The following is a 135,368-nucleotide window of genomic DNA, read 5'->3' as shown; positions in this document are numbered from 1 at the left end:
TGGGTGCTGGGAACAGAGCCCAGGTCTTCTGCAAGAGCAGTGCATGCCCTTAAACACTGAGCCATCTCTTCAGCCCTGAGTCTTTCTTTTAAACATTAAAAAATATATAATTTGAGTTTGTATGCATGTGCACCTGGATGCAGGTACCTACAGAGACCAGAAAATAGCATCCGAGTTCCTGGAGCTGGAGTTGCAGGTGGTTGTAAACCATCTAATGTGGGTGCACCGAGCCAAACTCAGGTTCTCTGCAAGAGCAGCCAGCTCTCTTCTATGCAGAACCATGTCTTCAGCTCTGTTTTTTCTTTTTAAACCCTAATAAAATTGCTCTTTAGCTTAAAACAAGTTTTCTTGTTGGGCATGGGACATACCCACCTGTATACCTGCAATTCCAGCACTAAAGAGTCTAAAGCAGGGGGATTAGCAGTTCAAAGCTAACCTAGGCAACATAACAACACCCTGCTTTTAAAAGCAAATGAAACAGGGCCAGCAAGATGGCTCATGAGGTAAAGGCACTTGCCACCATGCCAACAACCAGAATTCAATCCCTGCAGTCCAAATACTGGAGGGAGAAAGCCATCTCCTACAAGTTGCCTCTCATCTTCCCACTCTTGCCATGGTACACACATGCCCAAACACACACACACACACACACACACACACACACACACACTTTTTAAAACCCCACAATTTATAACGATAACTTTTATAAATCCCTTCTCTTCACTTCCAGCTCTTTTTGTTTTGATTGTTTCAGTCTTTGGTGGTGGTGGTGGTGGTGGTAGTGGTAGCTTTGGTGGTTTTATTTTGTTTACTGTTTTGGGATTGGATCTAGGGCCTCATATCTGCTAGGCAAGCAGCCATGTCACGGAAGACACCACCTACCCTCACTCATGATTTGATACACATTTCTGGAGAGAAATTCCTTGTTGCAGAATGGCTCTGAGTTGCCCTCTACAGGTCATTTTGGGAGAAACAGGCTCTGAGCTCAAGGAGAGGGAAGAAAAACCTTTGGGGGGGGGGGCGGGGTGTGGGGAGGTGCCAAGGAACTCCAACCACAAAGCTAGGTGCTCCAGGTTCTGTGTCTGAGCGGAAGCTGAGGGAGTAGAACTTGGCTCACACAGCACATCACTACAGAGACCCGGCTTTCACATAAATACTTTTACATACTTTTACGGATAGTGCAACCTTCATACTACAGCAGCTGTTTTGGTAAGCAGTCAGCCCCTCAGAAAGTTAAATGCTTATTGCATGGCTCATACAATGTTTTAGCCATATGTCTGGAGAACAGAAAACGTTTACACACACACACACACAAAACAAATGTGTGTGTGACTGCTTCCAAATGTGCTGATGGGACCATCCAGAACAATGTTAAGTGATAGCAGTAATATATTCTTGTCTTGCCTCTGGCTTTCAAGCTAAAAGCTCTCAGGATCTGTAACCATGAAAATTATGCTGACACATACATACAATTGAAATAGATCAGAACATATTAAAGCGTAAGTGTGAATATTCAGAATACCCTATTCATAATAGCTCCACAGTGGAAATAACCTAACTGTCCATCAGATAAGGAGAGCTTTGGGCCAGCAAGATGACTCAGTGGAAAAGGTGATTGCTTCGGGGTCTAACAATCTGGGTTTGATCCTACCCCCCATCCCTCCACCTAGCCCTGCTCCCACTCCCTCATCCACCCATCCTCCACGCATGGAGGAAGAGGGCTGACTGAAAGTTGTCCTCTGACCTCCTTGCATGCTGTGTCACCCCTGCCCTTTATAAATAAATGTAATTATTTTTTTTTCAGCTGGCATGTTGATACAGTGGAATAGAAATGTGCCAAGGGGAGGAATTAGTACAGATTAATTTTATGTCATGGGCTAAATAGTATTCCTCCAAAATTCCTATGTAGAAATCCCACCTAGTTCCTTAGCACATGGCAGCATCTGCAGGTAGGACTTTAAAGAGGTGGAGGTGGTTAAGACTGGGTGTTGTGGTGTGTGTCTTCAATTCCAGTCCTTAGAGATAGACTGAGGAGAGCTGAAGTCGGAGATCTGCCTGGGTAATATGGTAAGACCCTAGATCCGGGAAAGAAAAAAAAAAAGACAAAAAAAAAAAAAAAAAAAAAAAAAAAAAAAAAAAAAAAAAAAAGCCAAAGACCACATTAAGTGAGTTCCTTTATGTGAAATAGCCATAGAAGGCAAGCGTTTGCTGTGTGTGGTAGCACAGGCCTAGAACTCCATCTACTTGGGAAGCTGAGGTAGGCAGATGGAAAGTCTGACAGGGCCACAGAGTAAGTTCAAGGCCAGCCCGGGCAACGTAGTGAGACCCTGTCTCAGTAAAAATAAGTGTATAGAGCTGGAGGTGCAGCTTAGCACTGACGTGCTTGCCTACTATGTGAGAGACACAGGTTTCAATCCCCAGGACTGGTGGAGAGATTAAAGGAAACATACAAACAATCAAAGGGCTGGAGAGATGACATAGCAGTTAAGAACACTTGCTGCTCTTGAAAAGAACCAGAGTTCGGTTCCCAGCACCCAAATGGTGGCTCATATCCATCTGTTACCCCAGTCCTGGGGATCTGATGTCCTTTTCTGGCATGTCAGGTATGTGTGTGCACACATATAAAAGACAGACAAAAAAAACTCATACACATCAAATAGTTTTTTGTTTTATTTGGGTTTTTGGGTTTTTGGTTTGGTATAGTTTTTCAAGGCAGGTTTTCTCTGTGTAGCCATGAAACTCTCTCAGACTCAAAGATCTGCCTGCCTCTGCTTTCCAAGTGCTGTAATTAAAAGCCTGCACTGTCCCACCCCCCCAAATTCAAGCAAAATAAAAAACTGTATAAAGCTTTAGCAGCAGAAAGAAAGTCAGAAGTTCCTTATAATGGGTGGGGGTGGGGAGAACCATTCTTGGACTGATAGTATTCCTGGAGTGATGAAAGTTCTAGAACTAGAAGGTTGTAATGATTACACCCACGGTGTGGTGCAATAGCTATAAAGAACATTAACTGAGTCTGCATCTTTAAAAGGGTAAGTGTTACAGTTTGTGAGTTATACCATTCTAGACAAGTACTCCACCCCTGAGTCATATCCCTGGCCCTTTTATACAAAACAAACAAGCAACAACACACCAACACACCCACTTTCTTCCTTAAATTGTCACATATTTTGTTGTATCGATGAAAAAGTAAATAAGGGTTGGCTAGCTGGCTCCTTTAATCCCAGCATTCAGGAGGCAGAAGCACATAGGCCTCTGTGTGAGTTCAAGGCCAGGCAGGGCCACCATAAAACCTTAGTGTTCTATTGCTGTGAAAAGATCACAGCAATTGTTATAAAAGGAAGCATTTAATTAGGGCTGGCTCACATTTTCAGAGATTAGGGTCCATTATCATCAGGGCACAAAGCATGGCAGGAATGGTACTGGAGAAGTAGCTGAGAGTTCTACATTTGAAGGTAGCGGGAAGAGAGAGACTCTGAACCTTGCATGGGCCTTTGAAACCCCAGAGCCTATGCCCAGTGACACAGTTCTTCCACACCTCCTAATCCCTTTCAAGTACTGCCACTCCCAGATGACCAAGCATTCAAATATATGAGACTATGGGAGCCATTCTTTTTTATGGCTTTATTTTTTAATTATTTATTTAATTATATTGTGTATTTATTTAATGAGTACATTGTAACTGTCTTCAGACACGCCAGAAGAGGGCATTGTATCCTCATTACAGATGGTTGTGAGCCACCATGTGGTTGCTAGGACTTGAACTCAGAACCTCTGGAAGAGCAGTCAGTGCTTTTAACCATTGAGCCATCTCTCCAGCCCTTATGGGAGCCACTCTTATTCAAACTACCACACTTAGTATCAAAAAATAAAACTAAAGTAACTAACATATGTCCCATACTTGGCACCGAGAAGTCAGGAATTTAAACAAGCCAATTCATGGATTCATAACCCTTCAATCAAGTTACAGTTCTTCATTTTTTTTTCTTTTCTCATTTACTTATTCATCTATGCATTCATTTCATTTGTAAGGTTTATTTATATGTATGTGTGTGGGTATATAGTACAACATATGGGCACCTGTGGTGTCCGGTAGAGGGTGTCAGATCCCCTTGGAGCTGGAGTTACAGGCAGTTGGAGGCCACCTAATGTGAAGTAAACTTGAGTCCTCTGATAGAGCTGAAAGTTAATAAACTATTAACTACTGAGCCACAGAAAGCACTTTATTCACTAAACCATCTATCTTCCTAGACCCCAAACAACGTAATTTTTGAGCCGATTTCCTTATGTGTAAAATTAAATAATTGGGCTTTAAAGGGTGGGGGAAGATCATGTGACCCAAGCTGTCCTTGAATCCCCTTTCCTCCGGCTCTGTCTCCAAAGTGTTGAGATTATTGTTTTGAGTCACTACTCCTAGTATTAAAATAAAATTTTTTATCTGAGACTCAGGTTGCATAGAAGAGTCTGAAACTCCTAATCCTTAGGCTGTAGAGGGCTGGGATTATATAGCACACACCACAACACGCGGGACAAAGCGGTTATTCTTATTATAGTTTGTCCTTATTATCACCGTAATTCCAAACTGTGATAGTCTCCCCCGCTGGCGATTCCAGATCCACATTGTCCATCGCTCACCCTGCCTTTCCTCCCACGCAGGAATGAATGTTCACGACGGTCACCCTGGTCATCGGACCGGCATTGGCGCGGCGCAGGCGTAGTTTGTCCTCCACGGCCGCCGTAGCCGCCGCCGGCCGCATGGTGCCCCACCCGCTTCCATAGGCGCGAGCTCCGCAGTGGGCCGGCCTTTTGCTCCGCCCAGCGTGCGTCGCTGCGTGAGTCCGGCCCCCACGAGCTGCTGTACCGCCCGCGAGCTCACACCGGCTTCTCTTCAGCCTCAGCCAGTGCGCTGTGGTCGCCGTCATGCTCGCCGCTGCCCTCCGTCGCTGTACCGCAGCCGCGGCTGCCCGAGGCCTCCTGCACCCCGTCTCGGCTCCCAGCCCCGCCGCCGGTAAGGCCCGCGCCCGCCGCAGCCCTCGCCCGCGTGTCCTTGCTGTGACCTGGGCTCCCGCCGCCACTCGAGGGCAGGCTCCCTGGCGGCCTAGCCTTTGCCCTGCGAGCCGGCAGTGGAGCCCGGTGAGCGCAGTGCGTCCGCCGCCGTCCGGAGTTGCGTGGGAGACTCCCCCGGGCCTCCCTCCCGCCACTTCCTGGTGCCCGATCCGCGACCGGTCAGGTGTGTGGACCTGCCCGGGTCGCTGAGGATAAGGCTCAGCACTTCCGTTCAGTCTCTGGGCCATGACCGTTCCCTGCGCTGACCCCGCAGCCACCTGACCGGGAGTGGCCCCCGCCGGCCTACGGCGTCTTGGCGAAGGTGACATTGAGCCTCCGGGCGCGCCGCCCGCCTCTGCGTTTCCTAGAACACAATTCGATTCCCCAGTGGGACACAATACCCTTTGAGTCCTAATCAGGCAGCAGTAAGGAGTTCTCCTCTGCTGGCATTTTGTGTGTCACCTTCATAACTGGGTACGGCCACGTTTAAGGGCTGTTGGGCCACGTTCCAGTCCTGCGTTTAAAATAGATAATTTAAACGTGTGGTGGTTCCTTGCGGTTTGTAAGAGAGCCTGGACGTGGATAGATATTAATGGTAAGGATGTCAACGTTTCCAAAATTGGATACCAAATACCCAGGAATACTGGGGTGTACAAGCATGGGAAAGCTTCGTGGATTACCCCCTGTACCCATTTTAAAAGGCTTCTAAGCCTCAGTGCTGGATTATGGAGTATGAAGTTTTGGTGCTTGTTTCTCCTTCTATGTGATCTGGCGACTTTGTGTCCATCACTGTCCACCCCCAATGCTGAGGAGGAGCCAAGGGACCTGCATTGCTCTGCCACTTGGTGTGTTCTGAGACCTACACTAGTACTGTACATCTGTCTCATTTTTGGTTTTGTTTGATTTTGGTATGTCTCAGCTATGTGGCCTGGCTGTCCTGCAACTCTTTGTAAACCAGGCTGGTATCGATCTAAAAGAAATAGGGTTATTTTATTTTAGAGACAGGGCCTCTCTATCCCAGGCTGGATTAGAACTCAGAATGGTACTAAGAGGGCTAGCCAGGAACTTAATGCCTCGTGACTCCCAAGTGCAGGGGTTAACGTTGGGAGCCACCACACTCAGCACAGGCATTGTACTTTTAATTACAGCAGTTGTGCTTGGATCCTGGTCTGTGATGTTAGTGTTTTATGAAATTTGGTTCATGTGTGCAGATATAAAAATAACTTAGCCAGGTATGGTGTCCCAGCACTCACAGGGAGCTAAAAAAAAAAACCAAACAAAAAAACAAACACACACATACACACAAAACAAAAAAATCTCTTTTGTGATCCAGCCTAGCCATGGCTACATACTGAAACCCTGTCTGACACACAAAGAAGGGCCTCAGGCACTCCAAAATTGTTTCCTTGATTACTTGAACGTGAAGAATAATAGTTTTTTGGCTTCATTTAATTTGTCTTTTGTAATGTATTGTATTAGCAACAAAAGAGTCAAGTGTAGGAAGTTTAGGATTTTTTGGTGAGAAGAGGTTACATCGGGTCTTATAGTCTAGGTTGGACTCAAAAGCAGCTGTGTAGTTGACTCCTGCCTCCACCTCTAGAATGACTGGGAGCCACCACACTCAGCTTTTAGGAAACTGAGGGAGTGCATGGTCATAGGTTAAGAATACTTGTCCTAGCAAAGGACCCAGGTTTGATTCCTAGCACTCACATCCAGAGGATCCGACCCCTTCTTCTGACTTCCTAGTGCACCCCATAAGATGTACATGCACACATGCAGGCAAAACATCCATAAAAAATAAAATCAAGAAGAGAAGCCAAGGTGATTATCATGCTTCACAGAAGAAACTGATGCCTACCTTGGGAAAATGACCTTTTCGTCAGCGATGGAGCTATTTTCTCTTTCTCAGTTAAATTTGAGTGATCCTGGTGCTTTTTGCGTCTTATTTGCTAATGCAACAAATGCTATTTTTTTTTTCATATAGATAAACATCTCAGAATATTTTTGAGTTGGGGTACTGCCTGGAACTGACTGTGTGATCCATGCTGGCCTCAGATTTGTAGTAGCCTTTCTGCCTCCTGGGTCCTGGGATTATAGTTGTAGCACCACACACACTTAGGTGAGATTACACGTGCATACATATGCACACATGCGCTTTCTCTCTGTACCCCTGGCTGTCCTAGAACTCACTCTGTAGCCCAGGTTGGCTTTGAACTCATAAGAGATCTGCCTGCCTTTGCCTTCCAAGCACTGAGATTAAAGGCATGCACCACCACCTAACTGAGAAGTTTTATTAAAGGAAAATTTCTGCTTTTTCTTTTATTTCTCTCTCTCTCTCTCTCTCTCTCTCTCTTTTTTTTTTTTTTTTTTTTTTTTTTTTTGGAGGAGGAGAAGGAGCATTGAACTTTGGGAGTTTGTTATGCAACAAGGAACTTATTTTTAAGGTGGTTCAGAAAATGGCAAAGGTTTATTGTTATTTAGGCAAATCATAGACTAAAGTTATTTAGGTTTATCTCTGAGGCTTTCTGTTCACCCCCTGGTGTGCAGTTCAGAAACAAAGGCTTTTAGGTGGTTCTCCTTTATACCTAAATATTTCCACAAGGGGGCAGTATTGGTTGCAAAGGGTGTCTGTTCCTTTTTAGCTGTATGACCTTGTATACTGATTAATCTTAAATTAAGCCTTTGTAAAGTTAAAATAATGTTTTCGGTAGCTCTGAGGTTTACATTTGGTAATGCAACTCTTGCCTGGCACAAAGGCTTAATATGGTCAATCCTTACTAAATAATCAAATGGAGACTAGTAGGTACCTCCTGCACATTAATCAGTTTTGTCACTGGATATCTTTTTTGGTTTTTCGAGACAGGATTTCTCTGTGTAGTCCTATGTAGTCACTCTGTAGACCAGGCTGGCCTTGAACTCAGAAATCCGCCTGCCTCTACCTCCCAAGTGCTCCCAGCACTGCCCGGCATCACTAGATATCTTTTAGCCCATTACATACCTAGGCTTTGAAGTAGGGTCCTATATTTGGTTCATGGTTGGCAGAAATTTTCCAAACATACTCGGTTTATTGTGATTCACTTCATTTTTAGGTTGACATTTGTTGTTGGTATGAGATAATTTTTGTAATTGAAAGTGAAAAAGGCAAGCGGGGGTGGTAGCACATATGCCCTTAGTCCCATTACTTAAGAGGTGGGCAGATTTTTGAGTTCCAGTCCAGCCTGGTCTACAGAGTGAATAACAGCACAGCCAAGAGAGATGGGGGGAGGAGGAGGAGGAAGAAGAGGAGGAGCAGGGAGCTGGCTGTGGTGGTTTACAGCTAGAGAGGCTGAAGAGGACAGGACGAAGGGCAGCTTAGTGTGCTGCACAGAGTCGAAACCCCTTCCGATAAAAGGAAGAGATGTGTGAGGCGGGCGTGGTGGTTTTGGGGTTAGCAGTTGGTCAGCTTCCCTAGTGCTGCAACCTTTAACACAGTTCCTCATGTTGTGCTGACCCCCAACCATACAGTTATTTCGTTGCTACTTCATAACTGTATTTTTGCTACTGTTATGAACTGTCGTGTATATATCTGGTGTGCAAGTTATCTGATATGGGACCAATGAGAGTCGAGAGCCATAGGTTGAGCTACTCTGTAGCTACTCTGTAGCTCTCTTAAGCTTGCTTGTAGGATTAGTTTTTCTAGCCAGTTTGCTCAGGGATCCTCTGCCTTCTGGGACATTATAGTCAGGACATCATGTACACCCAGCATTTTACATGGGCCTACGTATCCAAACTCTGCTGAGCCATCTTTCTAACTCCTGAATTTTTTCATTCATTCGTTCATTCATTCATTCAGGGGCAAGGTCTCATGTAGCTTAGGCTGGCCTTGAATCTCAGGATAATCTTAAACTTCTAAATTGATGTTTTAAACTCTTAGTCAACTCTTGAAATTATGAAATCCTAGCATCCTTACCCTGAGGATTGAAGGGCCCTGAAGGGTGGGAGTTGTTTGTTTGTCTTCTTCATCTCTTGGTAAAGTGCTGGGCTTAAGTAGCACTTTGTATTGCTTGCTAGTGTTTAGCCTTATGTCCTCCAGATCCACGTCAGGCCTTAAGCTTTGCATCCTCAATAACCCTGGTGTCAAAAACTCGTTAATGCAACCTGCAGATCATTTGCTTCTGTCTCTCATTCCTTGAATTACCACTGCCAAAAGGGACTGTTCTTGGGACCTTTTGGCTTGATTATCAAGCAGAAAACTATCAGATTTAACCAAATGTGAACACAAAAGATTAATGAGCCCCTTACTTTATTTTTAATTTTTCTAAATTCAGTGTGTTGGCTTTTTCTAAGTGAATGCCATATCCTTTTGGGTGACTGAGTAAAGGAGTCTGGGCTGGCCTAGTTGTGTAGCAGAAGATGACTGAATTTCTGAGCTGCTCCTGCTTCTCAGGTGCTGGTTATAGATCTGAGTCACTATGCCCCGGGACTCTCTGCAGTCTAGGTGAGCATTTAGCCAACCAAACTACATCCCAGCCCAGAAATAGCTGTTTTGAAACATTCACATTTTGACACTTCCTTTTCCTCCTCTTCCTCCTCTGATGCCTTTAGTTATATCAAAGCATTGAATAATTGCCAGAAAGTTTTAGTGCCAGCCAGGCAGAGTAGTACACTTTCCAGTAATCTGGGAGGTAGAGGCAGGAAAGAAAGTTCTGGGTCATCCTGAACATAGACAGCAAGTTTCAAGCTGTAGGACCCTGTCTCAAAACACTGGTGTGAAGTTGGGGGGTTGGCATCTGTGTAATTTTTCTAAAAACAAAGTATTAGTTGTGTGTGGGAGAAAGAGCTGGACCTGATACAATTCCAGCTTTTGGGAGGTTGAGGAAAGGAGGGAGGACGGAGCATTCAAGCTAGCCTTCAATACACTGGGAGATGCTGTCATGAGAACAATGAAACCTATTATCTATGTGTACAAATAAAACATGGTGCCTTATTTGTGGGAGGGGTGACTAAGGACAGGTCATTAACTAATGGAGGAAGTCCTACCCATTTAAACTTTATGGAACATAGGATAGTCTGGTTTTTGCCGTGTGGAACAGGGGTGTGTGTGTGTGTGTGTGTGTGTGTGTGTGTGTACACCCAGTGGGGTTTTTTCTTTAGTTTGTTTGCTTTGGTTGTATTTGTTGTTATTGTTTTTGAAACTAGATATTTCTATGTAACCTTGGTAGGTCTGAAACTCATGGAGTTCCTTGCCTCTACTTCCTGAGTACTGGGATTAAAGTACTACTGTGCTTGACCCTAAGAATTGCTTTACTTTTTTTTTGCTGTTTTTGTTTGTTATATTTTCTGAGCTTGGATCTTACTCTGTAGCCCAGGCTGGCCTTAGCTTCCAAAGTGTTAGTATTACAAACGTGAGTCTCTATACCTTGCATTTTCTTATTTTTCCTCCCCTTCATGTAAGAGTTTGTGATTTGGCTTCTAGGAATGGGTAATCGAGACATGGCAGGGCATGATCATCTTGCCTTGAATTTGCAGTTTCTGGTTGTATGTTTTAACACTTGGAAAAGAGCTAGCACTCAAATCCACACCCAGGAGTAAGCAAAAGAACTTGACTACCATAAACACTAGGCTGAAGGTGAACCTAACAGTTAAGCCAGAGTTAGAGAACAAGCCAGGCAAGGCCCTGGAGCCCAGTCACTGGGTACTGGGATCAAACAACTTACCTCTAGGAGGAAATATATATACTTTGAATTCTCTTGAGTAAATATTTAAGAGAAAAATTACTGGATTTTATGGTAGCTATGTTTTAACTTGATAATAAATCACTAAGCAGTCTTTGAAAGTGGTTATACCATTTTATATTTGCATTTTAAATATACTCTGGTCCTTACTCTGGATAACTTTAATTTTTGAAAAAGGTAGCTTAGGACTTTTAGGTAACCATGGGATAGAGAGTTATTGCAGTCTTTGCTTTGTGGTGTGTAAAATGTATTAGTCCTCTGAGATACTGAATATACCTCAAGTTTTGATTAAGTTTAAATGTCAAATACATTTAGATCTAGAGACCACTTTCCACACTTTTCATCACATTCATATATGTGTTCCAGTTTGTTTTGAACTGGGGTTGGGGAGAAAATTTATCTCTGAAAATTGGGACTTAGGCTGGGATTCATGGCTGGTATTTTGTTCATAACGTAAATGGTGTTATTCAAGGGAAAATTCTTTCATTTGATCTTACATTCATTCTCCTAAAATAGTTGTAATATGTTTTTGTCTGCTGCTAATTTTCTCCTTTTCTATCAATAATCACATTATGGTTAAAATGCATATTAGGAGCTGAGAGATGTCTCGTTGGTTAAGAGAACTTAATGCTCTTCTGAGAACCACTTGAATTCAGTTCCCGGCACTCAGATCAGAAGACTCACAAGGGCCTATAACTCCAGCTCTGTGACATCCAGTACCTCTGACTTCCAAGGATACCTGCATTCATGTGACTATACCCATGCACAAACATTCACACAAACACGTGAACTGTTGGGTGTGGCTGCAGATGTGTGCGTGCCGTAACGTGCATATGGAGGTGAGAGGACACCTCCATTGGCTTTTTGCCTTTATGTGGGTTCTAGGAATTACTCGGGTCTTTAGGTTTGTGTGGCAGTTTCTTTTCTACACTGAGGCATCTCACTGGCCTGAGGCAGGGCTTTTGCTCAGCAGCCCCGGCTGAGCTCACTCTTGCTTACGTTTCCAGAGTGTTGGGATTATAGGAGTGTGCCGTCACACCTAGAGATATAATGCTATTTGTTTTACGTTGGTAAGTACTTAAGATTTGTTTTATTGCTTTTTGAAGCAGTCTCACTCTGCAGCCCAGATCGTGCTTAGAATTCACTTATAGTGCAGGCTAACCTTGAAATCGGCACAGGCAGCATAGCAAAATCTGTCTCAAAAATGAACAAAAAGACAAGTTACTGCACTAGACAACATGTGTCAAACACTGTACATTTGTCCCCTTCCGTTGTTCTCTACTCCACTTTCTGCCGGCCGACGACTGCATTAAGGACAGGGTACAGCATTCACGGTCCAGAATGGTCTTCACTACTGAAGTCTTCGCTCTTTTCCTTTGTAGCTGTCGGTTCCATTCGCTGCTATTCTCACGGGTCACACGAGACAGATGAGGAGTTTGATGCTCGCTGGGTGACGTACTTCAACAAGCCAGACATTGATGCCTGGGAATTGCGTAAAGGTAATTGGGACATAGATGTATCATGTTTGCATGTGTAAACATGAACTATTCCCACAATCTTATTGAAAGCAAATACATTGTGTGTTTGAAAACACATATTGTGAGTTGGTAACTGCCACACAGCTTGCAGTTAGAAAAGCCTGCAACTTCTATAATGTTTCCTACAAAGTGAGTTTTAAGCTAGACAGCAGGTCTGGAGTATAATAGTCAGTGGTAGCGCTCTTGTCTAGCATGCATAGGTCTTGGGTCTGGTCCCCAGAACTGGGAAGAAAGGGAACACATGCACTATTGACATTTGAGCCAGAGAACTCTGTTGTGAGAGGCTGTTTTCTGCACTGGTTTAACAGCAGAGTTACTTTTGTGCCTTTCAGATAATGTAGATGAGCAGCCATTTGAGCAGGAACAAATGGTGCTCATGCTACCAGTCATTAATTGTGAGTGCGCTGTATAAGTGATCTCAGATCAGGAACCTGTGGCAATATGGCTGTGGGCGTGATTGGTTCTCTGATGTATTCTTTAAATATTTGACAATAATAAAAACAAGCATCCCGAGTGCTTTTAACTTCTCTGCTAGGATGTAATGGCCCTATCTTGCTGCAGCTGGGAAGTTCTTACTTAATAACTAAAGATCTTACTGATGTATGAAAAGAACAGCAATTCTGCATTTTCATCAAGTCTTCAATTTTCATGATGTGTCATTTTGTGCAGACACAAAAGTAATCATGCCGTCATTTTCTGGTTGAATGTTTGAGTCTTTACTCTAATGTTTCTCTATAATGTCTTCTTAATGTTGTCATTTGGGCCTCATTACCTCTCCTTAGGCATTCTTCTGGTTGTTTTTAGATGATTTTTCAGTTCCGTTTATTTTAAAGCATTCACAGTTCCTATATTGTATTAACAGTTAAGCATGTACGCTAAAGCTCAGGCTGTTCCTCTCATCTCAACACTATTGCATAATTCTGCTAATTGTTTGTGGAAGGTTCACTGTGTTACTAGTTTGTTACAGGTAGATTCTCATTTTACAGATAATAGTAGCCCAAACAGATGAGGTCCATGATTCAGTAAGAATATAGAGAGCTAAGCCATGGAAAGTAAGTAGATAGATAACTAAATTTTAGTGTATAAAGAAGGGTATCTCAGGATAATGTGAACCTTTTTTTTTTTTTTTTTTAACTTGACAGGGATGAATACACTTGTTGGCTATGATCTGGTTCCTGAGCCCAAAATCATTGACGCTGCTTTGCGGGCATGTAGACGGTTAAATGATTTTGCAAGTGCTGTTCGCATCCTGGAGGTTGTTAAGGTCAGTAAAATAGTGATGCTAAGGTTGTTCCAGAACAGGTGGGCCACATCACGTGTCGGCACTGTCTGACCTCAGCACAAGTGGCCTTCTATGGGTGGTTATCCATGAAAGAACAAGGTCTATAAAAACATTTAAGAATCTAGGCAGTCCTTTAATTCCAGCACTTGGGAGTTTTAAACTAGTGGTCAGAAGCAAGTGGTCTCTGAATTTGAGGTTAGCCTGGTCTACATAGTAAGTTCCAGGACAACCAGGGCTGTAGTATAGCCTTTTTGGTTGTAGTATAGCGTTTTTGGTTGGAGAGATGGTTCAATTGCTAAGAGCTGCTGGTGCTCTTAACTGACTTCTCTTCCAGAGGATCCAGGGTTCTGTTCCCAATACCCATGTGGCAGCTCATAGTTGCCTATAACTCCAGTTCCATGAGAGCTGACGACGCCCTTACACAGACAGCCAGGCAAAACACCAATGCACATAGAACAAAAAATAGATACAATAGGGGACTGGAGAGATGTCTGTCTGCTCTTCCAAAGGTCCTGGGTTTAATTCCCAGCACCCACATGACAGCTCACAACTTTCTTTAACTCCAGTTTCCAGGTTATTTGCATCCTCACACAGACATGCATGCAGGCAGGCAAATAAAATGCATATAAAAATACACCAATGCATATAAAAATAAATAAGTCTTAAATAAATATATATGTGTGTGTATATATTTAAATATATATAAAATAAAATTTAAATAAATTTTTTTTAGGTTTGTAAGGGGAAAGTGACAATGGCTTATCTGTAATGACTAAGATAATTGAGGATTCTGAAAGCTGTCAATCCACTCAGCACTGGGAGTTAATTCAGTTAGGGCTTTACATTGGAAGCAAGTTAAAGAACTTCCTGTGTAGCCCTGGCTGTCCTGGAACTCACTCTGTGGACCAGGCCGGCCTCAAACTCCGAAATCCGCCTGCCTCTGCCTCCCAAGTGCTGGGATTAAAGGCGTGCTCCACCACCGCCCGGTGAAAGGCTTTTCTAGTTCCATCTGTTAACAGAGACTATTCTCATTGCCAACAGGACAAAGCAGGACCTCATAAGGAAATCTACCCCTATGTCATCCAGGAACTTAGACCAACTTTAAATGAATTGGGAATCTCCACTCCAGAGGAACTGGGCCTTGACAAAGTGTAAACTCCCTTCGGTAAGTAGCATGTCCCTGACTGAAGAAGAGGAATCAGTTCAAAGAGTGGTGGCTTGATGGCAGCACTGTCCGGTGTGTATGTGTGTATGTTTGTGCCACAACTGTGTGGAATTCAGAAGACATTTTGTATGAGTCAGTTTTCTCCTACCATGTGGGTCCTGGGGATTCATCTCAGGTTGTCTGCCTCGGCAGCGAGTATCTTTACCTGCTCAGCCATCTTGATCAGCTCTGAAATGACCATCCTGACTGTCTGTGTCGCTCTGACTGCTAGGATTGCCTAGCTTTAAGCTTTTCTGATTAGAAAAAAGGGCTAGTACCAGTGCTGCAGATGATGAGGAGGCTACAAAGTCAGCCGCTTGTAAATGACTGGGGCAGCATTAAAGCAGAAAGTGCTCCAGAGTGGAGGTGATGTCAGATGTCTTCATTGTAGCACTGTACTGGCTAATTCTGTGCTTCTTTTTTTTTCTTTCTCTCTGCAGATGGGCTTCCCAAGGACTTAACTGCTATTGCTACTTGATTGAAACAGTTGCCTGGAAATGTTTTATTTGAACAAATTTTCCTTTGAGTATCAAACCATGTAATAGTAACTTGGACTTTAATAAAGGGAAATGAGTTTGAACTGAAATCAGGTATTGTGCCATTGTTTACATTGGGAAGCAGAGGTGAGCTGGGCAGTGGTGGCACACCCTTAATCCCAGCACTCGGGTGGCAGAGACAGGTGGATCTCTTGAGTTTGAGGCCAGCCTGGGCTACTTAGAAAAAGTCTTAAAGACAGAGTCAGGAAGGTGGTTTGGAGAATGTGCTGTGCAGCAGCTGGCTCGTCTCTGCCTGCTCTCAGCAGCTCCGTGTTAGCTTAGACAGCAGAGTATTTGTCTTTGCTGTGACTGGTCTGCAGGCATTGTGGTTAAAGACTAGAGAAATGTGTTTACCCCTTCCTTGAAAGAACTAAGAAAGCAGCCCTGTTTTACTTCAGGAGCTCCACAATATTGGAAAGTATCCCACTGCTTTCTGCTTATAGGTCTGGGTGACAACAGTATAGCTGTGTTACTGTAACAGGAAAACAGTATTAAGTTGAAATGTAGATGCCTTGTGTCCTAAAGCTATGCCAGGAGTTTTAGTGAGTTTGATTTTTGTTGGTTTTAAGATGTACATCAAACTTGCTCAACATGAACATCAACATGTTCAACACTTGTTCTACCATGAAACCTACTATGGTCTAGTTTTACTCTCACCTTTAATAAAATTTGGTCCCCTACTGGAAGACCTCTCATTCCCTGGTTAAGCAGTAGAATTGGGTGGGAAGCTGGTGAGATGACTTAGCAGTTAAGAGCACTGACTGCTTTTCCAGAGGTCCTGAGTTCAATTCCCAGGCACCACATGGTGGCTCACAACCATCTGTAATAGGATCCGATGCCCTCTTCTGGTGTGTCTGAAAACAGCAAAAAAAAAAAAAAAAAAAAAAAAAAAAAAAGAATTGGCCAGGTGGTAATGGTGTGAACTTTTAGTCCCAGCACTAGGGAATCAGAAGCAAGTGGACCTCTGAGTTGGAGGCCAGCCTGGTCTACTGGTCTATAGAGCAATTTCCAGACAGCCAGGGCTACACAGAGAAACCCTGTCTCAAAAAAAAAAAAAAAAAAAAAAAAAGAAGAGGAAGAAGAAGAAGAAAAGGAGGGAGAAGAATTGTAAAATAAACTCATGCCATTGGTTTTTAGTTTCCTCCAGATACTATTCTACTATTCATGTTCACACCCAGTGCTTGGTTTCCTCCAGATACTATTTAGATTACTCATCCCAGGGACTCCTGCTGATGTCCTGGCTGTAGAGGATCCTGTGTTTGTGGGGAGAAACATTAAGAAATATTAAACAACTACCCAATATAGCAAATTTAAAAGTTCTGTGAACATACATTCAGGTACATTCAAGGCATTAAAGGAAGTGCCATTTTAGTTAAAGCCTCAAGAATTGTTGTTAATTCTAGACCCCAAAGGTAACTTTACTTAGCTGTTATGTTTGGCCTTTACCACTGGAGTGGGAAGAAAGGATTTTTTTTTTTCCTTGAAGCTCTCCTATTCCTCTTGCCTCTACTTCCCAAGTGCTAGAATTATAGGTGTGTACCACCACGCCCATCCAGGCTCTTTTAATATAGAAGAGTACAAACTTACTAAAATGGTCCGTTTCCTCATGGCCATGGATGAAGCCAAGGAGAAAACAAAGTTCACATCTATCTACCATGGTGTGTAATATACTTGTGTATAAGGTAATGCTGTAATGGTCTTCATGCTATAGACATTGAATGCCTCCTGTACCAGACATGCCAACACTGACAACAGAGCAACCGACCGGAGGTGGGAAGCTGAAGGAATGCAGTGAGACAGGGAGGGAGGCTGAGCCGTTGGACAGTAACGAGTGAAACTAATGGGAAGGATGTAAAGTTTGAAGCCTCAAGGGAGAGGTTTCCCATGGAAGGTCTTGGAGTATACAATAGGCTGAAGGTTGACTTGGTGAGAAAAGGAGGTTATTTTAGACTAGAGCAGTGTTCTCAACCTTCCTGATCTGGGACCCCCAACCATGAAGTTACTTTTATTATTGCCACTTAATAACTGCAATTTTGCTAATGTTATGAATTGTAATGCAAATGTTTGGTTTTGGATGGTCTTAGGCAACCCACATGAAAGGGTTGTCTCACATACACACACACCATGAGCCACTGCCGTTGTAGACCATTCATTAGCTGAGGTAGGGTAGTTTTATAAAATTCCCACCTACCACCAGCTCCTGACTTATTTTTTCTCCACAAATAGCCTTCACTCCCAACTCTATATATTTTGAATCAATTTTGAAAAATGTGTGCTTTCAGGCCAGCAAGATGGTTCCGTGATCAAGGTTGCTCACCCTGAAGCATGACCTGAGCTCAGTCTCCACCCTCCAGAATGGAAGGAGAGCCCAAATCTCAAGCTTCTCTGACTTTCACACCTATGCACACACATACTTTCTTCTAAAAGTTGCCTACCAAAGTACAGTCCATTGTAGAATATCCTAGAATCTGCACCTGTCTGACAGTTCACTCACGGTGGCACCTGTGTTTAGCCCCACACTAGAGAGAGGCCTGTGCACCACTGAGTCCAAAGCCAGCTTGGTCTACAAACATAGTTCAGGCCAGACAGCTACAAAAAACCCTCTGTGCTATATGGAATCTTAATTGTATCCCTCTCAGGAGACATGATCCTAGCTTTTGGTTTTGTATTTCAAGACAGTGTTTCTCTGTGTGGTCCTGGCTGTTCTAGACCAGGCTGGCTGCGAACTCTGCTTGCTCTGCTTCCTGAGTGCTGGAATTTGAAGGTGTTTGCCACCGTACCAGCCATATTGTAGCTTTTGGTTATTTTCTTCAAGTTTTTTTTTTTTTTTTTTTTTTTTTTTTTTTTTTTTTTTTTTTTTTTAATTTCATTTATGTGTGTGTGGCGTTCAAGGGACAACTCAACTTAAAAGATTCAGTTCTCTCCACTGAGTAGATCAAACTCAGGTTTGTAGTGGTATCTTTATTGGCTGAGGCATCTTGTTCTATCTAGCTTTTCACATCTTCCAGATTAAGGCACGAAGCAGGATGTAGCAGTAAGGTAGGAAATGAGGTTTAGCTTCAGACCTGTGTTAAGCTTTTTTGTTTGTTTTGTTTTGGGAGGTTTTTGTTTTGTTTTATTTTTTTCAAAACAGGGTTTCTCTGTGTAGCCCTGGCTGTCCTGGAACTCACTCTGTAGACCAGGCTGGCCTGGAACTCAGAAATCCGCCTGTCCCTGTCTCCAAAGTGCTGGGATTAAAGGTGTCCGCCACCACTGCCTGGCCTGTGTTAAACTCTTATCTACCAAATAGCACTTTTCTTGAGACAAAATTACAATTTAACAGTGAGGGTGAGGATTTTCCCCAAGGCAAGTGTCTTATTGCGAAGTACTTCCTGGGTCTCCCACTCCCACCTCTTAAATTAGGCAACTTTGTTTTCAGTGTTTCCAATGAGCTGAGCTGGAAGGTTTGTTTATAGACAATAGAGGCAGAAACAAGAGAATGGATTGGGCATCTACATTGCTCTCCTTAGAAGCCTAGGTCAGGGAGACAAAGGAAACAAAACTGGCCAATACAGGTATCTTCCGGTTATTTTTTTTTTTTTTCTATGAAAGAGTTAAGACATAGAAAACTTTGCTGTCATACCAGTGAACCTGGTTTGGCATATTTGGTTATTTCTCTAATCTTGATTTCTCAAGTCAGTTTCAGCCTGGTGACTGGGAGTTTTGTGTCTTAGCCAGGTCGTGTGGACACTGATCCAACAAACTTGTCTCGTTTACCCTGAGAATGGACGCAGGACTTCATGTGTGTTAGGCAACATTCAACAACTGAGCTGTATTCCCCAGCTGAACAACAAACTGAGTTGTGTGTTTGTGGAAGTAAACAATTCCAACAGCTGGGAATGGTGGTAGAAACCTGCAATTCCAGTACCTGGGAAACCAAAGCAGGAGGATTGTGAGTTCAAGGCCAGTCTGGGCTACATACCAAGATTCTGCCTAAAAATAAAACAAGTCCAGTTTGGGATGGAATTCACCAAAATATCATAGGTTCCATCAAATCTGATTTTTGCAAAAGCTCTAACTCCAAATGCTTCCTTTTCTCCTATCCAGCATGTTTTGTCTGTCCCTGGGGGTTTTGGCTGTACAATATTGACCTACCCTTCGACAATGTGTTAGCTGTGGGACAGCCTCACGATATTTGGCAGTTTCTACAAGGATCTGGAGCTTATTTCCAGCCAGACATAAGCACATCCCTTGGGGGCCAGAGTCAAGAGTCTTGACACAGCCTTGTACCCTGCCACACACAGACTCAAGAGTGCACTTTCACCCTGCTTTCTAGCTTCCAATTTATTTTTGTTACTGCAGGACCTTCATTCTTTTTTTTTCAAAAGACAAGGGCTTATAGCCCAGACTTATCATGAACTCGGCCTCCACTTCCCAAGTCCTGGGCTTACAGTGTGCACCATCATGCCCAGCTTCCCATTTTACCCCCCAAAGAGAGAGGGAGAGACAGGAAAAAGGGAGAGGGAGGGAGGCCTTTTGCATGCCAGGCAAGGCCTTTACCACTGGACTATATACTTCCAGCCCCAAGGTTGTATTTAAGTGTGTGAATATGCCTAAAGAGAGCCAGTTGTGGCCAATATCTCGGGCAGGCAAAAAATTAAAAGCGGTGGGATTTGTGTAGGATGCCATGGGTAAATCTCGACCCCCCCCCCAGGCCTGTTTTCTAGAGAAAGGCCCTGTAGCCCCTGCATATGAGCCGGACCCCTCCTGCATCAGACCTAAAAGGAGCTCCGGCTGCGGTGAAAGAGGTTCGCGATGCATACAGAGAGAACTTGGGTCGGCACACCCGCTACCCTACTAAATGTCATTTTACTTCGACTCTAGACTGAACTGAGATCCTGCACATCAACAGGCTCAGGCAGACTTCGGGTTTACTCTGAAACCTGAAAGGCAAGGACCTGGGCTGGCCAGCTCCAGCTAGGGCGGAACCTTGATGCTCTCTCCGCAGCAGGCCGGCGGAAAGCGCCAAGAGAAGCCCGCGCCTGCGCGTCGCCATCTTTCTAAAGGAGTGTACGTCTTGTCATTCGTTCCTCCCTGCGCCGGGCTGGCCACTGGCGGGGTGGGGCGGGGCCGGTCATGGCGACCGGGGAGCTCCGCGGGCACGCGGTGCGGACGTCCAGCCAGGGGTCCCAGCCTGGCGCGGCTCCCGACAGCGTGGCAGGGGCCCCGGGGCTGCTGCCCTCTGCACAGAGCGGCGGCGCGGCCCTCCGGCTCGGGGAACGGCCGCCCCCCGCCATGGAGAAGCGGGGACCCTACTTGGTGACGCGCGCACCTTCCATTCAGGCTAAGCTGAGTGAGTGCGGTGGGCTGCATGAGGGTCTCTGCCCGGGCGGGCTGCTGTGCCCGGGGGTTGGGCCCTAGAGCCCGGTGATCTTGTCCCCAGAGGGGAAGGGGTTTAGGTGCAGCCCTCTCCTGTCCCCAAGAGCCCGGAAAGCGGCAGAATGAGGAAGACCCGGCTGACCTAAGACCTTTTGACTTCCAGAGAAGCACCGGGACCATGCCAAGGCCGTTCTGCGGAGAAAGGGCATGCTGGGTGCCTTGACGAACCGCCCCGATTCTTCAGGGAAAAGGTCTCAGTGGGCTTTACTTCCTCTGTGTCAGCAGCTTCCAGAGAAGGCCTTATCCCTCCCTGCTTGGGAAACAGGGCACTGTTTAAGGTTGAGCTAGCTAGCTTATCTGCTGGCACCTTAAGAATGGGAACGAGGAGAGATGGGGGTGGGAGGGAGAGTGAGAACGAGAACTGCCTCTCTTTAAGACTGTGCTAGTATCACGAAATAGGCTTTGTAATAGGGGAGTTCCATCAGTGCATAGATAGGATATTCATTAAAGGATGAGATGTGGCTGGAGTCCCATGATGAGTTTTGGGGAGTTGTAAAACGCAGATTGGTACGCTCTTAGAGCTGAATAAGACCGCACACAGCCTTTTATAACTGAATGTTGAAACTCAAATGTGAAAGAATTTGCCTGGGATCCTCTGGTTAAGGTGGAGAGATGCTGCTTTACCTGGTTCATGAAATGGGGCTGGGGGGGGGGTGGGGGGTGGGGTGCGGTGTGCCTTTCCTAGGAGCTTTCAGTACAGTAGAGTGGGCCAGAAAAGAACCTGAGGAGCCGGAGCCAACTGCACAGAGCAGCAGGTCGTGGTGGCTGAGATTGGGTAGAAGGAAAGTCTGGAATGGTCCAGTCAGTTCTTTCTGCGTAGGGACCAGGGCTCTGGCCTTCCCTGTGAACTGCCTGTGCTTTCTTCCCTGCCCCATCTCAGGTCAGTGAAGTTTAACAAGGGCTATACTGCTCTTAGCCAGAGTCCAGATGAAAACCTGGTGTCCCTTGACTCTGACAGGTGAGTGCTTTCTTTGGAAACAGTCAGGAGTGATTTGACTAGCACAGCAGATTGCTTGATGCCCTTGCCTGCTGCCTCTCCCCCAGGGCCCTTCATGTACATTCCAGAGCTGCTCTCTTTTAGTGCTGTCCCTTCCGGGGATGACATGGCTGGAAGAGTTCCTGTCCTATTCTGCTTGCACTTTTAGTGAGAATGACTGTTTCTGCTGGAGTCATCTGAGGGAGCCATTGGCATACTCACTCACTGGGACTCTGGGCTTGAGTTCTCTGGTGTGCAGTCTTTGCTTCACGAGCCCTTCAGACCCCCTTGCATGTCCTCGTCGCCATTTGCAGCTGTGCCACATAGCTGTCCCCTGAACTGATTGTCTTCCTCTTCTCCTAGTGATGGGGAGCTGGAATCCAGATACTCCTCCGGGTATTCCTCTGCAGAGGCAAGTCCAGAGCGCCATCTGTGCAGTGTCAGGCTGCAGGCAGCAGCATCACCACCACTGCCAAAATGTTTGTTTGCTGCCTGCTGTGTGCAGGGCACGGTGCTACTAGATTCCACTCTGTTCTCTAGTCTTCTACTCTGCACTCTTCCCTAAGCAGAGATAACAGGCGTCTTAGGCTGTTGAAATTCAGGAGACGTTATATCCTCAGGGCCAGAAGTGCTCTCAGAAGTCCATAATCTAGGAATCCTCTTGGTACGTTCCAGCTAAGTGTTTATAAACTGCTGGGGTGCCTCTTGTGATTGGCCACGCACTATACCTAAGAAGCATTGCTTGCTACCCTCTCCCAGCAAACATACAACTCCTTCTTTGGGTAGTTTCCAGCTCTTTCTGTTTCTTGCAGCCTGGACCCACTGGTCATAGGCCTGCCTTCCAGTGTGGAAAGATAACTCAAGTCTTCTCTTTCTTTCTCTGAGTCAGCATTCAGCCCTGCCCCACCCATCGTCCACTGGCTTGCTCTCTTCAGTTCCGTCTCTGGGAATAGTCTGAACACACCCCCTAGGCTGGTCTTTAGGACATCTTTCCAGATTGATTGTCCCAGAGAGAACCACCAAAGGGACAGAAAATTCTCAGCCAGGCATGTGGCATGTGCCAGTACAGGTACAAAGGAGCTGCAGTAGGGACAGGACCACACTGGGTAGGCAGCTCCTTCATTCTCCTAGGAATCTTTGGCTAATCTCAGTTTTTACAAAGGAGAAAACGGCTTGCACAGTGTACCCTCCTTATATGTCTAAGACATTAAGATTGTCAAAAACTAAGAAAATTCTGTCAAGATCACAAGTCTTAAAATTCCCTAGCCTCATTGATGACCTGCCTGCCAGGACGCTGGTGGAACCAGGCTGACTTTGCAGGAGCCCAACAGCACAGAAGCAACTAGCAGACAAAGCTGTCCCCTACCCCTCTCTACTGTCCCACATACACCTCCAACACTCCAGCCTATGTTTCTGTTGCCAACCTTCCTTCCCCTTTTGAAACAGTCTCCTCTCTACATAGCATTGGCTGTCTTGGAACTCACTATGTAGACCAGGCTTGCCTCGAACTGGGAACTGCCTGCCTGTCTCTCAAGTGCTGGGATCAAAGGCATGTGACACCACAGAGGACAGCCCCATATTCTTGAATCTTGACAAGGATATCTGGGTTTCCAGCGGGGAGAGCTAGTACATTGATTTTTTTTTTTTTAAGTGAAGCCCGGCTGATTCTCAGTAAGCCTCTGGGGAGTTTCTCACTGCTGGAAAGACACTGCAGGGTAAGGGTGATCCTTCTGTAATCCAGGTTGTGCAGTTGGCCTGGGGCTAGGTAGAGCAGGGACAAAAAGCTTCAGTGTGGTGACAGGGACCTGCCTTCAGGCAGCAGCTGTGTATGCTTCACATCCTGTTCTACAGTTCTCTCTCTTCCTTTAGCAGGTGAACCAGGATGTGAGCCGGCAGCTGCTGCAGGATGGATACCACCTGGATGAGATTCCAGATGATGAGGACCTGGACCTCATTCCTCCTAAGCCTATCGCTTCTTCCACATGTTCTTGCTGCTGGTGCTGTCTTGGGGATTCTTCCTGTACCCTCCAGTAGCCATAACCCTCCAGGATGGGCCGATGGCCCTGATGGCCCTTCACAGCTCAGTGCACTGGGTACCGCTACCAGCCTAGAAACACTGGAGGCACTGACCTCTGGGTGCAGGCCAGTGGTCTACAGGTAGCCCTCACCTGGTGCTTCTCACGTCAGAGGGCCCCGTCTGGGTCAGAGGTGATGGGTGGAAGTCTGCAGGTTCCACTGGGGTAGTTTCAGGAAGCCACTTTAATAACGGCGGGAGGAGAGGCTTTCTGTGGTTCTTAAGCTGCTGACAAGGATTGCTAAGAAAACCATACAGACATTCTGACGTGTTTGTCAAGGTGTTCTGAGGAGGGAGAAGGAAGAACTCCTCTACTCAGGCTGTGCTGGGAGGCATGGTGGGAGACAGAGAACAGCACTTGATGACTTGCAGGAGGAATCTGGAAAAGTACAACTCGGACCAAGTCAAGAAAGCACCAAGTGGGTTGTTCCTTAGGTTACATCTTGTCTGGTTATGACAAGGAATCTAGTTTAATGATGGCGTAGGAGCATGGCTTTCAGAACCTCTGGACTGGGGACATTCTGCTGGTCCTACTGTCTGGATGGGCTTAGTAACTCAGCCCTTCTCTCATTAGAAGAGAACTGCTCTGTCATATATGTTTATTTATCTGTAGTTCTTTGGCCTTGGAGAGTTTTTTGAGGTAAAAAGTGGATTGGCTGCTGGGGCTATCACCAGAAACCTGCAGTTTTTGTGATTGCCAGCAGAGGGAGCTGCTGGGAAGTCAGTGCCTTCCTAAGTTTAGCCATTTAAGCTTTTGAGAAGTATTGATGGGTGTCTTGGTATAGCTGTGTGACTCTGGCCTACATGGAAACGTTTAGACAGGATGAGGAGGAGAGACCCAATCCAGCTCCTGGACCCCACTTGAGCTGATGAATCTGCAGTGCAAGGGGCCTTCCCTCTAACAAGGCACATTCCTGTCCCCCAGCACAGAGTTCACAAGCTGGAGATGTAGTGCTTGTGGAACACTTGCCTAGCATGTGCAAGGCTGGGACGTGGGACGTGGGGGGTGGGTGAGCGCAGCTCAGTCCCAAGCCTGAACACACAAATGCAGGAAGAATCTCTCCTGCTATACTAAGCCTCTTCCTGGAATTTAGTTTTCCCAGACCCCCTTCCTCAGGGTTCTCGTCTTTATCTTACCCAGGTGTGTGGTGAGGCTTGGGGTAAATACAGTTTCCAGCATAAGGGGTACAACAGTCAGAGTTAGGGGTTGGGCACCACAGGTGACTGACTGTCCTGCCCAGTGACTACTAGAGGCTTAGGGGGAATATTATGCCCACTATGTCCATTTACAAATAGTAGCAAAAAAGGTAAGATCAAAAGATAAGGCCTACTTTGTTACTTGACTACAAACCTGTCCTTATGATTGCTGCCAGTGCCTAGCAGGGGGTGTTGTTGTTCTCAGGCCGTGGAAGGTTGAACGCAGTATACTGTGTCTAGGGGCTTTTTACTCTACTGTCAGGAGGGAAGATGGGACAGAGACCAGAGGCTTCTGCTTGGTTCTTGGGTTGGGTCATAGATGCTGTGTTCTGCAGTGGGAGTCTGTAACTCTGTGCAAGGCTCTTATATTCTGAGCATTTGTGTATGGCCTGCAGGGAAGGAACACAAACCATATCCAGGCCTTCTAGAACTCTGCAGAGGTGGAGGCCTCGTGTGCAAAGGGAATAGCTATGGTACAGAGTAGAGGAAGACTTGGTGGTAGGCTTCAGTGAGGCCAGCAGTGGTTGTGGAACTTACGTGTGGAGCTTTACGTCTATTTGGTTAAAAGAGAGCAGCCTGGGCATTTGGCAGCTCCTGGGAGCGGGCAGTACCCCCCAAAGCCACACCTTCTGGGGTGGTTGTTGCTGAAATTAACATTGAGGTACTTGACTGGAACTGTCCCTGGAAGGAAAGTTCTTGAGCTGGGTGGCCTTGTGTGGGAAGGCATTACTTGTGGAGAAAGCTCAATAATGTCCAGCTAGGAGGGGTGGAATGGACCGCTGTTAGGGGCTGGACGAAAATAACACCGATAAAGGCACAATGGTGCCCAGATCCTAACTGCCTTAATTCTGAGGGCTGGGTGTTCTGCAGGAGGCAGTCCCTGGGAAGGAGGCATCTGGGCCTCCTCAGGAGTGCCTCTCCTGTGTGTGCACTGCTCCTCCAACCTCTTTCTCGGCTTGCACTTTCACAGTCTGTTATAATAAATGCAATCCTGGTAGTGAGCTGTATTGTGTTGCAATGGGTTTTTTGTTTTTGCTTTGTTTGAGACGGTTTTTCTGCATGCACCACTACCACCCAGCTTTGGTTTATAATTTTATCTTATGACTGTGAGCCACCTCATGGGAGCTGGGAATGAAACCTGGGTTCTCTGCAAAAACAGCAAGTACTTTTCAACCGCTGAGTCGTCTCTCCAGCCTCCAGTACTTAACACTAGCCTGAGCTGTATGATAACCTCAACAATAAAGGGGCTAGGAGCATGGCTCAATTGTTAAAGTGCTTACCAGGCAAGTATGAGGACCCAAGTTCGAATCCCTGAGTCCTCACCCCAAGCACCCAAATAAGAAGCCAAAGGTAGTGGCACACACCTGTAATCCCAGTTCTGAGAAGGTCAAGACAAAGGACCACTGAGACCTGCTAGTCAGTCGGTCTAGCTGAACTGGTCAATTCCAGGCCAGTGACAGACGCTATCTTTAAAAAGGTAGATGGTTCTTGAGGAATACCACGCAGGTGCATGTGCACATACATAACCAAGTGCAAACGCCAGAAGCCATGATGAAGCAGAAGCAGACCTCTAAAGTCAACCTTCGAAACGTGAAGACAGTCTCAGAAAAAGTAAACTCTAAGAGTGGAAGGCCTGCCTGCAAGCTGTCCAACTGAGGCTGGAGCTGGCTTCCTCTCCCACCCCTTCCTGTAAAAGGGTTCTGGAATCCAGCCTGCCCACCCCCAGGAAGCTGTATGAAGAATAAAACCCAAACTGGACAACATCAGAGAGCTCTGTCCTCCCGGTCGGGGACAGGCATACCAAAGGCTGACTGCTCTTGACTCTGTATCCTCAACACAAGTGATCTTTAATCTGACAGCTAGAGGGAACCAGCTTCATTAGTCCAGCGGCCTACCCCTTCCCTCCTCTGCAGCGCAGAGCGTGCAGGTGACACATGTTAGCGTGACACAGCTGGGGCAGAGTGGTTGCCTCGTTAGTGGGCACATCTGACTCAGAAGTAAAATGAGAATACAGTGCAGTGGCAGGCCTCAGGCTTCACACAGAGCCTCTTGTCCTGAAGATGGTCCAGCCTAGGCATATTCTGGAGTCACTAATGCCAAACTCAATACTTCTAATCCAGTATGCATTCAAAGAATGCACAACAGGGACAGGGATTGGGCCGGATCTGAAATGTGGAAGTGGCCGGGATAGAGGTGATGGGCAGAGAGAGGCAAAGAACTGGTCTCTACAGCAGACAGCAGGCCCGGAATATCAGCAGATCCTTGGGCACGGAAAGCTTCAGTAAAACACTCTCGTTGGCCCCAATGAAGAGCACCCCACCACGCTGCAGAGGGATCTCTGCATGGACTGTGGGTGTGATAGCTGTCACTGCCCCTTGGACCATCAGAAGGATGCTGGCAGAGTCTAGTGTCAAGACTTTGTATTCTGTCACAGAGCCAGGGACCTGGTGGGAAGAAGCAATAGAATAGCATAGTTCACACTCTGCTCCTGGGTTCTAGACCACCTCAGGGGCTCTGCTGCCTCCTTGCCCACTCTTCAGGCTCTTGGCACCATGAAGTCCCACATCTGATCCCTGGCAGAGAAATAGATGGGCTCTGTGGCTGCCCCGACTGGGTGGCTTGACAGGGAACCCAGCCCCAGGTCTAACAACCCTGTGAGTACGACATGCTACACCAGGACACCCTCCAGGTCTACATCCTCACCTCCATCTTCATGACAGTGAAGTCTGGCACAGGGGGGTCATAGATAGAGAGATAGGGGTCATCTTGACTCTGTGTTGGGGCAAACAGCCTGTCCTCGCTGGGGCTGGGTGTGTAGTCGAGCATTTCACACAGGGTTTGCACATCAATGAATTTGGGTGTCAGGCCAGCACGCACGGTATTGTCGGAACATGCCATGCATTCCACGCAGTCTGGAGACAGATAAATGTCATGAAATAAGATGGTAAAGTGGCCATGGAGTTTGGCTCTCCAGGGCTGGGCCTCCTAACTTAGGCCATGCCGATACCTATAAACTGGGCTAAAACGTGTGGATAGCATTGTGGGGAAAAATATGTGAAGCTACCAACCAGGCCCCAAATTATGTTAACCCCTGCATTAACAAGACTTCTGCAACAGAATCCTGCAAGTGGATAAGCTTCCAACAGTCAAATCCAGTCAGACATGGTGGTTCATGGCTGAGGGGGGTGAGGGTGGAGCTGCCACATGTTTGAGGCCAGCCTGGGCTACAGAGTGAAACCCTGTCTTAAAACAAGAACAGCAACAAAAAGGGAGGCTCAGTGTGTAAGAATGCTCGCTCTGCAAGCGCAAGCACCTGAAGTCAAATGCCAAAAAACGAACTTTAAAGCCAGGGTGTAGCACAGACAGTGGTAATCTCAACACTCCTGGTGGGAGTTAGGAAACTCTCTGGAAGTTCACAGGCCAGCTAGATTGGAGTATGTAGAAAACAAACAAACAAACAAAAAAACAACAACAACAAAACACACCAAAAACCAGAAAAAGAAACAAACAAACAAAACAATCAAAACAAAAGAGACCCTCAAACCAAGTAGAATGAGGATGGAACCCAACCCCCAGGCTGTCCTGAGCACCACATGCATCCTTTGGTCCGAGTGTACCTGTGTTCACACACAAAGAGCATCCTTTTGTTGCATCACCCATATTGTAGTGTACAAATCTCTCCAGGCAGGTAGCATCCATTAGTGTGCAATCACAAGTGAGAACAGAAAGAACTGCAGCTTTGTCCAGTTTGGCTTGGCCCAAATGGGTTTCCACTCAGCAAAGGGGCTTAACATCCCAACTTGCAGCTAGTAGCAGATTATAAGCAATATCTACCGCCCAGCTGGCAGCCACCATCCACACTGGCTCAGTCACCCTGAGGTCACCAACCTCTCTTTCATCCACACGAACAAACAAGGCCCAAGGGGGATGACAGTGGGACACCCTACTGAAATGGGCTCACCTCCCTTCAGGTAGGCATGGGGCACGTTGGCCTCCAGAAACATGGCTTCCCCAGGCTTCAAGGTGAGCACGTTCAGGAAGTAGATGGCGAAACATCCGATATCACCCGGGTACTGCTGGTGCAGCTGTAGCAGGAGCTTCCCATAAATGTCCTCCATGCTGTTTCCGTCAAATACTGAGGGTCACAGAGCATCCCAAGGCCACTAAGACACACATTGTAGCTACAGCTTTACCCTGACAAGGGAGTCTTGGTGAACAGTCAATGCCTGTACGAATGCAGCTCTTTGGCTGGGCCTCTCCTAAACATCCCTCATCTTTGCACAAAAATACCATCTCTTGCCTCAACCATGTGCAGGTCTGGCCTGGCTGCAACAGCTGGGTGTTGTGGTGCACAGTATGAGCCTAGCACCCAGGCCAAAGGCTCACCATGAGTGAAGGGTAGACAGACTGGACCACAGAGGATGACCCTGTCTCAAATGACACAGGCTAGGGACCAACCTCAGTTGGTAGAGTGCTTGCCCGGCATTCGTGCAAGCCTAGGTTTAATCCTCAGCCCCACCAACCAACCAACCAACCAAACAAACAAACAAAACAAAACAAAAAACAGGGATGGCACATGCCTGTAATCCCAGCACCCAGAAAATGGAGGAAGAAGTGTCAGAACAGTAAAGTCACTCTTGGCTATATAGCAAGTTTGAGACCAGCCTTGGGTACAAGAAACCTCACCTCAAAGGGAGGGAGAAAAAAATTGTATGAAAAATATTTAAAACACACATACCACTAGCATCTCCAGTTCAGATTTTGACAAAAACATCTGACAATTGCCCAGAAACAGTTTCCTGACTGGGGACCATTTACAGTTCTTAAGCTCAAAATCTATTATAGACAGCTTCATGAAGAGTGTCAAATTCCCTATTAACCCAGGACTTCCCTTTTGTTAGCATTCCAACTCCCTCCCATGTCTCAGGAAGTCTGTCCATCTTAGCAAACCAGGACGGTTGCCTACCCCAGAGAGCACAGGGCAGGCACAATGTGCTATGGGCCAAAATGTGCCCTGGAAACTGACTGACCAAGAGAAGATGAGCTCAGTCTGGGCTGGGGGGGACGAGGGAGGCTTCTTGGAAGGGCAGGGGCAGGAGCAGGGTGAGCTGAGTTTCCTGGAGCATGCAGACAAGGAAGGAGTGTATTCAGAATGTCAGAATGTGCAGAACCAACAATAAAGAAAGCAGTGTTCCAAGTGGGAGGGAGGTTTGGGTCTTCATAGAGATACTTGCTTGGTGGCTACTCTGCTAAACACCGGGATGGACATGAAGTCTCTGGCCTAGGGAAGCCCTGTTTGAACTGTTTGAACAAGGTGTTAAGTACACAGTGTTAAGGAATCCCTGCACACCTGGATGTCAGAACAGAGCGCAGGCCAAGGTTCTCCAGGAGTAAGCAAGCAAACAAGATACTCAAAACCATGACACAGAACAAGAGGGCATGCTCAGGTGACAGAAAGTGGCTGTGACACAAGCCACACAAGCAGACATACAGAAAGACTGAACCGGAAGAAGGTTCCGGGCTGCCTGGAGAAGGAGCTGGCCTGTTGGGCAAGGAGCTGCCACGTAAGCTCCTGGCTGAGATACTGTCAGCCTTGTTTCTCACTGTGTGTGTTGACTCTGCAGACAACAGTGGCACGACCACACCCACCTTGGTCACTTCCTGGACTTTGTTAGCACAAGGTCACACATCAAGGAGGGCTTTAAGGAGGAACTTGTTAAGAGCACAAGGCTTGAGTCCTCTAGAGAAGGGTATGCTCCTTGGCCCTTTCCTGCTCTCCAGGCCCCTAAATGCACGTCTGCCCCATGGGAAACAGCTAGACGGTTGGGAAAAGTCTGGGAATGCCTGGGTGTAGGGCCCTGATAGAATCCTCTAGGCCAGTCTGCTTCCAACCACCTCAAGAAAACCAGTTTGGAAGAAGCACTCAACCTGGGGCCTCACGCCACCAAGACTGGGAAAAAAACAGTAGCAGCCGATCTTAGGACCATCTAAGTTTGGCCCCTTTTAGTGTCCTGCTTGTGAAAAGGGCCGGCAATCCTGTCTCCATGGCCTCATCCATCCATCTTATGTTGGCAGCCCAGGCTCTGTACCTACCCAGGCCCCTGCCACACCCACCTTGCTGGGAGATCCGCTTCACCAACAGGTTAAGCTGTTCCACCACCACCTTCTTCTCACTCTTCATCAGGTGGGAAAAGCAGTTCCTCAGAGCAGAGGCCATGGCCACAGCATCCCCACCCACACTCTGCCTCAGCTGTGCTGTGGCATCCTCTCCAATCAGCGACTGGAACTCAGGCACCTCTGCAGGGTGGCCAGGGCAAGGAGATGTCAAGAATGAGGAGACAGAACACTGAGAAGTGTGGCCTTCCCACCACATCCCTAACCAAAGACCCATCAGCGCTACACAAACCTTGCTGTATAAACATAGCTCACCACCGGCCCTCAACAACCACACCTGAGCCTGGTCTCACTCTCTGGCCCACTGGCCCCTAAAGCTGCCTCATGAGGCTAAGATCCCTTTAGTCCCTGTGACATTGAGCCTCTGCTCTGTCTCTATTTCCCCTGTGTCCCAGGCTCCTCCTATGTTCCAGGCCCAGTACATGTACCCTCAGCATTCCTGCCCAACCTTACTCTTCAGAAAGGTCACAATCTCCTCCACTGGCCGGAAACCACACAAGCCCTGGAAGGAGGTGAGGGCAATGGCCATTTCTGGCTTGTGGTTGGCATCAGGGTAGTGCTCTGGAGCCAGGAGATGCAGCTTCTCTGCCAGCTCCTGTGGATGGGCGGTGGGGGACAACAATTGGGGTACAGCTACCATCATCAGGAGTACCACCAGCCTCTGCAGTCTCTGCTGCCCTCCCGCTCCATTTACCAGGTAACAGCGGCTTCTTACCTATGGCAATGAACCCAGTCAAGGCATCAAGCAGAAACTTGGGGCTCAGCCAACCCAGGGCAGAAACATGGGCCAGGGGAGAGTCAGGACAGACTTAAGAGTCCTGGCCTGTGGCTCAGGAACCCTAAACAGCAGGCACAAGCTGTGTCACGTGGGTAAATGATGCTGGGGGAGGTAGACTTAGAAATATCTGGAGTCTCAGGTCATCCTCAGCTACATAATGAGTTTGAGGCCAGCTTGGGCTTTGTAAGACCAGTCTTTAAAAATCCCCAAATTAGGGGTTGGAGAAATGGCTCAGCAGTTAAGAGCACTTGCTGCTCTGGCAGAGGGCTCAGGTTCCTTTCCTAGCATCCACATGGTGGCTCACAACCATCTGTATCTCCAGTTCTAGAGGATCTGACGGCCTCTTCTCACTTCCAAAGGCACCAAGTATGCGTGTGATGTACGTACAGACGTGGAGGCAAACATGCAAACACGTAAAATAAAATAACCTTCTAAAAAGGGACTGGAGCTGTAGCTCAGTGGCTAAGAGCACCGGTTGCTCTTCCAGAGGACCTGGGTTCAGTTCCTTGCACCCACATGGCAGCTTGTGACTGTCTATATCTTCAACCTCAGGGGCAAAACACTCATACACATAAAATAAAAATGCAGGAAAAACACTCATACACATAAAATAAAAATAAGTACTGATTTTAAAAAGAGACTCTGTGTAAGCCAGGCTGGGCCTTGCTCAAAAAAGATTATACCGTGGGGTGCAGCTGAGGCGACAGCTGAGGTGCCTGCCCTGGCCAAGAGAGCCAGGTGGGGAAAAGGCAGATATGAATAGACCTAGGCTGGGGGAAGGGAAGTCAAGGACAAACTTAGAGACTCTCTCCTGGCATAGGCCAGTCAGTTGTCCACTTACACTTAGCTTCTGTATGTGTCACCAGCATCTGTGCCTGAGCAGCCAAGCTGGGGTTAGTAAGACTTGAATTTAGCCCTGAGTTAGACCCTAGTATGGGCAGAGAAAAACAGCACTGAAATCTGTGGGGGGGAGGTCCTCCAAAAGCCCTTCCCTACCCTGACCTCTGCACCCTCCCATCCTGTACCTTGTCAGGGTGTGCCTGGATAGACAGGGCTGTTTGCACTGAGAGCACTTTGAAGAGGAAGGGCAGCTTCCCGTTAAAGGTCTTTTTGACCTTTGGGCCTAAGCAGTCCTGGTTTTCAGCAATCCACTCGCCTAAGGTCTTCTGGGAAATACGGTTGTCAAGGATCTTGGCATCTCCCCGGGGGTGTGTCCCCATCCACAGCTGGAAGAACAAGAAAGTTGAGAAAAAAGGGAGCAGCTGACAGCCCTGGTTATCTGAGGCATGCGTCCGGGTCAGTACACTGGCTTATGAGGTGCTGAGGCTCAAGCCCAGGGCCTCACACACAGTAAGGAGGTAGCACACCGTCATCTGTCCAGACACTCAGACGTCTCTGAGTCTCAACAACAGATCTGTGAGGGCTTAGTATTCATTTATTCTAGTCGCAAAAGACATAACTTTCCTGTTTTGATTTTTCTCTTCTCATAAGAAGGAATAAGTTTGGGATTCATAAAAATAAAAAAATAAGAAAAATAGGGAGCTGGAGAAATGGCTCATTGGTAAGAGGTCTTACTGCTCTTCCAAAGTATTACCAGTCCAGTCGTTTCTGGCACCCACAAGAGGCTCACAACCTTCTGTAACTCCAGCTCCAAGGGATCCAATGTCTCTGACCTCCACAGACACCTGCACTCACACTCACATAACCACATGTCCACAAACACACCTATACATAAAATAATAAAAATAAAATTTAAAGAAAAAAAATTAATGAAACTCAAACATTTATTTATGGCTAGGAGTGCTGTTACATGCCTTTTGTCCTAGCACTTAGAACATAGAGGCTGAGAGACTGGGCATTCGAGGTCATTCTCAATTATTATAGCAAGTTTGAGGCCAGCCTGGGCATCCTGAGACAGTTCCCCAAAAAATCAAAACAAATGAAGATTCAGTAAATGCTAAAGCTGCAAGGGTTCAAGAAATGACACATGTTTAAGCTGTGTGTAGTGGCGCACACCTCTGATCTCAGCACTCAGGACGCAGAGGCAGCAAGAGTTCTTGAGTTCAAGGCCAGTCTGGCCTACAGAGCAAGTTTCAAGACAGCCAGGGCTACATAGAGAAACTCTGTGTGTCAAGGCGGGGGAACTGTCCCAGATAGTTTATCCCCCTTTATATGAGACAGAATCTTGGTATTGAGATCAGATTCTCCTGCCTCAACCTCCCTAGTTCTGTGATTACAGTGCTCTCGTGACAGCTTTCTTTCTGCATGTATTTATTTGCACGGGTCCCAGAACCAACATCTCCTATTATCTGCAGAAACTCTACCCAACTGATCCATATGGCTTGTGTCAGATCCTATGGTCTTACTTAGGGTAAAGTGGACTGATGTGCAGTCGGAGGTCTTACCTCTGCATATGGCATGTCCTCTGAGATCTGGGCCAGTGGGTCACTGCTAGCCAGCAGGCTTGCCACTTCGCTCTTGGAGCCCACCTTCCCCCAGGCATACTGCTGCACCACACAGGAAAGTGGGAACACTGGGGACAGAGACAGAAGGTCAGCTTCCACTCCACTCTTCAGACCTGGCCCTAGTGCCGGGGAACCAGGAATAGGGGCGGGGAATCTAACTAAGGGCAGAGCTACACAAGAGTCTATGACTTGTAGAACGACACTCCTCTCTTTCACAATCGTCGATATTGCCATCTGTGAGATTGGCAGATGCAGATCTTGTCTGCCATGGAGAAGAACTGAGTTCGGGTGACAGGGAGGGAAAAGGAACGAACTACCCATCTCTTGGCAATCGGTCAGTCACGAAGTGATTCGAGCGCACCCACCATTCTCCTCTCTGACCCCCAGTTGGACTACCCATCCCAGATCCCAACCTTGTGACCAGCGTCCACGGGAATGGTCACGACCCGCTAGGTCCTGCCAATATTGGTCCCCAAGACGCGACCACCACCAAAAAAATAGCCAACAACAGTCAACGGCTCACCTCGCTGACTCGCCATCCCAGTAGCCTGAGACCCGGCTTCAGGAACGAAAGCCCTTCCCAGAAGCCTCCGCTTTTCTGCGCGCGATGCTTCATGGGAAATGTAGTTTACAGAGCCCACCGCCTCCTACCTGAGCAATCAGAAGGTTCTGTTGCCCAAAAGCATTAACCTTAACTCTTGATTTCAGCACTCCTTCCTTCAGCCTTCTTTTATCCGCATGTGAGTACTGAGAACTCTCTAAGTACTACAGACTGTTCCAAGCATACATCAGAGAACAAAATAGCACTACTTTTGTGCTTTTTCAAGGGCCTCTAGTCTAAAGGGAAGTAATTCAATAAATCTTAACAGTGTGTTAAAAGGCAATAGTGAAGCATAGTGGCACACTCCTATAATTCCTGTAGTTGGGGAGCCAAGGAAGAAAGCTTGTCTTGAGTTTGAGATCACCCTGAGGCACATGAGACCCTGTCACAACAGCCATCTGGGTAAATAAGGAGAGATTTGAGGAAGAGTGAAGAGTGTTCCTGGCAGAAGAAAGAGCTAGCAAGAGTCTTTAGTGCTGGAACTTGGGAATGTACCTATACTGTACACAATTAAATGACAAGAAGTCAACACTGCCAGACAAAGGGACACACAAAGGCAAGCAGGCAGGTATGCACCCATGCAAGCACACAGTGTGCGCGCACACACACCGAAGGAAAAGGGGTCAGCATCGGGCAGTGGTTGCGCACGCCTTTAATCCCAGCACTTGGGAGGCAGAGGCAGGTGGATTTCTGAGTTCGAGGCCAGCCTGGTCTACAGAGTGAGTTCCAGGACAGCCAGGGCTACACAGAGAAACTCTGTCTTGAAAAACAAAACAAAAAAAGAAAAAGAAAAAAAAAGAAAAGGGGTCAGCAAAACAGAAAGGCAATGCATAGGGTTCATATGCTGTCATGAGGATTTCAGGCTTTCCCCTGAGTGGCCAGTGGTTAGAAGGTTATTGGTGTGATGTAACTATGACGGTGGCAGCAGATGTCACTTCCACCCCTATGAACTTCTGTTTCTTGCTCTGTAGAATGGGGATAGTAATATAGATCTACCAGATTTATTGTGGGGCCTACAAGGACTGTGAAGCAGACAGTGCTGTGTCCCTCTGACCCTCCCTCCTATCCTAGGTGTTTCCAGAACTAGGTGTTTTTGAGCTGCTCACAGCTGTGCATAGGATGGAGGGGAGGGGTCACCAGGAATCCTGCACAGGGAAGGCAGAGAATGGACTTCTGTTGTGGAGTAATCTTGTCATATCCTCTGTAGAAAGTCTCTGACATCTGGACCTCCACAACAGCCTACAAAGAGAGAACCAAGCTGGAGACCCAGACTCACAGCTGTCAAAGCTCCTGGGAGCAGGAGAGAGGGGTTACAAACCTTGAAGGACTAACAGACCCAAGCATTGCAAACAGCACCAACAGGTCTTGCCCTCTCTTCATCCCTCTCTCTTGCTAAAACTGTTAGATTACATTCCTAAAGCTAAGCACCAAGAGCCACTCTCTTATGCGGCCACGTCCTTATGCCTAACTCATTCCCGAGGCTGATCACCAAGGTCCTGAAACCGATCATCAAGAACCATTGATCAAAATGTATTATTTGGCTGCACTGATAGGCATGTCCAATCAGGACTTACCAACTTATCCCAGCACAAGCTTCCCCCCCCCACACCTTTTTTTTTTTTTGTTTTACAAACTACTCCTGCAGAAGCACCTGCTGTTGGCTGCTCCATCCAGAGGCAGCCCCGCACCCCTGCTTGCCCTCTCTGGGATGAATAAATCTCCTTATGTTGAGAATTTTGAGTCCGGGCGCGTTCTGTGCCTTCAGACCTTACACACATGCAGACATGGGATAGGAATTGATTCCCACAGTTTCTACCACATATGTCCAAGGAAAGGTGACTCAAACTTCTTTCCCAGGTGTGGATACCAACTCCCCCTGGACTCCTCTTGTTTATGTAAATTAACCTGTATTTCAAAGGAAGTGTTCCTCTGTATTACTAATAAAATGGAAACCATAAGAATCATGTGCTTGGCAGCTCAGATACCTATTACTTTGGAGTTCTATGCCCCTCCCTTGTCCCTGATCCCCAAACCATACTGACTTGCTGAGATAAGGATTGGACACAGGCATAGGGCATGGTGGCATTCACCTTTAAGTCCAGGAGTTAGGAGGCAAAGACAGGAAGATCTCTATGAGTTCCAAGCTACCCTGTGCTACATAGTGAGACTGTTTCAAAGAGCAAGAGTGAAATACTGGGGTAGAGAGATGGTTTTGCAATAATAACACTGATCTTCCAGAAACCCAGCACTTGAGAGGTAGGGACAGGAATATCAGACATTGAAGGGCATCCTTAGCATAATAGCCAGTTTGAGGCCAACCTGGGCTCTATGAAACCCTGTATCATTTTTTTAATTAAATCAAAAGTGAAATAATGTTTAACCTAATAGCATGCTCGTCTAAGAATCACAAGGGCTGGTACATCAATAGGAGAGGGCTTGTTCACCATGTGCAAGGTCATAGTTTTCTTGTTTTATTTATCATAGTTTTTCTTTGTTGAATGTAAGCATGCATGTAGAGGCTCACGCCAGTTCGTGCAAGTGTGGAAAGTAGAGGTTGATGCTGGGAATGAGATACTCTCCACCTTATATTTTGAGGTAGAGTCTCTCGTTGAACCTGGAGTTTACCAGTTACCTAGATTAACTGGCCAATGAATTCCCAGGATCCTCTTGTTTCTACGTACCCTACATTATGATTATAGGCATACCTCTATGACCAACTTTTTACATGGTTTCTGGGTCTTTGAATTCAAATCTTTACATTTGTATAGAAAGCACTTTACCAGCTGGGCCTTCTCCCCAGTCCCTTTTCTTACTAACCTATCTGAGACAGGGTCTCATGTGGCCCAGAATGGCCTAGAACTTCATATGTAGCTGAATATAATCTTGAACTTCTGATCCTCTCTCCTATGTATGGGTGCTTTGCTTACATGTGCATCTGTGAGCCACAGGTGTGCCAGAGGAAGCCACAAGAGGACATTGGATCATTCCCTAGTACTGGAGTTACAGATGATTGGGAGCTGCCCTGTGGGTGCTGGGGATGAAATCGATGCCTTCTGGATCAGCAGCCAGTGCTCTTAGCAATTAGGTCATCGCTCCAGCCCCACAAATACTGGCTTTTATGGACCTGAGTCTGGTAGCAATATTGAAAAACATATGTCTCCCTTTCTTGACCTTGGAATTTGTTAGAGATAAATTTCTTAAGATGAATGTAGTGTCAGAGTTCTATACTCCCAGTGCTTGGAAAGTGGTGGGCAGGAGGATCAAAAGTTCAAGCTACATGAGACCCTGTCTAAAAACAAGTAGAGAACAGCAGGACAACAGCAAATATAGGACCAAATAAATTGCTCAGCAGGAAAAAAGGCCTGCTAATAAGCTGGACAGCCTGAGTCCAGTCGGTGTCCACAAGATAGAAGCCGAGAAATAGTTCCCTCTACCTTCCCAAAATACACACACACACACACACACACACACACACACTACATACACACGCATGCACACAAGCACACAAAAGCACACGTGCACACATACATACACACACACACATGCACACACGCAAACGTGTGCACACATACATACACACACACACATGCACACACGCAAACGTGCGCATACATATATACACACAGGTGTCTCCCAGAGACAGATTGTGGGGCAGTCTCCATATTGGTTACTACCGAGTTTCATTGCTTCTTCGCCAACTCAGTGTGCTGCTGAGTCTTGGGACTGTAGAAGGGGAAGTGGGAGAACTACACTCTACAGACTGATCTCCTCTCAGGATACAGACAGCTAAGAGTTTGCCCCTGCAGGGGTATCTGCAGGGCTGAGGACAGAGGACAACACACGAGTCCCTTTCTCATTCTCTCACCTTCAGGATGCTGTCTGGTGGCCCTAAGCCCATCGTGAATGAATAATTAGAACATACACAGGGGAGAAGGGTAAGGAAAATGGCTCAGTGGTAACAGCATTTACTAAGTGCTTGTCATACGCTTGGTGCTGACTTAGTACCAGAAATACAACAGTGAGCGCTTGTGGAGCCCACTGTTTGTTGGGGGAGACAGACATAAACACATAACCTCCTATACAAGTGTGCAGTTAAAATCTGTACCATATTCTAGGAAGGAGAATTCCAGGTAATACGAGTTTTTTTTTTTAATAGCTTTGTTTGTTTGGTTTGTTTTGTTTTTCGAGACAGGGTTTCTCTGTATAGCCCTGGCTGTCCTGGAACTCATTCTATAGACCAGGCTGGCCTCAAACTCAGAAATCCGCCTGCCTCTGCCTCCCAAGTGCTGGGATTAAAGGTGTGCACCACCACTGCCCGTAATAGGAGTTTATAATATAGGTTCATCTAATCTAGTGAAGAAAAGCCACTTCTGAGGAAAGGGCCTGAAGTTGGATTTGGAGAATATGTTTAGTAGGGCATAGAATAAGGGCATTATCTAGAGCAAGACGGTAGATACCTGTAGTTAATGTAACAAAGTTGTATTTTGCCGGGCAGTGGTGGCGTACGCCTTTAATCCCAGCACCTGGGAGGCAGAAGCAGGCGGATTTCTGAGTTTGAGGCCAGCCTGGTCTACAGAGTGAGTTCCAGGACAACCAGGACTACACAGAGAAACCCTGTCTCGAAAAACAAAACAAAACAAAACAAAACAAAAAAACCAAAGTTGTATTTTAGCATGCTGAGGGCCATCACACAAGGTACACACTCTGAATTCCTCCCTACTCTCTAAGCCTATCTTCCCATGGCTGTTCACCCGTGTGATGTGTGGTATATCTTACTTAGCTGAAGGGTAGGACCAGTCTCTGACAGGAGTCTTTGATTTGAGGGTCAGGATCCTGAGGGAGACTCTCCAGCTGCAGGGCAGATCAAGATGATGTCTCTCCAGATGTGGAGAGCAAAGCATTGTTCTTGGTCTCTACTCACATACTGTTCAGTGGGTGTCATGGTGTTCTAGGACTGTGTGTAGTTACCTTGAGTGAGTGATATCTCACTGTGTTCTAGTTATCAAGAGGGTATCTGCTTTGAGTGTATTGGGATGCTTGACTAAGCTATTCTTCCATGTCTACAGGCTTCCCCCCCCCCCCCCCCTTTGCTATGCTCATTACACTGGTACTGGTTAGAAGAGACAGCATGGACAAAGGCCATGAGAGAGAACAGGAAAGTTCCAGGAACTGAAAAGCCACTAAAGAGTAGAATGAAGAAGTATGGGCAAAAGAGGAGGTGAGAAGAGATGGGGAAGACACATTCAGAAAGACACTGAGGGCAAACTAAAAATTTGGACTCCACACACCAGAATGGTTCTGTGGGTAAGGTTGCTTGCTGCTGTGCCTAGTCACCTGAGCTCAGTCCCTGAAAATCACAAAAAGGCAGAAGGAGAGACCCAACTCCACAGTTAGCCTCTAACACGTCCCATGTGCTCACAGCCACACCTCCTGCGTATACAACAATAGTTACTACCACTACTACCAGCACCACTGACATACTACTATTTTTTTTTTTTTTTTTAAAGAAAAAGCTTAAATGAGATCTCTGGGTAGTTCTGAGGGGTACCTGTCAGCTTACTGTTAATAAGCTCTCCAGGATGTAGAAAGGTGATGTCTTCATTGTAAACAGTTTTGTTTGAGATTCTCAGAAGAAAGGACACACACATTCAAGCCTGGTTCATTTTACTTTAACATAAAATAACTATATATGAAAGGAATATTCACTTTATGTCAATCATCCTTTTACAGTAAATGTTAATTACGCTGGATTTTTTTTTTTTTTAAGCTGGTGAGAAGGGCATCAGTCAGACTCTAGGACGAGAGATTCCTCAGACCTACAAACAGTAAAAAAGCAACAAAACTAACCAGCCAAAAACCCTGGAAAAACAATAACCAACCAACCAAAAGAAAAGAAAAGAAAAGAAAAATCTGGTTACAACACAAAAAATAGCTCAATCAGTAGCGCTGTTCTATTTCAGGGTAAGAAACGATTTGAGCTAGATTCCACAGCAGCCCGAAAGACATGGATAAATAAGTCGAGTTTGCGAGTGAATTAACTACCACCTCTAGTTTAGCCATGAAATCACAGGAGGGTGGAGCCTAAAAGAAGCCCTGCTTATCTAGGGCAGGGGTTGATGCAAGGTCTTCTAGCTTTATCCTGGAGCACAGTTCTTCAGACAACTCCTGTTTGACATGTCACCCTTGTCCTTTTACTCCAGGACTTGCTTGAACGTGGTCCTTTCCTGCCAGTCCTTTCTTTATTTGGAAGCTCAAAATAAACACACATAGGAAGGAAGACATCAGAAGAGATCCGGCACCGGAAGAGTAAGTGGACGGAAGGTTTGGGAATGTCGCTCAGGGCTACAGCGCTGTCGATCATTCGTGAGACCCTGGGTTCTATCCCCAGCATCTCTGGAGAATAAAACAAAGTGGATGGAAACAGAATGCATACCCTTCTCTTTCTAATGGGCTGGGCAGGGGCGGAGCGGACCTCTGTGACGTCCAGGGCCACGCCCCCACAGAGGGCGCTACGCCTGCGCCAGAACAGCTGCCTCGCTCCCGGAAGTGGAGGGTTTACACTGAGTGCCGCTGGGTCTGAGTGACCGAAGGCAGCAGCGCTCGCGGAGATCGCCCGCTGGCCCTAGATCACCATGTCGGCCTTCGACACTAACCCCTTCGCGGACCCAGTGGATGTAAACCCCTTCCAGGTAGACCTCCAACTTCCAAGATTTCTCTAGGGCCCAGGACCGCGGCCTGGTTCTCTTTCGCCAGAGCCGGGAGACGTGGCGTAGGAGGGACGGATCACCTGTCCAATGGGAGAGCGGTATCTGAAGGCTGGCCTATCATAGTTTGTATGGAGGCGGGACTTTGCAACAGGTGGACCTGCGGCAAGGGGGCGGGGCTCTGCAAAGAAGTGGGCTCTTAAGAGGACCCGGGGTTGTAGGCCATCTGACCGGCCAGGCACGCTCTTATCCTGGGGAGGTGTCTTAAAGTCAGAAAGGGAAGCAAAATGTAGCTGTGACATTTCTACAGTCTTGGGGAATCTACCTGTATTGAGTCATCCTAGGAGAAAGGCTCATTGAAACATAATGAGGAAGTAGAAGTCTGTTGGGGTGGAGAAAGGTGGAGATAACCCAACACCCTAGCAGCAACAGCAGCAGCAAAGCAAGCATCTAAAAGTACAGGAGAGTCTCTAGTGTTTATCAAGAAAAGAAGGCTGAGAAAGGGTAGGAAGATAGCCCAAGCCAGAAAATAACCTTGGTAAACATTATATTTGTTGGCCAAGGGCTTTGTTTGGAGTAAGTTTGGGCCATACAAATTTTCGGGGAAGGGGGGTGAAGGATCTTGGAGCACAAGGTACACGGGTCTGACAAATCTGCATGGGTGGTTACTGGTTTGACCTTTGGAACTTTGAAGAATACAACAACGGTCTTCGGACGTAAGCCAAAACCTTCGCGTGGAGAACACAGGGATTCCCTGTTGTCTTATGCTGAAGAACTGGAACGCTGTTAGTGCCGAGGTCGTGCTTTCTACTTCTCCTTTCATGTCTGCCCGAAACCAGTTTGAGGGACTCGTGCTTGTGATGACTGGGGATTTATGAGCCCAGCTGTTCCTCCTGTGTTAGTGTGTCACCAAGCACATGAACTCGGCCTGCTGGTACTTTATTTTGGTCTTCTACAACTTCAGCGTTTTCCTGCAAGTGTTGGGAGAAGTCCTTTGAGCTTCTCCAGTGTGGGTCCTTCCAAGGGCGGGAACAAAGCAAAGGCGCCTTGAACTAGACGGTTATACACTCAGGGAGTAGTATATAACCATTTCTGTTTTGAAGCTCTGCGGTGGTGGGGTGGAACCACGTTTTTGCACATTGTAGGCAAGCCCTCTACCACTGCGCTTATTGGGTAACGTTGAGCTTCATCCCTGGCCCTTGGTTTAGTTATAACAGGTTCTTGTCATATAACACAGATTGGTCCTGAACTCCCTATGTGGCACATGCCAGTCTTGAACTTGAGGTCCTTCCAAGTGTAGCCATAACTAGTTCGAGCCACCACACCCAGCCAGGCTGAGAGTGGAAATTTTATGCTTCTTTTCCAGGGTGACCTAGCTGATAGGAACCCTCAGGCAGATTTTTGTTAGTTCATTCCTTGTTACCCTGGGGAATTTAGAATATATTCTTGTAGCTTAATGCTTCTTGACAGAGCCTTTACAGGGACCTTGTCTCTTATGTAAGGCAAATGTTTGCCTCTGTTAGTTGAGTGAGGAGAAGAATATTTGCATTTTTCCTGTTACTGTCTGCTAACACCTTTGATTTAATGATAGTCTGTTCTATGATACCGGGGGTTTGGTTAGTATAGCAAGAATCCGGTAGTCACCGGGTGTGGTGGTGCACGCCTTTAATCCCAGCACTTGGGAGCCAGAGGCAGTCGGATTTCTGAGTTCGAGGCCAGCCTGGTCTACAGAGTGAGTTCCAGGACAGCCAGGACTACACAGAGAAACCCTGTCTCGAAAAAAAAAAAAAGAATCCAGTAGTCTCTGGGAGTATATGGTATACAGTGATGTTCCTTTGTCCAGTTTTATTCTGTCAGAATTATATGGCAGGGTCAGCCAGCCGTCCAACTTTGTAGCAGATCTTCTCCAGGGTTAGCAGTGGGCAGGGTTGTCCTGCCCTGTATCAGGAGTAACTCCTTGAAAGTCTTAAAGTGCATCTCTGGCCTCGGAAATGATTGGGCAAAGTGTGAGAGTAACTTTAGAAGTAACAAAGTAATTTCTGCATTGCATTCAAGTAAGGCGGTTTGTCCAGGCAGTCTCAGGATATGACAGGACCGGACCGGAAGCAGCTTTTGGCTTGCAAACCGGCAACATCTGGAGGGGAATCCTGTGTGGGAAGAAGAGGGCTAGGCTGGCGATACACTCCCCCTCATACTGGAATGACTGTTCATCCTTGGCAGGAAGCTGTGTGAGAAGAGGCAGCCTTACATCTGATGTCTGGAGCTCCTTCTGGTTAGAGATGGCTTCCCTTCCCTTAGGATAGTGTAAGCTGCTTCCCTGTTGCCAGGACTGGGACATTGGAAGGGTGTAGTCCTAATGACTAGGTGTGAGTCCAGCTCCATTTACTCAGGGTGTTGGCTCAGAGCTCAGGAGAGAGCAGGTGGGAGGTGACAGACTCAAACTGTCACACCTAGTCAGTCTAGAGAACAGGTTTTTTTTCCCTCCTTTTCCTTTTCTGTCATACCATGTCATGGTGGATTGCAAAATATACTTACCATTTGGAGTGTGGCTGACAGGGACTGTAAATGTTCTTAGAAGTCTATCCTAGCGTCGTCAGTTCAGCTTTACAAAAGGCAAGACTCCAGTGAGACTGGGACATGCTAGAGTCAGCAGGGGCATGCCAGAATTAGCATCACACAGGAACTTAGACCTGGGCATCGTTGCTGGGATTCTCAAATCTCATATTTTAAAGATTCTCAAATCTCATACATATACATTGTGTTAAACTGTCCTGGGGTTATTTTAGGTCAGCTAAGGAAAGAATGTGTAGTATTGACACTCTTGTCTTTTTTTTTTTTTTTTTGAAACGTGGCCTCACTGCCATGTCCGGATCCTGCAGCTGTCCTCTTGCCTCTGGCTCCTGAGTGTTGGGAGACCTTGCCAGCACAGCCTTTCCTTCTCGAAATGAGAACGCTCGTAGTGGTCATCAAATCAGCACTCGCTGAGCTTTTCAACCTTTCAAAACGTTTTATGTTTATTTATCTAACATGTTCTTGCTGTGTTGCATGCTAGATAGAGGTCGGAGGACAACCTGCAGGAGTCACTGCTTTGCTTCCACCATGAGTCTTAGGGATCGGACTCGTAGACCTGGGCTTGGTGAGCCATCTTGTCCTGAGCCATCTGGTTATCTCTTAGTGTGAAGGGACAGAATAGGACAGGTTTTATTTTTTTGTTTTCTTTTGTTGTTGCTGAGGATTGAACCCAGTGTCTTGAGCATGCTACACAAGTCCTCTACCTTAGGGCAGTACCTTAGAGATTGTGTGTGTGTTTGTAGCCCAGGCTGGCCTGGAACCCACATAGATCTACCTGCTTCTATTTTCCAAGTGCTGGAGTTAGAGGAGTTTGACACCACACTTGGCCCCTTTTGTTTTGAGATGTGGTCTCTGTGTAACCCTGACTGTCCTGGAGTTCACTATGTAGACCAGGCTCGCCTTAAACTCAAAGATCTGCCTGCCTCTGCTTTCCCAGTACTGGGACTAAAGGTGTGTTCCACCACTCCTGGCCTTCAATATAGGGGCTTTAAGGCAATACGTTTAGGCAGTATATTTTGAACTTTCTACAGTACTCACTCTGCTCTATGCTCCAGTGGGTTTGAGAAATTCTCCCCATCACATTTTTCATGAAGACTGACAGGGCTTGCCAGTTTTTGGTTAAAGGCCTGAGAAACTCCTCAATGAGGACATTCGACCCAGTATTTCTCAGAGCTGCTCGACCAAGAAACCTGTTTCTGCTGACACTCAAAAAAAAAAAAAAAAAAAAAAAAAAAAAAAAAAAAAAAAGCCCAGTGACACTCCTATGCATCTTTGAAATTGATTTCCTTACCCAAAAAATTTTTTTCTGTGTATGTTCATGTGTAGGCAGGTGTGTAGAGGTGAGAGAACTTTCAGGCACTCTTCACTTTTTTATTTTTATTTATTTATTTTTTTTTTTGAGATTGTTTTATAATGGTCTAGAACTTGACTGACCAGTGAGCTCAGGAATCTACCTGTCTTGGAACTTCCCAATGCTGGGATTACAAATGCATCCATCTTGGTGTAAATACGGGATGTGTGTATGTGTACATATATGCCACATACATGCTGGTGGCCAGGGGAGGAGGGCACAGGAGGAGGGGAGGCATTAGATCCCCTGGAGCTAGAGTTACATACAGGTAACTCTGATCAGTTACATACTGACGTGGGTGCTAGAAACTAAAAGAATAGCACGCAGTCTTAACCACTCCAGCCTGGCTTTTTGTTTTATTTTTAAATGTGAGTTCTATTCAGGCATGTGGTAACATGCCTTTACTCCTAGAATTATAGAGGCAAAGACAAGTGGTCTCTGCGAGTTTGGAACCAGCCTGGTCTACATAGTGAATGTCAGTCCAGCCAGGGATATTCAGTGAGACACTGTCTCAAAAAGTTTTAAAAAGAGAGAGCTGGGTACCCAGCTCAGGTTTTACTCCTGCAGAGACAGCCATTTCCTGATAACTGTCTCCCAGCCCCTTATCCAGGTTTGTATGATGCCCCTGTCCCCCCCCCCATCCCCCCAGTGCCGTCCATGAACCCCTTCCTTGTGAATAGGTATAGTTGAGATTATTAGAAAGTGTCCTTCCAAGAAACAGCTCCGAGTGGAAAGCGAAGTCCCCGGAGAGTGGCAGAGGCTTACCAAACCCCTAGGAGGAAGCAGGAAGCTGCGAGCCAAGCCTTAGCACTTACACAACCTCCATGCTCACACCCTGCTTCCTCTGTTAACTGTGGCACATCTGCTCCTCGCCCTCTGGATGTTTGGGTCCCTCGGTTGGAATGATTCCAGACTGTCTGCTCACAGATGTTTCTCACGAGTCTTGTCAAGTGATGCAGAGGTGGAAGACTAAAAAGAGAAGGCATTGTACTGTCCTTTTCTTCCCCCTCCCCCCAACCCCCCAGCAGTCCACTGAAAATCAGACCACCCAAGCAAATGCCAGGGCTGCTTTCCTCTGAGCGTTCTGCCAGATTGGGTTCTGCAGGCTGGGTCCCAGGAGGGAGTGTGGAAGGGGTGCTGGCACTGAACAGAGGAAGTCTTTCAGAGCCCGGACTTGCCAAGTCTCACAGTCTCGCTTTCACACATTGCTTCCTTGCAGTTGAAAGATAATGTCAGTGCTGTGGCTCCTTCCCTGGGATGCAGAACCTTTCCCTCTCGTGAAGGATGGCAATGGCAGCAAGGTGATTTGTGCAAACAGCCATCTGAGATTCCCTCTATAGACACTAAGGCCTGTGCCACTTCCCAGAAAGGGCCGGCTCCAACCTGACTGAGATTTGGGAATTCTCAGAATCACAAATAGACCCTTTGAGTTAGGGTGTTGAGTTAGGGTGTTATATATCCCAGGCTGACCTTTCATTTTTGCTGTGTAACCGAAGCTGTCCTTAAACTCCGTAATTATTCTGCCTCCATTTCTAGAGTGCTGGATTGTGTGTCCCACCACATCCAGTTTAAGGACCTGGTAGAACTTATTTGTCTTAAGAAATTTGAAACTGGGTCTGGAGCCATGGCTCAGTAGTGTGAAAGCACTGGCTGTTCTTCCAGACAGCCTTGGTTTCAGTCCTAGCGCCCACAGTCTGTGACTCCAGTTCCAGGGAATTCAGCGCCCTCTTCTGGCCTCCAAGGGATCAGGCATGCACATGGTGCACAGACAGAGGCAAAAACCCCACACACATAAAATCTTTAAAAAAAATTTAAGGGAAAAAAAATAGAAAATGGCAAGAGTCTCTCACAGCGTATGCCAGCTCCAGACAGCTGCCCGGATGGAAGTGCTCCTGCCTTTGAGGCTTGGTACCTGGAGCCAGGCGGGGGCTAGAACTTGGTTAGAGATCCAGATGAACTTGGACTCTATGCTTCTGTTAAATTTTCTTTGGAGTCACTGTGCATAGGATTATCCATTGTTCAGAGGATGCTAATATTTAACCAGGATACCCACTTAGGGAAGAGTCCTGAGCACAGTGCAAGGCGAGCCATCAGGTGCCCCCTAGAGTTGTCCACACCTTTATGCACGCCAGAAGCCCTGCCGTTCCAAAGTCACTTCTGTATTCCATCTGTCACCCAGGGGTCTCTTCAGTCAAGATCCTCTACTCAGCCTCTGACAGCCAGCGTTTAGAGATCTCTAGAATGTGAGGGCAAGCAAGCGGTAAACCTTGGCAGCCACCAGCAAGAGGGACATGGAGAAGAGGACGGCAGCCACACCTTTTTAGTTACGCTGGCTCACTCCTCAGTGGAGGTCAGCAAGCAGCTGTGTGCTGAGAACGGGTGGCTTCAGCACAAGTCTGAGAAAGCCCAACGTGGGCTTTCTGCACAAAGGCGGGGACACCTCTGCTGCTCAGCTGTCTGGAGTTGGCATTAAGCTGTGAGCTGACAGACATGCTTAGGCTTTGGCCCGTATTTGAAAGAAAGAGATAGGAGAGAAGAAAAAGAATATTAGGATTTTTTTTTCGTTAGGGCTCAGGAAAGTGGGCAGATGTAACAGCTTCATGGCTGTGGCTCCACAGAAACTGTCGTTTTTTTTTTTTTTTTTTTTTTTTTTTTGTTTTGTTTTTTGTTTGTTTGTTTGTTTGTTTGTTTTGAGAGAGGATTTGACTATGTAGCCCTGGCTGACCTGGAACTTACTGTGTAGACCAGACTGTCCTAGAACTACAGAAATTCACCTGCCTGCCTCCCAAGAGCTAATGCGTGTACCACCTTGCCTGGCTTTGTTTTTATTTTTTTCCAAAGACAATGTCTCACTTAGACCAGGCTGGCCTGGAACTCAACTTGGAGCCAATGATAAACTTGAACTCCTGATCCTTCTGTCTCCACTTCTTGAGTACTGAGATTGTAGACAACACAACCACACCCAGTCTCTCTCAACCACACCCAGTACCTGTCCCCTCTGCAAGCCTGTGGAGTCGTCTGCTGCTTGGGTGGCACACGCCTGCCTGGCTTGACTCTTCAGGATGTCTCTGCCCGGTACCTTTGACTTATTTCAGGCTGTTTTCCATTTCCTGTCTCTTCCACTTGGGCCTGGTTCTCAGTCTTCTGCCTCTACTTCAGTGGCCTCAGAATAGCATCCCCACCCAGTCCTCAGCGCACTCTAGGAGCTGGCAAATGTCTCCAGCAGCTCGCATCCACACCTTTCTAGACATGCCAGCCGATATACTGCACAGACACCTCCTATGTGGTCCAGAATCTTCAGAGGTCCTCTCCCTTCCCACACAGCCTGAAAAACCAGTCTCCTGGCAGCCTTTCCATTTGTAACCAACTTTGAGTTACTGAACCTGTGACGTCTACCCCAGGTCTCCAGAGGCCCTAACTCCTCCATGCTGAGCTGCTGTCCTGTAATTTGACCCTGTGACTCAGGTCAGCAGTCATGACAGACATGCCGTCCTGCATATTGCATGCTCCTCACGATAAGCAGAATGGTCACAGTATGCCCTGCTCAAACTCCTGTGAAGTCAAGCCCTGACTGCTCCAGTCTGGCCCTGTGCCTCTCAGGCTGGTTTCCTGATGCTTCTGGCTGTTCTCTCTTTACACTCTCACCTCTAAGCCTTCTTGACCTCCTTCTAGGCTGGGTGTGGTGACATAAGTTTATTTAACTCAGCACTTGGGTGGTAGAGGCAAGAGAATCAGGGGATCAGGGTCATCCTCAAATAGAAAGAAAAGAAGGAAGAGAGAGAGAAAAAGGAAAGAAAAAGAAAACTAACGAGTCAACAATGCAGTCTTAGGGTTTCCAATGCTATGAACAGACACCATGACCAAGGCAACCCTTAGGACATTTAAACGGGGCTGGCTTACAGTTTCAGAGGTTCAGTCCATTATCATCAAGGCAGGAAGCATGGCAGCATCCAAGCAGTTGTGGCACTGAGGGAGCTGACAGTTCTACATCTTGTTCTGAAGGCAAACAGAAGACTGATTCCCAGGCATCTAGGAGGAGGGTTTCAAAGCCCACCCTCACAGTGACACGCCTCCTCCAACAAGGCTACACCTCCTAATAGTGCCACTCCCTGGGCCATCCATATTCAAACCACCACAAATGCAAAACTGGAAACTAAGCCAGATGTGGTGGTGCGCACATGTTTATCTCAGCAATAAAGAGACAGGAAGTCAAATCCTGTGGTTTGGAGGCAAGCAGGACTACACAGTGAGACCCTGTCTCTAAAAAAGAAAACTAAGCAAAATAAACAATGAATACTTCCCAATGAATGAGAAGTATACCCTTCTCATTCGCTGAACACAAGAGTGTTCTTAGAGCTTAGGTGGTCTGATGCCAGTTCAGGAGCGCCTATCTTGACTGAGGTGTTGATTGGGTTTGACACTCTGCACTGTTTCTTCTCTCAGGCAAGAACGAGGCTGCTTCTTGGTGGTCCCCGCTCAGCATTTTTGTGGATTGGTTTGTGTAGGGAATGGACAGGTGGAAGGAGGAGAAAGGAGGTGATACAAACTGAAGATAGACTGTCTATAGGAGGGGTTCAGGGACCAAAAGGCCTGAAGCCGGGACCAGGGCCGAGACAGGAACAGAGCTGAGAAGTTCCTATCACATCTAGAATGCTCGGCATCACAGCCTGTGGCAGGGAGGAGACCTAGAGTATGCTTTGCCCTCAGATTGGTTCTCAAGTGCCTGCTCCCCCGTTCCCCTTTTTTGAGATGGGGTTTACTTACCATCATGTAGCCAAAGCTAGCCTCAAATTCGAGGCAAATCTCCCTGCTTCAGTCTCCTAAATGCTGGGATTACAGGTGTGTGATACCGTGATGGGGCCTGTGTGTTTATTTTTTGAGACAGGGTCTTGGCTGGCCTAGAACTTACTGTATAATCCAGGCTGGAGGGCTGGGGAGATGGCCCAGTGGTTAAGAGCACTGACTGCTCTTCCAGAGGTCCTGAGTTCAATTCCTGGCAACCACATGGTGGCTCACAACCATCTGTAATGGGATCCAATGCCCTCTTCTGATGTGTGTGAAGAGAGCTACAGTGTATTCACTACATTAAATAAATAAATAAATAAATAAATAAATAAATATTTAAAAAACAAAAACAAAAAAACCAGGCTGGCCTCAAATCCAGAGATCTATCTGGGATTGAGTTTCTGAGCACCCTGCCTCCACATGAGTGCTGATCTTACAGAAGTATACTGTCTTGCCCAGCTTATGCTGTGCCAACAATCAAACCAAGGGTCCCATGCTTGCTAAACAAGCATTTTATGGAAATGAGCTACATCCCTAAGTTTTTCCTCTACACATCCCTCCTCTAACCCTTGTGTTTTTAGGTAAAAGTAACACTATTATATGAAGTTTGGAAGATGGAAAAGAGCTCACCGGTTCCTCCCGTGGTCTTGCTTCATTCTTTTGATGTGTTCTTCTACCCTTTTCATGTGAATACTTTTGACAAAACTAACGTGGCACTTGTATAATGAGGCCTTTTTGTATGACCTCAGGAATTTTTGTTGTGTTGTGTTGTTTTGAGACAGGGTCTTGCCATGTAGCCTAAGCTGGCTTTAGACTTACTGTGTGTGTAGCCCAGGGTGGCTTAGTGTTCTTCTGCCAACCTCAGGAGTGCCAGGACTACAGGTGTGTATTACCATGCCAGACCCGAGGTGTTTAATCTGCTTGTTTGGAACCTGGAATCAGTCTCACACTAGGAGCTCAGGTGGAACACAACATGGGAAGGCAGGAAGTCCCGAGGCTCAGGCCTGATCAGGAATTATGAAACATATGACGAGAGATTTTCCTCCAAACCAGTAAAGAGCACCCTTGTGCGCCCCAGCCCAGCCGTGCTTCTCCCAGGGCCCCCACACCCTGCTGGCATGGAAATGCTGCTCTTACCTGCTGCTGGCTGTGCCTCCCTGAGCCTTTGCTTGCCTTCCTGCCTTCTCCTGGGAACCCCACTACTCTAGTTTTATTTCTGTGATAAAATACCCTTGCAAAGAGCAACTTAGGGGAAAATGGGGTTTATTTCAACTCCAACATTATGGGAAAGTTAACACAGAAACTTCAGACAGCTAGGTGTCACATCTGCAGTTAAGAGCAAAGAGAAACTAATGTATACATGCTTGCTTGTTTGCTTGTGCTCAGCTTCATTTCTCTACTCTTACATAGTTCAGGATCCCCCTGCCTGTCTAAGGAATGGTGCCACCCACAGTGGCTTCCCATATCAATCAACTTAGGATAACCCTCCCACAAACAAACCCACAAACCAACTCAAGTAGACAATATCTAATTGAGACTCTCTTCCTAGATGATTATACGGTTGAAACAAATTTACAGTTAAAAGCTAACCATCCCACCCACCTCCCTCCCAGCCCTCTGAGGTATCGCCCTTCCCTCCTGTCAATCACTGAACCCCACACCCCAGCACACTCTTGGCATTTTGTCTTAGCTACTAGTCCACCAGACTATGAACCCTTAAGAGGGAACGAGCTGTGTCCTGCTTCTCTTAGCGTGTTCTTCACCCTGTAACTGTTTACAAGATGTGAAGAACTAAATTTAGGAGCTTTTCCTCCCCCTCCTGTACATTCAGTAAATGGCCTTGTTGTCCAGTCTGAGCAGCCGGAGGGGTTTTAGATTACGTCTTTGTAAGTGAAGCTTAGACCTCACCATCCTTTTAAATAACTGCTTGACCCACTTAAGATCCGACTGAGCTCCATGGCTAGGAGAAGTTGATGCTGGTGACTGCAGTTTTGTGACTCGGAGAGAAAGCTTATGGTCCTCATCGGCCTCCTCTGTGTGATCCTTCCATGAAAGACTTCGTGTGTGTCTTACTAAAGATAGGCCCCGGGCTCCAGCTCTTCCAAGTTTAGTAAGGAAGCCCTTGCTCATGCCTTTTGGGACTAGGATTCATTCATTTGGCCACATAGTGATCAACCCCCTTCTATTTGTCCCACAGCCTTGCAGTCTCAGGTTTACTGTCCTGTCCCTAGAGTCAGTACCGTGAGTGTGTGTGTGTGTGTGTGTGGTCTGAGGATGTCAAAGAGGGCATCAAATCTCCTGGAACGGGAGTTCCATGTGGATGTCTGGATGTCTGGGAGTCACCATGTGAGTGCTGGGGATCCAGTGTGGTTTCTCTGGAAGAGCATCAAGTGCACCATCTCTCCAGAGATCTTGAATAGTTCCCATTCCTATGCTGAGCTTGGGCTTTCCCATCTGCATCAGGGGTGCTGGTCTCTTACAGGCTGTAATAAAGGTTAAATGAGGAAATTTATGGTTGCCTTTTTTGGCAGAGCTATAAAACACACAAGCTGACCAGAGTCTTTATACAGTGGAATATAATGAATATTTCCTCCCTCCTCCCTCCTCCATTCTCCATTCCTTTCCTTCCTTTTATGTGCGTGCCTGCATGTGTGGAGTTTGAAGGACTTCATTCTCTCCTTCCACGATGTAGGTTTCAAGGATCAAATTCAGACTTGGTGACAAGCTCCTTTAGCCACTGAGCCATCTTGTCAGCCCATCAGGACATTATAGACACAAAGGAGAGAAGCTCAGGCACCACAGAATTGGTGCTGGTTTCATATACCGTGAATCTCATCTCTGGAGAGGCCATAGCAGGAGGTTTGAGTTCACAGACAGACTGGAAAACAATACCAAGTTTCAGGATAGCCTGAGCTACACAGAGGGACTCTTATTTAAGAGTGTGTGGTGGGGGAGGTGTCTTTAGATAGTGGAATCTTGTGATATGGAGTTTCTCAAAAATAAATAAATAAAAAGAAATTAAAGCAAGTTGAGAAAGGCTGATAGAACCTGCTGGAGATAAGACACAGTGACCAAGTTTGGGTGAATAGAATTCACAGTACTGTCAATATGTGCTGAACCTGGCACATAGTAGGTACTCAAAAATGTCATCTTTCCTTGGTTCTCTCTTGCTCCCTCCTTCCCTGCCTTCAGCTAGTCTCAGCCTCTCTTGAAGCTACCTACAGCTTCTAAGGAGAATCCAGGTTTCCTTACAGGAGAAGGACCTATGTGTCACAGTGTTTTTGGTCCCAGGCAAGGCGAGTTCCAAATTCTTAGGCCACTGTTGTTCTAAGTCCATTAAAAGAAGGAAGCACTAGTGAGGCGTTTGTTCTCAAACCTTCCCTGTGATGATGCTCTGCCCTAGGCCCCTCACCAAACCCCAAGGGGCCTGAAGAACAGCCAGGCCTAGATGCCCTCAGCTGCAAAGCACTCTCACAAGTATGAGCAAGCCATTTAAGATGAGCCTGGTTAGGGTTCCCGATCCAGACTTTGCAGACATTGGAAAAGAAGTGGAGGAGGGAGAATCATCTGGACAGGATAGTCACATCTGTCATCTCATCCTACCTCAAGAATCTGCCACCAGACTTTTTTTTTTTTTTTTTTTTAGATTTATTTATTTATTTATTTAATGTATGTAAGTAACACTGTGGCTCTCTTCAGACACACCAGACAAGGGCATCAGATCCCAATCAGTTGGTTGTGAGCCACCATGTGATTGCTGGGAATTGAACTCGGGAAATGCAGTCAGTGCTCTTCTGCTGAGCCATATCTCCAGCCCCTCACTTGACTGTTATTGTCATAAAAATGTCACCTTGCCTTGAGCTTTAAGCTGCCTATTAACATGTACACCTTAGCCAAGTGTATATGTGCCAGCTCCTGAAACCGCTACCTGAGTTGTCTCGTGGGTCCTGTGCCCTGTGGTGACAGACTAGTAGCCAGTTCCTTGGCTAGTGGGTCTGATTTCAGTGACTTGGGCTTGCTTTCACTAGCAGGTATCTGCTGCCTTTGAAAGGGAGCAGACTCTGAGCCCTGCTGCAGGCCAGCTGGTTCTGGGAGAAGACTGTTAGGACCAACCCCCATATCTCTGGGTGACCGCAGAACCTCACTTTGTCACTTTGCCTGAGTTTCAGGAACCACCGAAGCAGAGGTGGATGTCCAGCAGTCAGGACACAGTCTGCTGGTGGAGACTGGATGGAGGTGCAGCATCCCTAAGATGAAGCTGTCTACAGACCCAGCGAATTGCAGTTGCGGCTCCACTCTGGGTGTGGCCCTAGGGCAGTCAGGCGCACTCAAGGAGCTGGTGGTCCCAGTGGAAAGATAGAACTGCTGTATAGGAAAGTCAGAGCACACATGGGAAACTGATACTTAGCTCTGCTAAGTTTCAGAATAGGAAGCCAACTCCTACCTTGCAGTCTCAGATAAGTTACGTCGTCATGACCAGTGTCTTTTCTATACCTGTGAACTGAGCGGTTTGCTCTCTGAGTGTCTGGGACATTGACACTGTATTTAAGAAAAGGGTCTGCAGAGCAAGGTGTGGCCGTATACACTTGTAATCCCAGCATTTGGGAAGTGGGGTCATGAGGATCATGATCAAGGCCATCCTGGTCTTTTCAGTTTGAGGCTGACCTGAAGTATATGGAACTCTGTCAGGAAAAACAAAACAAACAAACAAAAAAATGCACGTCTGGAAATGAACTGTAGAGACTCAGCCGGGGCAGTCTGGCCTCTCACAGCTGTTCCCCCAGAGTTCCTGCATGGCTCTGCCGTAAGACCTGAAGCCCTTAACCATGATCAGGAAGGGGGGAGGTTGCCTGCTATAGGACAGGCAGGATGAACTGCCCTTGCCACCAAAAGGGCCACTTAAGCAAAAAGGAGGGCGGAAGCAGAAGGCTAGAAACACAGGACAGACAGCATTCTTCTGCTGATGCCTGTTTCTGTTTTTTTGAGACAGGATCTCATCTTATTTCATAGCCCAGCCTGGCCAGGAATTTGTATGTAAGCTGAGGCTGGCCTAGAACTCTTTGGATCCTGATCCTTCTGCCTCAGCCTTCAGACTGCTAAGACTACAGACAAGGTGCCACACTAACTATAAAGAATTTTGTTTCATTTTTTTCCCTCCCCCTCTCTCAGGGTTTCTCCCTATAGTCGTCTGTCCTGGAACTCTCTCTGTAGACCAGGCCAGCCTGGAATTAAGAGATCCACCTGCCTCTGCCTCCCAAGTACAGAGATTAAAGGTGTACACCACTATGCCAGGTTTAGAATTTCTTATTTTATTTTAAGAAAGAAAAGGAGAGGGACTGGAGATATGGCTCAGCAGTTAAGGGCACCAACTGCTCTTCCAGAAGCCCTGAGTTCAATTCCCAGCAACCACATGGTGGCTCACAACCATCTGTAATAGGATCTGATGCCCTCTTCTGGTGTGTCTGAAGACAGTGACAGTGCACTCATAATACATAAACTAAGTAACTAATTTTTTTAAAAAAGAAAAGAAAAGGAAAGGAAACATTTTTCTGGCTTTTCATCTGAGACCTTCTCCTCCTCCAAGTGTGCCTGATTTAATAGTCAGTGCTGGCAGCCAGTAGCATGTTTCCATTCTAGAACCTATAACTATCCTCTAAAGAGCAAGAGGAATAAACTGCTTTCTGTAGACTAAGAAATACGACGGGTTTGGGGACTTAGATCAGTGATTGAACCTTACAAGTACAAGGCCCTGGGTTCCATCTCCGACACCAGAAAACAACAATAAAAAATAAATATGTACTATTTATTCCTGTACAGAAGGTCTCTACCTCCACCCATTTTACCCCTCCCCACCCAAATGGGGAAAAAACCTACCCGGGTTAAACGCGGTGGCCCCCTCTGAATCTGCCATGGAGAGAGCCTGTGTGGGACTGTTTCCAGAAAGGATGAAGGCATTCGGATGAAGAGACTTTGTTGCAGGGCAGACCAGAACCCCAGATATCGGAGACACTGGATTGCTTGCTGGCTGCTGCTCAAGGCTGTTTCCTCTCGTCAGTATCTAATGCCTTCTTTTCTTCTTCCCAGGATCCCTCTGTGACCCAGCTGACCAGTGCTTCTCAGAGTGGCCTGGCTGAGTTCAATCCCTTCTCAGAGGTTGGTGACTATGTCCTTTCTAAGTCATGTAGTCTTCTGGGAGATGGTGGCATGTGTGTTAGCAGGAGGTGCCAGGGTGTCTGGAGCAACGAACGTGGCAGGGGAAGAACAGCTCTGGAGACTTACTGCCCTCAGAGGGACAGTAGTCCTAAGGTGGACTTGTGGTAAGTTAAGAATGGAGATGTCTCCAAAGTGGCTGAAGGTCCATGGGCTCTGAGACCTGGACCTCTCTCTTACAGGGTGGTACAGGGCAATGCCTGGTACCTAGCAAAGCCAGGGCTGTGGGTTAGAGGCCACGTTGCAGAGGAGGGTCCAGTCCTTGCCGTGGGTCTGCTACAAGTGGAACCCACTCATTTCCTTTCTTTGCCCCACTCAGACAAATTCAGCGACAACAGTTCCTGTCGCACAAGTTCCTGGGCCCTCCCAGCCAGCAGTTCTCCAGCCCTCAGTGGAGCCAGCACAGCCAACGCCCCAGGTACTGGTCAGGAGCCCTTTGGCCTCTCCGTGCAAGTGGGAATCACCCAGGTCCATAGTTGAACCCTTAGGGTTGGGGGCAGGGAAAGGGTCTTCATCCCTGAGGCTTCTTGTAAGATTCTTTAGAGCCACACTACAGCCCCTCTCCTCCCACCCAACCCCCACCCCTGAAGTAAGCTCCACTCACCAGGCTGGGACCCCTAGTGTCTGCAGAGAACACCTGTCCTGTTGCACCACTCCAGGTCCTTCTTAGGGCACAGAATCTATGTTTTCATTTGTGGTGCTACAAATGAAGTCCAGGGCCTTAAATGCTCTGTCCCCAAGCTGCATCCCTGCCCCTCTCTTTTTAAACCTTGGTCATTCCTGCTTTCTGTCCTATTTGCCTTAGTCCCTTCACTGAGTCAGGTGAACCTTGTCTGCTTGTGCCTAACGCTGACCTCTGTCACCCTCCCCAGCACCCTGACCCTAGGCTTCTCCCTGCCTTGGTGAGCATGGCCCACAGTGGAGTTGTGTATTGCAGCTCCTGCTTAGACAGGCCAGCAAGTTTCTGCCTGCCCGATTCCTGGCAGCGGGTGAGCCCTCAGAGAGGCAGATGCTGCTAGGAGGAGATAGTATTCCCAGGGACAGCTACATGTGCAAGCTTCCGAAGGTAGGCCGAGTGTAGATGAGCAAAATGAGGGTGGGCTGGGCACCTGGAGCCTGCCCAGGCTGGGTCCTAGAACCCTGTGAGGTGAGACACTCCCTGTGTGCGGGGGTAACTTTATGTTCAGCAGGGGTGACGGGATACGGAGACCCCACCTCTGTTCCACCGGCAGCACAGGGAGATGAGGCTAGGACCAGTTCTAATCCCCGTGTCTGAAGTTCACCTTCCGGGGGAGACAGACTTCACTCTCTGGAGAACTGCTTTGCTGAAATGTGTGCATGTGTATACACATGCCTAGTTGTTATCCTGTGAGATGGCCACTCCTGTTCCCCCAAAGAAGACCATAGTCTCATTCTTCAGGAGGAAGATGGGGCCAAATAGTGACAGCAGCAGTGGCAAAGGCTCTGAGCCCACTTGAGAGTCCCTGAACTGCCACTGACAGGCTCTGCTCCTCTGCAGAGGTGATAAAGCTTGGCCTCTGCGTGCCGTGAAGGTCAGGCAGAGAAGGGCCATACATCATAGACTGTCCCCAGGGTATGGCCAGACACTGTTCAGGTGGGCCTGGGAGGTAGCTCCCCGGGCAGAGCGGGGAGGGAGGCTACATTGGTGTGGCTCGCTGTGGCTCTGGTGCTTGTGGCCTGCCTCACATCCTCCCTCCATGCTTCCTGCTGGCAGCCTAGCACTGTTTCCACTTCTGACTCTGACACACGCTTCAGGTTCTTCCCTGTAGCTTCAAGTCTCTGGGTTTCTGGCTTCAGGTTGGGTGCCTGTGTTTTTACCAAAGGACAGTACAGTTCAATGTAGACTGGACTTCACTGTGGGGGACTAGATGAGCCATGGGAGATGGGGGCAGAAGTGGAGAGCCCTGGCAAAGGACTAGGGGGGTCAAAGGTGGTATGAGGGTAGTGGGCAGTGGTTCGCCTAGGCACTCCTGTGGTATTCCTTAATGCCCAAGACTTTATTGGGCAGGACTACCTCGACCACCTACTAGCTCCTCCTGCCTGGGTGAAGTGCCTCTGCTGGCCTGCCTGGGCTCACACTGTCCCTTTCTCATTGCTGGCTGTCCCCTGCCCTGTTCTGTTCTCTCTAGGCTGTCGCAGCTGCAGCCCAGGCAGACCTGCTTCGGCAGCAGGAAGAATTAGACAGGAAAGCTGCTGAGCTGGAACGCAAGGAGCGGGAGTTGCAGAACACTGCAGCGAATTTGCATGGTAACAGACTGTCGGGGTCTAGCCTGCTCTACCTGGCACAAGGGGTACTCTGAACCACCTTCATGGGGGATCTTGCAAAGCTTTTGGTTTTGGAAGCATGTTGGTTTGGAGAGTTCAGCCTAGTGACAATGTCTGTAACCCTAGCACAGTGGAGGCAGAGGCAGAAGGATGACTCCACGTTCCAGGCCAGCCGAGGCTGTAATATAGAAAGACTATATCTAAGAAAAAAGAAAAAAAAAAAAAAAAAAAAAAAAAAAAAGGAAGGAAAGAAGGAAGGGAGGGGGAGGGAGGGAGGGAGGGAAGGGGGGAAGGTGCTGGTTCTGGGGTAGAAAGAAGAAAGGCAGAAGTTAAAAGATCAGCAGAGTGGGCCTGACAGATATGAGTTATTTCTGTGTTCCTTCCCAGCTCTGAAATGCTTTGATTCCCTGGGCCCACAGTTCTGTGTTGTTGCTAAAATTCCTTCCCAGAAGGGGACATAAACAAGGTCCCAGTGACAAGCTAAGGCACAATTCCACCGAAGCTTACTCTGTAGAACCAGTGAGTTTACTGGTTCCTTGTTACAGAGCATGGGTGAGAGGTTAGCTGCAGGAGAGTCTTCCTCCCCAACAGGCTGTCCCTGAAAAGTCTGACCCAGCAGGGACGAAGACTTCCCTGCAGTGCATTCATGGAGCCCTCTTGCCTGTATAGTCTGGCCTCTCCCCAAGGCCGTGTACAATTAAGACAGAATTGCATAGAACTTATGGCAGGGGTGGCTGGATATGTAGATGAGAGTCTTCTCCCCACAAGCCCAGCTGGGACATTACTTTTGCAAGAGGGTACAGTTGAACTCCCCAAGACTATTACATGCTTATGAGCTGGTCATCAATAAACATACTTTTTAAAGCCAATGTGCTAGCTCACACCTTTAATCCCAGCACTCACGGGGTAGAAGCAGGCAGAAGCTCTGTGAGTTCAAGGCCAGCCTGGTCTACATTCAAGGATAGCCAGGGCTACCTCACAGTCTTTTTTTTTTTTTTTGGTTTTTCGAGACAGGGTTTCTCTGTGTAGTCCTGGCTGTCCTGGAACTCACTCTGTAGACCAGGCTAGCCTTGAACTCAGAAATCCGCCTGCCTCTGCCTCCCGAGTGCTGGGATTAAAGGCGTGCGCCACCACCGCCCAGCTACCTCACAGTCTTGAAAGAAACAAACACATCATTTCGGACATTTAGCTCCCTCTGTTACCCAGTGTAGCTGGGCCTCATTGTCTTGGAGCAAACTTGTGGGTACCTCTCTGGGTTCTTCCTGATCTCACTTTATGTTCCTTGAAGCCCCCTGAAACTTCTGAACTCTGCTTGTAGGGCCACCTCTGCAAGCTCCGCTTTGCCTGTAAACGAGGTGGCTGTGTGTGTTCTCCCGTGTCACTGATGAGGCTGAACCCTTTTTCACACAGTGAGAAACAACAACTGGCCGCCGCTCCCCTCATGGTGCCCTGTGAAACCCTGCTTCTATCAGGACTTCTCCACAGAGATCCCTGCTGACTACCAGCGGATATGCAAGATGCTTTACTATCTCTGGATGTGTGAGTTCCAGGGTGCATTGGCAGTGTCTCAAGATCCCTGGGTTTGTTTTTGGGCCTTGCTCGCTGGGGTCAAGACCTCTCACGGACTCCATCCTTCCCAGTGTTGGGGCTAGCATGGGGAGGTTCTTTATGTCCTATCAGGGAACCTGCTCAAAAGGGCCAGCTAGGCTACTTTGAAAGTCTAGCTGGAGACTTCTGTGTTCCTGTAGAGCTTCTAACCCTGAAAGGCTCAACCTGGCTCCCCACAGGCCTCTAGGTTCCCAGCAGTGAGGAAAGACTGCGGCTCCATTGTGGGCCATGGAGAAAGTTATTTCATTCCCCAAGGATCAGCCCTAGGTCTGCACCTCACCATGCCTATCCCTGAAACCTAGGTGTCCTTGTCACCTCTTAAGAAAACTTGGTCCCTAGTGTGAGGTCCCAGAGACCCAGGATCTGGAAGTTAACCTTCTCCTGGTGTAGACTGAAGTCCCTGTCATTTTTGCAGCCCCTTTCGTAGCATGGCCTTTCCTAAGGAGTAGCTTGCTCTGTGGGCAGCCAGTCCTCCAGCCACCTTGGGTCAAGCTACTTTTCTCTCCTTGCCCCTTTCTAGTGCATTCGGTGACTCTGTTTCTAAACCTGCTTGCGTGCCTGGCCTGGTTCACGAGTGACGCAGCTAATGGAACAGCCTTTGGCCTCTCCATCCTTTGGTTTCTGATCTTCACTCCCTGTGCCTTCCTTTGTTGGTACCGACCCATCTACAAGGCTTTCAGGTGAGTGGAGCTAGCACAGGGGTGAGGGTCTGGCTGGCATCTCAGGAGTCGCTGATAGACCCATGTTCTGATCCCATCACAGTCCTAGCTCAGAATAGTGTGGTAGGGGATTGCCTTTCTCTTCTCACTCAGTCAGATCAGACAAATTAAGAGCAGTTTGCCTCAGCCTAACCTATAGGTGAAGTTTGCTAGGGGCCTGTCCATGGATGAACATGGGAATGAGAAGGGACTGGGAGCCTCACCTGCTGTTGCACTATTCCTGGGCAGGCTGGCTGGCAGGCAGGGATCCAGTTACTGTGAAGAGGGAGTACCCTGCTGAGGGGTGAGGTGCTGCCCTGTGGGGGTCAGACACTGTCTGTGGCGCATCTTTATGATCTCAGACGTCTGTGGCCAGTATGTAAGCTTACTCCGTGAGCATACGGCCCCCAGGGGATTTGGAATTGTACCTCATTTTTGATGCTCTTAGGAAAGAAGAGCCAGGAGTATTCAGGAAGGCAGATCCTGGATTCTGTATTTTGGTTCTCAAAGATGCAGTAGTCAAAAGCAGGGATGACGCTCTGTCGGAAGAGCGCTTGCCTGCCAAATGCAAAGCCTGGGGTCTGTTAAAGCTCCACATAAAACTGAGAGTGCTGGCGCGGGAGTACAGTCCCAGCCTCTGGGAGATGCAGACAGGGGGGTCAGAAATTCAAGGTTATATAGCGAATTAAAAGGCCAGCCTGGGCTACGTGAGACCCTTGTATGTAACTAAGAAAACCGCACAGTGGTGGTGTGTTTGCTACCCCACAAATATCTTTTCTCATACCCAAGTTTACAGTGTGTGTGTGTGTGTGTGTGTGTGTGTGTGTGTGTGTGTGTGTGTTTGTAGAGGCCAGAAGAGGATGTTAGATCCTTTGAGACTGGAATTAGAGACAGTTGTGACATCTACTGTGTGGATGCTGGGAAGCCAACCCAAGTCTCTGGAAGAACTGCTGAGCCAGCTCTTATTTCTTCAGTCTTAGTGCGCGCATGCGTGTGTGTGTGTGTGTGTGTGTGTGTGTGTGTGTGTGTGTGTGTGTACATGGTGCCACAGTGCACATGAGTATGTCAAAGGACAACTTTTGAGAGTTCTTTCCTCAGGCTTGGGAGCAAGTACCTTTCCCTGCTGAGCTGTCTTTTACTGGCCCCGAGCCCTCTCACAATTTACTCCTTTCTCTCCCCACAGGTCTGACAACTCTTTCAGCTTCTTCGTGTTCTTTTTTGTATTTTTTTGTCAAATAGGGATCTACTTCATCCAGTTGATTGGCTTGCCTAACTTGGGGACCAGGTAAGACCTGAGCTGGGGTTCAGTTCCTTGCAATTTCCTAGCTCCGAGAGAGCCTGTTTGGACCACAATGTGGACAAAGGGTGGCGGGTACACTACTATCTGCTTGGGTTCTGTTGCGTGATGAAACTTCTCCTGGGGAGATGCAACACACACATCCACTCAGCCCAGACAGGGAACCCAAGACAGACCAAAGTGGTGGTGCCACCAAAGTCCACCTTGGTGAACCACTGAGTTTATTGGGGTTCTCTTACAAGGATATGGGTGAGGGGTAACTTACAGGAGCAGACAGCTGTGTCACCAAAGTCCACCCCAGCATGGGTGACAGCTTACAAAGCTGGGTCCTTGGAGCTCACTGCTCAGCCTGAAGGCAGCTCGGCAGCTTGGAGAGTGTCCTTTTCAAATGACTCTCTGATCTATAGCTCTCCCAGGCAGCTGGTGTGGTCTCAAGAGTCTTCCTTGCAGGTCAGCTTGTCTGAGAGTATTCTTTCAGGTTAGCCTCCTCCATCAGAGGGGAAATCTCGGCTTTTATTACTTTCTCTGGCAGGAGGGGGCTTAGTGAATCTGGTCAGTTTCAAGGACTTCCTGAAGCTATTTTGAATTGTTTTATAGTAGGATAGAGTATTTTCATCTCCGTGGAAACTGTGCAACACCTCTTTCCTGGTTATTTTTTCTTTTGGGGGTCCTAGGGGTCAGACCCAAATCCTTGCACATGCTAGGAAACATTCTGTCCCTGAGCCACAGCCCAGCTTCCATTATGTTACCAAAGTGGTTGTCTTTTCCTGTCCTCTTCTTTCCTTGTCCTCCTCGTTCTAGGGGTGTAGATGAGAGCATCTCACTCTGGCCTGGAACTTGCTGTATAGGCCAGAGTGGCTTCCAATTCATGGTGGTCCTCCTGCTGGCCTCCAAAGAGCTTAGATTTCAAGTTTGAGCCACCTTTCCAGTTTAAGTTAGGCTTTTAGGGTTGTGTCTGGCACTGTCAGAAAAGTTCTTACTTTTCTCTTGGAGCGTCCTCTGAGAGGCTGATGGATCCCTGGTCTTTGAAACCCCTAAGTTACACCTTACATCTCTCAGACTCACTAGCCCCCAAAATGACCTTGAACTTCTTGTCATTCTGCCTCTGGGCTATACCTGTTGTTTTATGTAGAGCTTGGAATGGAATCCAAGGCCTCATGCAAGCTAGGCAAGTCCTCTGTCAGTGGGGCTCCATCCTCAGCTCTTACTTTCTCTCAGGGCCATGTGACTGCAGAAGGTGTGGTCTGCCTCCCTGGAGGCCTTGCTATTCTGGAGCATGTAGCTTGTTTGGATTTCTGAGCTACCTCGGTCCTCAGCTCACAATTTCCAAAAGAAAGGCTGATGGCTGGTGTTTTTCTTTCTACACCAGTGCACAGGGAACATTGCAAAAAGGTTGCACTGGCATGGGGCTGAGAGCAGGAGCCTGGGAGGGAGGCACGATTTTAGTCCCCTCCTCACAGTGGTTAGCAAGTCCAGAGTGTGAGGAGAGGACTGGCCATCTGCACTGGCACTCTGAGCCTGAGGACACTGCCACCCTGCTGCCTTATCCTGTGTTCTAATCCTGACCCTTTTGGTGAGTGATCCAGTTTCATTATTACTCTAAGCTAGACGTCGGTAGGAAAGCTAACCTGGCCAAGTGTGAGTATCCAGGTCTGTAGTCCCAGCACTTGGGAGATGAGGCAGGATGGTGGGAAGTTTAAGGTCAGCCTGGGCTATGTAAGTTCTGGGCCAGCCTGGAGAATGGAGTCTCAAAAAACAAATGAGCTGAGCATGGTGACACAGGCATTTAATCCCAGCACGCAGGAGGGCAGAGGTAGGTGGATCTCTTAGTTTGAGGCCACCCTGGTCTATATAAAAAGATCTAGGCTAGCTAGGGTTACACAGTAAGACAGTGGTTTATAGCAAACAAATCAATGGCGTGGGATGGGGCAGGCTACAGTTAATATTTGCACCCCTGGATTGAGAATCTAAGATTTGAGATTTGTCCTGACCCTGCCCTCACTGCCTTGTATTGAGTGAGCTCTGCTGGCTCCCGCCTGTTCTTGCCTTCCCATAGACCTTCTGTGACCACTTTCTTTTCTCTGTGTGTGTGCATGTTCATGTGGGGTCACGTGCACACCTCTGTGTGGAACCAGAGGTTGAGATTTGAGGTCTCAACCTCCAATTGCTAAGATTGCAGGTATAAGCCACTTTAAGACACAAAAGGTTTTTAAATTACACTTTTATGTAGTGTGCATGTACCTGCAAGCAGGGACCCCCCATGTGAGAGCCAGCGCTCTTCTCCCGCCGTGTGGGTTCTGCAGATCGAACTCAGGCTTTCCCGCGGATGCAGTGGTCTTTACTGCTTGTGCTTTTGGTGTCACACTTCAGTCATGAAAATTACTTCCTGTTTTCTTCTAGGAGTTTGTGTGGTTTTTTTTTTTTGTTGTTGTTGTTTTGGTTTTTTTTTTCTTTTTTTTTTTTGGTTTTTCGAGACAGGGTTTCTCTGTGTAGCCCTGGCTGTCCTGGAACTCACTCTGTAGACCAGGCTGGCCTCGAACTCAGAAATCCACCTGTCTCTGCCTCCCAAGTGCTGGGATTAAAGGCGTGTGCCACCACCGCCCGGCGAGTTTGTGTGTTTTTTGAGACTGAATCTCTCTATGGTTGTTGCTGTCCTGGTTACTATGTAGACCTGGCTGTTGTAAACTTATATTCTCCTGCCTCTGCCTCCCCAGTACTGGGACTAACGGTACATGCCGCCATGCCTAGCCTTTCAAAGAGCTTTACAGCTCTTACAATTAATCTTTGCCCTTTGAGTTCATTTTCATGTATGATTGAAGTAAGGATCAGTTGTCCTGGTACCATTTGTAAAGAGACCATCAGTTCCCCTTTAGGGCGTTAACATTTTTTTTTATTCCTTTTATTTATCAGGGGGTTGGGGGGACACGACATGCACACTAGGACATGGATGTGAAGGCCCAAGGATAAGTTCTTCTCTTCCACCGTGTGGGTCCTGAGTATCAAACTCTGCTATCAAGCTTGGCATCAAGTTCCTTTACCCACTGAACTATCTCACTGTCCCCTTGGTTTCAGGACCCTAAAAAATAGATTGGGGGTCCTGGAGAGATGACTTGGTGGTTAAGAGCACTAGCTGCTATACCAAAGGACCCAGGTTCAATTCCCACTACCCACATGGCAGCTCACAACTGTCTGTAGCTCCAGTTCCAGGGGATCTGACACTCTCACACAGACACAACAATCAATGCACAGACAAAAATTGAAAAATCATTTTTTTAGAATTATTTATTTATATATATGAGTACACTGTAGCTGTCTTCAGACACACCAAACGAGAGCATCAGATCCCATTACAGATGATTGGGAGCCACCATGTGGTTGCTGGGAATTGAACTCAGGACCTCTAGAAGAGCAGTCAGTGCTCTTAACCACTGAGCCGTCTCTCTAATCTCCAGAAAATAATTTTTAAAATATGTACATCTGGACTCTGAAGCCTATGGCATTGTTCTTCCTGCTATTCCCACACTGCTTTGATCACTGTAGCTTTGTTGTAAGTTTTGAAGTCAGGTAGCGTGAGAATAGTCCCTTTACAGCCAAGGACACTAAGGCTCTGGGGATGACAAAAATGTTAAAGGCAGAGGCAACAGGCTGGCCAGTGCTCCTCTCCCCAGAGTCTTCTGTGAGATCCAGGTCTTCCCTGTCCCCACCCTCAGTCAGCAACAAACACTGAGTCTTGGCCTGCTCCTGGCAAGGGAGTTGCCACATCTCCTTTCTGGACCTCACTGGACCAGAAGATTTTCATGTGACCCCACCTTTGAGACCTCAGGAGAGCTCATGTTGGACCATTGTGGGCCTGTCAGCACTCACAGCCTGGTGTCTCACAGAGGAAGGTCATTGAACCACAAGGCTCCCTGTGCTTCAGGGACATGTCCAGGAGGCAGTCAGGACACAGCCATTTGGGAGAAGTGCTTCTCTTGGGGACTTCTGCGTCTCAATCTTACCTGACCTCCGGTTTCTCCTTTTGTAGTGGTTGGCTCGCAGCCCTATCTACAATGAATACAAAGCCCTTAGCCGTGACCATCATCATGATGGTAGTGGCTGGCTTCTTTACCCTCTGTGCCGGGCTCTCTCTCTTCCTCCTGCAGCGGGTAAGTAGGGCAGAGCCAACAGTGAACACAAGTCAAATGTCCATCTCTCCTGGGTATGCATCTAAACATTCCTTACTCCCGAAGCACTTAGGGGCCCAACACCCCATCCAGGGCTCTTTTCACCCCAGCCTCCTTTTCTAGGTACACGCCTTCTACCGCCGAACAGGGGCCAGCTTCCAGCAGGCTCAGGAAGAGTTCTCCCAAGGCATCTTCAGCAGCAGAACTTTCCGCAGCGCTGCCTCATCTGCTGCCCGAGGAACCTTCCAGGGGAACTAGTCTCCCTGACTCTCCTTCCCTCAGCCTGGCCTCTTCTGTCACCTGCCTTCTGAGCTGCACTGTCTGTGGGTGCCTTATGCAGTGGCTACGCCAGCACAGACCTGGCAGGAATTTGTCTTGTCCCTGCTCCTTCCTCAGTAGTCCGCTTTCTCTCCTACAAGAGGGAAGGAGAGGAGGGGACAAGGACATTTTTTTTTTTTAACACACGGGAAAAGAAAAAATAACAAAGCTATCTTTCCTTTTCTAATGGTGGTTTGGTAGGATTTTGTTCGGAAGCACTGGGACCACTTTGCCAGAAAACATATGGACTCATGTGCTTGGCATCATGGGCCAACCTGGGCTCACTGTACCAGGAATTTTCCACAGGAACCCTGGACTCCATCCCTCCTTCTACAGGCTTGGGACTCCAGTGTCTTGCCTTTCATGCTTGGGCTTCATAAGCCTCCCAAGGGCTCCACTCTAATGAGCTGTGTTCTGGGTGGGTGCACAGAAGTTTCCCAAGTCATCTTAGGGTGATCGATCTCCAGGTGTTCTTCACAACAGAGTCATGACCCTGTGCCTGCTTCCACTCCTGGTGTGATAGCACCTTGTGCCCTCTGGGGGCCTCCCTAGCCTCTCCAGACTTCTGAATGTATAGTGAGTGGGGTTGGTTGGGACTTGGGGATGGGGAGGGACCGAAGACAAGTCAATCAAGTCCTGCCCAGCCTCTTCTGAGAGGGTAGGTGTCTGCTGACCTGTTTGTTGTGACTCTGCCCCTCTGCCTTAGCCTGGCCCATCTTTAGCAATAATCACCTCTTACAACTGTTAGGCTGGTTTGGAGGAAGTCGGTCTGGAACTGTCCTGCAGGCAGGACCGCTGAGCCTTCTTTCTGGGGGGTTCTTCCCACACCCTCAGTGGACTCTAGGTCCCTTTCCACTTGTCCTGGGGGCTCCACAGGTGTGTCGCTGCCCTGGAAACCCGGACCCTGTGTTATGTCAGTGCCGCAAGAGCTCGCCAAGCTGGCCAGCCTCCTGCCTCTGGGAACTGGGGCCCTCCTGAGGATACCCTCCATGCTGTCAGCCCATCTCGCTCTAGAGCCACCGAATGGTAATGACAGCCACCGGGGTTTTGTAAACTTTCTGGTATTATTTTCCTCCATGTACAAATGTATATGTCATGTCTCAATTTTTGTGCTTAAATAAAAAGATTTTTGGACAGCACTGGTCCTGATATCTCTGGTGGACTTGGGAGGGCTACAGCCTACTGAAGTACAGGCTAAGGGCCTCTTACTAAGATAGGTGAGATGACAATTAAGATCGTTGGTGGCTGAACTGTGATGGACGTCAAGCCACTCAACTCTAGGGAAGAACCCTTTCCAAGAGTGAAAGGCAGAAGGGAGGACCCTGGCAATGGCAATGTGGCCTCTTCCAAAGGCATTTAAATTGTTTTTAGCCAGGCATGGTGACTTATACCGTTAGTCCCAGCACTCGGGAGGCAGAGGCAGTTCCGAGGCCAGACTGGTCTACCAAGAAAGTGCCAGGGCAGCCAGGGCTACTCAGAGAAACCCTGTCTTCCAAAACCAAATAAACGAATGAATAAGGGCCAGAGCACGTGTGATGATCGGAGAAGAACTTGCTGGAATCTGTTCTCCCTCTTCACCCAGTCTTGAAGGACAGAGCCGGGCTCTTCCTCCTGCCCCCCTACGTGGGTGGTCTCTAGGATGCCGTTCCCACGTGATAGTGTCCACAGTCCTGGACACACCTCTACACCCACTGAAGCCTCAGTGTCTGAAACTTGCCTGGCAGTCCTTGGCAGAGGGTGTCACCCAGCCCGCGGCGGGCGGGGAGGAGCCTCGGAGGGGAGGTGTCGAGCCGCGCTTCCGGCGGGCAGCGCTGGGGCTGTGCGGAGTCCCGCCTCGCCGCCCCTCGAGCGCCCCCAGCTTCGCTGCTGGCCGGAACCTGCACCCCGAACCAGGAAGCACCTGGCGGCAGGCGCGGGATGGCTGGGCCCGGCTGGGGTCTCCCTCGGCTGGACGGTTTCATCCTTACCGAGCGCCTGGGCAGTGGCACGTACGCCACGGTGTACAAGGCCTACGCCAAGGTGGGTGTGGGCGGGTCGTGCCCGAGGTGTCCCGGCGCCGGGCACCCGGATCCTATGCCAGCCAACTCCCTGCAAGCCCGGCTGGGTGACGGGCCAAGCTAAGCAGAAAGGGCGACCGCCTTGAGAGCAGTAAGGCCAGCGGCTGCTCAAACGGTTGAAGGAGGCTGGAGCTAACCGCCCCTTTTAGGTTTTAAAAACAAGCTCGCCAGTTTGATCTGTAGGGGCGGGCGATGACCTAAGGGAACCTCGCTGTCAGGGGTTGAAGAACCGGCTCTGCACGGAAGTTGCCTTAGGGGCTGGGAGGAGTCTGGGGTCAGACTCTCAGGAGGCAGCACCAGTTAGAATGCAGAGTGGCTAGCTCTTTAAACAGTGACATGGCCCGCCGCCCGCCCCGCCCCTCCCCTCCGCCACTCTAGAAAGTGATGCCGTGGGTTAGAAGCTTAGAAGCTTGGCGGGATGGAGAACACTTGCTGGGGTGGGATTCCAGAATCCGGTTGCCACATTGATTTGAGAAGTGGAGGTTGGGAAACTTGGAGGCCTGTGGAGAGTGGACAGACCCAAACGGGAAAGGCTGCAGAGGGAACCAGAGCCCACTTCAGCCCATGGGGTCGACCCCCTTCAAGACAGAGACCCCAAATTTCCTGTACCACAGAAGGATACTCGGGAAGTGGTAGCCATAAAATGCGTGGCCAAGAAAAGTCTCAACAAGGCATCAGTGGAAAACCTCCTGACTGAGATTGAAATCCTCAAGGGCATTCGGCACCCCCATATCGTGCAGCTGAAAGACTTCCAGGTCTGAGCCTGGGACGGGGTTCCCTCCAAAAGAAGCTGGAGAAGGGACACTGCCTGAAGCTGTCTCTTTACTTCCAACCACAGTGGGACAATGACAATATCTACCTCATCATGGAGTTCTGTGCAGGGGGTGACCTGTCTCGATTCATCCATACCCGCAGGATCCTGCCTGAGAAAGTGGCCCGTGTTTTCATGCAGCAGTTGGGTAAAAACCCAGTGACACACCCCATGTCCTCTTTTCCCCTGTTCCAGTGCTTTGCAGTCTGCCATGTTTGTGTCCCTAGCATCGGTAGGGAATTCAGGCGTCCACATGGGGTACATGATGTAAGAACCTTGTGGAATCTTCCAGGGCCCAGTAAGTGGAACCCAAGTGCTTTCTTTAGTGAGGAAGTCCTAAGGGGCTTGGCCTTTTCTGGAGGCTTCTTGAAGGCAGGGTGATCTTACGAAGGGTACAAAGAACAGGCACTCGGGGACTTTTAGAAGTGGCCAGAGCCTGGAGCTTCTGTATATTTTGTAAGTCAGCCAGAACAACACTGCAACAATACAGCTGTAAGGGGTTAGTGGAGGCCCCGGGGAGGGGAGAGGCAGGTGGGAAAGAGGCTGTGATTTATTTTCTTGTGGCTGACTCCTCAGCTAGTGCCCTGCAATTCCTGCATGAACAGAACATCTCTCACTTGGACCTGAAGCCACAGAACATCCTGCTGAGCTCTTTGGAGAGGCCCCACCTGAAGCTGGCAGGTCTGGAACATCAGAGTAGCGGTTTAGAGTGGGGAAACAGTAAGCTTCTGGCTGTGCTCTCTCAGCGGCCGGTTCCCAGGACTTCCTCTGTTAAATCACTGGTGACAGATCAGTAGGTAGAGGGATGAACCCATCACTGAAAGGTAGCACCTGTTCTCAGGCTGACCGCACTTGATGTCCTACGGTGTGGTGGGTGGAGCTAGGGATCAAGTCTGGGTCAGAGTTGGGGTTCAATCTGGAACTAGTGCCAGTGTGTGACCAGGATCAGTCTGTGAGCCGGAACCCAACTTAATCTGTTATTGGGGTTCAGGCTCAATCTGGACAGCTGAGAAGAATAGTTAACAGTGGACAGGTGTTTGTGGCTTCTGATAAAATTTGAAGAGTAGACTTGAGCTTGGAGGCCAGAGAACATGACATAACTTAGTGCTGGGGCCGGGGGTGGGGCTTTCTGAGGGAATTGCTTTGAGATAGGTTTAGGTAAAAGTGCTTAAGAGGCTGCACCCGGAGGGGGATATAAGAGTGTTGCACCGGGAGGAGGCAGGAGTAATCCAGGTGAATCTAGGCTGGGAAGGGCTCTGACTGGAGTCACAGAAGCAGCTGGGATTTGAACCCTGTACCTGGCCTCTTGCCTGCAGACTTTGGCTTTGCCCAGCACATGTCCCCATGGGATGAGAAACATGTGCTTCGTGGCTCCCCCCTCTATATGGCTCCTGAGATGGTGTGTCGGCGGCAGTATGATGCACGCGTGGACCTCTGGTCTGTGGGGGTCATCCTGTACGGTGAGACTCTTGCCCCCTTGTTGTCCACCCTGAGAGTTACTCTGTATTTGAGCCAGGCTTCTCTGGGCCTCTCCTGGGTTCTAATGAGAATTTAAGGGCTCTACTCTGAGGGATTTTTGATCCCCTTTCTGTGGGTGAGCTAGGCAAGACTTAACCCTGTTCCCTTCCAGCCTCCCCCTCTGCCTTCTTCCACAGAAGCCCTCTTTGGGCAGCCCCCCTTTGCCTCCAGATCGTTCTCAGAGCTAGAAGAAAAGATTCGTAGCAATCGGGTTATTGAGGTACGTCTGGCAGGATCTTGGCATCCACTGGGGATCGAGGGATTCAAGGTCCAGAAGTTTGTTCTCCACTGCCACAGACTGCAGTGTGGGCTCTAGGCCTGTCATGGCAATGGGGCGTGCTCTGCGGTGGAAGCCTAGAATCTGGTCTGTCCCGAGGATCTAGATCGGCCATGACTGGCAACAGATAACCAGGCCCAATCTTCCCATAGTCCAGGGCTAGAGGCAAATACCCATTTGATAGGAGACTGATAAAGGAGGTTTGGCTTGCTCTCTGCACATCACCTGGACCTGCCATGTTCCACTCAGGTCTCAGATTACCCACCAGCAAACATGTACCCCTTATGGGGGTTCCTAACAGACCTTGGGCTTTGGGCTCAGATGTTGGAGCCTTATGTGATATGTCCCTGCTCTATGCCTCTGTAGCTCCCTCTTCGGCCCCAACTCTCCCTAGACTGCCGGGACCTGTTGCAGCGACTTCTAGAGAGGGACCCCAGCCGTCGAATCTCCTTCCAGGACTTCTTTGCCCATCCCTGGGTGGACCTGGAACACATGCCCAGTGGGGAGAGCCTGGCGCAAGCAGTACGCAGACCGATGGGGATAGGGTGGGATGGGTCTCATTTGCCCACTCTTGGTGGTTAATAGGGGACTGGTTCACAGAAGCAGAGCAGGTTGCCACAGGGCAAGGGGGTGGGGTTGCTGACATATGCTAGTTGCTGTGGCATTAGGAAGGTAGTAGGTCTGATTGCTGAGCCTCCAATCCCCCAGACAGCCCTTGTGGTGGAGGCTGTGAAGAAGGACCAGGAGGGGGATGCTGCTGCCGCCCTGTCGCTCTACTGCAAGGCTCTGGACTTCTTTGTACCTGCGCTACACTGTGAGGCCCAGACCATTTCTATAACTGGGTGCAGAGGGGGCAGGAGTTGGGTCAAGCTCCCCAGTGCGGAAGATCAACCTGGAACTTAGTATCTGGGGATTGCGAAGGGCTTACTGTGGGGCAGGCTTTCAGTACAGCATCCTCATATGAACCCTTCACCTTCTGCAGACGAAGTGGACGCCAAGAGGAAGGAGGCGATTAAGGCGAAGGTGGGTGATCTCCCCAGGAGAAAATGGGTGGGCATGAAAGGAGAGACCAGAGATCACAAGCCTCTGACGAATGGCATTCTTAGATTTGAAACCTCTCTTACAAGATAGAGCTGGGGGGACATGGGTGGGCCAGGCTAGTTTGCTTGATGTCTGACATGGTTAGTGTGAAGCAGTCACTAAGGACCAGAGGCAGACTTGGAGGTGGGTGCAGGATGGGGGGATAGCCCTCAGCCCCTCATTCTCTTACAGGTGGGGCAGTATGTGTCCCGGGCAGAAGAGCTCAAAGCCATTGTCTCCTCCTCCAATCAGGCCCTGCTAAGACAGGGCACCACTGTCCAAGAGCTGCTTCGAGGTAGGCTTCAGTTCCTGGTCTGTGCACGAGTCCTGGCAACCCCACTCCATCTTGACAGGGAGACTGACAGGGCCTTCCTATGCAAAAACAACAGGCTGCTCCCTCACTATGAGCCTTTACTCTCACATCAGAGATGGCCCGTGACAAGCCACGCCTCCTAGCTGCCCTGGAAGTGGCCTCAGCCGCCATGGCCAAGGTTTGTGCTCCCTGGGAGGAGTCTGGGTGGCACAGGACGGAAACCAAGGCACAATATAGAATGATGTGTTGCCCCTCTGGCCGTAGGAGGAGGAAACTGGCAAAGAACAGGATGCCCTGGATCTGTACCAGCACAGCCTCGGGGAGCTGCTACTGCTGTTGGCAGGTAAGGCCCCAGCTTCGCTACTGCCCCTGCCTCTGGCTACCCTGTGCTCACCATTTCTCCTCCCCTTACAGCAGAAGCCCCAGGCCGAAGGCGGGAGCTCCTTCACACTGAGGTACTTTATAGGGTTGGGAGTCAGGAAGTGCTCTTCCTCCTCTTCCTCCTCCTCCTCCTCCTCCTCAGGTCTGTGGAACCTCCTTAGGTTGCATATGGAGTTTCCCTGCTTCATATTGTGATGTCAGTGACCCAGGACTTCTGTGCCTGGATAAAGCAAAAGTCTCCTGAGTTCCTGCAACAGGGAAGTCTTCCTGGAGGAGGGAACAAAACAGAGACAAGGCCATCCTAATGAGACAGCAGGCTCTGGGGAGCATCAGGGCTCAGGATGCACTTGACTTGAACCCTCCTCACGTCTGCACATGTCTTCTCTTGGCAGGTTCAGAACCTCATGGCTCGAGCTGAGTACCTGAAGGAACAGATCAAGGTGGGCATGGACGGGCCACCCTGGGCAGTGGGTTGTGGGAGCTGATCAAGGTGGGCATGGACAGGCCACCCCAGGCCTGGGTTGTGGGTTCCTCCTCACTGTGGTTGTGTATGCGCTGTGGCTTCCGCGTCTAGCTGATTGTCCTACCCCTTGCTCTGCTTTTACATCCCACAGATAAAGGAATCTCACTGGGAAGCAGAGAGTCTGGACAAAGAGGGGCTGTCAGAGTCTGTTCGTAGTTGTGAGTCCTGCCCTGGGGCCTGACAGCCCATAGCATGGTTATAGGTTCTGCCTCTCTTGCCGGAGACCCGAGCCTGACCTTCTTCTTTCACCTGTTAGCTTGCACACTGCAGTGACACCGGAAGGACCAGTGGATGGAGCACAAACCTACAGGGAAGCTACATACCAGCCCAGGTTGACCCCTGTGTACCTGGGACCTTCCTGGATAAGCCCCTCCCACATCCTAGTTCCCAGCATTCCTCGGAGTGTTCTCCACTCTTGGGGCATCTGGTAGCAGGTGTACTAAACTCTGGAAGAATTACTTTAATATGACTTTGTCATTAGGTGACTGCTGGCCTAAGCCTGTTGGCTTCAGGACATCACCACCCTGTTGTGTTTTGTTCTGTGAAGAGGACATCATACCTCTTCAGGACACTTCAGTTCCTTCCCTGCTACCAGGCAGCTGCTGTACCTGGGCCAACCCTCCCTGGGAGCCTTTATTTCAACCCTACTTTCTTCTTGCACTGGAATGGGACACTCAGATACCCTCAGGGACTACCTACCAGACAGTATGCACTCAGCCCTCAGACCTCTCCAGTCTTCCTGGGAGCTCCCAGCTGCCATTCTTTTCAGTTCTTTAAGACAATCCTTCATGCATGAAAGTCATGTCCTTTGTAAAGGTGGAGCACATGTGAGAATCCCAGACCTGTCCCTGTCTTAGCATGAAGGAGTGGTCCTCATACTCCCACTTACAGCTCTCTTTGAGGGGATATACCACACTAGTCACATGGTGGGCCCTGAGCTAGAGCTGGGTCTTGGCTGGGTCTTCCCTTCTGTCCTATTAAGCTCTGGATACATCCACAGCTTCCACCCTGTGTGGGCTGGAGAGGAATCTACACATCTGGAGTTACTGGAGGATCGCTTTTTTTTTTTTTTTTTTTTTTTTTTTTTTTTTTTTTTACCACTTCCCCAATCATCATCTTGTTTCAGATTTTTACTCAAATTCTTATTGAAGGCTGATTTTGAATAAGAGGCAGAGGAGCCGTCTGCCACAAAAATAACTGCAAATGACAAGTACTGAGAGCTTCTTCCTTCCTTTCTCTCTCTCTCTCTCTCTCTCTCTCTCTCTCTCTCTCTCTCTCTCTCTCTCTCTCTCTGTGTGTGTGTGAAGGGTTATTTCTAAAGTTGGAGAATATTGGTGATTTCCAATCATTCTGCCCTTAACTGCCTCCTTAAGGCAAAGTGGGACATCCTCCTTGCTAGAGGCTGGGCATATGTAAAGAATGACTTCATTGTTTCTCTATTAAATTATTTTCCATACTTATGCATCACTTCTTGCCTTGGAAAAATAGGTGACGTGACCCTGCTCATAACCAGGGAAAGTTGGAGATCCTGACTAGTGTGGTCCCAGAGGGAAGTGACTGTATACCTGCCTCTTGCCTTTAGTCTCTGGGGATCCAGGAGTAGGGCTGACTGCCACCATTCCTGCCAAACACCTTGTATGTGGGCCACCAGTGAGCAGCAAGCTAGGTTTTAGAAAAAGGGAATCTTCTAGGGTTTCTTCTCATATCTAGTCCCCCAAAGATGCCCAGGTTGGGGTAATTTCCTTCAGTCTCTTGCCTTAATTTTCTCAGGCCACCCTGGGTCTGATACAGGAGGGACCAAGACAGAAAATGAATCCCCCTGAAGTCTTTGACCTAGCCATTGGGGGGCAGTGTAGAGCAGTGGCCTATAGGCCAGAAGGAGCTGCTGAAGTCCCTGCTAGTTCTGTTCCTTGGCCCGAGGCTTGAACTGTACAGTTGGGCTATTGATGGGTGTGTTCAGTAGGGCTCTCACAAGGCAGTGTGTGTGTGGGCTGGGTATACAACACAAGTACAATACAATGTTATTTTCAAATGTAGGGAGAAACACATACTTAGGATTTTCTCTGGAAATGAAGCAGATGAAAAATTTCAGTAAGAAAAATTAGAGAAAGGAAGGACTGGAGAGGGCTAGCTGGGAGGAGACAGGATGACAAGAGAATGGGTGACTCTCGCTAGACAGGAAGGGAGAGGAACATTGTATCTCCAGACTGTTTAGTCGATGGCTACACCAGCCAGCTGGGAACAGAGGCCTGAAATTCTTTTGTTTGTTTGTTTTTCGAGACAGTGTTTCTCTGTATAGCCCTGGCTGTACTGGAGCTCACTCTGTAGACCAGGCTGGCCTCAAACTCAGAAATCCACCTGCCTCTGCCTCCCAAGTGCTGGGACTAAAGGCGTGCGCCACCACTGCCTGGCAAGGCCTGAAATTCTTACACAGGGTACCTGAGCAATGGGCCTGCATGGGACACCCAGTGCAGGAGGAACATGGGCATCTGAGGCTCTCCCAAGCATTGAATTGATGTCCTCCAGGTTGCTCTTGTTAAGCCATGTGTGAAGCAGGGAGACAGGCAGTCTCAGAGCTGGAGCAAGTAGGGAGTGGGCCCCGGAGAGCTTTCCTAGTGGCACAGGCCTAAAGGAAACTTGAGCTCTGCTTTTCAAATATTTTCCATCTGAGAGGCGGAGAATCGCTACCACTTATCTTCAAGGCTTTCAAAAATGTCCATCCAGGAGCTCCACCCCTTCTTCCCATCTCCACTCTCCCACTACCAGACTGAGACAAGATCAGCACCCGGCCTCAACCTCCTGTTTTCCCATGGACCTGCCCTGGAAGGAACAGATAAGCCTATGGAATAGACCATAGGACCCAGGTGTCTCTGGGCCCAGCCTGCCCCTCCCCCACCTCCCTGCTTTTTTTTTTTTTCTCCTCTACTAGGGTTATAAGAAAGAATATAAAGTTGTGTGTAGAAGGAAAGAATCCAGCCCCAGAGACCAAGTCCCAGTTCTCCCTAGGAAGACAGTGGCCCCAACTATGAGGCTGAGGCAGGAGGGGTAAGATACATCAATGGCCACCCCCCCCCACACACACACAGTAATTCGCACTATCAAGCTATCCCTTCACATATCAAACACACAGAGACACAGAAACAAAGAAAGCTGTGTCCAAGCTCAAAGGTAGACCCACATTCGCAGTTGTAGAAATGCAGGCGGGTCTTGCTGAGGCAGAAGTACCCTCAGAACGGTTGTACCCCTGGGCCCAGGCCATTGGGCTCCCCATGCCTCGTACAAACTGGGACTGGCCACGTCTAGTAGTCAGTCACAGGGTTAGAGGCCAGACAGTGGACTCACAACTCCCAACCTTGCTGGAACCTCAGCTCTGTGGGACAGAGGACAGAAGCTCCTGCCTCCCAGTGCTGAGCCAGCGTATCAGCTGGGTCAATAGGCTCTGTCAGAAGCTCAGCTGGACAAGTGAACATGCCCCAGATGTCCCCAGTGCCTGCCTAGGGCTTCCAGTGTCTGAAGAGGGGACCATCTGGCTGTTGAGGGAAAAGGGGGATCCTTACGGTGCATTCCGAACCGTAGCCACCCTCCCTACCCCCCCCACCCCCCCACCCCCACCCCCCGCCCTGGGAAACAGCTGGCCTTAGAAAGCCACTTGTTATTTCTGCAATCCTCTTCCCACTGGGAACTGGGCCTGAGCTGCCTGGGTGGGTGAGAAGCAGGAAGACTGGAGGCTCCTTAGGTCAAACCCCCACCCCCGGGGGGGTGCCGCTGAGTACTCTGGAATCCTGCATGTTGTGGAGTCAGACACCTCAATGTGTACACTGTGGGGCAGGAGGATCAGGTTGTGTGTTCTGATCTCCCCTGTCCTGGGATATCCTTCCCTCGGAATCCCTCACCCATCCTGGGAATTCTTTCCTATTTTTCCTTAAGACGAAATCTACACTTGTTTAGGGATGGGGGCAGATTAAAAGAATTTAGGTCAGAAAGACTTTTTTTTTTTTTTTTTTTTTTTCATCACCTCTGGACATTTCCGGTGTCCCACAAGGGAAAGAAGGAAAGAGGAAGGGAAAAAAGCAAAAGGATGAGAGGAAGGAGCGATGAGACGTCAGGGCCTATTTGGAGAGGGAAGGGTTGGGCGCTGTTAAAAGGGTCCGGTTGAGGGTCAATGGCTTCCTTTGTGGCCTTTACCTCATACCAGATAGTCCCAGAACACGTGATGGGAGGGGAGAGCTGGGGCTTGAGGGGCTCCGTCCAGGGCTCCAGCTCCAGCCTGACTGGGTTAGCGCTCCCTGTAAAGGGCGTGGAACCAAGCATACGCATGGTATTGGGGGATGCAGATGAGCGTATGGCTAGGGAGGAAAATCCTTAGCACAGCTGACGCAGATGGGCAGGTGACCCTCAGCCTGCTCACCTCACTCATCTTCGCCTGAGCTTCAGACTGGCTCTTTTGCCCGGGAGCCTGCTCTGCTCCGTTCCAGGGATACTGAAGACAGCTCAGGGCCTCTTGGGGTTCCTGGGATGTGAGTGGAAAGATCAGTGAGGAGACAGAGTCCCCTCCCACCTCCTGACCCCAGGCGCCAAACAGCCCTGCTTTGACAGGGTTCAGTGAGTGTCCCCAAGCACCCCTACCACCTGACCTGCCATGCTGGCCTCCTTCTCAGCCAGCAAAGCACTGAGGGGGAAGGGGCTGTCCGATCCCATTAGGCAGAAGGCCCCTGAGGGTGGAGGGCTGACGTGTGGACCCTGCTGTTGATCCGGCTGAAGCAGCCCATGCTTCCCCACTCCACCCCCCACCCCCAGCTTGGGGCTCCTTTGGGAAGGTCAGAAAAGGGCTTTTGTCCAGTGGTGGTTAATCCTCCCTCAGGGGTAGACCAGGAGCATCTGAGAGATCCAGGTGCCTCCCCAGGATGCTCAATATGACAGCCACCCTCAGAGTGTGGGTCCCTTCTGTCTTTGCCCTCTTAATGTTTCCTTCCCTTTCAGCTCTCCCAGCCAACATTACCTACCCTTCCTTGCTCTTATTTTATAGGGAGACCTAATAGGATCTTTGCCCTTGAAAAACGAACTGCTTTTCCTGCCTGTAATACTTATGGCTTCCCCCATAGGCTAGCAGTTACTCTGTGAAACCAAGAGACATCAGGTGCCTATAGCACTTTTCTTCTGCCCAGCAAGCCCCTGGGCAGATGACCTACGAGAACAGCTACTTAGGACTTCCAGAATGCCATCCCTACCCTGCCTGCCAGACACCAGGGAGTTTGATGACATTTGGAGTCTTCATTTAAGAAAAACGTTTTTTTTTTTTCTTTTTATTCCTTTATTAAAGTCATAGTGTTGCTGCACATCTGTAATCCTAGCATGTGGGAGGCTAGCTCAGGCTACATAGTGAGACCCCATCTCTAATACAAAGGGGCTGGAGAGAGGGCTCAGTGCTTTTCCAGACACAGATTCAATTCCCAACACCCACATGGCAACTCAAAACCATCTGCAACTCCAGGCACAGGGATTTCTGACCTCCTTGGTCACCAAGCACACACGCGCAAAGACATACATGCAGACAAACATCTATACACATAGAATAATAAAATTAAATTAAAATTTAAAACACCACCAAACACAGGTAAGGTCGCAGCCCACTGGTGCTTGCCTAACATGCGCAAAGCCCTTGGCTAGGTTTCAAGCACAGCTGAAACTACGTGTGATGTCCCATCCCTGTAATCAGGTTACTCAGGAAGTTGAGGCAAGAGGACCAGAAATCCAAGATCATCCCTGACTACCTAGGAGTTTGAGGCTAGCCTGAGCTACATGAGATTCTGTCTGTAAGAAAACAAAATGACAATAATACCAACTAACACTCACACAGAGAGAGACAGAGACACAGAGAGAAAGAGAGAGACAGAGAGAGAGATGGAGAGAGGGAGGGAGGGAAAGGGAAGGAGGGAGGGAGGTAGAGACAGAGAAGAAAACCAACAGAAACAGTAATTCACTGCCTGAACACAAACTTTGAGGGCACCAGCTTGCCACCTCAGGCCACCTCCCTGTGAGTTGCTGTCTTCACCAGCAGGTCTCACTCAGTGTAGCATGACAGCTGGCTCCTTCGCCTCTGTTACTTTAAAGAATGTGTTACCACAGCTGATAAGCATTTTGGGGGGCTGTGGGTGTGGCTGAGTGGCAGAGCACTTGCCTTAGTATGCAGCATGTGAGGCCCTGGGTCCCCAGCACTGCATGAGGGTGGGGTGGTAGACAAATGGCCATTCTTTGAAATACATATTATTCTTGGGGCAGAGAGTTCTTTATTTTACCAGTAACAACAGAGGCTCAGGGACCTACCTAAGGACACACAGCAGAGCAAGGCTAAGGCTGGAGCACTGTGACCCTTTCTACTCTGTTTCATTCTCCATGTCTTAGGTGAGGGGAAAGTACAGGACAGGTGTCAGAGACAGTGCTTTCTCTAATCACAGGAAACACCCTAAAGCTCCATCTCCCCATGTACCTCTCCATCCAGCTGGCTGCCACATCCTCCTTACTCTTAGTGCTTAGACTTAACTTCATCTGGCCCAAAGGGCGTCTGCTCCCTCAGTGAGGCCCCACCCTCACCTGCAGCCCTGAGAGAGCATTCTCTCCTAGGACCCTCTGAAGTTGCAGGTGAAGAGGCAGATGACACCCCTCAAAAGAGCAGGCCTGGGGCCTGTGAACCCCAAGTCGGCAGGAAGTGGGAAGATAGCCATGTCATTTGGAATTTTTATTGTTCACTAAACGGGAAGAGGAAATTCCAACTATGGAATCCAGAGAATTCTACAGGAACAGAACAAAATTTGGCTCAATCCTGGGCCCAGAGGAGGTCTGGAGCCGCTGTTCAATGCCAGCTCCATCTCTGGCACTCTGCCCCTCACACAGCATTGCTCAGCTCCCAGAACCCACAGTGGCAGCTGTGTGGGGCTGGGACTGCAGCTGCTGCCCTGCCCAAGAAGGGATCTGGGCTCTGTTCTGAGTGGCCAGGAACACCAATCGGGAAAGAGTTTTGGAAATCACTCAGGCCATTCCCATTTACAGATGATGAGATAAAGCCCAGAAAGAACAAACGCTTCTAGGATCATAAAGGTAGGGACGAGAACAGGTCGTCTGTGTGCCCAGAGGCTCTCCGAAGAGCATCTGGGTGCTGGTATCTGGAAGGGCTGGGAACCCAGGGAAACGTGTGTCTGTGTGTGCCAGGATGCATCTGTGGCAAATGATCCGGGGCTTCTGTGTCCTTCTGTGAGTGCTCTTGTGTGAAGAACAGGGGCCTGTACCCAGGGGGGTTGGGCTAATTCTATCGACTTGGGAAACTTTCCAGGCAGCAGAGGGAGAGAGGGAAGAATGGAAACTTTGCTGGCAATAAAAAGAGAGAGAGAGAGAGATCAGAGTTAGAGCAGGACATGGATGAGAAGGCTCTGAGGCTAGGTTGGGGCAGGGAAAGCAGAGAGGTATCTGGAAGTTGAGACACTCACTCTCTTAGCTCTCATGTGGACCAGCCCTCTGGCCATCCTAGAAGCAAACCCAGGGGAAGTGGTCACATGATATGGCACTTCTCAGCTGATTGCTTGAGGTCCCCTAGTGTAGTCTGGGCCTTGTCCTTGAGTGAGCTGATGTCCAGGCCAGGGAGGCTGGCCAACTGCCCGAGCACAGAGGCCTTATCTTCCTCTTCTTCTGTGTCCTCCTCAATCATCTTGGCTAACTCCCGAGGCAGCTCCACATCTCCGCCTGCCAGCTGGATCTGGCTTTCATCTGTCTCGTTCTGAAGGGAAGAGAGATGAGACAAGGGTGGAGGTCTGTGAGGACCTAGCAGTACAGGGCACAGAGGCTACCCAGGCTGGGTCCTAGGACTCTTGATTCCAGAGGGCCATATTCCCAGGAGCTCAACATCTGCCCCCACATCTGAGTTAAGCCCTTCACGGGTAGACCTGGAGACTTTGGAGACACAGGACTAGTGGAGAGACTAAACCCAAAGAAAAAATGCCACTCTGTGACAGTCAGCTGAGTCAAGGGTTGACCATGGCTAACTCCAGAAAAAAATAGTAGTGGGTACCATTTGTCAAGACCTAACCGGTTCATGGCTGACAGTGACATAGGTGCTTTTAATGGTTTTGTTTGTTTGTTTGTTTGTTTGTTTGTTTTGAGACAGGGTTTCTCTGTGTAGTCCTGGCTGTCCTGGAACTCACTCTGTAGACCAGGCTGGCCTCAAACTCAGAAATCCACCTGCCTCTGCCTCCCAAGTGCTGGGATTAAAGGCATGTGCCACCACCGCCCGGCCTTTTAATGGGTTTTTAAGATTTATTTTTAATATTCATGTGTGTATGGGGGGGGTGCCCATGGAGGCCTGGAGATGGTATCAGACTCCTGGAGCTGGAATTACAGATAGTTGTGAGCTTCTGATATGCATTCTGGGATCTAAATTCCAGTCTTCTTCAAGAGCAACAAGTAATTTCAACCACTGGGCCATCTCTCTAGCACCACGGATGCTTTTACTCTACGCCGTTAAAAAATACCAAGGAAAATGCCGAGCGTGGAGGCGCACACCTTTAATTTTAGCACTCAGGAAGCAGAGGCAAGTGGATCTCTGTGAGTTTGAGGCTAGCCTGGTCTATAGATCTACAGAGCAAGTTCCAGAGCAGCCAGAGCTACATAAAGGCACCCTTTTCTCAAAGCAAGCAAGCAATCAAACAAAAAGCAACAACACTAGAAAGAGCCAGGAGTGGTAGTGCATGCCTTTAATCCCAGCCCTTGGAAGGCAGAGGCCAGTGGGTCTCTATGAGTTCAAAGCCAGCTTGGCCTACCATAGCAAGTTCCAGGTTAGCCAGAGATACATACTGAGACCCGTCTCAAAACCAACAAAAACAACTAGGAGAAACATGGCAAGTGGCTCCCATCCATTGTCTCAGCACTCAGGAGGTGGAAGCAGGAGTTCAAAGCCATCTTCAGCAACATGGGACCTGATATCTCTACTTTACAAATAAAAGGAGAGAGAGACTCAGAAAATTGAAGCAATTTGCCTAAGATCATACAACCAGGAGGGGAGGTGGGGATCTGAATTTAGACCTATATCACTTATTCCAACATCTGTACTCCTTTTGCACCCACTGAGAGCCACCATACTCTCCTAGGCGTCCGGGGACTGAGGTCTTCTCCTGTGTCCTACACAATTGCACTCATGTCTTGCCTTTTCTTCTAGACTCAGAATTTTCTCATAGCAGAGTAATGTCTCTTGCATGATTATCGTAAGTGTTTGAGCCATGACCCCACTGCTATCTGAACTTGCAGTAATGAGGACTCTCCTTTGAGAGACTTCCAAAATACTTGTGGGAAGTCAGTGACAGCCAGGGGCTGAGTAAACACTTTGTTGGAGGAGAGACTCCACGTAGCTGACCTCTGTACTGTAGTAGGAAGCCCAGGCATGGTTTATAGCACCCTACTTCTCAGAATCTAGCCCAGCTCTGGACACACAAAGGTGATACTCTGGGAAGCAGCTTGTCCCGTGTAGGTGTAGCACACTTGTATGCCAATCTAGTGTTGCAGCATTTTAGGAAGGAGCTTCCTGAGACAAAAACAGGCTTAAGGGGTAGTCAGTTCCTTGTAGGTAGACCACATATTCTGAAAAGCAGCCTGAGGGTTGGAGTAAGCAAGGGCACAGTATTCACAGGCTTGAGTGCTTCCACCCACTGGTTAAATCCCTGTACTCAGGTTCACAAGCAGTGTCTAGCAACTCTCTTGAGTTGGGTGAAAAGACGGTTGAGGCCGGGCGGTGGTGGCGCACGCCTTTAATCCCAGCACTTGGGAGGCAGAGGCAGGCGGATTTCTGAGTTTGAGGCCAGCCTGGTCTACAGAGTGAGTTCTAGGACAGCCAGAGCTACACAGAGAAACCCTGTCTCGAAAAACCAAAAAAAAAAAAAAAAGAAAAGAAAAGAAAAGACGGTTGAGTACCTGGTGCATAGGCAGGAGGAGCCATGTCCTTTCCTCCTGCCAGCTCTCCAAATGTACTCAGCAGCCCCATGAGAGCTCACTCTCTTATAGAGTCTGCTTTCAGACTTCTCTGTGTCTTCGTGGGCCAAAGTTGACCCAGCTCAAAGAGGTAGAAGTGAAGGAAAAAGAGCTGTTCCCAGAAACACAAACTTGTAAGCTTCTAAAGGCCTCAGCTCTGTGAGCATGCAGATGAACGAATGAATGAACAAATGAATGAGAAAAAGAAGAAGGTAATCAAGCACCTTGTGAGTCTTATGGGCTGAAATTTGAGGGGTCCTGAGGGAGTCCAGCTCCCAGTGCTCAGGGTCCCACTAACACCTTACAGTTTAGGCCCTGGATACCTTGGGCAGACGGTATTTGTCTCTGAAGTGACTCCGCAGTGTGGCCCGTTCTGCCTTCCTCTGTGTAAACTGTGCATCTCGCTCCATCCTGCGTGGGAAGAGGATATCAGTTGTGATGTCATCTCAGAGGTTGAGAGAAGGTATGGGGTCTGCAAAAGAGGGGCTAAAATTGTCTCCAAGATCTAGGAGGAGGCTGTATGGGCCTTCCAACCCCCAGCTGGCTTGTGCCTAGTTAGTCAACTGAGACTGGTAGGCTTAGCTTTGCCACAACCTAACAAAGTGTCCTTCCTCTGTGTTCTGCATTCCTGCCAATAGAGAGCTGATTGGGTAGGAGTCTGGTTCAGTCTGACTGTCTGTCTCTCTCTCTGTCTCTGTCTCTGTCTCTTCTCTCTTCTCTCTCTCTGTCTCTCTGAAGATCCCTTGCAATCTCTGACTCAAGTCTGTCTTTGCTTCTCTGACAAGTTGTGTGGAGGGGCAATGGGGTTACGTGTGCAAGGGTGTATGAGAGGCAGTCTGAACTTGATTTGTGGTGCCAGTGCTACTTTTGGTATACCATTTACCTTCTGCTTCTGTAAAGTGGGAAATGAGAAACCTGCAACTCACAAAACAACCGGGATTAAGTCAAGTGACAATAGCTGACATGTCATGAAGATTTACCACGTGCCAGGTGCCGTATTAAAGGGTTAATGTGCATTGAATCATTCAGTTCTCACAGATATATAGAGCATGTATTGTGACTACCACTCCCAATTTTCCAGAAGGGGAAAGGAGTCACAGAAATGTTAAATGACTTGTCTAAAGTTTTCTCAGCTAGTAAGCAAAGTGAGGATCTGAACCAAGCAACCTCACCCCAAAGTTCAGACCTAGCTCACTCTATCTCCATTCTGCCCTACTGCATAGAGTAGGCTCATACCTATGAATACCCCCATCCTGGATCTGTCCCCATGACTCTGAGCCCTGTAAGATAAAAAGTACTTTTCTTACAGCCTCAGGCTCAGAGGAACCCCAGTTGGAATACATGAGGTTAAGACCAGATCGGATTAAGGGATTACCTATTTCATCAGAGATGCACGTGCACCCTCCCCCATCCCACCCCCATCCCTGCCACGCTCTTCACCCTTCCCCCAACTCCCTCTAGGCCAGAGGATAAAGCTGGAACAGGGTCCTGGATTTGAAATGGGATGGCTGTAGAAGCAGCCCAGAGAGCACCTCTTGCTCTCTTAGTATGCTTAGAAGTAGAAGGGCTCTCTGACCCAGAGGTGGGTATACCAGCCTGAGTATATTTGTTTGGGGGGGACCACATGAGCAAAGAAGGGATTCTACTTACTTCTCCTCCACCAGTTGCTTCTGATACTCCTCGTACTCTTCTCGGCTCATGCCCTGTGCTTCCGCTGCAGACTTCTCTCCATCCCCCTTGTCCTCGCCGCCCCCCAGGCTCCCGGTGAGGTTCTTCAGCTGGCCACCCACCATGGACTTCACCATAAATGCCATGGTCTTCTCTGACCACCGCACCAGGCTCCTGGTTCGTCAGCGCCTATTTCAGCACTAAGTCCCGGGGACAGCTCCGGTTGCGAGCTCGCGCCCCACGCTTTGAGCACTGGTCCCTACCTTCCCAAAACCCTCCTCACGGCGGGGCGGGGGGCATGCACGGGGCTGAGAAGCCTGGACCACGTGCCTGCTCCTCACTCCCGCCTTTCCCACGTGCCTTCTTTAGCGCCAGCAAAGCTCTGCTGGCTACTGCTGACAGCTGATTAGGGCTTGCGGTAGAGGGGTCGCTGCCCTGGGAGAAGGGGCTGTGTTGAAGTGTGTCTTGATTCCTGCTTCCTACCCTCCAATGCCCTCTTCTCCTGGGTCATCCAGAACCAGGACTTCAGCTTGGAGCGCCCGGTAGCAGCAAGGGGCAAACACCCCCAGCCTTATGGGGCAAACACCCCATTCCATCCTCCTCCTACCCCTACCTCCAATCTGCTGACCCTAGCATATACCTCAAAGTGCTCAAGGCTGGGAAGTGGGTGAGACCTCAGAAGAGCAAGCAGGAACCCCAGTTATATGGTTCGGTGAGTTTGTGCTCAGTTCCTTTGTCACGTGTCTGCCCTGTTGTCCCTAGAGCCTCAGGGAGTCGGGGGAAGGGGAGTGTTGTTTGGGGGTACTGAAAAGATGAGCCAGAAGGAAACGCAGGGGATTATCCTTGTCCTTGGTGAGTTTAGGGACAGAATTTTACACAGTTCTCTCCCTTTGCTTCAGTAGTTCAGAGGGAAGGGGTGTGGGGGTCTCTGGCTCTTGGCCTCCTTGCCTGATTGCCTGCTTGCCTTCCTGACATCTACCCAGAGAAGACAGACGCTATCAGAGACTATGTGAGACTGGAAGATAAATGAGGGTATCAAAACAGCAAGAGGAAAATCACCTTTAATACGATGGATGTGCCAAAAACTAAGATGTAGGCACTGTCTAAATCCTCTGTCCTCCTTTTTTTCCCAGTAAGACATGGCTTTGAGCTGGGTCAGGCTTGCATGCTGGGGGAGAAGGGCTGTCTCCTCAGAACCCCTACTGTTCTAGGGATGGGTAATGCAGGCTCTAGAGAAAAGCTTCCTGTAGACAGGTACTCCTGAAGCCTCCTGTCCAGCTCCTGCCTGCTGTGAGAGAGAAAGGGTTACCTGAGTCTCCCTTCTGAGACAAGACTCACACTTGCCTCACAAGACTCAGTGTATCACAGGCTGCCACATTCTGGGACCATCCACGGCTCCCTTGACATGCCATATAGCACATTTCACCCTGGCACTTGAAGTCTACCTGGGTGGTTTAAGTGCCAGAGTTGCACGTCTATGTATAGAAGTGTATGTATTTTCTTCTTTGGTTTTTTTTTTTGTTTTAGACAAGATCTCACTGTGTAGCCAGCCCAGGCTGGTCCAGATTTCAGCATCCCTCTACCTCAGCCTTCCAAGATTTGAAATTAAAGGCATTCATTTCTAACCGAGAACATCCAGATTCTTTGCCCAATCTTGTAAATTGGCCCTGCTCTTTACTTCAACGGTATTCAAGGTATCCAATGGCTGTCTTTTCCCCCCCTAAAGGTGTTTTTTTTTTTTTTTTCATGCCTCCATGCCTCCATGCTTTTTCTGATGCTGTTTCCTCTGCATCAGTGCCTCTTACCTATCTTGTCAGGCTGAAAAACTCTTAGTCACTTTAATGACCCGAATCAAATATCTTTTCCAGGTCAATTCCTTGATTCCCCATCCACTCCCAACCCAACCCTAAAGTCTCCAAGCTTCCTGCCACCACAGCACTGGTGACATAAGGTCTGGCTATCTGTTTTCAGATGCTCACTCTAGAGTGAGCTCTATGAGGCAGGACCAGCTGGGACTGGGGCTTGAGAAGGTGTCTGTGCTTGGTAAATGATGGGTCCTTGGTCTACATTCGACTCCCAGCCCTCTGGTAAAGTGGGTAGCTCCTGTCTGAGCCTCGGGGTCCCTGATTTCAAGTTCGAAAGTTGTAGAGGTTCAAATTCAACAGAATCAATTGGTACAGGTTGTTTGGGAGTCCTGCCTGTGGGAAGGCCCACCTGAAGTTCATGTAGCAGAAGAAGCCTACGGTCTGAATTAGGAGAAAGAACAGGAAGATGCTGGTCTGCAGACATGTGGAGGATCCTGGGAGCCAGCCAGATGGGCGGGGGCCCTTGGCTGTCTTTTTCTGAAAAGGAAGTATGAGACCGTGCCTCAGCTTCTAACCCAGGAGAGGGGAAGGGACTTGGAATCTATGCCTTGCACGGTCCCTATTTATCTCCCTCAGGCTTCAGCCATCTTGGCTGTCATCTAGGGACCATGGAAAAAGGGCAGTGTCCAAAGCTGCATCTTCCAATCTCACTCGGGTCCATCTATGGGAATAGTTCATAAGATATAGGTCCTGGCATCAACAACAGACTAAAAGCTTGAGAGACAAGAGGGAAGGAGAAGTGAGTGCTGAATGTGAGGGCAAAGGAAAGAGCAACAAGGAACAGGGACCCAGGGAATACTGGTGCCTCCACTGAATCTGAGTGGCCCTTGGCATGGTCTACCCCACTTCCTTTCTGGTCATGGAGGTGGGCTGACCAAGGGGTTTCTGGGTAGTGCTGAGTGGTGGGACTTCCTCCTGAGCAAGAGACTGCAGAGATGAGCTCTGTGTCCCTTCGTGCCCATGTGTAGGCGCACATAGGTGCCTGTCAGGGGTCCTGGACAGATGCATCTAAGCTGCAGGACTGTTGGGAGAAGGGCAGGAGAGACCAGACCTCAAAGATGAGCCCCTTGTACTACCCACCACTTCTTACCACCAGACCCCGGAGGTCCTTCTGAAGGAGGCTGAGGATCTGGTCCAGCTCAAAAAAGTGATGCTTAGTGCCCACAGGCAGGTAAAACACTTGTGCTCCTGAAGTCATCCGGGCAGCTGCTTCCCTGGTGGTGGGGCAGGGCGGGCATGGAAATCAAGAAAGATGATCTATTACTCTTTTTGGTTGTATCCAAATTACCTAATCTTTTCCCATAATCCTCCATGGTTAGTACATAGAAAAGAATAGATACCATCCATAGAGTCCTGCCTTGGGAGTTGGTGTTTTTACTTTTTACTCTAAAACTTCTCCCTAGAACCTGAGACAACTTCAGCTTATACAAAGAATTCTCTAAAAGTGTCTTTGTTCCAGGCTCCCTGGACTCCGCCTTTCATCTCTATCCCAGAGAAATTAACATCCCATGCACCAAGATGGAGGATGTACACTCACAGAACCCACAATGAGCATGGGGTCCCTCCACCCTCAGAGCTCCATGGGGAGCTTCACAGGCATGGGTGCGCCAGTGTAAGATTCGGGGAGACTTGAGGCAAAACAAGCTCAGACCACTTCCTCCAAAGAGCCTCATTTTGGCTGTGTGCCTCTATCAAGAACCTCTGGCAAGATATATGCCCTCAAGGGCTGGGGCGACGGTTCAGTGGGCGAGGGTGCTTGCTTTGCAAGTTTAGTTTTCCCACTACACACATAAAAAGCCAGGTATGGCTGGACGTGCCTGTAGCCCCAGCATTGGGGGCAGAAATTTCTGATAGAGACAGGATGCTAGAGGATATTTTCTTTCCTCTCTCAATACCCCTCTGCATTTCTTACCTCATCTCTTGCAGGGCCTGGATCAGAGTCCACTGTCCATAGAGCAGGGTGCTGACCTTGGCAGAGTTCTATGGGAGAGCCAGCTCTTATGTAGTATCGAGAGGACAGTGCCCTTCTTCTCAGAGTCATCTTTCCCACAGATACCTCATTCTTCTTCCAGAAACCTTATTAAATGGCCATGGGCTCCCTTCTTTTTGGACACACTGAATCCCCGTGGCACTTGTCCATCTGGGCTTACAGAGGTCTCGTCCACAACAAAACTAGGATGTTTCTCCCCAAAGGGGCACTCGAGGCTTTCCACAAATCCTCCTTTTAAAACATGTCCCTGCCTCTTCAGGGAGGCAGAAGCCCAACCCAATCCTCTCTGTGCCTTTCTCCTAGGCTGTGGGCCAGCACTGGTTAAAATCCAGTACATGGGTCCAAGTCTAGCAAAGGGACCTGGAGAGGTAGCTGACATTTCTGAGGGTGAGTGGAATCAGGCAAGAGGGGGCCAGGGCCTGAAGGAGGATCAGAAATAGCTGGAGTGTGGGCCTCCCTCCTCTGTGTCACTCCAGCAGCCTAGCCTAGGCTGCACTGGACTGAGGACAAGATTAAAGCCTGGGCTGGCAGAGCCCAGCAAAGTCTGCAAGAGCAACTGTCTCCCTCTGACCACTACCCAGCACTTTGGCTGGGTTTAGCTTTCACTCCCCAAGTTGGAGCATGTCCTAGGGAATGACACCTGGAGGAGGAGCCAGGGTGGCAGCAGAGATGAAATGAGGACTCTGGTACAACTGAGCATTTAAGCGCGTCTTATGCAAATCACACATGAAGCCGCATGCAAATTAGCGCCTAGTCTATTTCTGCCATTTGTCTATAGACCAGATTCCAAATACCTGGCATCTCTTCTCTGCAGCGCAGTCTATGGCTCCAGGGCAATTGCTGTGTGGTAGTGTCCTCTTATACTGTACTGTGTTACATCCTGTGACCTGCCCACCTTTCCCCCCAAGCTTGGGCGAGGCCAGAGCTAGACTGTCATTATTCTTTCAAGTCCTTGGGTGGAATCCAGGGTGGCCCACAGTAACTCACCCAGCCTCCCTCAGGCCGAACCTGGACCGTAGACCCCAGCTGCTGTTTCCACTGCCTCTCAGCCTGGTCCATCTGCCTGGAGAGACCCTGGAGGGCCTGCAGGATCTGGCTTTGCCTGCCCAGTGTATCCTCCAGGTTAAAGAACCTTTCCCCTGGGGGTTGGGACAGAGAGGCTGCTTGGATGGGGCAGTAAAACCTGTTTGAGTGAAGCATGAGGAGCTGTGGATTCTTCTTCGAAGACCTCCCCCAGAGAATGGGTCTTGGGGGGCCAGCAAGCAGGGTGGGCAACAGAAAAGTGTTTGTCAGGGAAACCTGATGATGTAAACTCCATCTGCAGGTCCCCAGATCCCATATAAAGGTGTGGTACACACACACACACAGAGAGAGAGAGAGAGAGAGAGAGAGAGAGAGAGAGAGAGAGAGAGAGACAGAGACAGAGACAGAGACAGAGACAGAGACAGAGACAGAGACAGAAAGAGAGGGAGAGAGAGACAGAGAGAGAGAGAGAGAGAGACAGAGACAGAGACAGAAAGAGAGGGAGAGAGAGACAGAGAGAGAGAGAGAGAGAGAGAGAGAGAGAGAGAGAGAGAGAGAGAGAGTCAGGTGGGAATAGGTTAGAAGGCTCAGCCCAGGTTTGCTTAGATACAGTCTTCACTTCTCCATTGGCTAACGGGATTCTGGTTTGAAGGACAGTGTTCTACAGCCCTACGATGTGCTATGGCTCTGCCGTTCCCTGGGTACTTACCCTCTTCTTGGGCTTTGGAGTTCAGTGGTGGTATGCTATCCTCTCTGGTGCCCAGGCCCAGCCTTGCCTTCAGTTCTTCCAGCTTCCTAGTCAAGTGGAATTCCTCCTTCTCCGTGAATGGCTGGGGGGCTTCCTGGAAGAGGAAGACAAAGAAAGGCAAACACATGGGAGTACTGTGAGGGGCAGCCTTCCCTTGGGCCCCCTGGGAGCCCAGCCTTCGTATCCTCCCTAGACGTATCCTCCCTAGCTGTATCCTCCCTAGCCGTATACTCACAGGACCAAGGAGAAACCCACAGCTCAATCACCAGGCCTCAACAGATCCCCGCAGCTTGCAGACATAAGCCCTGCGTCTACTGCATTCTTGCATCCTTCTGTACTCACTGTGAGCTCAGGTTCTTGGTCGTTTTAAGCCTTTAGGTACAGTGTTCCTTTAAGCTCATCTCCTCCAGGCAGCCTTCTCTCCCCTCCTTGCTGGCTCAGACCCCTCCTTAGTGTTCCTTCTCTTCCCCTCCAACCCACTCCCCACTTCCACCATACTCCCCACGCCCCACCCCGCCCTGGGCTTTCTTGGTTTCTTTTTGTTGTTGAGATAAAGTCCTAACTGTGCAGTCCTGGCCCCGCACTCACAGAAATCCACCCACTTCTGCCTCCGGAGTGCTGGGATTAAAGGTGCTGGGAAGCCTAGAAGACAAACCCTGGCTCCTACACTGTCCAGCCCAAGATCTGACTTGAGTAGAGCTCAGAGAGTTAGCTGGGATGAGAACCAGGATAGTGGGTCTGCTGTGAGTGGAAGCCGCTGAGGAGGGCAGGGTCTCTGAGCTACCTCTCCCGGGCAGACATGGCTGGCATTACCTCTGGACCTGGCTCCCTCAAACTGAAGGTCAGGAAGGACAGGACGTCATGGTCATCTGGAAGAGGGACAGATGAAGTGGCAGTAAGGAGGTTCTTACCCAGCAGCCCGTCCATCCAGACTCTCCTGTCTGCCAGGAAGACAAGAGGCTTGTACAACCCTGCACAACTCTGATTTTTTTTTGCAGCTCTGATTTTTGATCATTTCATTGGGAAGGTATGAAGCTCAAATACACAAGCGTGTGGGACGTGAGGGTTGAATCCTACACAGCCAGAGTGGGCCCAAGGGCCATGCAGCAGACCACAGGACACAGACAAGAGCTGCTACTGCAATTACAAGCACACGGCGGCTGCTTCCCAAGCCTGGTTGTAACCATGTCACTTCTCAGAAACTTTCCAGGACTCCCCAGTCCCCAGAGTCCAAAGATGGAAGTCCTGGCACCCACAGACTCCCACACTCTGGTTGCAGCTTGCTTTTCAGCTGTGGGACCTTCCATGGGCTCTCCATCGAAAGATACCTCGCTGCTCCAGTTCTGTACTGTAGCTTGTGGTGCCCATCTTTTTGCTAGCCTACATCGTCCAGTAAAGTGAGTTTGTGGATATTAATATTAGACTATAAATTTCCTCATGTGTCATCTCTTTTGAGGTTTTTTTTTTTTTTTTTGAGACAGTGTCTCATGTAGCCCAGGCTGACCTTTGAATTTGCTATGTAGCAGAGGATAGCATTGGACTTCTGACCCATGCCCCCACCTCTATGTCCCAAGTGTTGTGATCACAGGCCTGCACCACCACACCTGGCACCCTGAGTGCTGTTTGGTCACTCACCAGCAGAGCTAGACTCCCAGACTCCCTCTGAGATGTCAATAGCTTTTCAAAGTCTGATGGAGAAGCCAGAGAGGGAGTGTGACCGGCCCAGGCCACTAGTTGAGGAGGTGGTTGATGCTGTACAAAGGCACCTTAGAAGCTGCAATCAGGTTTTGCCATCACCAAACACAGCTTTCTACTCTCACCTACCTGGTAGGGTTCTCACCTGCTAAGGAAGTGGTGGCTGCTGAGACCCCAAAGAAGCCTCCAGGGGCTAAAAGCAGGGGCTCCACATCAACACAGACCTCCTCAGGGTCGTTAGGAGTAAGGCCTCCACTCAAAGATACCTGAGGAGCAAGGAAGGAGTGAGCTCCTGCCTCTTCCTGGCCCCAGGGTAAGAAACTATCCCCTACCCAGACTCATGGGCTCTCCAGACCTGAGGTAAGGTGGAAACTACAGAGCTGGGTATCACCATGGCATGAAAGTGACGCAGATGTTGGTCTCACGGGAGCCTTGTGATTCTTTGTATTGGTGGGAGATCACGTGTGGATATTGGTCTGGGGGTACCAGGGACCTCACATGGGTGTGAGTGACACGTGGGTCACAGTATTGGAGTTGTTGGAACACCAGGTACCTTCCCCCCCACACTGCAGCTCTGCATCCCATGAGGCTCCTGGAGGAACAGCAAGGGTGACTCACACGCAGCCTCTGCCTCCAGTAGGTGATCCGAGCTCGGAAGGGGTATAGCCGGTTCCTGAAGTCCCTGTGACAGGAGCCAAGCTCCCGGATAGTCCCATCCCTATGAACGATTGGAATGTAGCCAGGCCACATGGGACCAAAGGACTAGTCCGTGGGGGACAGTCCCAAAAGCAACTCTGTCCAAACCTGCAGTGTCACTGTCCCCATGGGTTGACCTGGCTTGGGACAAGTCCCTGTTGTCTACCGTGAGGCTCCTTTGCCATAGTTTGCTTCCATGGCAGGAGAAGGAGGAATAGGAAAATAAGTTCTGCCCAGTGCTGTCAGCTGGGACTTGAGAGTTCACAGGAGCCAGAGGCCCTGCAAAGAGCCAGAGGCCCAGGCTAACCACAGGATTTCCAAATCTATCTTTCAGCTCACCTCTTAATTCTACTGCCCCTCCCTCTCTCCGTTCCTCCCTCTACTTCCCTTAAGCTCCAAGGCCCGTCTGTCCCTTTCCCAACCCACCAAGGTTCAGACCGTTTGAGGCAGACACTAGGGGACCTGTCCTGAAGGCCAAGAACAGTATGTCTAGTTCACCCCTCCCCCAGGGAGGTTCAGCAGGCTCAGGGAATTAGGAGCAGAGTCGAACCTGAATTTCTCTGGTGCATGAGTGCACACTGTGGGACCTATGCTATCACCTTCAGCCAAGAGCTGGGCAGCAGAGAGCGGGGAGAAGCCAGATTGGAGACAGTGACCGCCTGGCTGTATAACCTTGGGCAAGTTCTCACACCTTCCCAAACCCCAGTACTGTTGTCTTTAAAATGAGGATAATAATTGCAACTACCTCATAACACTGTTATGAGGGTTCACAAGACAATGTCAAATGTCTGGGCACTGTGCCTGGTATACAGTCAGCCCAACTCCATAAATGTCAGCAATTATCTTAATTGTGAGAGGCTGAAGGATGTTTGCTGAGACACACAGACAAACCAGTCCAGCTGCTTAGGGCAGCCAGCAGGGGAAGGACAGGAGGCCACCTCATCTGGGAGAAAAGACAACAATGTGGCAAGGGCCTCCCTGGGCACTGCTGTGTAGCCACTCAGGTTGACCAGCCTTTCTGGGTCTCAAGGTCCTCAGCTAGTGATCCGTGCTTAATAAGGGTGTCTGGAGTGAGACCCTCATGGGGTCCAGCATTTGTCACTTCACCTGGGGCTTGTGAACTAAACGACGGGAGAAAGATGGGGCCATCACCCAGAAAAGCGAGCACACTCTGGTCTGGTTTCAGAGGCACAGCTCAGAACATTGGGAAAGAGTCCCTGGAGGCAGAGGAGCTCAGAATGAGACATCAGCAAGAGTTTCGGGTCTAGGAGGGGTGGATTCTCATGGTATGGAAGTACAAGTGATTGCTAAGCCCAAGAACGGAGCAGGGGGGCTCAGTTCTCTCAGGCCCTTACCCAAACTGCTCCTGGAGGTCATGCCCATCACTGGCCAGCACTCGGATGGCAGGGCCGGTCTGTGTGGGAGGTGACAATGGGTCTGAGCCTCAGGCAGAGTGAAGATAGTGAGGAGTAGACAGGAGGATGGGCAGGAGATGGCTACCAACCTGGACATCATTGGTGGAGGAATCAAAGTAGATCCCGATGCCATCCCATGAGGCTAGCCCCTCCACAACAGAGCCGACTTGATCTCTGTCCTTGGTGTACCACACGGCCTGCAAGTTCCCAGCCCCACAGGTCAGGTCTCTGTAGGACACTGGTACCTGGGGCCTATCACCTGCTTCCCCAACAGATAAGAGTAAGGACCTCTCACCACACCCTCGGCTCCCCGGCGCCCTGGTCCAGTCACTCTCATCTGTATCTCTACCTCCCAGGAAGGGAAGGAGACAGAGCTCTTGCTCCACACAGCACCACTCCGGTTCTTCATGGATGGAACCAGCCGTACTTCCTCTAGGCCTGGAATGGCATCTGTGGAACAGGGCAGCAGAGGACCACTGGATTCTCTTTTCTTACGTCTTTATCTCATTGGCAAAAGCTGAGCCCTGGGAAAGACCTCACACCAAGACCTAGTCATTTGATATGGGGCTGGCTGCTGAGATGTAAGAGTCCACTGGGGAAATGGGACCAGCACCTAACTGAGTGCTACTCGGGAAGGCAGCAAGGGCCAGTACTTTGCTGTGTTCCACTTCAGCCTCACTGTAAGCCTGCGCCATCCATTTTTATAAGACTCCATTTTGTGGGACATGGGATGGAACTCAGTTGGTAGACTGCTTGTTTTGGGTTCCATCCCCAGGACCCCATAAACCCCCAGTGTGGTGGTACACACCTGTAATCCTAGCACTCAGGAGGTGGAGGCAGGAGGATCAGTAATTCAAGGCCATCCTTAGCTATGTAGTTGGCTTGAGGCCAGCTTTGGCTACATCAGACTGTGCTGGGGCTGGGGGATGGCTCAGTGGGTAAAGGTCTTGCTGTATACGTATAAGGATCTGAGTTTGGATCCCAACACCCATGTAAAAACTGGGCATGAGCTGGGTGGTGATGGAGCATGCCTTTAATTCCAGCACTCAGGAGGCAGAGGCAGGGTGAATCTTTGTGAGTTGGAGGCCAGCCTGGTCTACAGATTGAATTCTAGGAGCTGGGCATGGCAATGCAAGCCAGACTTGTAACCCCAGAACCCGGGGAAAGACTGGAGTATCCTGGGGGCTTGCTGGACAGGCAGTCTAGCTGAAATAGTGAGATCTGGGTTCAGTGAGTGATCTTGTCTTTTGTCTCCTTCCTTCCTTCCTTCCTTCCTTCCTTCCTTCCTTCCGTTTGCACTGGCTACTCTTGCAGGGTGCCTGCATTCCCAGTATTCACATGGCCGCTCACAACTGTCTATAATTCTAGTTCCAGGGGATCTGATACCCTCATACAGACAAAACACCAATGCACAAAAAAAAAAAAAAAAAAATCACTTAAAAAAGGGGTATCAACTCTCCTATCTTGAAAAACCAAACCAGACAGACAAACAAACAAGCAAGCAAGCAAAAGACAGCCAGGCAGTGTTGACATATACCTTTAATCCCATCACTCAGGAGGCAGAGACAGGTGGATGTCTGAGTTCCAGCCTGGTCTACAGAGTGAGTTCCAGGATAGCCAGGGGTACGTAAAACTACCACCACCACCAACAACAGCAACAAAGGTGAAAAGCAATTGAGGAATTTTTATCCGGATGTCAACTTTAGCTTTCACATATGCAAGCATGGGTTAATACATATGTACGTACACACACACACACACACACACAGACACACACACGCACACGCATGTGCACGTGCACGTGCACGTGCACGCGCACACACACACACCACCACCACCACCACCACCACCACCACCGATACTGTCTCCGAAAAAGCAGACACCATTTTATAGAAGTTCAAAGTTCAAACACATCTCTCTCCACTACAGCTTCCTGTCATGCGACAGCAGCTCTGGGAAAGTAAGGAGACAAGCTGGAAGACCCCTGAGGGACTAAGGGCAACCGAAGAAGAGGAAGGTCTGTGGCAGGCTCTGGCCTGGAGGGTGGTGAGGAAAGGTCTCAGGCCAGGAGAGCTCCAGGATTACCCTGGCACTGGGGGGGGGGGGGGGGCATGTCTGAGGATTACCCTGGTGCTTGGGGACATGTCCGGGGAGCTTCCTGTGGTGGTGAGAAGAGGGAGTAAAACTGGGGCAGACATGGCAGGACTGGAGGGGAGTGTCAAAGGCTCCATTCCAATTGTCTCCCCAACACTCTGGTCTCCCAACCTGGAACCTGGTCCACGGCCTAGACCCTGCCAAGACTTTCTGGAGGCTGCTAATCCAGCTTGTTTGCTCTGCAAAGGCCAGTGGTGGGGAAGCATGGAAGTTCCTGAGTCCCTGGAAGCCACCACTGCTTGAATCGAGGTGCATTTTGGGGGTTTTGATTTTATGATATAGATCGGGCTGGCCTAGAACTCTCTGGCTAGCCAAAGATGACCAGAGCTTCTGATCCTCCTGCCTTCATGTCTACAGAGCGCTGGGATAACAGGTTGTAATCCCATCTAGTTTTATATAGATCTCGGATTTAACCCAGGGCCTCGTGCAAACCAAACAAGCACTTGTCAGCTCAGAAGCATTGCTAGCCCAACACTGAGCAGCGCTGGCCAAACACTGAGATGCATTGTTAGCCCAACATTTTGTTTTGTTTTCACACTTTAAAACATGTGAGGCTGGAGAGATGGCTCGGCGGTTAAGAGCGCTGACTGCTCTTCCAGAGGTCCTGAGTTCAATTCCCAGCAACCACATGGTGGTTCACAACTATCTGTAATGGGATCTGATGCCCTCCTCTGGGGTGTCTGAAGACAGCTACAGTGTACTCATATACATAAAATAAGTAAATCTTAAAAAAAAAAAGTGTGTGTGTGTGTGTGTGTGTGTGTGTGTGTGTGTGTGTGTATAAACCCACTTGCAGGCCCATATATTGCAGGCTGGAGGACAACTTTCAAAAGTTTTTCAATAACTGGCTGTCTCCTTCCACTGGGTTCTTGGAATCAAATGCAGGTTGTCAAACTTGCACGGCAAATGTTCTTATTAGCTGAGCCATCTTAGCTTTTTATAAGAAAAAAAAAAGGGTCTTGACAAGTAGCCCAGGCTAGCCTCAAGCTCTTGATTCTCCTGTCTCAGCCTCCTGAGTGCTGGGATTGCAGGCCTATGCCACCACACCCAGTCCACGAGACTTGTGGGAGGCGAGCTTATCTGACTAAGCTCACGTTCTCATCATTATGTGGAGAGTCTGGGACCTCACCCCAGACTGGAGTCTGACTCAGTCCTGGGTATCTGGGCTGGGCAGAGAGGAGCATTGGGTGGGGCTCTGATCAAAGAGGAGATGAATGGATAGACAGTAATCATAGCTGGTGATCTTGGAGGACATACCTCTGCTCTCCCTCAGGATCTGTCATTCCTTTGCTTTGGTGAGACTCTGAGCAGAGCACTGGCTCAGCCATCCTGTCCCTAAGGCAGCACATGGCTGTGAGACAGCTCACTCCCTCGTTTATCCCCTGGCCTTCTGTGGAGGAGGATCAAAGTGTCTGTGGTCTTAGAGCATCTTAGGAATTGTGCCTGTTTGGAACTTATATCTAAGATAGAAATATATAGTCAATCTACTTTTCCTCTTTGCCTTTCCAGCTAGGAGGCGCTGAACAAAATGCATGGCTGGGTAAATCTCACAATATATTTGTAAATGATAAATATATCTGTATATTTGTTCCTGGACTCAGGTCCTGCCCGACTCTAATTCAGAGTCTCTGATGCTTTTCTCTTACTTGTAATGTAAGATCCTGCATATTGTATATTTTTGATAAGTCATCACAGACCCTTTGTGACTAGGATGGGACAAATAAGGGTTTGGAAGTCCCTGAGCACACAGACCTGTGGGCTAAGATCCTCTCATGTCTGCTTCCACCTCCAATAAACAGGCAAGGGAAGAGCCTGGTGCCTGCTCTAACAAAACAGCTGGACGTACAGTACCTCCCTTCCAGCAGCCCTCTAGTTCCACGGATGAAGTCAGCGGACAAGAGGCTTATCTGTGTTCAAGGTGCCTTGTTCTTGGGCAGCTGGGACACATCAGGTGTGAGCCTGAATGTACGTGTGCTCATGTGTGTGTTTATAATCCCAACACAGAGGAAAAGGAGGAAGCAAGGGGAAAAAAAGTCCCCTGGCGTAGACTTGGCACAAGAGAAACCGAAGCTGGTAGGTGAGGTAAAGCTAGGATGTATAGCCTGGTCTATGGCCACCCATCTAGCCCCTCTCCCCTGAGCCTTGCATCCATCCCTTTACTCTTCTTTTTAGCTGTGACCCTGTGCTGTCCTACATACCCAATAGCTTGTTCTGCCAGTGCCTCTGGGTCCTCCACAAATAAATTCCATGAACAAAGAAGGCATGTGTTGAAAGGCAAAGCAGCAAGCAGAGAGGCAGAGCATGGGGGAGTAGAAGACAGGTCTGGGAAGGGTCCTGAGTCCGGCACTCAGGTAACCCCCATGTTACCTCTCTCAAATAGAGCCTCTCACATCCACTGTCCCTCTGACTATAGGCCCGCTAGCACTTTGAAGGACCCTCACCTCCATGGTGGCTCCAGAAGGGTATTCCAGCCCCAGGAACTGCCAGTCTTGGTCCCTTGAAGCTGAGCTTGTATTCAAACCTGCGTTGAGGAGGGGGCTGGCTCCTTTCAGCACCGTGCAGAGCCAGCAGTAGAGAAAGGAGGCACAGGGAAGGTGAGAGGCCTCGGGTCTCCAGCATTGCAAAGGAGCCAGGCACCTGGATGGATCCTCGCTGTGAGGCCAACAATGGAGGATACAGAACGCCACGCAGTCAGACAGGGAGACACTTGGACCTTCCAGGATCTAGATTTTTGGCTCTATGCTGCCAACCCCCCAATCCACACATCCTGTTTCTCTTGCAGGTCTGATCTCAGGCCCCACCCTTCCTCACCTCCACCTGAAGCCTTGGCTCTCCCCTGGGCTCCTAGCCAACCTGAGCTTTGCCCCTATCCTTTGGCTTAGGCTATCTTCCTGTTCTTCCTCTGCTCCTTAAGCTGGTGAAAGGGTGAGGTGCTCAGGAATGCTCAGTGCCAGGCCCTGCTCTTCCCTCTTTCTTTGTTGGGAGGGGGCAGTCCTTTGCATCCCGGTCCTTTAAAAGCATCTGCATTAAAGGATGCTCTCTGGCCACTCATCCGACCTCTCTCCCCTGAGCCTCGCATCCATCCCTTCACTCTTCTCTTTAGCTGTGGCTCTCGGCTGTCCTGCATACCCAATAACTCCTTCTGCCAGTGCCTCTGGGCCCTACACAAATAAATCCCACAAATAAAGGGTGTGTTAAAACACAAAGCTGCCGGGCGTGAGAGCATACTCTTGAATCTCAACACTCAGAAGGCTGAGGCAGGAGGACTCCTGTGAATTTGATAAGACTAGCCTAGGTTACGTAACAAGTACCAGGCCAGCCAGGGCAACATAATAAAACCCTTTAAAAACAAAAGAAGCCTGTTTACTTACTTTGTTTGGTTGTTTTGGCTTTTCAAGACAGAGTTTCTCTGTGTAGCCATGACTACCCTGCAACTCCCTCTGTAGACCGGGCTGGCCTTGATCTGCCTGCCTCTGCCTCCAGAGCAATGGTATTAAAGATGGATGAGGCAGTTGGGAGAAAAAGGATGCAGGGAGAACAAGTACAAGTTTATAAAATATCTTGTTTGGAGTCTAATCTTAACCCAATTGGAAGAATAAACAACTGGGGAAACTGAAGCAATGGGCATTCAATGATATCAAAGAATTATGGATAATTTCTAGGTGTGCTATGGTATTTGAGTTATGATTTTTAAGTATTTAGGAGAAACACATTAAAGTTTTATGGATGAATTCATAAGTCTGGGATTTGTTCTATCCAGAGCCTGGGACAAGCAGGTGGTACAGACAATGCAGGCCAGACCTGGGATGGTCACTGATGAAATACATGGTTGAAATGTGAGGGTTCATTACATCTGCTTTTTTTAAAAAGCAAGGTTTCATATCACCCAAGTTGGCCTAGGACTGCCTATGTAGCTAAGGATGACCGACCTCCAAGATCTTACCTTGTTTGTCTGTGCCAAGTTCTAAATTACAGCATTTGTCAAATTGTTTTTTTTTTTTTTAATTTATGTTTTTAAACAGTATTTCTCTGTGTAGCCCTGTCTGTCCTAGAACTCACTCTATAGACCAGGCTGGAATTCAGAGGTCTGCCTACCTCTGCCTCCTAAGTGCTGGAATTAAAGGTGTGCATGCACCACCATGCACCAACTTACAGCTGGTTTTTGTCTGTTGTTTTCAAACAAGATGTCACGTTGTAGCCCTGGCTCATCTGGCATGTGCTACCTACACCAGGCTGGTTTCAAACTGAAGAGACCACCCACCTGTCTCTTCCTTCTGTCTCTCCTGCCTGGTTCGTCATTAGTTTTATGTGGTGTGGAGGGTCAAGCCTAGGACTTCATTCTAGGCAAATACTCCCAACTGAGCTACCTCCTCAGGCCTGTCTTCTGCTTTCTGTTCTTTCTTGCTGGAGCTCCAACCCAGGGAGCCTTACCACTGAGCTACACTTTGTTCTATTCTTTACACAATTAAAAATATTCTTGAAGCTGGGCAGTGTTGGCGCACGCCTATAATCCCAGCACTTGGGAGGCAGAGGCAGGCAGATTTCTGAGTTCGAGGCCAGCCTGGTCTACAGAGTGAGTTCCAAGACAGCCAAGGCTATACAGAGAAACCCTGTCTCAAAAAAAAAAAAAATGTTGAAAGAAACCTGCATTCCAAATCCCTTCGTCCAGGCAAATGTTCGTTTTCCATAGCAGTCAATTCAAGAATTCTAATAGTTGTAGTGACTGAGCTGTGTTAAGTTGATTATGCCCAGGCTGTGAATACACACATTTAAGGCCATACTAAAGGAAGTCACTGACCCAAGCTCAACCACCTCCACCTTCACAGCCAAGCTGTTGGGGGGGGGGGTTTGGGGGGGGAGGTGGGGAGGTGGGGTTCTCCTACAGCTATTTCCTGACTCTGGCCTCTAGCCAAGCAAGGTATTGTGAATCATTTCCTTGGAGTTCTAACAAACCACTCTATGGAAGTTCATTGAAACTTAGTAAATAATTCTGAAGACTCAGGAAATTCTGAGGGAAGGCTCTTTAAATCCTCAGTTCTAAAGGTAGGCTCATTATGACTCAGGAAATACACAATCCAGAACACTCAGGAAGTCCCTGAAACTGACCAGATACACAAGGGCCCTCAGGGTTATAAGAATGAACTGTTGAGGAGGTTCAGACTGGTGGAGCTGCCTGAAAGACACTGATCTGTGGAATTTCTTGCAAGTTGTGCAGCAAGCTCCAGGGCTCAGGCTTTCGTGAGCCATCATCCATGTGATGACGCCGCTGCCTCCTGTCAGTGACCCCTGACCCATACTCCTAAAAGTGGATAGGAGCTAACCTATAGCATTTACTGATACCTGAATCACACCACCACCTGGCTGGCGGGAACTTTAACCCCTCCCTGGCTACTCCCAGCCATCCTCTGTTCGAAGGCAGCAATAAAGCCTTGTGGAAGAGCAGGTCCAGCTCCCAGGACCCTGAGGCAAAGTGGGCATTGGTAACTGAGCCCTCGGGTCTCGTTTCACCTGAGGCTGGCCTTCCATTCCTCTCTCTTCTGTTTCCGCCTCTAGCTCCCATCTCTTCCTTTCCTTTCCCTTTTTGTTTTTATTCTTTGAAGTGTTTTTGTATCTGGATCAAGTGCGGGAGACTGAACCCAGGACCTCACATATGCTAGGCAAGAGCTCTTAACAATGAGAGTTGAACTGTAACCCACCAGCCCAGTTTTCCCTTTTCTTCTTTTCTCCTTTCTTAGACAAGGCTTCATTTAGCCAGCCCAGCCCAGCCTCTCACTATGCAGCTGAGGATGAACTTACATTGCTGAGTCTCTCACGCCCATTTCTCAGGTGCCTGTGACTCCATGTCCAGATTCTGCACTCTGAGGAATCAGCCTGAGAGCTTCATGCATGCCAGGCAAGCCCTGGCAGCCCAGCCCCAGCTTTTACTTCTCTCTGTGCTTGCGTTTCTCCTTCCTCTAACCATCTGTATGGCTGTTGGGTGTTTATAAATGAGCAGGACATAATGCCTAACCTAGAGGGTACCCCTAACACCGTGTGCAGATGGGCTCAGTTTGGTACCCAGAAGTCCTGCAGGTGTCACCATTCTGCCAGTAGCCAGCCAATAGCACAAAGGCAGCAAGATGCACACTTCTCCGGCAAAGGGGCAGAGATGGTGTGTGTGTGTGGTGTCCCATGTCAAAAGAAGGGCCCATGGGCATCAAGGTTGATGGACATGTTCAAATCTGAGAGGTATAGTTTGGGAGCAGGAAAAGCAGAGAAAGCAGCCCCCAGGCCTCACATGGTTTAACAGACCCAAGGAGCCCAACCTGAAGCAATTATGACACATTACTTTTTTTTTTTTTTTCTTTTTTGGTTTTTTGAGACAGGGTTTCTCTGTATAGCCCTGGCTGTCCTAGAACTCACTCTGTAGACCAGGCTGGCCTCAAACTCAGAAATCTGCCTGCCTTTGCCTCCCAAGTGCTGGGATTAAAGGGACACATTTCTTTAAAACAGGGTCTTACCTTGTAATCCAAGATGGCCCAGAACTCTGTATGTGGCCAAGATGGCCTGCTTATCCTCTCACCTGGAAAGTGCTAGGGTTTCAGCGGTGTCTATCTGGTTTCAATTTGGTCATCAAACATTCACCAAGGCTCCAGTGTGTGCCTCCCTCTGCTGCAGTGTCAGGGAGGTAGACTCCAAGGCTGGCTCTACCACCCATCCCTACCATGCCTTCTCAGTATCTTGTATTCCCTTCAGGACTTGGACACGATCCATGGGTCAGTATCCTTCCCCCGGACAGTGGAATTTGCACAAGCCTCTGACCTCCTACTCCCTCTACTCCCATCATCTTCCAGTTACAGATACATTTTCCTGGAATGGGCCTGGTGAAACACACATGCTACTTGGGCCAGTTTCCTCAGCGTGGGGATGAAACCAACAACAGTCTCATCCCAGTGCCTTCTGCAAGGCAGGCCCCCATGGCTTTCCCAGAGGCCTCTCTCTGGGCCTTGGTGGCACTGGCTCTCTGCTCCATCCAATCTGGAGCTTTTCCTCTATGTCTTGCACAGCCAATTTTGACTATTTAAATACAGGTTCTCAATAAGTAGCCCTGGTTGGCCTCTAACTGATAATCTACCTGCTTCAGCCTCTTGAGTGCTGGGTTTGCAGGAGCTTCCTCTTCCTGACCTGTTCTAAGACCCCCCTCAGGTGGTTCATCCTATGCCCCTTACCATACATACAGTGCTCATCCTTCAGGTTCAATTCATTCACTGACATCTCTCAAGGTCCTTCCCCAGCCTGGGATTCCCTACATCTTGGCAGTTCCTAAGGCACACAATTCAGCGTGTCCTTAGCTCTCTCGGCAGGCGCCTGGCTACCGCTTTCCTCACACCCACCCACCAGGGAAGTCAGAGGTGCCTGGCTCCTCCCTTTCCTTCATGTGGTGCTTGCTGACCCCATGGCTAAGTTTCGATGCAGCCTCTTAGGTCTCCCTAGAGTCCGTCTCCCCCCATGATCATCCTTACTCTTTGCCTCACACTTGCCTGCCAGGACCCAGGGGGACCACTTTAAAGTTCTATGACCTGGCATGTCTCTGCTGCCTCAAATGTGTTCCTGGATTCCAACAGTTCCTGGCTTGCTAAACACCACATGCAGGATACAGCCTTCCCTCCCCAGCCCCATCTCATGGTTTTCAGCATTATCCATTGGTAAACAATCGTCTTCACCCATTTCCTCAGAGCTCTTTGACAAGCTTCTCCTGTCCCAGGGGTGGGGGGGTTCTAGCCCCACCTGCGTTTGCACCCATCCTGAACTCAGCCCAAATGCTGCTTCTTGATCTACAGACAATGTGAGGCGTTCCTCACAACCCAAGTTCACTGTGTGTAACTGTCCTCTTAACCATGGATTCCAGTCTGCTCTGCTCCCTGCCTGGATCATCCAGCACAGGCTACACAGCAGGTATGTGACCATTTGCAGCCAAATGACTCATATAAATGAGACAGTAGTGTGTGCAGAGGGCGGCTCTGTGGGGAGGCACTGGGAGGGGCTGGAGCCCAGTGGGCCTGTGGAGATAGATAGAAGACAAGCTTCAAGCCAGAGCACGAAGGGACAAGGGGAGCCTCCCTACTCATCTCAATGAATCAAGTCTCTCCTATGCACTGGGCTCTGCAGGCCTTGAACAACCTGAGGGGAGAAAAGCCCATGACTGGTCCTCATTCTCCATCTGTGTATCCCAGCTGGGAGAGACGAAGGTGCCACACCCATGCAAAGTCCAAGAAGGCACAGGGCTTGGCACACAGTAGGGCTTGGCACACAGTAGGGGTGGGGAAGATCAAAGCTGTCACGTGTTAAGATGAGACATGAGAAGCACCAGAGGCTCCCTTTCCCATCACTCTCGAGGTCAGTCTGAGGCATGTTTATCTGGGCTCTCACCCCAGAGCCACATCCCATCTGGCCAGGCCAGGACTTCATTTCTTTGGGCTTCAGGCCTGGACAAAATGCAGAAGAAGCAGCCAGAGTCCCCAGCAGCATCCCAAGGACTGGTCCCAGAGCCCGAGGCAGCCCAGGAGCTCAGGCTCAGGTAGCAGCTGGCAGAAACGGACAGCGGTGAGCACTTCCCCGCGGGCAGACACAGGACACTGGCTCGTGCAGCTGACACAAAGAGGCGGCTACATCTCCTGGCCATGCTTCCCTCTCAGCCCCACTCACAGAGACAGGGGGATGGACAAGATGGCATGGGAAGACGACTGGGCACACAGGCAGGCTCGGCGGAGGAAGCGCCGAGGCTGGGTGGCGGTGTCCTCATGGAGTGGTTTATTACAATTCCATCTCACAAGGCGGTGTGGGTGAGCGGCCACAGCACATGAAATCCAAGCCCCCGACAGACGCCTGCCTTGGGCACATGCAAACAGCGCAACATGGTCAAGCGCAAACACAGGCGACCGAGGCAACACTGGACATGGAACACGGGATGGGGGACGGGCTGGGGTGATGGGTCCCTAGAGAGAGGCTGATTCCTCCCCACCCCCAGGGGCAGGAAAGGAAAAATAAGATTCGTACTTCTTGTAAAATGCCCATTTGCTGGGTACTTTCTTTCTCCTTATGTTGAAAAATAATAAAAAATAAACACACGGAAAAAAATCTCAAAAAAGGAAAGGAATAAAACTCTAAGAAGGCGAGTGGCAGGGCCGAGAGAAGGCCAACGGCGGCAGTCCTCCCGCCCTGGCCTCCTCTCCTCAGCCCCTTCAGTGGGTACCCCAAGCCCTACAGGTGGGTCCATGAGAGAAGATGCCAGGCCTAGGTGGGGTCCCTGGGGGGCCGGAAGGGACAGGCAGGTCAGAGGCAAGAGGCCTACCAGCCCACTGGGGCTTAGTTCAAGTTCAGGCCCAGCAAGCAGCAGGGCCCCAGATCTGTGATCTAGGCCCTGTCCCTGCAGGCCATGGCCTAGGTGGAGGCAGAGGTCACAGGTGCAGCTCGTGGGTTTTGATGTGCTCAAGCTGCTCTCGAAGCTGCAGGAAGGTGGGCCGTGTGGCGGCATCCAGGTGCCAGCAGTTCTTCATGACCTCGTAGACTGCGGGCGGGCAGCCGTCCGGGGCGTCCATCTTATAGCCCTTCTCCACCCGAGGGACGACGTCCTTCAGGGGCTGTGGGCAGGTAGTGTGTGAGTGAGCTTAGCGTCTTATAGCACAAGGAAGCCCTACCCAGAAATCCCTCTCTAAGAAGTCAGGGAATGGCCTGGAAGCTACTCAGGACAGACCAGAGATGCAGGTTCTAGCCACAGAGAGTTCCCGTGGGATGCTACTCTTGCTGCCCCACCCCCGGCTTCAACCACACTGGCTTATACTCACAATTCTTGGGTAAGGCACTCGCCCGAAGGAATAGATTTCCCAGAGAAGGATTCCGAAACTCCACACATCAGACTTGGTGGAAAATTTCTGCCACATGGATAAGAGAATCAGCATTGCATCCTAGGAAGCTCGGAAGAGGGGGTGACCCCAGGACCCCTGCTCACCTTCTCTCTCAAGGCCTCAGGAGCTGTCCACTTGACTGGCAGTTTGCCTGTGTCCTGAGTGCTGGAAGCTTCCTTAGTGAGGCCAAAGTCACTGACTTTGGCCACGTTGTCCTCAGACACCAGCACATTCCGGGCAGCCAAGTCCCGATGCACAAAATTGTTACCCTCCAGGTACTCCATGGCTTCGCAGACGTCTCTGAGGGCAAGACAGCCATATGTCCCTGAGACCAGGGCTCCCAGAGCAAGGCAGGGGCTCCTTCAAGTTCTTACCCCCACCCAGGTTACACCACTCACAGTGAGAATTTGAGGAGACAGTCTCCGCCTAGCACCGAACGACCACGGGATCGAAGATAGTCCACCAAACTCCCCTGCGGGTAGGACAGAAGGGAGTGGGAGGTGACAGAACACCTGTGATACGGTGTTCATAGCATTCAACCCCACAATCTTTGGGAGGCTTATGGGTGAGAAAACTGAGGTCTGAAGAAGCAGTATGACTTGTTTAAAGTTGGCCAATAAATGACTGGCCAGGCCTGGCAACTTCAAGGCTCAGCAGGGGCAGAGTGGAGGGGCTGTGGGGGGACAGGGTGAGGCTGAGGTGCACCTACCTTGGCCATGTACTCTGTGACAATGTAGAGCCCACCCTTCTCCTCCACAATCACACCCAGTAGCTGCACTAGGTTGCTGTGCCGAAGTTGCCTGTGGCAGGACAGGGCGGTCAAGAGTTCAGCCTGCCCACCCCCCACGCACACGCTCCACCCAGGCAGCCTGCCCTTATGTTGAGACCAACTCACGTCATGACAGAGGCTTCAGCCAGGAAGGCCTGGGCAGTAGCATCGTTCTTAATGCACTTGACTGCAACTTTGTTGCCTCGGTAATGCCCCAGCATCACATCTGTAGGAGAAGTAGGGGCTGTTTCCTGGACTCCCAGGGCTTCCCCCACCTCACCCCACCCCCAGGGCTCCGTCAATTCACCTCCAAACTCCCCCTTTCCTATCGTCTGTAGCAGCTTCAGTTCCTTCATGTTCAGTGCCCAGCCACCTGGGGACAGGGACCGGGAGGGAGGCGGTGTGTCAGTGATGTGAACAGCTAATCTGAGGCACAGACTAAACTGTTTGAGGTGTGGGTGTCTGGGGTTTCCAAGCCTCTAGGGTAGGGCAGAGGGCCCAGGTGAGGGGAAGTGGGCAAGTGGGAGGTTAGGTGTAGTGTGCACTCACTGCGGTAGAATTCATCCTGAGCCGCCACTGTGCCCTCCATGACCTTTGGTTTGATGAGGCGAGTGCAGAGTCCATCCGCATCTGTGGTGTAGTGCTGCAGAGGTGGGGCACGCCCTCAGAACCAGACCCACTTGGGCCCCATTTCTCATTGACTCATGCACTGCTCAGATCTGACCACCAGAGGGCAGCAGAGGCCAGTCCACACAGCCTCTTGCTGCTTTGTGTGGAGGGTTCCTCATTTAAAGAAGGGTGGGAACGCTGGTCCATTTCCTGCATCACCCCATCCACAGTCAGCTACCGGACTCCCAGTTGTCGCTACTGCTTTGGGCCTCACCAATATCTCAAGGTAGAAAGCAAAACCTGCCCTGCTCCCTGTACCAGCCTCTAGCAGGTATACTCAAGGCCAGGTAAGCCAGAGGTGAGAGTGAGCTCGGAGGGAACCTATAGGTGTTTGATGCCAGATATGGCCTGGCCAGAGCTGGTGGGGCTGGTGTTGGAAGCATCAGGACCACATGCCCCAAGAACCCTGAGGGCAATGTACAGTCCAGTCATGAGGTTCTGATGCCAGAGGAAGTGAGTTCTTGATCAGACAGGCACCTCCAATGCACAGATGAGGGGACGTCAGTGAACCGCACCTTTGTGTCCTTGGCTCTAAAATGCGGATCTCACCCTATCTGTGGGCCTTTAGGGCACCTTGGGGACAGAACTAAACTCTTCACGCAGCTGGTGCTCCACACAGTGAGGAACCAAAGACTCAAAGAAGCTGTCAATATGTCCAGGTCACTGCTGGATGAGCTGGGTCTGGGTTTGTACTAAATGTCCTCAGGCAGTGAGTGTGTGAGGTCACCCCCAGGCAGGCGTGCACCCCACTCACCTCCACCAACTGCATGAGGTTCTCAAAGTACACCTCCTCGTCGATGCTCAGCTTGCTCGCATGGTACATGATTCGGTAGTGCTCCACCTTGCCTTCACAGCTCACGCACAGCGTGTAGTCCCCGGGGTAGTTGGTGCTTTCCCGCACCAGGAACAGGCCTGTCTCTGGTGGGTAGAGAAGCCGCTCGGCCTGCTCCCGTGTGATCTTGCCATGGAACCAGCTGTGGGTGGCAAGGCTGGGGGTCACAAGGGCACTGACGCGGGAGCCTCCCGCATGCACCTTCCCAGAACTGCCAACCAGCCAAGCATGAGCGTGTCATCTTCTTCCTGTACCCCTTTTTCCTTCTGCTGGGTCCTTGTTCCCTGTCTGTGAGGTCCATCCTCTGGTCCCATTCCTAGAAGGCCCTCACCTACACAGCCTCTTGCTCAGGGCTATTTTGCTCTGATGCCTTTCCAGGAGGACCTCAACCATTTCCTCTCTTTCCCCCAAGCAGGAGACTGAGCCGCCGTCCTCTTGGTACTCACGGCATAAGACTGAGCTTGGTGCCTGCCTTCACACCCTCGCGCTTCTGGACATAGTTGGCTGGGATGATGCCCTCACGGCCCACTTTGTTTTTGGCTTTGTACCAGTTGGGGTCCTGGAGAGAGCACATCACAGACACACTCTGAGGCTTGCCTCCCTCTGTAGAGGAGCCGAATCCAGAAGAAACCCCTGGAGGTGAGCGAATGGGACAGGCATCGTAGGTCCCCAAGTACCTACCTTGGTGACAGCCACAATGGTGAGCACATCGCCTTTGCAGAAGGGAAGGTCTTGCTCAGCAGTGCCATGGAAGTTGTACTTGGCAATACATTCTGTACCGGATGGCCAGGCGGCCTACAGGATAAGGGACAGGTGTGTGGGTGCAGCCTAGGGCCGTTTCTACCAACCTGCCCGAATGCCCTGGATACCAAAGCATCTTAGCTGACTTCCATGAACCTAGGGGAGATACCCTTCTCCGGAGAATTCTCAGGCCCTTCCAGCTCAGATGTCTCTGTAGCCCTCTCTGGGGCCCTGTGCCCAACAGAGCACACTGGAATTAGTGTTACTTCACACAAAGTCTTGACTGGGATAGAGGGCTGGGCATGGGTTGGAACAGGCTGCTCTAAGTACCTACTCTGTCCAGCCCAGGGAGGGCAGAACATGAGACTGCTTTATCTGTCCCCACCGTAGTACCATGATACCTGTATTGCCGACATCTTCTGAGATCTGGCGTCCCCGGGCTACAGGAAGGCCGATCTGTTACTTGGTACCATGAGAGCTGTGGGAGAAGAGTCAAGCTGAAGAAGACTGAGAAGACGTGACCCCCACCCTGAGTGTAATCATCAACTTCTTCCTTAAAGAAGTGCAAGCCTTGGTGCCAAGGCTTCTGACATGTGGTCCACAGCTGTTCTAGCCAGCCTTAGGCAGAAACACACAGACTTTAATTAAAGAGTCCCAGGGAGGTGGCTATCAATCCTGTCTCTGGGGGCCTTACAGGTCCCACAAAATGACCAAGAGGACCAATGAGGCCTGGAAGATTGGCAGGGAAGGAAAGGAGTGCAGGGAAACTCTGAAATTAGGCAGGTGCAATATGGCCCAGGAAAGCTTGTCCAGAGGCCTCTGTACAGACAAATGTCTGTGCTTCCTTCTCAGTACACACCCAATATAAAACAACCCATGTCTACCAGGAGAGGGGCAGGTGTTCTCCTGCGGTGTGCATTATAGTACCGGTCAGACCAGGAACTGCTCAAGTGCTGAAAATGATGTCGCCAAGTGGAGAAGTCACAGAAGGGAGTGCCATTCAGCAGGGACACAACGACGCACTCAGCCACTCATCGGCCTTGGGCCTTGGATTCTTAACCGAGGAGCCAGGCCCAGGGAAGCAGAAGCATTGGGACTCTCTTTGTATCAAGCTCAAAATCTGGTTAAACCAATCCAAGCTTGCAAGGATGAAATCGGGGGAAGGACAGGACAGAATGTGAGGGGACTTCAGGTGTTGCTTATGGGGACTCTCTGAGCTCCCTTGTAAGGAGAGGGTTTGTTCCATAGCAACTTGCTGGCTGTACCCTGAGAGCTGTCCATGCACTGGAATAAAGGCGACTCCCCCAAAACATTCCCCAAGAGCAATAAGGATTTCTGAACAAACATGCTGTCATCACTGTTGGTTCAAATACAGCCCCGGGCCTCAGAAAGAGAGGTGCTGGGGCTTCTGTTCCCTTTCTGGTGAGAAAACAGAGCCAAGGCCCTTCTGTGATCACACAGTTAGATGGCAGACCCACCTGAGACGGGACAGGTGAGGTCTAGCCTTTGCATTATGGATATGTACACTACCACCGGGACAGGTGAGGTCTAGCCTTTACACTTATGGCTATGTATACTACCACTGGAAGAGGACTTTCGGTATAAGTTCTGTTACGTGTATATGAGTATGTGCACGCACATATGTATGCACACACACATACATGCAGGAAGCATGGGAGCTGCGCCCTTCAGACTTCAAAAGGTAGAGGGCAGGAGCTAGGGATCAATCTCAGTGGACAGTAGTTGCCTAGAAAGCTCAAGACTCTGGGTTCAAACTCTAGTACAAGGTGTAGATCTGTTTTAAATCCATGAGCAATCAAGCAAATCAAATTTGATATAAAAAAATATTTGTTAGAAAGGCAGAGGGTGGGGTGGGGGGTGGGGCAGAGAGATGGCTAGTTGGAGGCCAGCCTAAGCTATGTGGTTAAAACCTTGTTTTTAAAAAAGATGGCCAGAAAAGGTGACCTAGAGAAACTTAAGTGTATCAGCTGAGATGGTTAAGAGCAGTAGCTGCTCTTCCTCAGGACCTGTGCTCACTTTCCAGCACCCGCATGGGAGCTCAAACTGTCTGTAACTGCACTTCCAGGGGATCTGACGCCCTCATACAGACACATGCACACAAAACACCAACGCACATAAACAGAAGGAAAGAAGGAAGGGAGGGAGGGAGGGAGGGAGGAAGGGAGGGAGGGAGGGAGGAAGGAAGGAAGGAAGGAAGGAAGGAAGGAAGGAAGGAAGGAAGGAGAGAAGGGAAAAGAACTGGCTTGGGTAGAAGCTGATAAAGCAAGGCAGACCAGTGACTCATTTGGAACTCAGTGACCCGCTGAGCCTGTCCCAAGCACCCTCGTCTGTCTGCTGTCTGAGGAGGGTTCCAGTGGCCCTGGCATGAACACTGTAGGGCAACAAGGAGCTTCTCATGCTACTGTAAAGAGCTATGGTTGCACCCTGAGGGTGGTTAAGTCTGGGAACTTCTTTGGGGGACACATACTCTCAGAGTCCAGCAGAAGCAAGGGTAGAGGGTGCAGAGGAAAGTAACTCCCAAGCAAGATTCCTGTTTCTAATCAGACCTGGGCCTTGAACCTGGCTTTTATCATCATGCCAACTTGGAGAGACTGAGCAAACCCTTTGGGCCTCATATCCCCTCACCCTGAAATGGAGCACAGTGAACCCCTGCAAGGAGACTGTGGAGGGAATGGAATGAGACTCCAGGGTTGGAAGCGCTGGCTGCTTCCTTTCCCCTTCAGAACAGACCCTGCACCCAGAAGCAAGCAAAGCTACCGAGGCTGTTGTCTACACTGAAGCCCAGGGAGAGTGTAATAGGGCCCACCCCTCACACCCAGTATTTCCATGATGGAGCCAGCATGAGCATGAAAACCACATCCTGGGCCCCGCGGATGCTATCCAAGAGCCGTGAGCCTTCCTACCCTGTTTCATACAAGTGGAAACCAAGGTCCAAGAGGTTGCCCAAGGTCACAAAGCCTGAGCTAGGGTCCCACTGCAGTTGGCTGAGCCCCAACCTCAGGGTCCTTCTGTGGAGATTCTATTAGCTCACCAGTTCTCCACACCTCCTCCTCCCTCCCCAAATTCAGAACTCACTGTTGCCACCACAGGAGGGAGCGGAGGCTGGGCACAGTTAGTCACCCTTCCAGCTGTCAGTTTGCAAACACTCCTTCCTGGCCTGCAGCTGCCGTGCCACCTCCCTGCTGCCTGGATGATAATAATAACGATAATCACAGGCCCTGTTTTCTGAGTACTTACTCAGTGTCAGGCCTTATCCTTGGCACTTCATGGCTGTCCAATCCTAATGACTCTGAGAAACAGAGGGGCTATTATTACCAACCCCATTTTACAGATGAGGCCCCCAAGTAAAGCCCAGAGTACTGAGACCCTGCTTTGAGGTCACAGCTCCAGTGAGATGTCACATCCTGCTTCAGTCAGACTCCTGAGCTCCTTGGCCAGGACTCCCTGCCTACCTGCTGGCCTCTGCCTTCCATACCTCACATACCCTCAGGGATTGCTGTCTATCTGGGGCAGACAGGGCAGCCACGAGGGTAAGGCCACAGGGAGAGGATAGGACAAGGCAGCAGTGGTCAGGGGGATGCTGTCTAGAGGGGAAGGTCGCTCAGCCACCAGATCTAGGAGGATCGAGCCTCCTTGACTCCATAGCAGCTCCTCCTGGGACTCTGTTTCTTCAGGTACACAACAGCTAGGTGAGAAGCCAGCAGCTCCTACGGCTGCTGTACCGAATGCCTTACCAGACATCCTCCAACCTGTCAATCTACGTGAGGCACCAGGCCAGGAGGGCTGAGCAAGCTGCCTTGCCTACGGTCTCCCCAGCAAAGTCTGAGGCCGACAGTCAGCGAGGCTTAAAAAGGATAGTTCTTGAAAGCCACCTTCCAACTAGCCAGTGAGTAAGCACAGAAGAAGGTCCTTTGTGGGGTCACATGAATGACCAAGGTGCTCTAGGAAGGCAGGGCAGGACCGCTGTTCTAGGAGCAAGGCTGCATCCCGGCCCTATGACCTCTGGGAAGTCTGGGAGCTCGCAATATTTGCTGGATTCAAGCACTGTGTCTGCCCCCTTTCTCACACCTATTCTCAGACACCTGCACTCCGCCTACTTACTTGCCCGCTCCCTTCATCCAAGGAATTTTTATGCAGCCTAGGGTACAGCCTAGGTGACAGCTACTGTTGTACACAAGCAAAAAGCAAAATATAATAGGCTATCCCTCTTTGTGGTGGCAAGAGATGGGGAGAGGGTACACATTTGAAGCCATACTGGACTACACAGTGAACCCTTATCTTAAAAAACCAAAACAACCTTTAAGCCCAGCACCTGGGAGGCAGAGACAGGTGGATCTCTGAGTTCAAGGCCAGCCTGGTCTACAGAGAGAGTTCTGGGACTGCCAGGGCTATGAGAAACCCTGTTTTCGAAAACCAAAATGAAACCAACCAACCAAAGACCAGAAGAGTGGTTAAAATGTCGGCTGTGAAGACCCAAGTTTGGTTCCAAGCACCCAAATGAATCTGAGTGTCAGTGGCATGCGCCTGTCACCCAGCGCTGGAAGGCAGGAGAAGGCAGGAGCAGGGATTCTAGAACTTGTTAGCTCACCTGCCTCACCTACCTGTCGAGTCCCAGACTGCGGTGAGAGACCCCATCCCAAGAACAAGGTGAACAGTTCCTGAGGAATGACACCTGAGGTTTCCCCTCTGGCTTTTACACGCATGTGCACACAGGCATATTCACATACAAGTGCACATGTACACACTTGTGTGTACACACACACACACCCCAAACTGAAAGACCAAACTCTCCAGAGTAAGAGATCTGATGCCTGTGACTAGCAGACCAGCAAGCCCTGTATGCAGCCATGTACAGATAACAGGTCAGTAAAGCAAACTGTGAAGCACATGAGGCCCTGGCTTCTGAGCCCCCTGGCAATACAATGGCACTCGTGGCCAAGCCTGACAACCTAATAGTAGCAGTAGTAGTATTTCCACTTTTCAGTGATTTTTGAAATACTCAAAACCAAAAAAAGGCAGATGCAGATACAGGTGACCTAAAGTGTACTACAAGTTGTGGGTGGGGTTTTGTTTTATTTTGTGGCTGCTATAGTTGGTTTTTTGTTTTGTTTTGAGAGAGAATATCTCTACATAGTCCTGGTTATCCTAGAACTCATTATATTCTAAATCAGGCTGGTCTTCAACTTACTGAAATCCTCCAGCCTCTGCCTCCTGAGTGCTGGGATTAAAGGCATGTGCCACCACTGCCTGGCTGTTTTTGGATTTTTGATACAGGTATATCATCTAGATTGATTTCAAATTCTGAGATCCTCAGTCTCCAGGACAGGGTTACAGGCAAGCACCACCACACCCGGGTATAAATTGTGTGGTTTAAAATCTTTGATTACGCGGGCCCGTATTTGAAAGCCACTTCCACCAGGAAACCTTCCTTGGTTCTCTAGCTGTGCTGGCTGGCCCTGCCTCCAGGGTCTTTCCTATCCCAGGGCTCCAGAGGAGGACCTCGCTAGCAGTGGCCTGTGGCTGAGGTAGAAAGAGAGCTTTGTGTAGGTGGAAGAGGGGAACTAGTCTGACTCATGTCTGCATCGCCAGCATAGGCTGGGCTGAGAGCTGCTGCTCAGTAATAAGTACTGAATGAATGAATGAATGAATGACAAAAAGGAAGGAAGAAAGGAAGGAAGAGAGGGAGGGAGGGAAAAGCATGTCTACAACATATTAGATCCTGTAACCAATAGGACTATATTTAACCCCAGAGGGTCAGCAGCTGCTACCCACCCCCACAAGACTGGAGGACAGGGGCTTGGGATTGTGGCAGGGCCTTGGGATTGTGGCAGGGCCAACATTTCTGTCTGACTTCCTGCCCTAAACTCTGCTCCCAGCAGCCCTTGTGCTGGGGTCCCGGGAACAGACTGGGCATTGTGCCCAAGCACTGAGGTCAGTGGCTACAGCCTCAGGCAGGCCTTTCTTGGGAGCCCAGGCTGTCCAGAAGGGGACATAAGTGTCGGGGGGTAGGAGCCCAGACACTCCCAGTCTGCCCTTTTCTTGCCTGAGGCAGCTGCAGACCCCCAGAACCAAGCACGTGCAGAGGGCCAGGGTAGGTCAAAAGATTGTAGCCCTGCCCCCTCACCAAAACTCCACTGCTTAATGGGGCGTGGGAGCTTTCAGAAACTGTTTACACGCAGCTAAAAATACCCACTGAAAAGGGAAGTGTACCAGAGACCTGGGGGGACTGGCGCTATGGCCCACAGAGACTCTGGTCCTGCTATAGGACCCAGCTGCACTGTCTGTGGACACGCGGACACACGCACGCATGCGCACGCACACGCACGCGCACACACACACACACACACAGAGGCAAAACCACTTGTGGCAACAGGAAGGTCTTCTGCTCTCACTATGTGCTGGTGTTTCTCTGTACCTCACGTCATGCCTGGTGGTCAGGTTGGGTAGGAGGAGGAAGGTCCACGAGACTTTTATTGTGGAGATCTAAGAACCTGATTCAGCCTCTCCTCTGTGACCAGCCTGTTGGGGTTCTGAAGATTCCAATGAAATACACTCCAAGCTCCTGTCTTTCTCAGTGCAGAATGGTCAACTGGCCAGGTGTCTCCATGCCTCAAAAAGCTGAGGTTTGCAGGGATAACGTAGTGGTCAAGCATGCACACTCCCTACCCTGCCTTGGTCTACCCCAGGGCCTTAAAACAACTGAGGAAAGACAGCGGCTTGCAGGAAAGCTAGCGGGAAGCAGGGAGGAAGGGAAAGGGGGCACCTACAACAGGTCAGGGTTACCTTACAGAGAATTACTCAGGGAGTCGATCAAGGCTGCCAAAAGAAGTTTCCTACAGGTCCAGGGCAGACAGGGGTAAAGGTGAAGTTACAGTCTCGGGCACACCCCCTCACAGGGTAGAGCACCCGAGGAGGGCAGCCAGCCAGCAGCAGAGCTGGTTTGGTGGCTATAGTCAGCTCCACCCCTGGCCCTGCAGAGAGCTCTCAGGCTGATAGCACTGTCACCCAACCACACACTGAGCACAAGGGCTGGGGGGTTCCCACTAACCCAGCAGTTCAGACAGGCTCTCAGCACCCCCACTGCACAGACACCTCAGAAGGTCTGAAAGCACAGACCCGTGGAACTCTCAGAGCTCTGGGCAAGAGGGGCTGGAAAGACGCCTGACTTGGCTTCTGGGGCTGCTGCCCCCTCCCCATCCTCAGGCTCCCTCAGCCATCGGCACTCTGACAGAAGAGGAGGGCTGAGTTTAATGACTGAAAAATGTTAAAGAACCAAATTATGGCAACTCACTGGGGCTCAGCGAGACCGGATATCCTGTCTGGAAGTTTAGGAGCAGTGGGGTGAGTTAAGAGGAGGCTGGGGGGGTTGGGGGGGGGAGCCTCCTCCCCAGGGTACACTGTGGCTTGAGGCTGCCACTCCTGGCCCAGAAAGGTTTCTAATTACCACTCAGGAGCCTAATTACTTACATGCTCTGGGCCTTAGGGCCTCTAGGTCTCCCCAAGGTCCTACCCCAGGCCCCTGCCCCCCAACTCTTAGAATAAGGACCAGGTCTTTGCATTTTCTTTTGCCTGGATTTACATGCAACTTCCTCACTAACCTCTAACAACCCTATAGAGTCATGCAGTGGCTTTGTTGCACAATCCGTCCCCCAAAAGTCTCCTAGCCAAGTTACAAGAGGGGAAGACCCAGGCCCAGGGCATAAGAGAATGGTCTAGAACTCTAGAACTCTGGGTGGCAGATTTCTGGTCTCCAGCAGTTGAGACAGAGACTGGTGAATCTCTGTGATCTGAAGGAAGCATGGTCTACAAAGTGAGACCCTGCCTCAGAAAAACAAAGGCAAACAAGGAACCAATTGAACAGGTACGACAGAGTACACAGTTCAGAATGCTAACCTACGGAGACAGCGCCAGGGACAAAGACCTAGGGGAAGGGGATACCCCCACACTAGCAGGAGCAACAGAAAATGAAGGCAGGTAGCCAACAGCCTGCTGCTCTAACATGGTTCGAGGCTCTGCATCGGCTACTGATGTCTCCCCTCCCACCACAAGTCCTGGCAGATGCCTGGAGACACAGAGGAAACAAACTTGCCTAGGGTACCACCAGCTTCCAAGTGCTAGAACAGGGACTTAAACTTAGTTATGTTGGAACCTGGGTCAGCAGACTTTCCCCAAGTTTTCCTTGGCAGGATCATATGATATCTGAAAGGACAGACCAGGAATGTTAGACACAACTAACTACTCACACCATGGCCCTCTTGCTCCAGCAAGCTGAGGTACACCTGTGCTCTCCCGGCCGTCTGCACATCCTGCCTTTGCACAGACAGATCAGGACATCATGCAGAGCCTCACAGAAGAACTAACTCAGAGAGGGCAGCAGCCTCCAAGAGGACACAATCCCTGGACAAGGACCTCTGACTCTCTTGTCTCTTCAAATACTTTTCACAAGCTCTACTCTCCCTCCAAGAAGCCCTCCAGGCTGTCTAGCCCAGGCAGACCCTAGCAGTTTTGTAGAAGGGGAACCATAGGCTTGCCCTGCCAGACTTCCCTGAGGCCAGCCTCCTCTCTGGCCAGCAGTGGAGCTCATCCTCCTGTCCTTTTCCCTGTAGTATGCACATTACAGGCTGCAACGCCCCGAGGCTGGGTGAGGACCAGGTGCCAGGCTGGGCTGGGCTGAAGAGCAGCAGCCAGGATGTACGGGTCGGATGACACCCAGGTTTCACCCGCCCACAAGCCTTCCAACCGTGCAGAACCCAGGGCAGCCGGGGAGCACCCAGCAGCTTTCTTCTGCTCGTCTGCAGACCACGGAAGAGAGGCGGAGGGAAGCTGCGGTCGGAGGGTGTGCACTAGTGTGCTGGAAGAAGCTGTCCTTCTCACAGAACCAGGAAGAAGAGCAGGCAAAAACAGGGTAGGCGGAGCTGTGCGGGGCCTCTGGCCCTGGGGCCTCCACTCAGGGGAGCTCCAGGCTAGTCCAGGGCAAGCCAATTCAAGTTCACTCAATGAGCCTCAGTTTCCCATTCGTGCACTCTACAACCAATGGGTGCTGCAGGGTGCACCATGCCCAATAAGAGAGCACCCCCCAATTCTCAGAGCACTTCTGACGATGGGGATGACCATGGGGATTAGGCTCAGCCACCCAAACCCAGTCTCTCCTGTTCCCAGTTCCCTAAGCTGTGCAGGGAGCACACAGGCTCTCCCTTCTCCAGCTCTTTATTTTTAGGCCTGAATTTGACTTTAATCATTACTTAGCGGATTCTATTTCAAGCCCTTGGATGAAGGGACCCAGAAGGGAGGAGGGAGGCAGTGCTCCCTGCTGGTTTTAGGGAGCAGCCTGATCCTCCACCCATCCTGTCCCTAACCAAGGGCAGGGGAAACCGAGAAACACCCAAAGGCCAGCATTTTGGTTAAGACCCAACCCTGTGACCTCATCCCACTGAAGCTATGGGACAGGCGGGTAGTAGTAATGCCTTACTTTCATGCCACCGGTACCAGAGAGAGAGAGAAAGAGAGAGAGAGAGAGAGAGAGAGAGAGAGAGAGAGAGAGAGAGAGAGAGAATATGAATGAGAATGAGAGAGAATATGAGAATGAATATGAATGTGTCAAAGAATGTCAGACAGGGCCCCAAGCTACAAGGCCGAGAGGGTCACATCAGTGCTCCTCACCTAGGTTAGTTCTGGGCCACACTAGTCAATTAGAATTAGTCTTCTGGACCCAGGGTGTGCCAAACAGAGATTGTTCTCTTCCCACTGTCCACGCCACAGAGAGATACCTCCAGGTTAGATCTGCAAAGAAGGACACTAACTCATGAGCCTAGGTTCTAACTATCAGATGCAAGGCTCCAGAATCTAATCTTTCCCTTCCCTGGTCACTGGAGAAAACCAAGGCTGGCCTGACTAACTCTGGCTCGGCCTAAGGAAACCTCTATTTCCCACTGGAACATGAAGCCTAGGACAGCCATGCAGAATCTGGGAGGCAAGGGTACTCTTCACTCTGGGTATGGTGGTATATGCACACCTGTAACCTGGATGCTCTGGAGACTAAAGCAGGAGGATCTCAGGTTCAAGGCCCTGTAGTGAGAACGTGTGTGTGTGTGTGTGTGTGTGTGTGTGTGTGTTGGGAAGCAACATAGGTAGCTATTCTCAACTCCAAGGCTGTGAAGGGGAATGGGTGGGGTCAGGCCTTGGACAGCAACTGGCAGCCTATCTTCTCAAGGCCAGCCCCATGCCCTGAGGCAGCTTATCACGTGGTGATGGAAAGGGAGTGGGCACAGCAGAGACAGATATGCAGCCTAGAATACAGGGCCAGAGGTTTTCAGAGGGCTTGGGACACCTTACCAAGGATGGGTGAGAGGTTGGTCATTCTGGGGCCCATGGCTCGGGGATCTTTCTCCCATTCCGAGGCAGCCACACCCAGCCATGGTCCCATGCTCTCTCCGGTCTCTTAGGTTAGTTAGTTCAGTGTCCTCTGAGGCATAAGGATCACCATCCCTGCCAACTATACTCAAGGAACAGTGATACAGTTGCGCCTGCTAAACTGCCTTCTCTCTACTAGCTGCTTGCAGGGTGTATAGTAACAGCCCACAACACTGACAGATGGGAGCACGGCACACTCGGGAAAGGATTTGGTGACGAAGTAGCAGCAGAGCTCCTGGAAATACCCAGAAGCTTTGTAGAGGCAGTTACCATGACAGGTAGCTCAAGAAATGCCCAGGGACACAGTAGTAAGTGGAAAGAGAGTCAGGCACACACATTTAAAAGCTACCAGCAGCAAAGGAAGGAAATCAGAAAACCAGGGCTCCAACATGCTGACAGTCCCTGCCTGGCAACTACTGCGTACTCTTGTTTTGTTTTCTAAAATTTCTGGGGTTTGGTTTCTTCTTTTTTAAAGATGGAATCTCAGTCTGGAGCCCATGCTGGCCTTGAACTTGGAATCCTCCTGCCCTGGCCTCCCGTGCTAGGATTACAGATGCCCATCAGCTCACGTGACCCTCACTGCTTCCTAAAGAATAAAATCAGCACACAGAGTTTTCATGTGAATCCAGACCAACGTTCCTAGGTCCTACCTGCCCTTCAGCTCTGGCCCAGATACTCAGGACTTTTCTGCTATGGAGAATCCATTCCCATCTGGGACACTCTCTCAGACATGAGAGGGTATCTCTCTACCTTCTTCCTCAGACTCAACATCTCTGTTCTCTGATGGCTACACGGCAAGGCTTTGAAATTCTTCAAAAGATGGAGCTGGGTGGTCTTACCATTCCAAGGGCATCCAGAAGCATTACTGAGTCACACTATGGGTCTCTGGCTCCCATCCCCACCTGGACTAGCATGAAGGAAGCTGGAATCTGCCCCTTTACCAGCACTTGCTGTGGACTACTCCACGTGGACTGGCCTCTGAAGAGCCGGCAGTCGGGAAGGCATCTGCTTTCCTAGTCTTTTTCTTGCTCTCATCCCAACATAGAAAGACTACCCCCCTTCTGATAGGGGAAAATTAGTTCACCAAATAAAACTCACAGCTTCTAACATGTGCTAGCCTAAAAGGCCTCTGAACTCTGGCCACACCCTTGCAGCTAAGTTGGTGAGAAGCACCCAGCCATGTCAGGCCAAGCCACAACCCCTGAGGCTGGACAGAAGTTCAGGTCCGGTATTAGGCGATATGAGTATACACCCCCAACCCCCAACCCCAGTGCATCTTGGCCCTGAGCAGGACAGCCAGTGGCTCCAAGGAGGCCTAGGCAAAGCTCAGTACCCTGAAGGGATCTGGAAGATCCTGCCTGCTGCACTACCAACCTTACTGCCTCTGGCCTGATCCTGTGGTGGCCATTATGGAGACACCACGGCATCCAGGGTACAAGAAGACAGAAACAAGCCCCACGTGTCCACATCCCCCCTGTACCCACCCCCACCACACACCACACACTTTCAGGCCAAGGCTGTCTCCCATATTCAGGTTCTCACTGAGCTGCCTGGGAAATGTGGGGAAGGCAGGGTCAGGACTAACTACTACCAGGCTGCTTCAAAGCTGCCCAGAACCAGGTTTCTGCACACCACACCACACAGATGGCCCGCACCAGTAGGACCCAGTCCCGGACACCAAGGAGAAGACTTATAAGCAATACATATGTCTCAGCCCCTAAGAAGACAGCACTAAGGCCGGAAGCCCTTTCCCTCTTCTCTAGCCCTCTGCAGGGGAACACGTGCTCGATCACCCCACAAGGTCCCTCTTGGGTCAGGCTGGAGACTGGCAGTGTCCCTGGTAGGTACAGAGTGGGTCTGGTTCCCCTCCACCATTGCAGAAGTGGGATGAAAAAGACAGCTAGCCTCCCTCCACCAGGGGCCTGGAATATGACCTGGCCCTTGGGCCTCAGTTCCCTGCTGTACAAAATGATTTAAAAAAAAAAAAAAAAATCTCCTACTTAAGCTCCAAAGATCCAGTGGCTGGACACACCCCTTCCAAATAACTGGTCTGGGTCTGAGAAGCCTGGGAAAATGGACCCGTGAGGATGCTGGCGGGGTGTATAGTACTAATGCCCAGTGTCACCTCTACGCAGACTGGAAGCCCTGCCCAGTTTCTCTCCACCCAAGGGTCAGAGGTCCCTTGCTTTAAGCCTGGTTCTCTGGCAGGCCAAGGGTGACAGGCTTAGTTCAAGGACCCGGACTTCTATCAGGGATAAAAGGAGGTGGCATGGCTCTGGGCTGCTTGGAGCCAGGAGAACTGAATTAGAGTTCAGAACCAAGCAAGCCAGGGTACCTTCAGGGAAGCCCTGAACCAGAAAGGGCAAACTCCCGGGAGTCTGGCTCATATACTGCCTCTCTTCCTCCAGGGTCCAGCCACTTCCACTCTGTGCTCCACACGGGAGTTGGGGGGTGGGAAGGTAGGACTCAGCTGACCTAAGCCAAGTCTCTTGTGGTGCTGGGATGTACCTCCCTCGTGGCTCCTTCCCAGTAGTGTTCTGACAGTGATTCCCGGGAGATTTCGAACCCGTTTAGGAGGTGGGGGAGGGGGGATGGGTGTGGGCGCGGCGGCGGTGGCTATAGAGGCGGGACGAGCGACCTCCTCCCTTCTAGGGGGCATTAGGACACCCACCTCCTTCGGAACTGCCCAGCACTCACCTCTCTGGGGGCACTGCGGTCCAGGCCTCCTCACCGCGGGCGGCATCAGTGGCCTGCAGGACAGTCCATGCGGCCAAGGGGGAGGGGAGGGGCGCAGGGGTCCCAAAGGGGTGCGGTACAAAGCGGTGTATGGATGCGAAAAGAGAGGGAGGAAGGACGGCCAGAGAGGCAGTGGGACTGCCGCGCAGCCCCAGCCGGGGAGGGAAGAAAGGCGGGGGAAGGGGGCGGGAGGGAGTCCAGGGGGAGGAAACAATGTAGCCGGCGCGGCCCCGGCAGAGTTCCGCTTCCGAACGCGGCCACGGAGCTTCGGTTTGGGGACGTCGCGCCGGCCGCCGGGGGCCGCCCCGGGCGTTCGATCGCGGCCCGCGGGGCTTCCCTGAGCCCCACACCCCGGAGGCTGGGCGGCCAGAAGCTGGCCAGGCGGAAGGGACGGCTGGCCCGGGGACGGCCCCGACGGCGGTGCGGCCGGGGTTGGCCCCGCTCGGACCCTACCCCGGTGGGACCCCCCCGGGGCAGGGCGCGGGGTGGCGCGGGAGCGCAAGGAAGGCAGCAGGTTCGGCGGCGGCGGCCAGCCTCGGCTCGCCCGGGCTCCGATGGGAGGAAGCTCGCAGGCCTGGTGAGAGGAAGCGCGGCCCGGATCCTCCGCCCGCTGCGGCGCGCCTGCGCGAGGGGGCCTGCCCGGCGCGCAGCGGGGCGTGGGTCGGCGCCCTCTGCTGGACCTTGGAGGAAATGCGGGGGGTGTGTCCGCGCCTACGCCCTGCCCCCACTTGCTGGCCTTCGCGAAGGCTCCCGAAGGTCCTTTCAGAGGGCCACCAGCATGCTAGAGCCAACCTCTCAGCCTTCTCTAGGCGAAGCTTCCTTGCTAGAGTGGAGGCTAGTCCTAGACTCTTCTGTGACAGTAAGCATGCATTTACACGGCTCCTGCTCTGTAGTCTACCACCACCACCTTCTCCTCCTCCTCCTCCTCCTCCTCCTCCTCCTCCTCCTCCTCCCTCCTCCTCCTCCTCCTCCTCCTCCTCCTCCTCCTCCTCTTCTCTTTGTAATTTTTTGGGCTTTTTGGTTTTTTTTCGTTTGTTTGTTTTCTTTTGTTCTTATGAGACAAGCTCTCACTATGTAGCTCTGGAACTCGCTCTATAAACCAGGGTGGACCTTGCTCTGTAGACCAGGCTGGCCTTGAACTCATAGATATCCGCCTGCTTCTTCCTCCCAAGTACTAGGATTAAGGATGTGTATCACCACCGCCCAGCCTGGAGTCCTTGTCTTAAAAACCTCTTTTTTCTGTCAAGTTCTCATTAGGGGTTGGCACAAAAAGATTGTCACAAAGAACAAATTGGTTTAAAAAATGAAAAAAAAAATGTACAAGGTCCACAGGAAACAGGAAAGAAGGGAACATGGGTTGATTTCCTAGAGCTGGGAACACAGCAGGGAGCAGGGAGACTTGACTCACTCACGCTGTGTGTAGGGGAAAGCAGTAAGAGATGTGGTCCTCTAAGCTACAGGGGCCAAAGAACCTCTTGGAACTCTCCTGGACTTTCTTTTCAGCTTAGAAGCAGTAAGGAAGTTGTCGCTGGCTGTGTGACTGTGACGTTGGACAAGTTACCTAATCTCTGTCTCTCCTACTGCACTGTGGTTTGATAGAACAAGCAAAAGTAATACCACCACCTTTGTAAGGTTTTGTGGAGAGGAAGTCAGTTAATGGGTTTTAAGTGCTTGGTGTGCAGCGGCACGTGGCGAGTCCTCAATTAAACACGGGCTGTTATTATGTACCATTGTTAATGAGGAGTCGGGGCCATCCCTGTGCTCTTAGCTACGGGAGCAAGCAGTGCTCAGGCATGAGAGGGGCGCAGAATAGAAGTGCAGTGGCGGGAGAGAAAACAGAATGTCCATTGGAGGTGCTAGGTGTAGGAGCACTTTCTAAGGACCAGGGCTGATAGAAGCTACTAGTTTAGAGGCAGGGGATGGGGATGAGGGAATCGGAGGGGGATCTTCAGTTGGGAAGAGATGCTTCTGGCAAAGACTGGAGTGTAAAGTAGTAACTGAGGGGCAGAAGGGGACAGCAAAGGGTTCTGCAAGAGACAAGGTTGCAGATTGCAAATAACTTAAAATGTCAGGAGCAGGAACTGGATATGCTCACACACACACACACCCCAGCCCCAGAAGACAGCTTGGTCCTCTGACCCAGCATGCCTAGTGCCAGTTTGCTTACAAGGAACCAGTTCTTTAGGGATACCTTTGCTGGAGGCATCTAGTAGATCTCAGAGTTAGATGTGACATAGAGGGGGTAAAAAACCCACCCCGAGATATTTGGGGATCGAATCTCAAAGTTAAATCTCTCTCAAGAGCTGTGTGGCTTTGAACTAGTTACTTAAGGTCTCTGAACTGTTTCCTCTTCTGTGAGATCAGGCTGAGAGCATGTCTCTTTCATGAGAGACGGTGCAGATTCAGCAAGATAACAGGCCTGGAGTGATGGCGTGTGTGTGTGTGTGTGTGTGTGTGTGTGTGTGTGTGTATCAGGCTTCACTTTCTTTCCTTTGAGGTCAAGATGGAATGATAACATGGCCCCAGTTGAGGGCTGCTGCCACTGCCGCTCAGCCTGAAGGAAGGGGCTTTTAGCAGCCTGCAAAGCCTTCTGGGAGGGAGAATCTGACATCTCCTCCACTCTGTCTGATAAAAGGGGGCTAGGTGGTAGGGAGGCTGTGGGGACTTGGGGGTGGAATACCTGAGTAAATATCTAACTTTTTGTTCCAGTTTTACCACCAATACATCTTCTGTCACCCACAAACACTGCCCCCCTTAGTGTTCTGGGGCCCAGAATGTGAACTTTGGAATCAAATAAACCTGTATTTGAATTCTGGCTCCACCTCTTCTCAGCAAAGTGAGATTGAGAGAGAGAGAGAGAGAGAGAGAGAGAGAGAGAGAGAGAGAGCCGGGCATTGGGAATTAAAGTCTGAATTGGATAGTTTAAGTACCAGCTAACACCCAAGTTCATCATTTATGAACTCATTTCTTCTCAAAAAAAAAAAAAAAAAAAATGGAACCTCGATGAGACCTGCATGTCAGAGATGCCGCAAGGGATGGAGGAGAACACCAAGGTTCTTGTCCAAAACAGATCAGACAAAACCAGTCTGATCAGCCACAGTTTATGAAGGCTATGAATACCCAGTGAACAAAAACAAAAAGTCAGCTTCTGGACTCCAGAAAGGGCCAATCAAGAATGAAACTTTGACAGAGGATCCCTGCCTGGGGGTGGGTGGGAGGGAGGGAAATGCAACTTTGGCTGAGGTGAACCTGAGTTGCCTGTAATATATGAATATGCTGGGACAGCATTTGAGGCTTACACTCCCAGGCTGGGCTTCTGGTCCTTGGGTGGTGGGGCTAACCTCAGGGGCTTGTAGGAAGGGGAGAGTAATGTGAAGGGAGGGGCAGGCTGGTCAAGGGCTCTGGCCCACTGAGGTACTCAGTGGCTCAAGAACAGTCAGAAGGCCAGGATGGTGAGCTAGAAGGCCGTGAGGGGGAAGAGGGAGGGATTGAAAACAGGGACCAGCGACAAATTCTGGTTTTCGGTTACACTGCATGAGTAATCTGGAGCCATTGAACAACTTCAAGCAGGGGCCTGACATTAGGAAGAGCAAAGGTTAGACACTCGATGAGATAGCTCGGCACGTAAAAAGCACTTACTTCCAAAGTCCAAAAACACAGATTTGAATCCTTGATCCCATGACAGAAGGAGAGAACAGATTCCTCTGACCTCCACAGACACACACAGACAGCATGGGTGAACCCTTATACACACACACACACACATACACACACATACATACACATACATACATACACACACATACACACACATACATACATACACATACAACACACACACATACATACACACACATACACACACATACATACATACACATACAACACACACACATACATACACAGACACATACATACATATACATCACCCACATACATACACAGACACATACACACATACATACACACTTACACATACATACACACACATACATGCATACATACAACACACACAACATTCACACACACATACACACACATACATACACATACAACACACACATACAACACACACATACACATATAACACACACACATACACACACATACATACATACACATACAACACACACACATACAACACATACACATACATACATATACATCACCCACATACACATACAACACATACACACACACTCTTTTTGAAAGTCCAGTAGAGGGGGGTGCAGGATATAGCTTAGTTGGTAGAGTGGTGCTTGGCAGTCATAAAGCCCTGTGTCCCATCTTCAGACAGCATGAAATGGGCACAGTGATCTGTACCTGGCACCCCAGAATTGGGATGTTCAGGCAGAAGGACAAGACATTGAAACTCATTGTTGACTGTGTAGAAACTTTGTGACCAGTTTAGGTTCCATGAGACCCTATCTGAAAACCAAACAACCCAAAGCCTGGCAGAGAAGCCTAGTGTGGTCCACACGGTGAGGAGGCCGTGGGTCCTCCAGAAGCAATGGGTCCGCAGAAGAGTAGACAGTGTCTGGGGTCAGCTTTCCCTGAGGGGAGCATGTAAATGGCAAGCCTCATGATCCTCTGGTGTCTCTCAGGTTCTCCTGAGAGAGGACTCCGCAAGTAAGGGCCGGGGGCAAAGACAGAGATGAGAAAACACGGAAGAACAGAACACAACTTTGGTCGAGCCAAGTCTGAGTTGCCTCTAATATATGATATATCAAGTCAGCATTTAAGATTTGTGTGTTCAGGCTGGGCCACTCATTCTTTGGTGGTGGGGCTAGCTCCAGGACAGTGGAGAAAAGAGGAAGGCTAGCGAGGGCTTGGGTGAGGGGAAGGGAAGGGCAGGTCGATGGATGGAGATTAAGGCTTCTGGCAGCATTTGGGTAAAGGGACCAGATGGCCCAGCTGCATGCAGAGCCGCCGGGTGGGGGGTCCAGAGCTCTAGCACTTTTGCCTGGAGTCTGTTCCCATGGTTCCCTGGCAGGGAAGGGCCTCTGCTCCTTCTCTTAGCCTCTCCCCCTCCCCCAGCCTGTGTGTTCAGAGATGATAGTTTAGAGAAGCTAGTGTGAAGTAGCTGAGACTCAGCCACTCTGGGCGTCCCCGAGGGCAGAAAACAGGAAGCCAAGATTAAAGACAGATTTCCAGCAAAGTCTCTTACTTCCGGCGGGGCAGGTGCCCCTGCACAGTCTGCACAGAGCAGACTGCAGAGCAGAGGGGCTGGGCTGACCTCCCTTTGCGGTGGGAATGACAGGCACTTGCTCAACTGTGGCTACCGCTGCAGTTTTGTTCCTTGGCCTTCACCTGACATCTCAGCAGGGAGGCCTGTGGCGGTCAGCCTCGTGCCCAGCCTAATGAATGATGAAGACAGGACCCAGGACACAGCAGTGGAGCTCCTGGGAGGTAGAGGGACCAAGAGGAAGGACATGGCTCCAGGGCCACTCAGTCTTGCTTTGAGCCCTGCCTCCCTGCTCTGGGGTCTCACAAAGTTAGAGAAGTTAGGTTAAAGGGCAGGAGTGGGGCAGCAAAGGTGGACAGTAAGACCAGGCCAGTGCTCCAAGCCCCAAGTCTGTAGAAAAGACAGAGTCCAGGAGAAGGCAAAGCAGCCACGGTAGCTTGCTTCTGTCAGGTCAATGCCTGGGTCTGATTGGCTGATGTTCACAGCTGCCAAAGAAGCCAGGACCCAGGGGGCCAAGGTGGGTCTCCCGGTGACTGCTGCCATTTATGGGAGAGCACATTTCCTGGGAACTCCAAGTAAGGGGCTGCACTGTTTACTCAGAGGCCAGGCTGACCCTCCCCACACTGTGCTGCAAAGTGCCCCAGCTCCTACCTTCCAGTACTGGGAGGAAAGGCACATGCCTGAATCCAGAGATGTTACACTGTAAACCTCCCTCTAGAGATTGGGTGAGTTTGTCATGAGTGTCAAGAGCTTAGGAGACCCAGGTTCCGGGGATGGACCTTACTTTTGAGTTTTAATTAGTCTTGCTATTCGGAGCCTCAGTTTCCCCACTTGTGTATCTAAGAATTAGATTTGGTGGTCTGTGGTTAGGACTCCTTATTCACTAGTGAAGGCTGCCAGTTATCTGCAGCATCTCTCCCCTGGAGACCAGGGGACCTCTCATTTTATTTATTCTGCATTACTATATGTTAGATACCTTATCATTGATGATGATGGTGGCTAATATTTGTTTATGTATTTTTTGAGACAGGCTCTTATGCAGGTCAGATTGGTCTTGAACGTTCTTTTTTGTTTGTTTGTTTTGTTTTGTTTTTTTCGAGACAGGGTTTCTCTGTGTAGCCCTGGCTGTCCTGGAACTAACTCTGTAGACCAGGCTGGCCTCGAACTCAGAAATCTGCCTGCCTCTGCCTCCCAAGTGCTGGGATTAAAGGCGTGTGCCACCACCACAGTCTTGAACTCCCAAGGGCCTGGATTACAGGTTTGGGTCACTATGCCCAGTGTATGTGGTCTGGGGATCACACCCAGGGGTTGGTGCCTGGCATGCAGGCACTGTGCTGACTGAGCCATGACCCCAGCCCAGCACTTTGGTTTTTACAGGTGAATCCCCTGATGTAGTAGTATTGCTAGCCCCATTTTGCAGAAAAGGAAACTGAAGAGAGATGAACTCAGTTGGTCATCAGATCTCTGGTAGAGAGGAAGGACCCAGGATGACGTTTTTTTGAAGTTCTGTTTTAACAGCTTCCTAGTTACACAGCTGACTTTTTCCCTGCCTGGCTATGTGACCTTTCAATTTAAGTTTTTGCAAAATAGGGGCTGGAACCCAGGCTCTTTTGCATACTAGTCACGTGCTCTGCCTCTGAGCCACACCCCTAGGCCAACACCAAGCCTTAAAAAGAATTATTACATTTATTCATTTATTTTAAGAGGTGAGAGGAGAGGCATTTGAGTGAATAACTTTTGAGAGTTGGTTCTCTCCCTCTACCACGTAGGTTCCAGGGATAGAATTCAAGTACTAAGGTTTGGGCAGCAAGCACCTTTGCCTGCTGAGCCCTCTTGGTGGCCCAACAGTGAGCATCTCTCAGCCTTAGAGACCTATTTCTAAAGGTCTGAGAGGGGCTCTTCTGAGAGGCCTGGCGGGGTGTGGCTTAGCCTGGTGTTTTGGCTCTCACTGACAGATGAATATTCTCTCTCTCTCTCTCTCTCTCTCTCTCTCTCTCTCTCTCTCTCTCTCTCCTGGAACAGCTTTGTAGTCTGGCTCTCCCCTGCAGTCCTCTCTGGGATCTGCTGGCCTCTGCAGGGTGGGGCCAGGGTTTTTGTTGTTAAACCCACAATGCCATAATACCCAGTTGAGAAAGCCTCATTCATCCAGCCTCCAAATACCCCAGCAGTTAGGACTCTCCACAGCACCGAGCAGAGCCAGGGTTCCCGCTTCTCACTCCCAAAGCAGTTTACTCACCCCTCCATGCTGTCCTGAGGCCCCAGCTTCTGGGTGTTCTTCTTCTTTTTTTAATGATGGACTCACTCCACCCAGAAATCCAGGCTCTGCCTGTTGATTAGAAGAAGCCTCTTAGCCGCTTGCTTATCTAGCTTGCTCAGGGGGGAAGTTGAGCAGAGGTCCTGGGGTCCCACTGAGGGAAGGGCTTGGCTATCTGACAGGGTGGGCAGGGTGCATGAGGATGGAGCTTGCTTCAAGCCCAGCTTTTGCAAATCACATGCAAATCCTTCTACCCAGAGGTATACCTGCTAAACTCCACGTGACAACACCTGTCCCTGGTCTGGCTAACCGTGGGGTGGAGCTATAAAGGAGGGGGGGTAAACCCCACAAGTGTAGGACTATGGATGTTTCCTGGGAGTGGGAGTTGAGGCCTGGAGGGACCTTCACAGGCTCCAGCAGGCCTGGAAGAAAGAAAGGCCTTTGCCTTCTATCCTTAAGCTGTTTAAGGATTCCTCAGAATAGTGGGGGAGCCAGGGAGGACAGGGACAGGTTCCTTTCCTTCTGACTCCATAGGCAGGTGGCACAAAGCCTCTGGTAGTGCACACCTGAAAATTACTGAGCAAACTCTCCCTGACTGTCATTCCCGCCATAGGACTCAGGACCCTGATCCAAGGAGGCGTTCCTGCCTTCCTTCTGTCAATCTTCCTGGACCCCCAACCCTAACTACCCTCTTGCCCTTCAGCAGCCTCCTTGGGGTAACTCAGTGGGAGTTGTGGGGATGGGGGGGGGGTCCCTGGTCAATTCGCTCTTCAGTCTAGGTCAGTTGTGGTTAACCTAGATTCTCAGTCCCCAGAAACTGCCTTTCAGTCCCCAGAAACTGTCCACCCTGACGTCTGAGGTCATGTTTGCCTGCCCAAGCCTGTAGTCTCTGGCCGTCCTGAGTGCTTAGCTCTCAGAACCTAGTAGTTTGTCTCTCTTACTCTGTAGCTTCATTCCGCTATGGGGGCCAGTTAGTAATGAGGGGCACCCTCAAAGAGAAGGCAAACTTGCCTGTCAGGAGCAAGGAGTGTCCTGTTCCCATCCTCCTGCACCCAGTTGGAGGCCTCAGGGACAGGGGCTTCACCTGTGCCAGAGTAAAGGACAGAAGGGGAAATGGATGCCCCAGTGACTGAAACACAGCCTGGAGCAGCCAGTTGGTTCCCTGTGTTGTTTACTTCTAGACAGCTAGTATAGGGATGGACAAAGGAAGGGAAGCTGTACCCCAGGACTTGGAGATTATTCTCCCTGGCAGCTGAAAGATGAGGCCAGGGGCCACATCCTGTTCAAACCACACTGGAGGCCTCTTGTTCCTAGGCGCCTGTCTCCTCCTCAACGTGGCTCTGGCTACTGCTGCTTCTTTTAGGAGCAGTGCATTTACTTAATTCTTGCCGATGTTGGCAGAGGTCACTTTCTGTTGGTTGTGACTTAGATCCTGACCGCTACCCCAGGGCAGCCCTCTCTATGGACTGGGGCTGCAGGAGCTGGGGTGAGGTCTCTGTGGCAGGTGCTACATTCTCTCTTTCTCTTTCTGTTCTGGTACCTGTGGTGGAGCCCGGGCCTTGGACATAACAAGCAAGTGTTCCATAGTTAGCTGCATCAGCAACCTTTTTTGAACTTTTAATTTACTATTTTATTGTATGTGTACATGCATCTTCCCGGCATGTCTGTCTGTCCACCACCTGCATGCCTAAGTGCCCTTGGAGGCCAAAAGAGGACGTCGTATCCCTGGGAACTAGAGTTTTCGATGGTTATAAGCTGCCAAGTGGATGCTAGAAATTGAACCCACGTCTTCTGGAAGAGAGGATGGTATCCTTAAAGCAACCGGTATCTTTTCCCACGGAGCCATCTCTCAAGCCCCTGAATTTTCAATTTGAAAATACCTCACTAAGCTTCCCAGGGTGGCTTTGGCCTCATTCTGTAGCCCAGGCAAACTCCGAGCTCTCAGTTCTGCTTCAGATGCCGGAGTAATTAGATGCTGAACCACACCATTAGGCTTTCCTTAGATTTGTTGTTGTGTTGAGCAGAGGTCTGTAGCCCTGCCTGTCCTGGAACTCTATGTAGATCAGACAGCTCTCGAATTTACAGAGATTCACCTGCCTCTTCTTCCCAAATGCTGGAACCAAGTGCATGTGCCAACTTGCTCATCTCGTATATGTATACATTTTAAATATATATATTTTATATATATATATATATATATATATATATATATATATATATGGCTGTAATCCAGCACTAAGGAGGCAGAAGTAGGAAGAGCAGGGTTCAAAGTTATTCTCAGCTACATATAGTATGAGGCTAGCCTGGGCTACATAAGATTGTCACAACAGATGAACAAAACTGAAAGCAAAGCAAGTAATTATTATACCAGCACAATTACTGAATATATATATATATATATATATATATATATATATATATATATTTTTTTTTTTTTTTTGAGACAGGGTTTTTCTGTGTAGCCCTGGCTGTCCTGGAACTCACTCTGTAGACCAGGCTGGCCTCGAACTCAGAAATCCGCCTGCCTCTGCCTCCCAAATGCTGGGATTAAAGGCGTGTGCCGCCGCCACCGCCCGGCTCTGATAATATTTTTAATGTTTTGATACACTCTGACTCTTAACTCTGTAGCTCCAGACCGCAGAGTTTGCCCTAGCTAGCAAACTTGTGGCAATCCTCCTGCCTCACCCTCTCAACTGATGGGATTACACTTCAAGGGGAAATGATAGTCACAGCTGTGGTAGATAAACGCCATAGTTACGCTGCCCTTACTTGCTTCCTGATTTCTCTTAGAATTATGTTTGTCTCTGATAATGCCAGCCACTAGTCTCATCGGATCCAAGACAACACCGCCCTCTAGTGTCCACAGCTCAGACCCACACAGGGAAGAACAAGAGGCCCCGAGGCTAGGGCAAAGTCACATGACTGCCCCAGGGTGCCAGACCAAGCGCTAGACTAGTCTGCCAGACATTGCATGCCGGGTCTGGGAAGCTGGGCTATCAGGAACCTGCGGAACGCCGTCACAGGTTAGACCAGAGCCAGCCTGGACCGAGAAGGAGATAAAGTCGTTCCCAGGAAGTTCTGAAGCACTAGCTATCCTTCGACAGGATGCAGGGAACGAACCTCTCCATAAACCATGGCCGAGGACTCTGTGGCTTTAGAAGGGCATTTTCCATTCAAAGGGGGTCCCCCTTCCTGCAGGGGGACAGCCAGGTCAGCACATGGGTAGCAGAACATTTTGGGTTCCCTTCCTTGGGCTGCTTCTGATCCTAAGGCAACTGCCATGCTGGCCCCTGGCACCAGCACTGCTGGCAATCCAGGATTTTTCTGAATGAGGACAGGTGAGATGGGCACTTTGTTGAGCACTTACTGCGTGCTGGATGGTTTTTACATTATCATTTGATTATGATTCTTCGAGTAAAACAGCATCTAGATTGTCTTTGGATGGCGAGGCTGATTGACAGAATTGCTCAGACCTGTGCTTTCTCCTGCCCCACAGCAGGCCTCTGATGGTATCTGTGGAAGCCAGAACCCCTACCAGCTGGGTCTGGTTGGCAGAGAAGAGCTGTGAGCAGGAGGAGAGGGTTGCCTCCTGAGGTAGCCATTCCTGCTGGCAGCCTGTTGGAAATGGGACGGGAGATTCTAGTTCCTGTGGTCTCAGGCCCTCAGGTGGGAAACAGAGAAGGGTCTGGAAGGTGGGTAGGAAGGAGCCTTTAAAGTCCTCTCTGAGCTTTGCTTTTTTTTTTTTTTTTTTTTTTTTTGTGGTTTTTCGAGACAGGGTTTCTCTGTGTAGCCTTGGCTGTCCTGGAACTCACTCTGTAGACCAGGCTGGCCTCGATCTCAGAAATCCGCCTGCCTCTGCCTCCCAAGTGCTGGGATTAAAGGCGTATGCCACCACCGCCTGGCCCTGAGCTTGCTTTGTAAGATGTGGTTTGACACAAGCCCTTTGAGAGGCAGCTCAGGGCACTGGTGCCAGACTGGGGCATCATGCACCGTCAGGCAATTCTCCACCTGCCAGCAAAACTAGGATCAGCTTGTGGGTGTGAGAAACAAACCAAGCAAATACACACACACACACACACACACACACACACACACACACACGAGGGCTGGAGGGGTAAGAGGGACTTGTTGAGGACTCCAGTTCAGTTCCTAGCATTCACATCAAAAGACTTACCAACTTACCAGTTCCCAGGCCTCCTGCACTTCTGGCCTCTATGGTGACACTGCACTTGGGAATATATACCTGTAGATACACTCACATACATGTAATTAAAAATAAGGTAAATCTTGAAAAAAATGTAAAATCTACCTCTTTCCTCAAGGGAGATAAGAAATAATTTACTCCAGCCTGGGAACAGAGATTTAGGCTTCCCCCAATTCCATGTTCCAATATAGCAGTAAGTTTTGTGAAATTTAAAATATAGAACTAAGAAAGACATATGTCAACACTTTTCACATCATGGGTGAGTACATAAGGTAGGCAGATACAGCAAACCGGGGACATCCCTGCTATAGGCCTCAGATGCTTGTCTGATGGCATTCTTAGCTTTTGGATTGGTGGAAGGTAGGGGTCTGCTCAAACATTCCAAAAGGATTTACCTAATAGTTATGTTAGGCCACACACGGAGGTGGGCAATACATGGCTATTCAAATG

At 49.6% G+C, this 135,368-nt stretch overlaps 9 protein-coding genes and 1 long non-coding RNA gene across 33 annotated transcripts in view; 5 read left to right on the top strand and 5 right to left on the bottom strand.

Annotated features, from left to right (window-relative positions):
• Positions 1–4,919, bottom strand: part of LOC143439351 (uncharacterized) — a 12,401-nt gene extending 7,482 nt beyond the window's left edge. For all 3 annotated transcript variants that reach the window (XM_076925621.1, XM_076925622.1, XM_076925620.1), the window contains exon 1: positions 4,633–4,919. In XM_076925621.1, coding sequence (XP_076781736.1) covers positions 4,633–4,919 — 287 coding nt within the window. The remainder of the gene's footprint in view (positions 1–4,632) is intronic.
• Cox5a (cytochrome c oxidase subunit 5A) lies at positions 4,864–15,367 on the top strand. The gene is made up of 5 exons (XM_076925619.1): positions 4,864–5,005; positions 12,140–12,256; positions 13,438–13,559; positions 14,619–14,742; positions 15,222–15,367. The coding sequence occupies exons 1-4, from the start codon at positions 4,918–4,920 to the stop codon at positions 14,730–14,732; spliced, it is 441 nt and encodes a 146-aa protein (XP_076781734.1). The 5' UTR covers positions 4,864–4,917; the 3' UTR covers positions 14,733–14,742; positions 15,222–15,367.
• A 5,016-nt stretch (positions 15,368–20,383) lies between these two features.
• On the top strand, positions 20,384–25,989 carry Fam219b (family with sequence similarity 219 member B). 8 transcript variants are annotated; one of them, XR_013107625.1, is made up of 6 exons: positions 20,384–20,649; positions 20,839–20,926; positions 21,616–21,693; positions 22,075–22,123; positions 23,363–23,426; positions 23,584–23,628. XR_013107625.1 is itself a non-coding variant. In XM_076925612.1 (5 exons), exons 1-5 carry the CDS (start codon positions 20,433–20,435, stop codon positions 23,743–23,745), a joined length of 609 nt encoding a protein of 202 aa, XP_076781727.1. In that variant the 5' UTR covers positions 20,384–20,432; the 3' UTR covers positions 23,746–25,989. The 8 variants fall into 8 exon arrangements, 6 of the variants coding, with proteins under 6 accessions (XP_076781727.1, XP_076781731.1, XP_076781726.1 ...); XR_013107624.1 differs by having other exon boundaries at positions 20,385–20,649; positions 23,581–23,644; XM_076925612.1 differs by lacking the exon at positions 22,075–22,123 and having other exon boundaries at positions 23,584–25,989.
• Positions 25,990–26,804: 815 nt separating this feature from the next.
• On the bottom strand, positions 26,805–34,988 carry Mpi (mannose phosphate isomerase). 3 transcript variants are annotated; one of them, XM_076925600.1, is made up of 8 exons: positions 34,923–34,988; positions 34,340–34,467; positions 32,960–33,160; positions 31,610–31,871; positions 31,097–31,279; positions 28,944–29,117; positions 27,686–27,894; positions 26,805–27,426 (listed from the first exon to the last, which is right to left on the bottom strand). In XM_076925600.1, exons 1-8 carry the CDS (start codon positions 34,936–34,938, stop codon positions 27,208–27,210), a joined length of 1,392 nt encoding a protein of 463 aa, XP_076781715.1. In that variant the 5' UTR covers positions 34,939–34,988; the 3' UTR covers positions 26,805–27,207. The 3 variants fall into 3 exon arrangements, with proteins under 3 accessions (XP_076781715.1, XP_076781716.1, XP_076781717.1); XM_076925601.1 differs by having other exon boundaries at positions 31,610–31,751; XM_076925602.1 differs by lacking the exon at positions 28,944–29,117.
• A 6,517-nt stretch (positions 34,989–41,505) lies between these two features.
• Positions 41,506–68,130, top strand: Scamp2 (secretory carrier membrane protein 2). Of its 2 annotated transcripts, XM_076925608.1 has the most exons (10): positions 41,506–41,689; positions 56,496–56,564; positions 56,941–57,039; positions 57,559–57,687; positions 58,772–58,889; positions 60,318–60,446; positions 61,036–61,195; positions 62,397–62,498; positions 66,535–66,655; positions 66,797–68,130. In XM_076925608.1, exons 1-10 carry the CDS (start codon positions 41,633–41,635, stop codon positions 66,929–66,931), a joined length of 1,119 nt encoding a protein of 372 aa, XP_076781723.1. In that variant the 5' UTR covers positions 41,506–41,632; the 3' UTR covers positions 66,932–68,130. The 2 variants fall into 2 exon arrangements, with proteins under 2 accessions (XP_076781723.1, XP_076781722.1); XM_076925607.1 differs by lacking the exon at positions 57,559–57,687 and having other exon boundaries at positions 41,509–41,689.
• A 635-nt stretch (positions 68,131–68,765) lies between these two features.
• Positions 68,766–75,407, top strand: Ulk3 (unc-51 like kinase 3). 7 transcript variants are annotated; one of them, XM_076925597.1, is made up of 16 exons: positions 68,767–69,010; positions 69,663–69,803; positions 69,887–70,007; positions 70,436–70,540; positions 71,176–71,319; positions 71,515–71,597; positions 72,021–72,176; positions 72,363–72,468; positions 72,637–72,677; positions 72,927–73,029; positions 73,161–73,225; positions 73,312–73,390; positions 73,462–73,502; positions 73,821–73,868; positions 74,043–74,109; positions 74,208–75,407. In XM_076925597.1, the coding sequence occupies exons 1-16, from the start codon at positions 68,909–68,911 to the stop codon at positions 74,222–74,224; spliced, it is 1,419 nt and encodes a 472-aa protein (XP_076781712.1). In that variant the 5' UTR covers positions 68,767–68,908; the 3' UTR covers positions 74,225–75,407. The 7 variants fall into 7 exon arrangements, 6 of the variants coding, with proteins under 6 accessions (XP_076781711.1, XP_076781709.1, XP_076781713.1 ...); XM_076925596.1 differs by having other exon boundaries at positions 68,766–69,010; positions 73,465–73,502; positions 74,043–75,407; XM_076925595.1 differs by having other exon boundaries at positions 74,043–75,407.
• A 2,556-nt stretch (positions 75,408–77,963) lies between these two features.
• On the bottom strand, positions 77,964–85,940 carry Cplx3 (complexin 3). 3 transcript variants are annotated; one of them, XR_013107627.1, is made up of 4 exons: positions 85,610–85,940; positions 84,283–84,370; positions 81,433–81,719; positions 77,964–78,461 (listed from the first exon to the last, which is right to left on the bottom strand). XR_013107627.1 is itself a non-coding variant. In XM_076925618.1 (3 exons), exons 1-3 carry the CDS (start codon positions 85,771–85,773, stop codon positions 81,495–81,497), a joined length of 477 nt encoding a protein of 158 aa, XP_076781733.1. In that variant the 5' UTR covers positions 85,774–85,940; the 3' UTR covers positions 80,675–81,494. The 3 variants fall into 3 exon arrangements, 1 of the variants encoding a protein (XP_076781733.1); XR_013107626.1 differs by lacking the exon at positions 77,964–78,461 and adding an exon at positions 80,675–81,313; XM_076925618.1 differs by lacking the exon at positions 77,964–78,461 and having other exon boundaries at positions 80,675–81,719.
• A 191-nt stretch (positions 85,941–86,131) lies between these two features.
• Positions 86,132–102,036, bottom strand: Lman1l (lectin, mannose binding 1 like). Of its 2 annotated transcripts, none has more exons than XM_076925591.1 (13): positions 99,655–102,036; positions 95,355–95,509; positions 95,149–95,256; positions 95,000–95,058; positions 93,567–93,666; positions 93,094–93,214; positions 92,067–92,122; positions 91,215–91,347; positions 90,470–90,621; positions 89,405–89,472; positions 88,583–88,706; positions 87,842–87,969; positions 86,132–86,915 (listed from the first exon to the last, which is right to left on the bottom strand). In XM_076925591.1, the coding sequence occupies exons 1-13, from the start codon at positions 99,830–99,832 to the stop codon at positions 86,783–86,785; spliced, it is 1,515 nt and encodes a 504-aa protein (XP_076781706.1). In that variant the 5' UTR covers positions 99,833–102,036; the 3' UTR covers positions 86,132–86,782. The 2 variants fall into 2 exon arrangements, with proteins under 2 accessions (XP_076781706.1, XP_076781707.1); XM_076925592.1 differs by having other exon boundaries at positions 86,132–86,912.
• A 3,944-nt stretch (positions 102,037–105,980) lies between these two features.
• Csk (C-terminal Src kinase) lies at positions 105,981–123,926 on the bottom strand. Of its 3 annotated transcripts, XM_076925605.1 has the most exons (14): positions 123,237–123,926; positions 113,367–113,418; positions 110,510–110,586; positions 110,049–110,162; positions 109,814–109,926; positions 109,290–109,509; positions 108,416–108,509; positions 108,174–108,239; positions 107,993–108,092; positions 107,807–107,897; positions 107,496–107,569; positions 107,202–107,397; positions 107,038–107,124; positions 105,981–106,833 (listed from the first exon to the last, which is right to left on the bottom strand). In XM_076925605.1, the coding sequence occupies exons 3-14, from the start codon at positions 110,522–110,524 to the stop codon at positions 106,651–106,653; spliced, it is 1,353 nt and encodes a 450-aa protein (XP_076781720.1). In that variant the 5' UTR covers positions 110,525–110,586; positions 113,367–113,418; positions 123,237–123,926; the 3' UTR covers positions 105,981–106,650. The 3 variants fall into 3 exon arrangements, with proteins under 3 accessions (XP_076781720.1, XP_076781719.1, XP_076781721.1); XM_076925604.1 differs by lacking the exon at positions 113,367–113,418 and having other exon boundaries at positions 123,237–123,925; XM_076925606.1 differs by lacking the exons at positions 113,367–113,418; positions 123,237–123,926 and adding an exon at positions 119,790–119,833.
• Positions 117,152–121,590, top strand: LOC143439353 (uncharacterized). The gene is made up of 3 exons (XR_013107629.1): positions 117,152–117,470; positions 118,736–119,034; positions 121,015–121,590. It is a non-coding gene; the product is annotated as an uncharacterized LOC143439353 (long non-coding RNA).
• Positions 123,927–135,368: the final 11,442 nt, after the last annotated feature.

Source organism: Arvicanthis niloticus, chromosome 26, assembly GCF_011762505.2.
Source record: "Arvicanthis niloticus isolate mArvNil1 chromosome 26, mArvNil1.pat.X, whole genome shotgun sequence".
In the NCBI taxonomy this organism is placed as follows: domain Eukaryota; kingdom Metazoa; phylum Chordata; class Mammalia; order Rodentia; family Muridae; genus Arvicanthis; species Arvicanthis niloticus.
Note: the sequence above shows the minus strand (reverse complement) of the source record. Positions and strands in the feature narration are given on the sequence as shown.

What these genes read in the sequence shown, in the direction of transcription:
- Csk (XM_076925605.1), bottom strand. An exon ending in ACCAAGCTCAGTCTTATGCC is followed by an intron (nt 109,510 to 109,813) that starts GTGAGTACCAAG and finishes TGCCACCCACAG; the next exon opens with CTGGTTCCATGGCAAGATCA. An exon ending in TGTCTCCTCAAATTCTCACT is followed by an intron (nt 107,398 to 107,495) that starts GTGAGTGGTGTA and finishes TCTTGCCCTCAG; the next exon opens with AGACGTCTGCGAAGCCATGG.
- Mpi (XM_076925600.1), bottom strand. An exon ending in TCCAGGCACACCCTGACAAG is followed by an intron (nt 31,872 to 32,959) that starts GTACAGGATGGG and finishes TCATTGCCATAG; the next exon opens with GTAAGAAGCCGCTGTTACCT. An exon ending in CCATGCCTACCTGAAGGGAG is followed by an intron (nt 27,895 to 28,943) that starts GTGAGCCCATTT and finishes ATCTGTCTCCAG; the next exon opens with ACTGCGTGGAATGCATGGCA.
- Cox5a (XM_076925619.1), top strand. Translation starts at nt 4,918, where the DNA reads ATGCTCGCCGCTGCCCTCCGTCGCTGTACCGCAGCCGCGGCTGCCCGA. An exon ending in TGCCTGGGAATTGCGTAAAG is followed by an intron (nt 12,257 to 13,437) that starts GTAATTGGGACA and finishes TTAACTTGACAG; the next exon opens with GGATGAATACACTTGTTGGC. An exon ending in GCATCCTGGAGGTTGTTAAG is followed by an intron (nt 13,560 to 14,618) that starts GTCAGTAAAATA and finishes CATTGCCAACAG; the next exon opens with GACAAAGCAGGACCTCATAA.
- Ulk3 (XM_076925594.1), top strand. Translation starts at nt 68,909, where the DNA reads ATGGCTGGGCCCGGCTGGGGTCTCCCTCGGCTGGACGGTTTCATCCTT. An exon ending in TGCAGCTGAAAGACTTCCAG is followed by an intron (nt 69,804 to 69,886) that starts GTCTGAGCCTGG and finishes TTCCAACCACAG; the next exon opens with TGGGACAATGACAATATCTA. An exon ending in TGTGGGGGTCATCCTGTACG is followed by an intron (nt 71,320 to 71,514) that starts GTGAGACTCTTG and finishes CTTCTTCCACAG; the next exon opens with AAGCCCTCTTTGGGCAGCCC.
- Fam219b (XM_076925611.1), top strand. Translation starts at nt 20,433, where the DNA reads ATGGCGACCGGGGAGCTCCGCGGGCACGCGGTGCGGACGTCCAGCCAG. An exon ending in GTGTCCCTTGACTCTGACAG is followed by an intron (nt 21,694 to 23,362) that starts GTGAGTGCTTTC and finishes TTTTTTTTTAAG; the next exon opens with TGAAGCCCGGCTGATTCTCA. An exon ending in TGCTGGAAAGACACTGCAGG is followed by an intron (nt 23,427 to 23,580) that starts GTAAGGGTGATC and finishes CTCTTCCTTTAG; the next exon opens with CAGGTGAACCAGGATGTGAG.
- Scamp2 (XM_076925608.1), top strand. Translation starts at nt 41,633, where the DNA reads ATGTCGGCCTTCGACACTAACCCCTTCGCGGACCCAGTGGATGTAAAC. An exon ending in AGTTCAATCCCTTCTCAGAG is followed by an intron (nt 56,565 to 56,940) that starts GTTGGTGACTAT and finishes TGCCCCACTCAG; the next exon opens with ACAAATTCAGCGACAACAGT. An exon ending in ACATGTGCAAGCTTCCGAAG is followed by an intron (nt 57,688 to 58,771) that starts GTAGGCCGAGTG and finishes TGTTCTCTCTAG; the next exon opens with GCTGTCGCAGCTGCAGCCCA.
- Cplx3 (XM_076925618.1), bottom strand. Translation starts at nt 85,773, where the DNA reads ATGGCATTTATGGTGAAGTCCATGGTGGGTGGCCAGCTGAAGAACCTC. An exon ending in AAGCAACTGGTGGAGGAGAA is followed by an intron (nt 84,371 to 85,609) that starts GTAAGTAGAATC and finishes CTTCCCACGCAG; the next exon opens with GATGGAGCGAGATGCACAGT. An exon ending in ACAAATACCGTCTGCCCAAG is followed by an intron (nt 81,720 to 84,282) that starts GTATCCAGGGCC and finishes TCTTCCCTTCAG; the next exon opens with AACGAGACAGATGAAAGCCA.
- Lman1l (XM_076925591.1), bottom strand. Translation starts at nt 99,832, where the DNA reads ATGCTGGAGACCCGAGGCCTCTCACCTTCCCTGTGCCTCCTTTCTCTA. An exon ending in GACCTCCAGGAGCAGTTTGG is followed by an intron (nt 93,667 to 94,999) that starts GTAAGGGCCTGA and finishes AATCGTTCATAG; the next exon opens with GGATGGGACTATCCGGGAGC. An exon ending in TTCGGCCTGAGGGAGGCTGG is followed by an intron (nt 89,473 to 90,469) that starts GTGAGTTACTGT and finishes GCTCTCCCATAG; the next exon opens with AACTCTGCCAAGGTCAGCAC.